Genomic DNA, 144,179 nt, shown 5'->3' with positions numbered 1-144,179 from the left:
CTGACTTTAACAGCTGAATTTGGCCCATCTCTCTACCTAGGAAGGCATTGTACACTTGTGTAAATGACTCCACAAGGTGCAGGACAAAAGAGAATGAAGCCCACAGTTTCTAAACTCCTTTAAAACACCGTCTACATTAGAAACCTTGCACTATTGTAATTAAATTGATTGAAAATGTAGACATACTGATACTGTTTTAAATCATGCTTAAACAAGTTTTGCTTAATCCAGTAATGGACTGTATTAACCTGAATCAATCTGAACATGATATAAAAGTGTCTATGTTGGGGGTTTCTGGGGTGCCCCTAAATTATACCCATTTTACTGGGAAACTGAGGCACACAACTTTAAGGGTATGTCTACACTACAAGCACTGCAACAGCCCTGTAACATAGACACTTACTGCAGTGATGGAAGGCATTTTTCCATCTCTAGTAAATCCACCACCCTCAAGAGGCAGTAGCTAGGTCTACATTAGGGGCTAGGTTGACCCTAAATACATTGCCTAGGTTGTAGATTGTTTCACAGCTCTGCGTGATGAGGTTAGGTCAGCCTATCTCTTAGCTGTAGACCAGGCCTAAGTGATTTGCCCACGGTCACAAAGGAAGTCTGTGTCAGAGGTGGGAATTGAACCCAAGTTTCCTAGACCTGATTCTGAACTAAATTACACCAGTGTTGACAATTGTCACCACTTGTGGTGTTTCTTCTTAAAGCCCCAGCTCCTGGAGTCAGGTGGCTACATGAAGGTCTCAGGCAGTTTTCACTTTTTTTAAAAAAAAAGTATGTTTCAAGCCCATGTGGTGGTGAAGGAAAGCTTGAAAACATGATCCCCTAAAGTCTCAAAAATCAGAAAAGAATTGTCTTTAAACATCATGATTTTTTAGCCAATCACAAGATTTGTGGGGGCCTGACTCCTGATTTCAGAAAGCTATGGTTGTGAGTATGGGTGCCACCCCGGAAGGACTCAATGGGGCCTGGTTCTCATGTATATAACTCCCTCAAAAGCGCACTGTTAACTCCACAACCTGCTGCTGTTCCCCAGCCCTCAAAGCCAATTATCATGGTGCTCTTTCCCCGCCCTCCACATCATTTGTGCTCCTCCCTCCTGGCCAATTCACGTTCTTGTTCAACAAAAAGCAGCACCACAGAAGAATGCGGAGGGTTTGAAAGCCCCCTGAGAGCAGGTAGAGCCATATGTGCAAGGGCTCCTACCTCCTCCAAAAAGGGGAGGAGGGTGGGAGGGAGATCAGTTTACATAAGTACTTTGCCATATGAAGAAATAATTTAGTGGTATTAATAGAGGTTAAAGTTTCCCAGGAATCTAAAACAGGCCCCTCAGCCACAGGTGGGTTCTTTCACTCGCAGGGATGGAGAGCGTAACCTGATTCCCATGAGCGAATGAAAGACAGAGGGTGATGGGAGGCAGAGACCACGCCATACTTTGCATTGTGCAAAGAGGGTGTGGTGGGTCCCACTCGCATGCCAGATGATTTATTGCAGCTGAAGATAGGCCTTGAAACAAAGGCTTTGCCAGGGGACCAGCATGCTAACCCCCCCATGCTGTCCACAGGGAGGGGAGGGGAGTGGAAAGAGTCAGAGACGTAGGGAAATGGGTTGCCGGTCTAAAATGAGCTGGAAGTTGGGTTCCCAATTAGGATTGGATTGGGAACTAAAAGGAAAACTTGGCTGAGGTTAGAAAGAGATTTGTGCAAATATACACAGCAGAAATACACGTGTCCTGACCACACAAAGAACACACACAGTGAGCATGTATGTACTGACTGAGCACGCACATAACATACATCAACACACGGAGCATGCACAGAACACATGACACTGAACGCACACACACAGCACACATAAACAGACCGAGTAGGCACATAACATACATCCACTCACTGATCATGCACAGAACATACACGGCATGCACATACACAGACTGAATATGCGCAGAACACATGTCCACACACTGAGCATGTTCAGACCACACACCCACATGCTAAGCACATCTAAACTACAGCAAACATATAGACCATAAATAACTGATGTTCTCAGCTCCTAGAATCCTGCTTTTCTTCCACAGAATGCAAAGACTGATCCTGTGCCATGATTCATAGGCCATCTGTTATCTCCCAGGCCTTGATCACTACTAAATTAGTAAAATAATGTGGGAAAGAGGAAAATAGTTAGAAATAAGTGACTTGGGATCTTAAATCACATTGTTTAGAACGTTTCATAATGCTGACTTTCTAGAACACAGAGACTTTTAGAACACAGTGAATTCTAGAACTTTCAAAAAGCTTTCAAAATTACGTGGGTTCCAGAACATGCCCTCTAAAGCCACAAGAGGCCACAATTCTCAGCTGATGGAAATTGATGCAACTCCTTTGACTTTGTTTACACTAGCTGAGGATCTGGTCCCTTAACTTCAATGGAGCTACGCTGATTTACACGAGCTGAGAATCAGGTCCTTGGGTTCTAGAATGTATAACTTTTTCAAACGTGCGGTAATTCCATTCAGGAAGAGAGGTAGAGAAAAACAAAAATAATTGCTCATGCGTTTTTTTCCCCCATAGAAAACTTTTTTCCAGACACTTTTTCCAGACATCCAATATAAAATATTTTAAATATTCTCCAGATTCCATAAAACTTACATGTTTCCTGGGTTCTCCCATGAGTTATTGAAAAACTGGAGTTCCTCCCTCAAGAGTTTGAAATGTGGTCATGGGCAAGAGAGTGATTATGTAAAAATAGCCCTGACTTATTCAATAGACTGTCTCCCTTTTCTTCTTCAAAGAACTGTTAACTTTGGTGGGAAAAGTAAAATGAACCGCAGAGTTAGTCCAGCTAGGGGAGAGTGACTAAGATTTAGAAAAGGGACTAGTGACTTAGGTTGAGGCACTTCAAATGAGCCTGATTTTCAGAAGGGTGGGTGCTCAGCACTATATAATCTATAAATCAGGCCCCTTTAAGATGTCTCAAGGTTGGCTCCAACCCAAAACTGGAAGTGCCTGAAAACATTGAAAATTTATTGGAAAACAGAAAAACACAACAACCAGTTTTCTGTTTTTCAACAAAAGCCTTAAAAAAATAAGTGAAAAATGTAGATGAAAACAAATACTTTTTGTTTTCTTCAAAAATGTTCATGAATAACTAAGAATAATTTTGGTGACCCCGCTCTATTTTTAGAAAGTAGAACTAAACTTTATGCACTTCTCAGGTTCACTGTTAGGGTGGGGCTCAGTGCCCTACCATTCCTGTACATGTAAATGATTAATTATTGTTAATTTGTACTATGGTAGTGCCTGGAGGCCCACTCCAATATCAGGGCCCCAATGGGTTAGGTGCTGCACAGACAAGTAATGAGAGACAGTCCCTGCCCCTCTAAATAGACAAGCCAGGCAAAGCGTGTGAATGGCAGGAAGAAACAGAACGTCCTTCTGAGTAAATAATGTGCCAGTTTGCAAATGCCATATTAGACCAGATTGGATGCCTCCACTATCTGCCAAGAGTCCATCGGTCCATCTACAGTCGATCCCACCGCTCAAGAACCAAACTGAGAGGACTGTTTGTTGGACAGGAGGACAGAGGACAGACAAACACATAGGCAATCAGATAGTGTGGTATAAAAACCTGAGAATGACAGATCAGTTGGGATCTTTCTATCTACTTACCTATCCTAGATCCTTTTTCTATCTGTATTTTACGCATCCCCACACTATCTTGGGACTATCTCCTACAGTAGAATCCACCATAAAGCTGCACTATCAGTTTCACTCTGATGCATGATGCATCACTCTCCCATATCTGTGCTGGCTGTCAGGATCAAAACCTCATCAGTAAAGCCAGCCGACACAACTCAAAAAGACAAGCAGCGAGCTGGGGATCCAGCAAGTAACAAGGTGGCATTTTTACATCGCTGATTTCCTAGCCTAGAACAGAGTTGGAATCAAAGGGACTTGTAATACCCTCCCTGGTTTACTTAAACATCAGTTTGTCTGGTGCATGAACTTTGCCGGCTACAGTTTCTGCAAAATACTTAGCTCTTTTCTTTTCCTCTTCCTTTTTTTAAAACTTTCTCTTTCTCTCTCTGCTGCTGCCCAGCTCTTTCCCAACCCAGAGCCTTCCAGAAGCACTGGTGTGTTCTTTAACCCAGGCATGAAACAATTCCACAGCCACCAATTGCGATGTTTCAGATAACATACGGAGAATGTAAATCCCGTCAGCAAGTGCAATGGCCATAAAAGGCTAAAATGGATTCCTGCGGATTAGAAATAAAACACAGAAAGGGCCCTGTTCTCTCAGTTTCCCCACCCCTAATCCCCCCCCTTCCCACCCTCCCCATCACCTCCCCCTTTAAAAAATCTGTTGGAAATGTGAGGGTTATGTTCTTTTTTTTTTCCATCAACTTAAAAGAAAAATAAAATACATTCCAGGAAAAGGACTGCTGCTAAGAAAACTAAAACCAGAAAATGCTTAAAGATGTTTTAATGACTTAAACACAGGACCGTCATTGTGTCTAAAAGTTTCCACATTTAAAAAAAAAAACAAATTCAATATTAAATAACCTCCCTCCCTCCTAGCACTGCTGCTGTTTTTTTTTCCTCTAACCCTCTGATTTAAGGTGCGTATTATTAACACGGCTGGTGCGAACAGATGCGAGGTTGCATTCAGCAGAGGGTACGCTCCCATTCCAAACCAAAAAGGTACTAGTGGAATCGCTCCTGTAACTGATGAAGCCTACGTGAGAGCGAGTCCAAGGCGCTGTTAACAAGCAGCTGACAAGTTTTTACAGTAGGAATTAGACCTGAAATCTTCCCTCTAATTACAGAACCAGGTGAACTCCCAGGTCCAGGCTTGCTTTGTTTGGATGGGTGCATAAGGCTGCCTGCCAGGCAAAGCTCCTGCATACAGCCAGAGGTCTGGTTCAAGTCCAGTTTCACAGCCCTGGGATGAGCCGAGCGGGGTCAGTTCTTAGCTCCACTCTGAAGCTGCCCCGTGTAATTTGTCACGATTGGCAGTTTGTATTGCAGAGGGGCCCGGCTGCTGATCTGGCATGAAGGTTGAATTGAATCCTTTCATGGACTAGACAGCGTGGTCCCTCTAGGTCAGGGCTGAGGTTAGGGCAGGGCAGGGCAGGGTAGGGCATCTCAGCTGTCTGCTCTGGAGGCCTTCGGGTATATTCAAAATATGCTGTGGGGAAAGCCCTATGTTAAATGTTGGCTTTCCTGTCCACCCAGGGAAGACTCACTTCCTTATGTTAAAACAAACAGGGGAAAGTGAACACAGAGATATACTGTTTTCGATGAACAAAGTTGAGAAGCACTGGTTAAACCAACAAAATCTAGAGTCTTCAGAACTAGGAGTGAAACCTGGTCTTTAAATTGCTGCTTTGAGGCTGTATAAATTATGAGATTACAGCAGAATGCCAGCTCTGCTATAGTTAAGGTAGGTAGATTAGATTAGATTAGATAGATAGATGATAAGATTTCAAAGCTAAATCTTCCTCAAAACTCACTCCTTCAAAGTCAACACAACAGTTATTTTACACACAGGCACAGGAGGATGCGTGTGCACACACACGTACACACCTACTCCTGCACAATCACATATGCACGGGGCTGTTCTGACAAGCTAACTCCAGCTTCTACAGTGCAGCAACCCCCCGGCTCAGCCCTGTCCTGTCACTTTACAAGCATTCCCCTGCCCATCTCTGTAAGGTCCTTGAATGTCCCCCATCGCTGTATCTGAGGGCCTCACCGTCTTCAGTGCATTTCTCCTCCTCACTATCCTGGCAGGTAGGGCAGCACCAAGGCACCTGCTTAAGCTCGCACAGGAAACAAGTGACTCTGCCCTACATCATTGCATGTGAAACACTATTCTCCCCTCTCCAACCCTTATCCCCCAAGTGCTCTGCTCCCTGCTCAGCCTGAAAAAAGGGCAAAGCTGTGAGGGAAAGAGCAGAAAGGGAGCAGCTCGTCAGTCAGCTTGAGCCAGGTGTAGGGCGTGAGATGAGATAGGAAATGAAAAGAGCCAAGAGCAGGAAGGAGTGAAACAGTGCAAAGCTAGATCATTGCCTGGAAGGGGACTCTAGAACTCACTGGTGTCATTTCCAGAGCTGTCCTGCGTACAACTTCTCCACTGTCCCTTCCCCACCCAAACTCTACACCAGCTGTCCGCACTGTCCTACCATGCAATAATCTGAACCTGCTTGGTGCCAAGAGGCCACTGAAGCCCATGGGAGTTGAGGATGTCTGGTAACTCCTTGGACTAGGCCATATTATAGCAACTAGGGCTGGTCAAATTCTCAATATATCCATAAATATTCTCATTGAAATGTTTCTTGGCATGGGGGGAAAGTCAAAGACATTTTCTCAAGATGCATCCCTATTTTCCAACCGTTTCTAACAGGAAAAAGATCTAGAATTCTTCCTGTTATAACACTGCCTTTCAGGATCTTGATGGAAAGAATTCTAGAACAACTATTCATGCTTTTTCTATAGCCATCCAGATGCTAAGGGCAGTTTATCTAGTTTTTGGGCCAAATCCTCAGCTGGCATAAATTGGACTAGCTACAATGCCTTCAGTGGAGCTATGCTGATTTGCACCAGCTGCAAATCTGGTCCTTTCTTTTTATATGTAAGTTGGCTGTGAAACCAATTTTGACAAACATTGGAGGAAAAAAGCAAAAAGCTTTTAGCTTCTTTTTTTCTTAAGTCAGACCTGATGGGTAAAAGCTCTTCTCACAGCATTGGGAGATGAAAAGCGCCCCCCAGAGGAAGACTGTGGAGGAAGCATGGGTGGGAAGAATCCACTTGAAACTCAAACAAGACTTTCATTCCTCTACACCGGCTTTCTCTTCCCTACCCAAGGAATCTGAGACCCTGTTCTAGATCACCCCCCAGGCTCCTACTGATAACCAGCCTCTTGTTCCATTTGAAGATTCATTTCTCTTTTACAGGGGCGTGTGTGTGTGCATAAGACCTCCCCAGACCTCAAAGACACACATAGACCACTCACTTTCCAGTCATAGTTTCCATTGTATTCTTCTCAGATGAACTTTTAAAATGTGTGTGTTTTTTCCTTCTCTGCAAGAAAAAAAAAGGAGAAAGAAAAGCTTTTAGTAGGTTCATAAACCGACCCGTTGCCAAGTGGGGTATGAGCATGGAAGGGGGGAGCCGAGGGTCCTTAATCCGCCCAGTTTTTGATAAATAGAAGACATTCTAGTCATAATAAAACATGTTTTACACTTGGGGGAGCGGGGGAAGGGGGAGACTTGGCTGGGCACAGCTGGCTTCTGAGCCCAAACAATGAGGTTAAGAAACATAACTGTAACGCATTAGTAAATTGACAATGAAATTGCAGTTACTTCACTGGCTCTTTATTAAATAAACACAGCCTGAAATGGACCTGTCTGCCCCGGAGGTATTTGTGTAGGGTTCATATTACTAACTCAACACTGCTGCTAACACACACTCCGGAGCTGCACACCCTGGAGTGCAAACACATTCCAAAGCAGAACCCTGCAAGGTGGGGCTGACCTCGCTTTTCCCCTTGTCACTTTTTCCCTTTCGTTTAGACCCCAGATTTTATGGCCGTTGGCGGCTACTGCGACATCATAGCCCAAAGTTGCAGCTCCTTTCAAGACCAATAGAATGAGAGGTGTGCAAAAAACATGTGCCAGAAGCACCTTCCTGGACAATTCCCCACCCAGAAGCAGTGCCCCTTTCCTGCTCCCAGCCAGAGGTAAATGTCCTCATTCCCCAGCACCCTACAGAACATCCTGCATAAAATTTTATCCAGCTTCTACCCCACTTTCCTCCACCTACACAGAGACCTAACCAACAACCATCCGCCCTGTGCCGACACAGAGAGACCTAACCAACAACCATCCACTCTGCACCAACACGCAGAGATCTAACCAACAACCATCTGCCCTGTGCCGACAAGCAGAGACCTAACCAACAACCATCCGCCCTGCGCCGACACGCAGAGACTTAACCAACAACCATCCGCCCTGTGCCGACAGAGAGACCTAATCAACAACCACCCACCCTGCACCAATACGCAGAGACCTAACAACAACCATCCGCCCTGCGCCGACACGCAGAAACCTAACCAACAACCATCCGCCCTGCGCCGACACGCAGAAACCTAACCAACAACCATCCGCCCTGCGCCGACACGCAGAAACCTAACCAACAACCATCCACCCTGCACCAACACGCAGGGACCTAACCAACAACCATCCGCCCTGTACCGACACGCAGAGACCTAACCAACAACCATCCACCCTGTATGACACATAGAGACCTAACCAACAACCACTTACCTTGCACCAACACAGAGAAACCAACCACTCACCTCGTGCCGACACACACAGCCCAAAGCAACTCCCATCCACCCTACACTGAGACACACAACCCTAATCAACAACTATCCATTCTGAATCGATGCACACAGCTCTAATCAACAACCTTCCATGATGTACCAACATGCAGAGATCTAACCAACAACCAGCCACTCCTCATTGATGCACGTGGCCCTAACCAAGACCCATCCACCCCACACTGACACACAAACACCTAACTAACAACCACCCACCATACATCAACTCAGATGGCCCTAATCAACCATCCTGACCCCTGCAGCTACACATGCAACCTTAAGAGGCAACCATAACCATCACAATTAAAGACACCACCCAAATCAACAACCATTGACCCTAGGCCTACACGCACAGTCCTAACCATCTTTTCCCCTACACTTCCACACACAACCTTAGTTAAGTACCATCCATCCCAAATCTATATGCACAACCCCAGCCAACTCCCACACCTACCTACACAGACAAGATACAGTCATCTGTTCCTGCATCTATCAGCAGCTAACAGGCCCCTGAATGGCTGCAGATGTCCTCTGGAGACAGGACACTCATATTCATAGCATGTGAATGATGGGGATTTTCAGCAGCATCAGGGGTCTGTTGCAGTCTCTGCTACCATCAGTGTGCTTGGCCTTGGCACGCTTGTCTCTTGGTTCCAAGATATCCCTCCTGCAGTGTCCCGTCCTTTCAGTGAAGAATTCTGTTCCTGTCGGTCGCTATAAGCAGAAGGCTTATGTTCTCCTTCCATGTATGAAACAATAAAGCAATGAGATAAGGGCCCAATCTTGCTCCCATTGAAATCAGTTGGAGTTTTGCTATTAATGGAAGCAGAAACAATGTCTTAGAACAGATACAATAGAGAGCTATGAATGGCACAGAACAGAGGTTCACAAACTGTGGTCTGCAGAGCACTTACTGGTAGGTCCGGGGACAGCAGGCTGGTCACATGGTGCTGGCTCCTCATTCTTTCCAGGTGCCAGATTTAATTAAAATACATTGAAACTAAATCCATATTAAATATGTTCTTAATCATGTTACAGTTCCATAGAAGCAAATGGTGCAGTTGGCACTGATTAATTAACCACCAGAATAAGAGGTGTGGTAAATTTTCCATCACTTGGAGCATCTAACCCACGTTTGGATGTCTTGTTCTAAACATGAATGCTACAAGTTACCGGGCTGAATGCAGGAAATGCAGGGTGACGTCCTGTCACTTGTGTTATGCAGGAGGTCAGATAAGATGGTCCTAATGGTTCTTTCTGGCCTGAACATGGAAGATGAAATCACAGAAAAGTGATGTCTTCTGGCTTGACAAGGGGATGTGAAATGTAAGGACGTGCAAGAGAGAGCTGAGTTAATTACTTCATCTAGGTGTATGCTCAGAAGGGTGCTCACCCCTCTCCTCTATGCATTCTCAGCATAACTTTAATACAGCCTAAGTGCATTGGCACAATTCAGGGTAACTCTCCACCAGTGAGTCAGGCAAGAGAAAAGGCAGAGAAAGCCCCCTCCCACTCCAACAATTCCTGGGTTGAACAACTCCCGCACATTGTCAAAGGCCAGATGAGTTTTGCAACACACCCTGAAGGTCATCAGAGAGGGGCTATTTCAGACCAATGGAGAGATCAAATTACAAAGCTACGGGGCTTTCACAGAGAACACCTTTCTCCTTTATATGGTCCTGAGCATCTCTGCTCATCTCAGCTGAGATAGGGAAATTGGAGAGGTTTCTCAAGTAGGCAAGTCTCAGTTCCTTTGCACGGCTCCACCTACACTGGTCCTTTCAAAGAGATGCTGTCGATGTAAAAACCATCAGAAGGGTAAAATGGTTCCTCGCTTAGTCAAACAGAAATCAAAAAATTACAATGTGCCTACCCGTTCTAAAAGCTTCATCTTTCATCTGAGTCCAGCTCTGACTATGCATTTTCCCTTAAAATTCAACATCAACCTACTATCATGAAATGGCTGGAATGACACCAGTGCCCCCTAGTGGAGGAGTCCAAAACTACTCTCCAGTGTGTCAGAGACTCCATACTTCTAAAGAAGATTCTCCTTTAGTGGACGTGATGCTTGTGCTTTCACAACAGCGGAATCTGCATTCTATCCTTGTGGTCCCATAATGTTCAAAAGTGACTATGGTGAGCAGCACAGTGTCACCAATGTGTGGGTCTCAGTTGTTCTCAAGCAGTCAAGTGACCAGCTTTGGTTGGGCTGACAGGCTGTGCCAGGCTGACACCAGGGATTGAACTGGGACCCTCCAGCAATAAACACATGAGTTGCGGTAGCTTGGGCTAGTGTTGTGTCTTTATGTCTTTTGCTCTTTGTGCAACAAAACTATAAAGATACCACAGAGGCACAGTTGGGTCCCAAATATCTGTGTTCACTAACTATACACAAATATGGCAGGCCTAGCTAAATACACACTGAGACTCTGGTTACTGGCGACGACATCTAAAACACAGAATGTGGTGAGCGCCATTAGAGGGCTTACCAACTACTTAAAGGGACTCCATCCCATTCATATAAACTACAGTCAAGGAACTAGAGTCAACCTATAATTGAGTCACCTTCTCTGTGGATCAGGCACAGAGGGGGGATATGTAAGACACACCAACCAATGGACTACCCATAGCATATTTTTTTCTCTCACAGATGGCTTTACAGTCCCATTCCCTGTGCGATGGTTTGTCCTCTGCTTTCAAAGAGCCTGGCCTCCATCCCTCCCTCCCTTCCCTATTTCCTAGGCATTCACTTGACATCTGGTAGGGAGGGATATAAGCAACCCAGTAATGAAACCTCACCCTGTCTCTTTCCCGCCTGCTTGACAGAGAACAAGTCAGACCTGGGCCTCACCAATGAGTTTAAAAAAAAAAATCCAACACACACACAATCCAGCAGGACAGACCATTTTAGCATATGTACCTTTTATTTGTAGCAGACTGTTAATAATTAAGTGATGCCTTTCATACAGACATTTACAATAATTTAACCTTGCCCTCACTGGGTAATTTATTCTTTGCAGAAGCCAATAAAAATAAAGGCCTCGCAATTTTGCCTCTCTCTTTCCCTCTCTATACATATATATATGTATCCAAAATAGTGTAATAGATTTCACATATTGTACCGTAGGTATCATTAAGGTAACAGAGCCAAGTGTCTCAGTTCATATGACTTTCTTTATAGGTGCCTCATAATCTACATAAAATTGAGCTTATGTTTCCCTTCCATCCCCTGTTTCTAAATCAAGAGGAAGGGCTCTCTATCTCTCTCTCTCTTTTTTTTTCTTTCTTGATTTTGGTCCTTGGTGAACTAAATTTAAAATTTGCCATAAGGCACACAGGAATTGCCAAACTGGAATAGACAAGGGTCCCATCTAGTGCTGGATCCTGTCTCCAACAGCAGCAAGTATCAGAGATTTCAAAGAAATATGAAAGGAACATGCCATAATGGCCAATTATAGAATAACCTGCCCATCAAGGAAGATTCTTTCTAAGTTTGTGGGTGATCTGCTACCCCTTGTTTCAAGGCTGCAGAGTGGAGAACGAACCCACAGCCATCCGAGGAAGGAAAGTGGAATATGTACAAGGGAAGGGACCAAACACACAGATTTATTTCCTCTCCCTCCTCCCCAAAATAAAAAAAATAAAAGCTAAGTTTAGTACTTCTGGCTGTGCTTCCCCAAAAAGTCCTGCAGAGGCTAAGCAGAGAAACAAAAGAACAATATTTTCCCCCAAAGAAACATTAGCAAAACACGTTCATTAAAACGTACACAAATTCTATAACAGGCCTGATGCACTGGAAACCTCAGGGCTGCCCAGTGCCTGTGAACCAGCAGTGCTGGGGAAATGCACTTAGATGCCTAGGCAGCTTAGTTTCCCCATCAAGGCACAGAGCAAGGGGTTGGTGCACCAGTCCACCACCCAATCTCACCTTCCTTTGGAACAACAGGTTCTTAAGGGACAATGAAACAAACTCTTCACCAAATCTAATTTTGAGTCTTCTTCTTCTTATTTCCCTGGCGTGGGAGGGGGAAGGCAAAGAGGCCATAGCTACTGATCCCACATGCCTGCTCTAATCACAGCGTGGCGGCTGTTTGGCCCGCATGAGGTGATGGAAAACTTTCACCAGCGTCAGGTGTCATTGCAGAGCCTGAGCTGCTCCGGTTACACTCTCGGCAAGTGTTATAAACACACAGGCACAATCTAAATATTTATTGCACATGAAATCTCCCGTCTGCCGTTCAATGGCAGAAAGAGAGCGGGAGGGGGAAGTGCAAGGTGATTGTTGTGCAGAATCAAATGTGAAATCAAGATGTATTTCGTACCCAGGAATGGTCATCACAGCAGGGTTTGAGCCAGTAGTTTGACAGCTGCCAGGGTATTGCTTTTTTTTCTTTCCCCTGGCCCCTATATAAGGGATTTACCACAACCAAAACTCAGAGGGGCAGATCCCCAGCTGGTATAAAGTGCTATTGTCTTCAACGGAGCTAAACTGATTTACACCAGCTGGGAACCTGACCTAGAATGTGATCTGCCACTTACCTGGCACGCCCTGGGAGTCCGATAGTTTCAGGTGGTTTGACCCTTCTGGACAGCAGATAGCAGAGCAGCTGAGGAAATGATTTTTTTCCCTTGCAAAAAATATTGATGCATTTTTGTTGATATTTTTTTCAAAATATTCAGATTTCCATCAACAACTGAAAGTGTTCTGGGTTTTGGCAACCAAAATTAACCAGTATTAACTTAAACAAAAATGTATTTTTTGGTTGCCAAAAATGAAACCAATGCTGGTTTTCACTTTTCAATTGAAATGGACTTTTTTCACAAAAAATTCAGTTTCATCAAAAAGCCAAGTTCTACTGGGAAAAAAAACAACTCCCCACACGTCTATGGGAAGTTTTTGACCATCTCTAATAGAGGGGAAGATGTTTTAGATATCCTGACTGGAGCCTTTGGACATGATTGTAGTATGAAACTAGAGCTCTGATCACCTTAGTATCTGGCTGCTAGCTAGTCAGAGAGTGCTGGAGTATGTGAGCGTGTGCACAGCTCTGGGAATGTGTGACCATGTCTTCAAAAAAGGCTGGATTCCCAAAATTGTTTTTAGCTCAGCACCAGTATCGGAGCAGAAGGTTTTGATGTTATTCCTGAGCTAATCCCAGGAGTGAATTCAAATATCTAGGCATTTGCAACTCAAAGCTAGATTTGCACAACCGTTAGCCTTGACTAGTGGAGGAGCTGGCTAGCACCAGCTCAGGCTGGCTGAAGCTGTGGCAGGGATCAGGGCAGTGAACCACACTAGGTGTCGCTGGGATGGGCCAAGTCTATTATGTTCTAGTTTGGGTTTAACCAAAATACCGATTCAGCTTCCTTAGAGCTGTGCTCTGCAAAGGTGCTGAGCAATTCTGGTCTCCCATGTTTAAGGAAGATGAATTCCAATTGGAATAGGTGCAGTGAATGCTGGTAGAGCAACTAATGGATATAAACTGATCCATCAACAAGTTTAGTCTTGAAATTAGACAGAGGAGTGAAGGTCTGGAACAGCCTTCTAGGGGAAGTAGTGGGGGCAAAAAACCTAACGTGTTTTAACATGAGCTTGATAAGTTTATGGAGGGAATGATATGAAGAGATTGCCTACAATGGCTTGTGGTCCATCTGCAACTGCTATTAGCAGATATCTCCAACAGCCGGAGATGGGACACTGGACGGTGGAGGGCTCTGAGTTAATACAGAGATTTCTTTCCACATGTCTAGCTGTGGGGTCTTGTCCACATGCTCAGGGTCTAACTGACTGTCATATTTGAGGTTGAGAAATAATTTTTCTCCAAGTCAAATTGGCAGAGACCCTGGTGGGGGGGGCGGTTCACCTTCCTCTGCAGCATGGGGAAAAGGTCACTTGGTGGTTTGAACTAGTGTGAGTGGTGGGTTCTCTGTAACATAAAGTCTTTAAAACAAGATCGGAGGACATCAATAACTCATCCAGAGGTTATGGGCCTTTCACAGAAGTGGGTGGGCGAGGATCTGTGGCCAGCGATGTGCAGGACGTCAGACTAGACGATCATGACGGTCCCTTCTGGCCTTAAAGTCTATGAGACTTCAAGGAATTGCTGCAGGGCCATGCAGGGCTGAACACTTGCTGTTGCCAAATTAAAATAAACTGTCAGTTTCAATGTACCACTGAATCTTAATCAGCTCAATAATCACTCAGGAGTAAGATAAAGTGGAGCCTGGTTTTAGTGATAAGAAAGTCAGGACACGTTATAATTGGCACGTCCAGCTATAAGTATAATCCTAGCAGGGCAGATCCCCCACTGGTGTGAGTGGGTGTGGCCCTGCTGATTTCAGTGAAGCTGAGCCCCTGTACGCCAGCTGAAGCACTGGCCCAGCGCTCCAAAGGATTCCAAAGCGTTTAAATTACAGACCTGATCCTGCAGTGCCTCTAACAGCAGGACTCACACTTCAGCCAAGAGGAGTTTTGCCCACACAAGAGATATAGGATTGAGGTCTTTGTAGACAGGAATCACATTACCTACCATTGAAGTGCAGCCACTTCTGGGTTGGAACATGGCAGCTGTACAGCGAGGTGCGTTATCACAATACAAAACAGCTTAGTACAGAAAGTGAAGAATGTTGTGTCCAATCAGGCAGGTGGATTTAGGAAGGTAGAATTACCTAAACTCCAGTGTTAACTAAGGCCCTTGCTCTTACAGAAAGTACCATGCAGTTATACTTATAATACAACCATTAGCCAGTATTATCTTTATAAATAACTCCCACAGTTCTAGCCAGCACTAGCCAGATTAGGTGTGTAATTGAGAATGGCACCGCGTTTTTCCTACTGCAATAGAGAAGGTGATGCATATGACCCCATTGACTCTGTGGGCCAAATTCTGCCCTCATCTCTGTAGTCCACTGTAACCCTGATGACTTTAATGGAGTTACTCTGGATTTACACCAGTGTAACAGCAATCCACTTGGCTACTTAAGCGGGGTGGTCAGGGCCGGCGCTTGCATTTAGGTGGCTTAGGCAATTGCCTAAGGATCCAGCACTATTAGGGGGCGGCATTTTGCTGGAGGGGGCGGCAGGCGGCTCCGGTGGAGCTGCCGCAGTGGTGCCTGCGGAGGGTCCGCCGGTCCGCGGCTCCGGTGGAGCTGCCGCAGTCGTGCCTGCGGACGGTTGGCTGCTCGCGCGGCTGCGGTGGACCTCCCGCAGGCACAACTGCAGCAGCTCCACCGGAGCCGCGGGAGCAGCCGACTGTCCGCAGGCAGGACGTGGAGCCAGGGGACCAGCACGCGGGGCGGTGAAATGGCCGCGCGCCTAGGGAGCTCAGACCCTTCGCGCTGGTCCTGGGGGTGGTTAAGAAAGAGAGTAGCAGAATGAAAGAAGGCAGAGTGGTGTAGGACACGATATTGGGGCTGGTTCTGATCTCATTTACTCGGATGTATATCAGGAAGAACGCCATTTAAATTAATGGAGTTGCACTGCTATAGATGAGGAGGCTCAGGAACTAAAGAATTAGAAGTATGGATGCTAGAGGGCGAGAAATGACAGAGATACCTCCCAGTTGGTGAAACTGAGAGGCTAAGATACAAAAGGATTGATTCTGCTCAGTCAGTCAGGAGTGACTCCACTGATGTCAAGGGAGTTACACTGGGGTAAAACTGGTGCAAAAAGGGATGGAGATTAGACCCAAAATCTCAGAAGAGCTCTGAAGGGAAAAATAATTCACCTGGATTGTTTGTTCTTCAGAGGCCATCTTCTCTGGTCTGTGTGTTGACAAGATCTCCTGTTTTCATTCACCAGGAATAGTATTCACTTAAGTACCACGTAAGTCACTAGGGCCATGATCCTACAGCTGTCTTCTCGTGTCTCGCCCCCTCCCCAAAGCTGCATGGACTCCACACAGGTGCCAGGTTCTGCCTCCTGGGAGCTTCCTGCAGAACTCGGGCCTATTGGTATAAGAGGGATTTGAATGGTCCACAGGTCCTGTGCACAGCAATGAATTCCACCCTTTAAGAGACAGGAATCTTGGGGCCAAATTCTCTGCTGGCCAAACTCCACTGATTTCAATGACATTCCAGCAGCAGACATTTTGGCCCATGGTCTTTTCAGTGACACAAGAGAGCTCTTTCAAACAGAGTCAATGCCATTAAGTGTTTGCAGCGATCTCTATGTTGAGCCACTGCTGTTGTTTACTGTGACCTATATCGGAATGGAGAGTGTCTTCCTCTAGGTCGAATGGCCACCACTTAGCTGACAGCATCATGAAGAAGTGTAAAGCTATTGTGGGCATTAAAAAAAAACAACAAAAAAACCCCCAATACCTAGTGACTGAATCAAAGTCTTGAAGACTCAGCTGAAAATAAAAGACATCTACCAGCAACTTGTTCTGGTTTTTTTGAATGATTGTACAGATTAATTCATGGCCGAAAGAGAGAGATAATATTTACAATGGTGGCACCAACTGGGGAAAGCCCTGAAATGCTAAGCTAAACCCTCAGCTGATGTGAATTGGCACATCCCTAGTGAAGTCCATGGAACTCTGTCGATTCTCACCAGCTGGGGATCTGACCCTCTGGCTCTAGCAGTCTCCCTATCTACTGCCCCTAGGCATTTACAGATAGCTCGTCAAGAGAGTATCTGAATGTTTGTCAGTCCTTCCTCTTTTCTCACTCTGTTGGGAAAAGCAAAAAGGATCCAGCAGGAATAACATGTTATCTACAGCCTTGAACTTACATGTGGCCAGTAGCACCGGAAGGTTCTAAGCCAGAACCATCTGGGCAGACCCCTCTGGCTGTATGAAATCCCATTGAAGGCAATGGGGTCCCAGTTCAAGAAAGTACCCCTGTTCAGGAAAAACACAAGTGCCTGGAGGAAGGTTTGCCCAGTGGCTGGGACTTCGGAACCCAGGTTCTACTGCTTGCTCTGCCACAGACTGCCTGTGTGGCCTTGGGCAAGTTACTTGGTCTCACTGTGCCTTAGTTTGCCATCTGCACAATGGAGACAACAGCACTGCCTTACCACACAGGGGTGTGGTAAGAATGAATGCTGTAATGACTGTGAGGCACTCAGATGCTGTGGTGACAGGGGGAAGGCGGGTGGGCAGAGAAGGACCTTATATATAGACAACATGTGCTTAACTTGAAGCAGGTGCTTAAATCCATCTAAAGCACCTGCTTAATGGACTCAAGTTCTTTCCTGAATGAGGGCTGGGGGTTGTGCAGGATTCCTCCATATGGCTTCAATTGCAGGATCGGGGCCTTATTTAACATCAAGGGGTTCTTTCTGTCTGTCAGCTCCCTGGGATTCATTAGGACTGGAAAACATCTTTCCCGTAAGGTTAGGAAATGTGTATTAAATAATGGCCTTTGCTTCTTAGCCTCTGGAATAAAGCACATACTTTGCCAGCTGAAAATACATACGTATTATCAATGGGATATGAATGCACAGACATCTTTAAAGGGGTGTTGTTTAGCTGAGCAAACACCAGACTCTGGGCATGAAATCCTGCAGGTGAGTAGCTTTACTCACCTCAACTCCCATTGCTTTAAAAGACGTTAAAGTAAAGTTACTCGCCCAGGTAAGAGCTCTACAAGTTCGGGTCCCATGTATTCTGCAGCGCATTGTTTTTATTAAAATGCACATTTAATGTTGTGAAACTTTAAAAAATTAAACCAATTTTGATCTCTCAGTCCCCTGTGACTTTAGTGGAATTTTTTGCCTGCACAAGGAATGATTCCTTTGTTAGATCCCAACATGCCAAATTTAATCTCAGAATGAATTTTTATGGCCAAGTTATAAACCACCCCTGAAAAGGAAGGGGGTTTATAATGGACCTGCTGACACCAGCTGAGTTATGGAGCTATAAACGGCAGCACTCTAATCATTCGATTAAAATGACCAACCACTTATGAAAAAAGGGTGCTTGATCCAAGGCTTATTCTAGTCCATGGAAAGATTTCACATTGACTTCAATGGGTTTTGAATCAGGCCCAGAATGCTCTAATCTTCCAGCTCTGTTATGTTCATCAGGGCCCTGATTTGGTCAGATATTTAAGAATGTGCTCAGCCCGAAGCACATGTGTAATCTCAGACTACACACATGCTTAAAGTTAGGTACGTACATAAGTATCTTTCTGCATTGGGGCTCCGAAGATGTAGTTGAAATAGGCCTTTATTTTCCATTTGAATCCTATTCCGCGACCCCTTTTGTACTTCCCTGATTGTTTTAATGCAGTTGCATTTATTTTAATTGTGTGTTTTGTTTTGTTTTACTTCTGATTAGTTCGGCTTTGATTTAAAAATTTCTTGGGTTTGAATTAAAAAAAAGAATGATTTCCGGCAATGAAGGTAACAGAAGAAGCTCCCCTAATCCTTTAAAAAACCTGCTAAACTCACCAAGCAAACTAAAAAGAAATAAAATAAAATCTGAACTGGGCTTTGGAACTTTACCTTCCTTTAATTATCCAGGTGACATTTCAGGCATTTAGTCTGATTTTTTTTTGTATGTGCACATTGAAAACACCCTTTAAAAATATCTGCTATAGAACATTTATTTAGTGAAAAGTAAATCTTATAAAAATTCAATTGCAAAGTAGTTAAGGTATTTGAATATTTTTTTTATAAAGAAGAATCCCAAGAAAGAAAGTATTTGATGGCTAATAATCTCATTTCAATATAATAGGACCTTTCTTTTGCAAAGAGCAAGACAGGTTAAAAGATATAATTATGACTTTGCAAACTCTCCCAAGTGCTACGAGATCATCTGACAGTTCTGATCCCGGGCTCAGCTCTCAAAGGGGAAAAGTCTTTGTCTAGTTAGAGAGTTAAAGAGACAGGATCCCTATTCCACTCTCAGCCTACATTGCAATTTAACTGTCAAAAAAATCCAAGCTGCAAAATTGTCTTATTCCAACACAGTGCAAGAAAAGAGAGAGGTTTGAAACTGACCTGTCAAAAGCACCCTGTTTAAAAATGTATAATATATTTTAAATACTTTTTTTTCCGGAGGTACTTAAAGGTTAAAGATGTGCCAAAGAAGTAAGATGGAATTTTCCCCCCCTCTCGCTAGAGCTTTTAAAAACAATTAAAACAAAAAAAAATCTTTTTTCTTTTCAAAATTAGGGATAATCAGTGTAAAATCCCCTAAAGATCAAAAGGAAACACATTAGAATAACATTAATTCCAATGAGAAAAAAAAAGAATAAATCCCTTTTTTCAATGGGAAGAAAAACTTTGAGGATATTTAAATAATGTTTTCATTGTCAGAATTTACAAGGTGGAGCGGAGTGTCTGGGAGAGACGAAGACCCAGGCAAACACTCAGTTGTCAGGAAAGACAGAGAATGAGATAAAGGCTGCTGCTGACAATTCCTCCTCAACGGCCGTTAGGCAGCTGGAAAGTAGGCTTTTCAGAAAATGTTTCAAAATAGGAAAGTGAGGGGAGAGATATTTTTCCAGTACTGATGACATAAGCCAGACAAAAGAAGCAATTTCTTTTTCTTGATGGAGTTTTCAAGAAGTTAAAACAATGTTTAATCTAAAAAATGTTAGATAGATAGACAGATAGAGTTACCGTAGTTATGAGAACAGATATATACTGTAGGTATGAGAGAGAGAGTGATACTATAGTTATGAGTAGAAAGATACTGTAGTTATCAGAGTAGGGAGAAAGGAGGTGGGGGGCAGGGAGGGTTGTGTAGCGATAGATACTTAGCTTGGGTATCTAGGCAGCTAGATGTAGATAAGACAGATAGTTGGATGCAACTAAAGCCCGGGTAAAAATAATGCTTGCTTGATTTCTGTACAGCCTTGAGCCAGCGCCATCACACTGGGCCATACCCTGTTTGCTGTACTCCTGCAACAAGTCCCTCAACTGGGTCTGCACACATGAGTAAAGTGAGGAGGATTTGGGCCACCTTGAGTATCCCAGGGCTGATGTTGAAGTGATGCCAATGGAAGCTTCAAATGTATAAGAATGGACTATACCAGGGTTCAAAAAAGAACTAGATACGTTCATGGAGGATTGGACCATCAATGGCTATTAGCCAAGATAGGCAGGGATGGGTCCCTAGCCTCTGTTTGCCAGAGGCTGACAGTGAGTGGCAGGGGATGGATCACTTGGTGATTGTTCATTCCCTCTGGGGCACCTGGCATTGGCTGCTATTGGAAGACAGGATACTGGGCTAGATGGACCTTTGGTCTGACCCAGTATGGCCGTTCTTATGTTGTTATGCTAATGCAGGCCTGGGTTCTATAAGCGTCTGAACTCTGTTGTTTGCCTCTGGAGCAAATTTGGCCTCCCAAATGAGCCAAATGTTCTTCTCATTTGCCGTAGTGTAACTCAGGAGTCTGTCTGTAAAAAGCAGAGTGAGAGGAGGATTGGGCCTCACCTTCCTTATCTGTCTATACAGCATTGCTGGCACTCAGTAAATCAATAAAACAAGTAATACCAATGGATAAGAAGTTAGTTCTCAGCATCTTTGTGGCCTAAACAAGTTTATTTACCTGCTGGTGGTTCCTTTATCAAAACAAACAGCTGGGCTTTCTTCTGTCCTAATCAGTAATTTGTAAACATGTTACTGCTCACAGATGGCTTGAATAATGCAACGGCACATGGCAAATTGTTTTCTATAAAACACACATACATACACAAGTGGAGCCAGTGTCAAGCTGGAAGCCAAGGAAAAGACGGGAGCTGGAAAGGGGGGTTTGTAATTTCAGTGGGGAGGGGCTGGAAAATAATATTCCTCTCTGAAAAGTAAATTAGATATCTTCAGCTCTGGGTTACCTTAGTCTTTGGGTCTCTCTTTCTGTCCCTTTCTCTGTCTCTCACACCCACAATCCTTTGTTCTTCAAGGTAAAAGCCTAGCTCCAAAGTCCAGTGAAGATTCAATGGGACTTCAGTGGGCTTTGATCAGAAGCATGTCAATCAGACAGTCAAACGAGGAGCTTGATGCTCCATCACCGAGATCAGTGAAGGTTTTGCTTTGGATGACCCAATCCTGTTCCCTTTAGGTGCCTATTTATGGTGTCACATATTTTACCTCCAATCAGCCATCCCTGGTGGATCATATTTTTGACTGAAGAGGCTAGAAGGAACCACAGAGATGAAGAAACATTTCACAGAGGCTTATATGTGCAAACTTTGCTGTTAGACACGAAAGAATCCATCTTCCAATGATGTCCCATGTCCAGCACTAACAATGTTTGTTATAACAGGACCGACGCCTTGTGGGAGTCACTGATAGCCGAAACAAAAAGAAATAATCAAAATGAAATGGAGACAAAAAGCCAGAAAGCCGGGATCCAACCCTGCAATTCTGATGTGGGCAAAAACCCCATTGATGCAGAGATTCAAGAGACGCTAAGATAATATGGCGATGAGGGACAAAATCATCTAGGGTCATGGATAATAATATCTACCCCTCATACAGCACGTGGATCTGAAAGTGCTTTACAAAGGAGGTTGTTAGCCCTATTTTACAGGTTGGGAAACTGAGGAAAAGCAGGCAAAGTGACTTGCCCAAGGTTGCCGAGCAGCAGGGTAAGGAACAGACCTCAGATCTCCTGAGTCCCAGTCCAGTGCCTTATCTACTAGGCAACAGCACCTTGCACGCAAATCAACTCACTCACGTTGCCAGCATGAGGATTGCAGGCTCAGGCCGTTGCTGTAGAATTTTCCTCTTCTAAAAGGCTTTTAAATGTATGTTGATTTGCTTATGTTTTCAGATTTTTGCGAATACCAGGAAGAAGGTCTAGTTATACAATCCAGGTGCCCTTAGCATATGTGATAAATACACCCTAAATGGCCTCAGTGCAATTGGAGATCACTCGCCACCAGTGAGCCAGACAACTTAAAAACTCGACTTGCCCTCCCCCTCCCAAATCCCCAACTCTCACCTCCTCCCTGCCATTTCCAAATGTCTGGGGAAATATGAGCTCTGCAACATGCTCTAGAGGTTATCAGATTTGGGGTACTTGGGACCAAGGGTGAAAGGAACGTGTGCATCGCTGTTCCTATTAAGAAGCATTTTGTTGTTTGTTTGAATAATGGAAAACTGGCGCCAGAGTCTCCCACCAGAAAACATGGTTTCACTTTAAAGCATCTTTGCAAATTGATCTGAAAAGTGTTAAGCCCCCCATCGGCCACAGCTAGAACCTGAATTGGGATGGATTCGATGGGAAAGTCTTGTGTTTCCATAGGAATTCCAGGGCCACTGAGCCCGGAATTATTCATCGCTAAAAATTAAAGCCAAACTGGAATCTTGCTGCGGGAAACATGCCAGCTTTGTGCTCTCAAAGGAATTATAAGCCTCTGGGATGCTGCTCATCTAACTGTGCAGAATCATGGCCAAGTCTGGGATAAGATGGTATTATCAGGGCCTAGTCCTGCTCCCGCTGAAATTAGGGGCAAAACTTCCATTGAGATCAGTGAGAGCAGGATTGGGTCCAAAATGTGTCCCAGACAGACAAAAAATAGCTCCTGACCAAGCAAATGAGTTGACATGGCAGCAGAGAAAGGGAACTGTTGGCTTTAAGATGAGAGATTTCCTCCCCTTTTTTTTCTAAATGCCCTGGCCCAAACCTGTTCTCAGTAGTCACAAATTTTAATGGGGGTTACAGTGTGTAACTGAGAACAGGATTTGGTCTTATTTGTCAAAATCCTTTGCTAGCCCTGATTTCCTCCAGCCCAGGAGAGGATACCCTGGCCATCACACCACATCGCCACACATGACAGCTAGACACATACTGCACACGCTCACTTCCCTGGGACATTTTCCCTTCTTTGTGACCAAATTGGAAATATCTGAGTCATCCCACCTGGCTCCATCTAGGGCACAGAGCCCTCCCCACACACAAAGCGAGATTCTTGAGGTTAAAGGGGGACTCACTTCCATGGAGGCCTCTGGACCACATTCAAAGGTGACGCAAATATTGGTGAAAGTTACATGACAGGTATCAGTTGGTGAACAGCCAGGTAGCAGATTATTATACTTTGCACTGATTTGGCATTCGGTAAGTGTGCGATGTGAGTGTGACTTCCATACCAAGGGAGGAAACAGGCCACAGGGAAAGTAACCAATAGATATAACAGGATGAGATAACATAGCTGGGCACCTGCTTAATTATATCTGCCCCTGTGTGCAGCTTTCCCAGCGGCAGCCTTCTGCCCCCTTTTGCTTTATACGTCACACCTGCTTTGCACCCCCACTGAATGCTGCACTGGATCCTCTTATGCCATTTACATCTGGTCTTCTGAGCAAAGTCCGCCAAGGGTCTGATCCTAGTCCCAGGTGCTACCCTAGCACCCAGCCACGGCTTCCCTTGAGGTAGGGGGCATAGAGGGGGTGCAGCCCAGGCATAGGGGCCATTCCTGAGCAGGCATGGGGCAGGGGATGGCAGTGCGCCAGCAATTCACAGCAAGCATAACGGCCCCTAGAGGACCACTGTCACCGGTGAAAATTAGGCTTTACACCCCGTTCAGCCTGCTCTAAGTTATGCTGGGGGGGGGCAATATAGCTCGTGGTTGGGGCCGAGGCTCAGGAATTAGGAGAGGAAAGATGGTCCAGCGGAAGACCTGAGACTCATGAAACGTAGGTCAAATTTCCTGCTCTGTGAGGGGATATGCCTCTGCCCTGCCTCACAGGGCCGTTGTGGGGATGACTATGTTAGAAAGCAGGAGGGGCTCTGATACTGTAGTAACAGGGTCCTATAAGTACTGAGCTCAGAGCCACTCACCACCCTAGGTCCTACAAGCACAGCTCAGCTGGCCCCACGAATCTGCCCCCTAAGGCATAACTTCTATTACCGTGTGACCGACAATTTCAACAGAGCAGGGAGCTTAGTTCCCTTCAGGCTGGGCATGCTCGTGGGACACACTCTCTCTGCCAGAGGTTCCCCCTCCATGTACGAGGCCAGTTTGGGGTGTTATTTATGTTGTAATGGCTCTTTTAATCTCAACTGTAACAGCAACATCGAGGGGAAAAGATGGTGGGCTGGGGAAGGAATGGAAGCCGAACCGTATACATTCTTCTTTCAGCCTGAGAGCGAGAAACTGAGGCAAAGAGTGAAGGTGGGTTTTGGAGGTGTCTCTGAGGAGGAGTGCTAACAGAAACAGGAAAAGAAAGACAGAAAAATAAGAGGTGGGTTTGAAGTTGTGGCAGGGCTGGAGTATGCAAGGGGGCTGCTTAGCATCTGACTGACATTTTCTTCCTGCTGGCTGAAGAGTGAAAGCCATGAATGAAAGGGAGGGGAGGCTGGGGGTGGGGGTTATATGGAAGAGAGGTGTGGGAGGGGGGTGAATGGGTGTGTAAAAATGAGAGGGGAGGTGTACTAAGATGGTTGCGTGAAGGCGTATCTATAGTAGAGGCGTGAGAGGAGGTGCAAAGAGAAAACAAATGAAGATGTTTGGGAGGCTGTGAGGGGATAGGTCTCTAACAGAAGGTGTGCGAACTGGCCTATATGTGTCTGTGAGCGGGTGCGAAGGGGTGTAAGGAGTGTGTGTACATGCTCGTGTGAGGGAACCTATGAGGTGTGCAAGAGAGAGAGAGCACTGTGTATATAAGAGGTGGGTGTGTGAGAAGGTGCCACGGTGTAGGTATATGAGAGGTGTGTGAGGGGGTATATGAGAGGTGTGTGTACGGAGGGCCTGAAGAGGAATGTATATATGGGAGAAGGTGAGTGAGTGTGACTTCCAGATGTTCTTTGGGTATTAGTGTGTTTGTGTCTGTCTCTCTGTAGCGTGCACAGGGGCTGACCTACCAAGAGAAATTTTGGGCCCCCTTACATCATGTCTGCTGGGGCCCCACCTTTACGCAGATGTTACACGTTTTGGGGGCCGCCCTGAGCTCAGAGCCACAGTACAATTGTCCTCTTCCCACATCTCTCATCAGCCGTCCTGAACTCCTGGGTATGCGATAGGTATGTTCATCCTCTGTGCTGCGTGTGCGACGGCTTATCATGCACTCACCTGGCTTTGTTGTGTCCCTGTTCTATGTGTGTATGCATAAGCTGGCAGTGTGGTGCATTTCACATGTGCTGCACTCTGTGTAAGTGCTACTCTGTGTGTGTGTGTGTGTGTGTGTGTGTGTGAGAGAGAGAGAGAGAGAGAGAGAGAGAGAGAGAGCGCTGTTTTGGGGGAAATCTCTTTGGTGCAAGTCAGTATGGGTTGTGTGTGCGGGTCTGCACAGGAGGCATTTGTAAAGCAAAGACAGTGTGTCTACGCAGTGTGTCTGAGTGGCTTTATGTGGTATGTGTGAGCAGTGTGTTTGTCCCTCAGGAGCGTGTGTGTGTGTGTGTGTGTGTCAGTGCAGTGTGTGTGGGGGGCTCCTTTGAAATGTGTATCTGTGTGGCTCTGTGCAAGGCATTCATGTCCAAGAGGATGTGTGTGGCCCTTTGTGGTAAGTGCATCTAGATGAGTGCGTCGGTGCAGTGTGTACATGCAGGTGTGTGCCACTTTGTGGTAAGTGTGTGTCTAGATGAGTCTGTTGGTGCACTGCATACATACATGTGTGTGCCACTTTGTGTAAGTGTGTGTGTTGGTGCAGTTTGCACATGCACGGGTGTGCCGCTTTGTGGTAAGTGTGCGTCTGGGCAGGCAGCGTCCTGTGTGCTCCATGGGTGTGTGTCAGGAAAAGGACACGCGGAGCAGACGAGGTCAGGGGGGAAGGTGCACTCAGAGGCCATGGTGCTTTGCAGCTCCAAGGCAAAGGAGATCAGGTTTCAGAGAGCCCTGAAGCTGGGGCTGGAAGGGGACAGGAGGTGGGCTTTGCTATTTGCATTTCCCTGGCAGGCAGCAGAAATCGAGTTTAAGAGAATATCCTTCCATTTAGCAGTTTGTTTATTGTTCTAAACTAAGCTGCCCAGACAGGCGACCCAGCAGCAGCACATCCACATGGGCTTCCCGGGAAGGCAGGCAGGGGAAGGAAGGCAGCTCTCAAGGCTAGGGGGACAAAAGGATTTGTGGTTGGGGAGGGGGCACAGCTACCTCCAGACCCCTGCCAAAGGGAGGATGTGTGAAACGCACTTTTGGCCTCTGGAGCCGGAGGCGGCTGGAGGCGCTAGGCCAGGGAACTTCCTTTGCAGGCCCCGGATTGACAGCTGCTCAGAAACTCAGCAACTCCTAGGGCTTGTTTCTGTAGACACAGTGCTCATCATGGAAACCTCCATGCACTCGCCTTGCATGTCCATTCAGACATGTGTATCCATGCATGGCTGTCTAACTGCGTGCCTTGGTCTGCAGCCATGAGTACCTAGGTGAATGACCGTGTGGCAGGCGCTTGGATATGGCGGCCTTAGGCAACTGTATGGAAACCTAGCGAGACTGAATGAAGTCATGCGTGTCTGTCCCCTGCGGAAACCTGCTATGCATGGCTGAGTCCCACCGTACATGCCTGTGGATAGCTAGGGACATATAGATGGTAAAGGAAAAAAAGGCATATTGCTGTATAATTGTGTGTGTGCAGGGACGTCTGTGCACGCAGACACACACTCAGGAAGGCATGTATATTTCCCTGTTCAGTATTTACTTGTGCATATGTGTGTAGCCCAATTATGTGCATGTCCATCAGCATCTCCTATGCATATAAACTATACTGTGCCTGGGAATACATCTGCGTATGTGTCGGTGCACAGCTCTCCAGCCTGCGCCAGTGTGTAGCAATGCATGCCCCTCTGTGCTGACTACATGTGAGTGTGCATGTGTCATCATACAGCGGCGTGTGCCTGCGCGTCCTTGCAGCTATGTGGGGATGGATGCAGATGCCCTGCAAATGTGTGTCTTGGCAGTTCTGCGTGTATTGATGTGTGTGTGCTCACACGGTCATGAAAAGAGGGCAAGGAAGGTCAGTCCGCTCGACAGTATAAATCAAGGAGGAAAGTAGAGTGGAAGTGAGAAGAATTCTTAGGAGATCTCATTGGTGGGGAGGCTTGCCGGGGGACGATGCGAGGAGTCCTAATGCGACCGAAATATCCACGCGACAGCAAAGAGAAAATAGTGGTAAATGGAAGCAGCCAAACTGCTCCAGCCAAAACAGAAGGCAGGAAACACCAGCCTCGGATTATTTATCCTACACTAGGACCAAAACTCCCCGTTAACTCCTGGGATTATTTCGCCAGAGCGAGGAGAAGGCTCCACACCCTCTAGACGTGACCCGCCGACAGGAAACCTTTCACTGGAATCTCGCTTGCTTTCAGGACAAGATTTCTCACTTCTGTTAGCAATTTGTTCCCCATCACAAACATTCCTGGGAGAAGTTTGGGGCAGGGGGCGTGGAGGAGAGGAGGAAATATGCCAGGAGAACCGTTTGCTTGCTGTGTGTGGGGAGCTCCCACCTGGTGACCTGGTTAATAACACAATAGAGCAGGCAGCTGTCCTTTCACCACCTCTCTCTCGCCTCCATTTCTCTCGTTCCCCCTTTCACCACCTCCCCCTCCATTTCTCTGCATCCCTCCTCCTGTCGCCACCTCCCCCTCTCAGGTTCGATCCTCCCTTTCCGTTTCTCTCCTCTTTTTCTCCTGCTATCTCTTGTGCTCCTGGTGCATTGGAACTTCTCTCTCCCATTCCTCACGAGCTGAGGCCTTCAAAACTCATCCCACCTGTGCCACTCCATCGTCTCATGCAAAGAGGGGGACGGAGCTCAGCTCCTGCTCTTCTGGGCTGGGGCTGTGGTTCCAGTGCTGTGCACAGTGAATGTCCCCTCCCTTCTTTTGGAGAGCATACGCTTGTACTCTCCCCCTCTCCCCCGCGTAATATTTTCCATATGAAGAAGCCTTCCTGAAGCCGCACGCTGCCCTGTCGGCGAGTCTTAGGCGGGTTAGAAGAGACTCTGGGAGCCTTTAATCCTCTCTCTCTCTTTCATCCTCAGCCACAGCTGGACGCCCCATTGATGTGGAACAGACCAAACACCAGGCCTCTTGCTAAGCCGTTGCCGTGGCTGTGGGGCCTCTGCTTCTTTACAGCACAGCCGAGACCACTGCCCGCGTCCTGCTTACAAATAGCCTCTCCCCTCTTCCCCTGTATCCATGACGCCCTGCCTGGACATAGCCTGAGCCTAGACCCATTTCCTACTTTCCTTTCCCCGCCGCCCATCTCCCCCTGTAACTTCCCTGTACCCAGATACCCATTGTACCTGTCTGTTTCCAGGTCTTGCATCTTCGCCGAAGCTACAGCTTACAGGTCACCCTATAGTCATGTCTCCCAGCACCCTGTTCCAAGCTCCTATTGGCCCTTCACCAGCCCCCACCAACCCTTCTGCCCCACCCCCCAACTTCCATAAGGTTATTAGCGTCAATCCCCCCCCCCCCACTCTGCACCGCTGCTGAGCTCTAGAGCTGGCAGAGGTTGCCCCTAAACCCAGCCACGTTTCTAGGGTGCTCTGGGCCAGCAGGGAAGCAACCAGCGGCTGTCCCCACAGTAGAGGCTGGCATGAGTGAAACAGGCCCCCAGGAGCCTCAGCCAGGACGGGACAGCAGCTCCTCACACTGCAGCCAGCACTAGGTTTTGGGGGTAGGTCCGGAAGGGCAGCGGGGTTTGTTCAGGGCCCTCCAAGGCAGGCTGGGGTGGGGCATGCCCAGTCAAAAGTCTCTCCAGAAGCTAGCTATTAGATACAGGCCGGAGAGGTGTGGGGGGAGCAGCTTTCTCTAGAGGGCTCTCCAAAGCCCAGCTGTGGACACAGCAGTCTATACATGGAGTCTCCTGGTCCTTGTGCTGCCCAGGTGCTGCAAAGTGACATCTGATGACGTTTCTTAAGAGAGGAACTTTTCCTCCATAGAGCTACTGCGTCAAGAGCGTCCCAAATCCTGGGGCACAACGCAGGAGGCCTCCCACCCCTGCCTTCCCGCCACGGAAGCTCTGCTTCCCCTGACCTTGCTGTAGCCACCCTGAGAGCCCACTTAGCTTCTGGCCTGCAATCCCAATTCTCAGCCCCTGGGCTAGTGCAGGCAGTGTGATCCCAGACTGCCATCAGGTGGCTACAGGCAGTATTGCAGGCCTCTCTGGGGATGGGTAGTGGCAGAAAGTTACAAGAGCTCTGCATAAGCTTCTCTCTTGCACCAACAGAAGTTGGTCCAATAAAAGATATTACCTCCCCCACTTTGTCTCTCTAAAAGGCCTTTTCATCTTCTGCATACTGTGCCTCTCATATAACAGCCTCGCATCATTGTACAAACCATGAGCAGATCAGCGTCTTTCACCCACCCCGAGAGGCAAGGGAAATAATGTTAGCTTGTGTAATGGCCAATGCTTTTAAACTGGGCTTCCAGATCTAAAGGCAGCTCTCCTGGTGCCTGCGGGCAAAGATGGTCCCCTCTATAAGCACTTCCTAGGGGAGAACCATGGCACTTCACGCTCTCCCCTGGGCCACCATTCCTGATCCTCCTCTGCCCTCTAGTGATTGCAAAGCCTCATATGCCTCTCAAAGCCAACTCTCCCACTGCCTCTTGCTCTTCCTTTCCTTAGCTCTCCTTTCCTTGCTGCCATTCCACAGAAGGTGTCTTTCCCTTGGGCCAGCTGCTTCCAGGAACCCTGCTCTGGATTGCCCACCACACCGTGGAGGATTAGGATTCATCCCAGGAGCAGTGGGGATAAGACAGGAGTTGATGACAGTGTGGTGAATTCGCTAAGCAGGAAACTACCGTCAGCCCCTTCCCCACTGATTTATCACCCTCCGGGGTCCACACACAGGCATATCCCCTGCCTCTGACCAGATAGGGGGAGGGAGCAGAAATTCTATGGACAGACTCTGAGCCAGGAAGTCATCTGTGAACCTACCTCCCTGTGACTGCTGGACATTGCAGAATGGTGCAAAGTTTCTATTCTGTCCTGTGGAGAAGCAACTGAGACTGTGCAGGCAGCCAGCAGAGAGGGACCCCAATGAGACACGCTGCTAACTGAGCCTGGCCTGGAAACCTGCAAGCTCCCATTTGCTGCTAATACGGACTGGACTGGGGAGGGCAGACCAGGCACTAGGCCTGAAGAGTCGTAACTCTCGACTGGGCTAATCACCAGAGACTCAAATAAGAACTGCCTTGAGTTTCACTTTGATTTGTAACTGTTTATGTCACCGTACCTAGGCTATTTGCAAAGTTCCACTTTCTTGCCAGCCCTAGTAAAATACCCCTTCACTTTAGCCAAGTGCCTGAGTGGTTATTGGGACCCACCAGTGTCTGCCTCTGAGTAGTGGTACAGCTGGCACACTATGTGGCTTAGAAGGTGAGTGTGTCACAGCACTGTGCAGCTACAACAACTACACTGGTGTCAGCAGTGAGATCACAACTGGCAAATTTGGCTGGCAAAGTTTAGAGGGTTGGTGCATAGGAATGGGATGCCAAAGGGCTGCTTGGTGCGTGGAAATGAACAATCCTTATGACCAAGGTGTTCCCCTGAGCTCTGAGAGTGGAAATAGGCAGGGAAGTGCAGGTGGAAAGATACAGCAACCCATCTTCACGCTCAAAGCCACTAACCCGCAGGCCTAAAACAAGAAGTGATAGTGAGCAATGATTTTGGTCCCAAATACTACATCACGTGAAAGATCAATGGACACTCATATACAATTCTGGTAGACTCTGGGGCACAGGTTTCCATTGCACAGTCATGATTGTGGGAAACAGCCCCTCAGGGAGACCAGAAGAAGTTGAGACCTTCAATGGGGTGGTCCAGGTTGCAAACTAAACTTGACTCCAGATGATGGGAATATGGCAAACCACTATTACTATAGCCACCCTCTGCCAAAGCTGTGAAGTCCTAGTAAGAAGAAGCCTAACAGGAAACCCTAATTGGGACTGATTTCCTCAGACTGTAGGACGTCTACCTCAGTTTCATGAGAGGCCTTTTTAACGTCAAAGAGACAGTGTACCACGGCACCTGTTGGGGGTGACGGCAAGGATGGGATATCACTGTGGAAAGGAATGTGACACTACCACCAGGGAGTGAGATATTCATTCCCAGATGAGAGAAGAGGACTGACAGAAAGTCTGGTGGGCATGTGGGAACCCTTACCAGTAGGTCGACATGAATTCCTGGTGGACCACAAGATCAGAGGCAATAGACAAGGAAGGAAGGGACAGCTCATTTGAAAGGTACAGGCTTCCCTCGGGCTCTTGCTGATAACTCAGGCTACGTCCACATTATGAGGTAGGGCCATGATTCATGTACACAGACTCGCACGGCCTCAGTGAGAGCTAGTGCAAATAGAAATAGCAATGTAGCTGCGGTAAGGGGTGGGGACAGTAGAGGCACAGGTAAGCCACATCAGGTACATACCCACTTGTTTCAGGTGGGTTTGTACTCAGCACGACTCAGACATGCCCTTGCTGCAGCCATCCGGGCTAACACGGCTACACTGCTACTTATACTCATGCTAGCTCGATGAGTACTAGTGCGAGCAAGTGCAGAAAAGCAGGAGAATCACACCCCTAGCTCGTAGTGTGGACGTAGCCTCCCAGTCTATCATATCATCTCAGACCATGAAACAGAAGAACATTTCTTGTTCTCCATGATACTGTGGCAGCCCAGGGTTCAAATTCCAAGGCACACCACCACTGCAGGTCTTAACCAGTTTTATTTAACCCCAGAAGGAGGTTTCTTACCTCAGAATGTCCTAGGGATTTTTAGTCCCCTCTGAAATCCCAAAACAATGTGGGTACACAGCCTCTTTCCCCCACTGCTGTTCATTGAGCTCTGTAAGCAGGGTCTTCAGCCTGGGATCCAGGCAGAATGTGCTGGTGGAGACCCCAGGAAACAAGAGGCCTCTCCCATTGTCCTTCTTTTTAAAAGTCTTCTGCTTTAATAAGTCCCGGCTGCCATCCCTTTCCCCAGGCCTGGGAGCTTGTACAATCCCTTTGGGTGTGGCAGGTACTCTGTATGTTTAACCCTTCCTTCCCCGTGCTACATACACCGCACTGCTGATGAGATTCTTTTTCAGAAGAACTGTTCTCTTCCCATTTCAGGGCAATGGGGCAGCTAAAGGAAGCACTGGAGACCAATCTGAGTTGGGAGAGGAGCTAATACAATCTACTGCCCCAGAAATATCTCTGTACTTGAGCTTGAAGATGTCCTCATTGTCAAGGCAAAAGCCTGGGCCTAAACAGGTGCCCACTCCCCATGCTGTATCCAAGCTTTCATCCCTGATTAGACCACTCCCCTCTCTCCCCTGCACACCCCAGCCTCCACGGACAACAGGGGATGCAGAAGGATGTGTTACCTACACTCCCGTTCCAGTAGCAGCCCCTAGGATCTGAGCTGGGCTTTCTTCACTCTCAGCAGTTTGACATCTAATAAGCAAGCGGTTCTGCTTTTGTGGATCCCAGCCTCTGCTGGGGAAGAAGCGACCTACCATTTCATTGCTCTGTGCGAGGACTGTCCTCCCCGCATGCACACTATGGGCAGTCGGGATTTCCATTAAATCACTGTTTGTAGCACTACACTGTGCCGACTACAGATGGGCTCAGTACTCCACCTGTTATAGAATTCATTGATTCATAAATTCCAAGGCCTATAGGGATCATTGTGTTCATCTCATCTGATCTCCTGCATAGCACAGGCCAGAAACCTGCTGCAGAATAATTCCTAGAGCAGATCATTCAGAAAAATATCCAATCTCTATTTAAAAATTTCCAGTGATGGAGAATTCACCACGACCCTTGGTGATTTGTTCCAAAAGTTAATCATCCTTGCTGCTAAAAAAAAGTTACCTTGTATTTCCAAATAGTAATAATGCTAGAGGCTGCAACAACTTGACCTATTCAATGGAAAATAATACATCATGAAACATGAAGCACTGATTTGATTTCTCCATCCTCAGCCCCTGTGGAAATAGCCACTCTTCATAATCCACGGAATAGCCTCTTCCCCTTTGTCACACAGGTAGCTGGACAAAACAAGCCTAGTCCACCCTGTGAAAGGGGAATCAATGACCATGTCCATGGGTAGTGCATAAAGGGGCCCTCCCTTCTGGACTCACCTAGCTCTGTTGTTCCCATCCACACACTGAAATGCCCAATTAAATTGTATTATATCTCTCTCTCCTTGCAAAGTATGGTGAAGAATTCCCATGCTGAAGCAAGATTTTAGCTACTTCTTCATGCAGCTGCAGTGTTGATAAGGCTCTGAGAGGAGGTTTTTTTAAAAAACCCACTTCACCGTCTATGCTATAATCCAACAATGCCCCTTCTCTGAGCTTGGTGGCAGGGATGGAGCAGAGAAACCTGCAGCTGCCCTGTGTCTCAGCTAAGATGAGAATGATGTGATACTTTGGGAATTTCATGGAGTTCAATGCTGAGGCCATCAGACTGGGGCATGTGCAAATCAGCATGCAAGGAGGAGCCTGAGAATTTAGCCAGACACTCCAGGCCAGATTCTCTACTGGTATAAGCCAGGATAGCTGTATTGGTGTCAATGGAACTATGCAGATTTACATCAGCTGAGGAGCTGAAAAATCCATGTTCAATAGCTAAATATTTTCGTGTACACATGACATAGAGGGATCCAAGCAACCATGAGACAATATCTGGATTTTTATCATTCATTTGTAAGTCTCAGTGGAACATTTTGGACCAGCTGGTATAGACACATCAGCTGAGAATATGGCCCTTGCGTGTTTGCAGTTTCTGTTAGAGGCCAATGAACAAGCCAGCAGATCTCTATGTGCTAAAGCGGGAATGCCCCTACTAGTTACTTTTGCAGCTGTTCAGATCCATTTTAGCAAAATCTAATCAAAGGAGGCTTTTGTGGGGCTATTATTGTTTAATTATATAGCGCAGCAAGGTGTGCAAAGCACTTCACCACCAGCTAGGCACAAGGGTGGAGTACAGAAGACAATTTCCTTTGTGAAAGCAAATTGAAAGGAAGCGAGAATTTCTATGGAAAGTATCAGAGAAGCACATGCTTGTGACACTGATTGATGGAACTGCTGAAGGAAGCTTAAAGGGGGATTTGGAGAGCCAAACCCAGAGGCACCGTTCCTTAGACGAATCAAAAACAAATAAATATCTCTTAATATTTTTTACGAACCAGCTCATTTCAGACACTAGCAGTTTTTTTAATGTTTATAAAGCACACTGGGATCCACAATAACTGTTCTAATTACCGATATAAATGTCTTATTTTTTCGGTGTAGTCATTTATTAATGGCAGAATTTTAAATCTGCCTTGCACAGGTGTAAACACCACAAGACTTGGGGTAAAGGTCCTGCTTTGAGTAGGGGGTGGGACTAGATGACCTCCTGAGGTCTCTTCCAACCCTCATCTTCTATGATTCTAAAGTGAAAATCAGGGCCTCACAGGGCAAGGAATCCAAATCCCCTATTGGCCATGACCTTCCATCACAGAGCAAGGACATTACAACTGCCCCCACTTGCACTTAACCTTCCCCCACCGAAGAACCAGTGCACACTCTCCAGGGATACATGGAATGTCCTGACTCTTCCCAGCTTTCCTGGGGGATTGAGTGAGGTCTGCAGCGTGGGCAGAACCTCGTTTTGGGGGCTAGGAAGGAAGGAGGCTCATTCCTGGATGACTACCCCATGGACTGTACTGGTGGGTGGTCCAAAAATTCTACCATGCAGGCATCCAGGTTCTTCATCCTCTGCCCCAACATGCTGATGCACACCCCAGTGGGAGAACAAGACCCTTGCAAGGAGTTTTCTCTGGGATCACCTTGTAGCCCTGCACCTGCCATAGGTCCCGAGGGAAAGTCTGGGTGACCATCCCACTGTGCAAGAGGAGTTGCCTAGGCACTGCATGGCGATGAATTAATAAGCCTCTCTAATACCCCATAGTGCTGCACTAAACGAGCACACAGCCTACTCTGAGTGAGAAGCCAGTGGCTGCCCCCCTTGCTGTTATGTTTGGGGCCCACTTCCATCTGGTCCAGCATTTCTCAGATGCTCCCATCTGCTTCCTAAGCATGCAGCTTCATTGCCTTAGTATTAGAGCTGCTCATATTTTTTTCAGTGGAACGTTTTTTTCCATTAAAAATGTTGATTCAGCAAAATCAGAATGTTGCACAGGACCATGTCAGCTCCATTGGGAAGATCTGAAAGTAGCTGCTGGCCAAGTCTATTTTTAACGGCTTCCCCGTAAGCTGAGACCCAGCCATGTCCAACAAATCCACTGCCATTCCACACACACTCTCTTGTCAGGAAGCTTTGGGGGTGAGGCAGCGGCACTGCTAAAACTTCAGTGTCTTCTATAGAGACAGATGTCAAGCGCCACCTGTTAGTAAAGCGGGGAGGGGCTGTCTGTGCTGGGTTCACGAGAGCAGGCAAGGTAGGATGGTAGTGTGGAATCCTGCTTTCTATGCTTCCCACACCCTGCCCAACCTCAGGCCCGCGTCATGTTAGCCTCCCTGTGCTGTCCTGTACTCCACCTTCAGAGCCAAGAATAGAAACCAGGTCTCCTGAGTCCCAGTCCAGGCCTCTATTCCTTGGACTCCCGAGCTGTCACTCTGGCAACTTTCATCAGCGCTACATTAATTTTTTTTTAAAACATCCTTTGTTTTTAGAAAGTAATGGAGGTGGAGTCCCAGTCACGGTAACATCTTCTAAACCTGCCTGCTCCTGGGCATCAAAACCAACATTTCCAAGCGTACAAGTGAGAGGCATTATAACACCCCTCCCATCCCCCCGCCAAAGGGAGCTTTGGGCTTCTCATCAGGACCTGACCCACCAGTCCTTTCCCCTTTGCCCACAGGGATCTGAACAAAGTGAACATATTGTCCAGTCTGTCAAAGGTCAACCAATGACAGTGCTCATGGGGAACACGTAAATGGCCCCTTCCTTCTGGACTGACCTAGCTCTCTCATTGCCAAATGCCGTCCACTTCCCTAAACACAACACCTAAGGCAAGACCTCAGCCACTTCCTCATGCAGCTGCAGTGTGGATAGAAGAGGGCTCAGAAAGAAACTACTTTCTAAAACTCCATTTCACTTTCCACACAATGTATTCCAGCCGTGACCCTTGGCTTGTCGTGAAGACCAGCACGGAGCTTAGATTTCTGCTGCTGGTGCACTGCATCTCAGGTAGGCGGAGGAGTGCTGTGATACTTTGGGGGTTACATGAACGTTCCTTGCCAGGAGCAGGTGGGATCTGGGGCTATATTTCCCTATTCGGTTTGTCAAATGTGCTGTCAAGAGAGTGAGAAACAGAGCACAGGAAGGAGGGTGCTAATCCGCCCAGACATGCCACACCAGAACCTCAGCTAGCATAAATCTCCATAGCCTGGGCCAATCTGGCAGGGAGGGAAACATGCCTTCCCGGCCCCCCGAGGAAAAGATCTTACTTTCTGCGGCCCAGTCCCTGCTCCCTGAAGTACTGTCCCTTCCTGGGAGATCACTGCGGGAGACCCTCTTTCCCTGCACCTTCACTCTGCAGTCCCCTCACCACAGGAGACTCCTTCCTGCTGCCTTTTATATTGGAAGCACCTGATTCCTCTTAGACGAGGCTCATCTGGTAATCAGGGTTGGGTTAGCCCCAGGCTGTCCAGCCCATGGGCAAACTACCCTGCTACACTGGCCCAAGGTGCATATGGCTCCAATCAATGTCATACCTGAGCACCTCAGTTTCCACTGCTTTTTCCTTATGATGTTCTCTCCAGGCGGGGCTCTGCAGACCAGCAATGGTCCATGGACTTAACATTGAGAACTACTGAGGACTTCACTTTTGCAGCCATCACATTGCTCACTCTACGTGTGTATTCTCTTTCTTCTACCTTTTGCTGGTGTTGCCAATTTAGACTGCATGCTTCTTGGGGCAGAGCTAATATCTTACTTTACATTTGTACAGCACCTAGCACAATAGGGTTCTGTTCTTACCATTACCATAATAAATATTATTAACACTAGACGATATAACGCAGAGATGGGCAGGAACTATCTGGCCAGTATCGTTTTCCTTCAGTTACGGAGGGGCAGGGTTTGCGATCTAAAGATTTGTGTCCCTAAATCAATTGAAATTATTCATAGATATTCATAGATTCTAGGACTGGAAGGGACCTCAAGAGGTCATTGAGTCTAGTCCCCTGCCCTCATGGCACGACCAAATACTGTCTAGACCATCCCTGATAGACATTTATCTAACCTACTCTTAAATATCTCCAGAGATGGAGATTCCACAACCTCCCTATACTATTTATTCCAGTATTTAACAACCCTGACACTTAGGAACTTTTTCCTAATGTCTAACCTAAACCTCCTTTGCTGCAGTTTAAGACCATTGCTTCTTGTTCTATTCTTAGAGGCTAAGGTGAACAAGTTTTCTCCCTCCTCCTTATGACACCCTTTTAGATACCTGAAAACTGCTATCATGTCCCCTCTTAGTCTTCTCTTTTCCAAACTAAACAAACCCAATTCTTTCAGCCTTCCTCCATAGGTCATGTTCTCTAGGCCTTTAATCATTCTTGTTGCTCTTCTCTGGACCCTCTCCAATTTCTCCACTTGAAATGTGGTGCCCAGAACTGGACACAATACTCCAGTTGAGGCCTCACCGGTGCAGAATAGAGTGGAAGAATGACTTCTCGTGTCTTGCTCACAACACACCTGTTAATGCATCCCAGAATCATGTTTGCTTTTTTTGCAACAGAATCACACTGTTGACTCATATTTAGCTTGTGGGCTACTATAATCCCTAGATCCCTTTCTGCCGTACTCCTTCCTAGACAGTCTCACTTTACTCAATACACTTGCAAATGATGTGGCATTGGAAAGGTCAGATCTTAGGGCTGGTCCACACTACGGGGGGGAAATCGATCTTAGATACGCAACTTCAGCTACGTGAATAATGTAGTTGAAGTCGAATATCTAAGATCGGATTACTCACCCGTCCACACCGCGCAGGATCGATGTTTGCGGCTCTCCGTGTCTATTCCGCAACTCCGTTGGGGTTGATGGAGTTCCGGAATCGATATAAGAGCGCTCGGGGATCGATACATCGCGTCTAGATTAGACGCAATATATCGATCCCCGAGCAATCGATTTTAACCTGCCGATACAGTGGGTAGTCTGGATGTGGCCTTAGATGTGAAAGCAAAATTCCTAGAATGATAAAAAATGAGAGATTGAAAAATTCACCCAGTCCAACTCCATGCTAGTGCAGAGAACTGCCATCTGAAAGAAAGCTGGTTCACTGAGGAGAGATTTTAAGGCAATGGGACTCACTGATTCTACTTTCACCCACTACAAGGTAAATCAGGCAAAACTGCATTGATAGCTATAGGGTTAAACCCACGTGAAATTGATGTGAGATCAGAATCAGATCCATGCAATCTAAGGTTGTTTTGCTTAGCTTTTAAATAAAAGGTAAATCTTTTGTGAGATCTGGACATCTAATGTGATTTAATACTATTAATATGTCTGCTATTGCAATGGGTTAAGATTTGGGCTGGTTTACTGCCAGCTACCTACATGTAAATAGGCAGAGATGGCACAGGGACTTTAATCACCAGAGAGATTAATTAATAATAGGAGACATACCTATCTCCTAGAACTGGAAGGGACCTTGAAAGGTCATTGAGTCCAGCCCCCTACCTTCACTAGCAGGACCAAGTACTGATTTTTGCCCCAGATCCTTAAGTGGCCTCCTGCAGGATTGAACTCACAGCCCTGGGTTTAGCAGGCCAATGCTTAAACCACTGAGCTATCCCTCCCCCTAAAATGCTAAAAATAAACAAAGAACATAGGAATACACACTGAGAAAATGTACTGTGTGCAAGGGACACATGCAGGAGATACTCCAAGATATGTTGCTGTTTTTGAAGGTGCTCAAGGCAGGTGTTAGGGGAATGATTTGTAATTGCTACTTGTACTGGTTCATCTCTATTCTTCCCAGGCTCCAGTTCTTGGGATGTGTTTAGTCCAAGCACTTGAGTGCAGGACACAGAAGGGGCAGCAGGCAGCCCTGCTCCATCCCCGCTCTTACTGAGCAGGTTTGGTGTTTTCCAGGATTCGAGGCACAAGAGTTTGACGCAGTGGTGAGCAGAGGCTCATTGTTGAGTGTCGCTACAATTACTGGGATTACAGTGCAACACCGAAAACCTGGTTCCAGCTGAGAGATGAGAAATGCTTTCCATTAGTTAGCACCTCTTACACATCAGATAGATTCCACAACAAGGTTACCTCTGGAAGAGCCACGATAGAGGATCACATCGGCAATGGGACTGTAACCATCACCATGGAGAAGCTGCAGGTGCAGGACTCCAGCGTGTACTGGTGAGCGCGCTATTACCCGCCCAATACAATGTATCCACTGGTGACAATTAAACTGGATGTTTCCAAGGGTGAGTTAATTTCCTTTCAGGAGAACTGTCTTTTCTGCTGAATATAATCCCATGTCTGTCCCCGCTTTATCCTCTCTCCCCTGCCTGTATCGATTCCTCCTAACTGCCCACAGACTCTGTCACCCTCCACAAACCCTTGTCTTCTCTCTTCTGTCTCACACTGGGAACTGCTCTGAATCCCCAGCTAACCTCAGCAATTCAGCCAACAGACCATTCCCGCTTCTTGTTAGAATAGTCTTTTCTTGTTTTCCCCTCTAATGGCTTCCTCGGGGGGGCTGTCAATTTATCTTGTTATGTTTATTTATGCAAGAAGCAGAATTGGAGGGGTATAGTTTAAAGTGCTGAGTCCCAATAATCAGGGCCAGATTTCCAAGAGCTCAGGAGCCAGAGTGCATTCTCCACACTAAGTAATTTGGAGAATCTGGCCTGGAAAGGATCCGTAGCTTCCCTCACCCTGCGAGACTTTGGGATGATCGAGTGCAAAGGGAACAGCCCAAACAGTTGATTTTTGCGGGAAAGACGACCAAATATACCAGTTCACATTCACCCCTCCTGTAACTCAGCTGAAACCAGTGAATGGAGCTACACCAGGGAAGAATTTGGCCCCTTGGGCATATGACACTCATAGGAAATGTATGTCATTGTACCTCTCAACCAGATCGTACTGACCAGTTTTTGTCTTTTCCCCGAAGTCCAAGAATACAAGCTTATGGAGGGGCAGAATCTCTCTGTCCATTGTCCATACCACACACAGGATTACAAACAGGTGAAGAAAGTGCAGAAGTACAGTTCAGAATGGGTGTGTTGTGTTGGTCAACACTGATCACGGGTACCTCAGATATCAAAACAGGGCTCAGAAAGGCAGAGCTAGGATACACAACGACACCCAGAAAGGGATTGTTACTATCCACCATAGAGAAACTACAGGTAGATGATACAGGGGGTGTAACGGTGTGTGTGCTACAAGCCACCAGGCTTTACAGAATAATTAAACTGGCCATTACCAAGGGTGAGTATTTATTGGTAGGGAATAATTGGTGTGGGGGGTGCTGATTTCAGCCCCACTTTCCCCTCTTTCTCCCTCCTCTCTCTGCCTCCTCCCAGATTATTCCAGAATTCCATCCACTCGTCTCCTCTGTCATGGCTCACACTAGGAACTGATGTAGAACATCAGCTGAGATAAGGACTTCAGCCATGTGAATATTTCTGTTTTTAATGACCTATTTAAATATTCATTTCTTGTCTCCCCTTTACTTGTGTTCAACTATTTCTATCTAGATATTTCTGTGGCCGACAACCTCACAGTATTTTAAGCACCTGCATAGCAGCTGAGCACTTGGTTTCCAATATAGCTAGTGTAGATACTACTCAATTCTGAGCCATATTTTAATTAACTCTAGTTATTCCCTCAAATTGACAGTAGGTTCTTTAAATAAATTAAATTTATGAACTATCTATAGGAGGCCAGCTACTTTCTATGGTTGGTTTTTGAAGATGTCTGTCGAGCAATACAGAAAGGTGGAGATAATCATGTCCAAGAGAAGCCATTCAACAGTAAGTGCGTATCAGAATTAGAGATGTGCAAAAATTTGATTTTTTGGTTTGCCAGACATTAGGAAGACTAAAACATTTCATTTTTAAATAAACATTTCTAGCAATTTCCTCAAAGTGACTCTCTCTAAATATATGATCCTTGTTCTGAAGTGTTTGCAATCCAATATAGATGATTCAAAAGTAGATACAACAGACGGATGAGGGGGAGCACGCGGTGACAAAAAGATGGAGTTTAGAAACATTATTTTAGCTACACCCTTGTGTGACAGAGTGAGACTCACCACTCTGGTACCTCCTGCTGGCTGTCATAGGAATTAGCTGTACTTCTCTGGTGGTGCCTCACCACTGTCACTTTCATTCCAGGACCCACGCCACTCCCAGGACTGCAGTGTCCTCATCAGAGACACTCCCTTCCAGCTGTGCTACACTCTGTGTTCTCCCCTTCCAGGTGGCCTGCAAGCTCTGTCCAGCCACTGCCCTGAATGGCAATGCAGTTCATTGTCTCAGGGCCACTTCCCATGCTACTCCAGCACCTTTTTCTGTCTTTACCTCAGGGCCTCAGCCTTCAGGCCCTAGCAGTAAGCCAGGAGCTCTCTCTAGCCCCCCAGTCCCTGCTTGCAGCACTGCATTATCCCAGGTGTTGGTGCTCCTTCTTCCTGCTAAGAGCCTGGTCTTCTCCCCTCAGGCTCCAGTCAGCTATTGAACTCTGCTATGCCCTGCAGCCCTTTTTATATGAACCTGCCAGGCCATGACTGGCTACTCCTCGCAACCCCTTTCTAATTGGCTGCCTCCACCACAGCCTCCCTATGGGCTGCTTTTAAACCCCTTTCTGCCAGTGAGGGGCAGCTGCCCCATCACACCTTGTTGTATGGTTTTTAGTGAATAAATTTATATTTAGCTGAAACTGATAATATTGGTTCTAATTTAGGCTCAAGGGAAAAAATAGTAAAAAGGATGTCTTAATCTCTAATGCTGAAGCACCATTACTAGTTCTTGATTCCAGACTTAGCAATTGCATCCATTTTTAAAGATCTGACATCTAAAGTATAGTACCTCATTGTTTTTATTTTATTCTTTCTATTCCACTCTTAACTGTAAATAGGAAATACTATTAGACTTTTGAGGAACTCAGTAGCTTTAACTATAAAAGCCATTATAATTAAGTTCTCCCATTGGCTTAATAACTCTACCTCCATAGGAGGTGGTAGCTATGTCAGTGGGTGAAGCTCTCCTGCTGATATAGCGCTGTCTACCTGCAGGGGTTAGGGTGGTATTATTACATCACTCAGGGGTGTGGATTTTTCACATCCCTGAGCAACATAATTATACCACAGTAAGTGTGTAGTGTAGACCTGGGCTGAGTGTGAAGCGGGGAGATACTGAGCTCAATGTCTTATCTCTGAAACAGACTGATTGTTCCTCTCAATATGTTCTATTTGCAGGTTTAAATACGACAATCTTGCCAAGAACTGCATACTCAAAACCTGTTCTTAACTCCACCTCCACAGATTTCAGGTACAACCAAGAATCTCAAAGCACCAAGTGAACTTTCCTTCAGTGCCAGTTCAACTGGTTGAAACAATAGTTAAAGTTATAAAACACCTAGCTGAACATGATAGGATAGGGACAAACAAGCAAAGGTTGATCAAGAAAAATCGTTCCTCACTAATCTACTAGAGTTCTTTGAGCATATCAACAAAGTAGTGGACAAAAGAGCACTGGCAGATCTAATTTAAAGTGGTAAAAATTCTTTGACAAAATCTTTCACAAGATGTTATTATGGAAACTATGCCATCCTGGGGGTGAAAGGCAAAGAGCAGTCTCCTATCAGAAACCGACTACCAGAAAGAGGAATAAGTGGACAATTGTTAACATAGATTCAGGTTAATGGTGGGGGCGGGGGACGTGCCAATGTCAAATATTAGAACTGGTGTTTAATCTGGAAAATGTGGCTGAACAGTAATATGGCAAAATTCATAGATGGCACAAAGATAAAACTAGAGAAGAATATGATAACTGCTATAGAGAGTCGCGATGGTTGAGGTAATACTTATTATTGGACCAATTTCTGTTGGTGAGAGAGACAAGCTTTCCAACTTACACACAGCTCTTCCTTAGGTCTGGGAAATGTAAATCAGAGTGTCAAATCTAAATACAAGGTGGGACAGATTGTTTAGCATAAGTAGTTAACACACATTTCAAGGGACCATTCAAGGTGAAGTGGCCCATAAACACCCCTCCAGTTGTAGAGGAGAAAGGGGAAAAGAAAGCTGGGGGAGGGAGGTTTAGTGGGTTACAGATTGTTGTAATTAGCCACAAATCCAGCGTCTCTATTCACTCCAATGTTTTTTAGTGTCTAACAAGTTCTGAATTTAAGCTCCTAGACTCATCTTTTGAAGGCTGTTGTGCAGGTTTCCTTTGAGGATGAGGAATGATAGGTTAGATATAGAGTGATCGCTTTGTGAAAAAAAGTGTTCACCCATCAGGTGATATGGTGTTTTTGTCTTTTATCGTGTTTCTGTGTCAGGTTCACTTGAGAGAGTAATGATTGTCTTGTTTCACTCACATAGTATTATTGGGGCATTTAGTGCACGGATGGGTACACCGCATACTGGGATAGGCATGTGTAGGACCCAGGCATATTGAAAGGTGTGTTGGGAGGTGTGGGGTGTTGATCATTGTAGCAGTGAAGATATGTCCGCAGGTTTTGCATCTGTTGTTCTGATAGGGTTTAATGCCACTTTGAGTCGGGTGTTCTGGTCTGTGGGGAATTTACTTGCTGATGATGAGCCTGGAGAAGTTGGGGGTTGTTGAAGGCTGGAAGAGAGGGTTCAGGAAAGATTTCTTTCAGAATGAGGTCCCCATCGAGTATGGATTGTTGTTGTTTGATGATTCTCCATATGGGTTCCAATGTCGGGTGGTAGGTGACAACTAGAGGTGTGCGGTCGGAGAGGGTTTTACTTCTGCATTGAAGCAGATTCTCTCTGGGTATTTGCGTGGCCCGTTCCACGATGCAATCTACTTTTCTGGTGCAGTGTCCTTGTTTAGTGAAGGTAGTTTTGAGTATGATAAAGTGCATATCCTGGACTTTCTCCTCGGAACATATTCTGTGGTATCTGAGTGCCTATCTGCAGGTAGCACATTTATTGGTGTGTTGGGGGTGGTTACAGGATCTATGAAAGTAGGTGTGGTGATCCCTGGTTATCTTGTATATAGTTGTCTGTAGGATTTCATTGTTGAAGCTGATCATTGTGTCCAGGAATTGATGCTAACACTGGAGTGTTCCAGAGAGAGTTTAATGGATGCATGGTGGTTTTTGAAGTGGAAATCTAGGAGGGAGTTTAATTCGGCTGTTCAGAGGATGAAAATATCATTGATTTATCTCAAGTATATCATTGGTTTTCATGGTGCATTTGTCCAGAATTCTTCTTCAAGGTGGCCCATGAAGAGGTTGACATGTTGGGAGGCCATCATAATATGATGTGTCCCGTGGTTGGGACAAGGTGTTTTCTGCTTGAAAGTAAAATTGTCAGGGGTGAGAATGAAATGGATGAGTTTGGTGATGTGTTTGGCGTGGATACCTGAGTGTTGTCCATTCTCTTGTAAAGATTTGAGGGCAGGCAGGCTATGGCATCATTGTGAAAGACATTGCTGTATAGGAAGTGATATCCGTGGTGGTGAGGATGGTGTTCTGAGGGAAGTTGTTAATGTTGGCGGAGTTTGTGGAGGGAGTCGGTTGTGTCATGGAGGAGTTGGGCCGTTTGTGTGGTGAGTTGTGTGAGGATGGTTTCTATAGTTCCGATATTCCTTCAGTAAGTGTGCCATGGCCCAGATACGATGGGTCTGCCTGGTTCCCCTGTCGTATATCTTGTGAACCACGCAGCTGGTCTCTGGGGGTGAGTTCATGGGGGATGAGGCTGCAGAGCTGTTCTTGGAGTTGTTTGGGGGAAGAATTGATAATATCCTTAAATTCCTGCATGAGCTGTGGTGGTGTTTGGGGTCTTTTTTGAGTTCGTATAGTAGATAGTGTCAGAGAGTTAACAATTTGCCTTGTTAACATAGTCATCAAGGTTAAGGACTACAATAGTACTGCTATTATTGGCTGATTTGATCATTATCTAGGGGATGGATTTCAGGGACTGTATAGCTGTCTTCTCAGTGGTGGAGAGATTATGATGGAGCTGATGTTTGTTAAGGATTTGACAATTTTTTTCCCTGAAGCAAATAACGTAATGATCAAGAGTGAGGTTTCATATGCTGCAGGTTGTCCAATCAGATGATTCTTTTTTACATATGACTGTCTATGAGGACATGGTAATTGTGAATGGTGTAATCATTGTTGTGAAAAACAATGTTGAAGTGCTAGATTGTCAGGTTTATTGGTGAGGCAAAAGTTCATTGCCTTGGAGAGTATAGATAATTCAGCTTCTCTAGCCACTCTGAGCCTTTTTTTCCCCTTTCCTCCCTATGGAAAAATATGTGTTAACTGCTTATGCTGAACTATCTGTTCCACTAAAAAGAAGAGGAGTACTTGTGGCACCTTAGAGACTAACAAATTTATTTCAGCATGAGCTTTCGTGAGCTACAGCTCACTTCTTCGGATGCACAGAATGGAACACACAGACAGGAGATATTTATACATACAGAGAACATGAAAAGGTGGAAGTATGCATACCAAAAGGAAGAATCTAATCAATTGAGATGAGCTATCATCCGCAGGAGAAAAAAAACCTTTTGAAGAGATAATTAAGATGACCCATAGAAGGTGTGAGGAGAACTTAACATAGGGAAATAGATTCAATTAGTGTAATGACCCAGCCATTCCCAGTCTCTATTTAAGCTTGAGTTAATTGTATCTAATTTGCATATTAATTCGAGTTCAGCAGTCTCTCTTTGGAGTCTGTTTTTGAAGTTTTTTTGTTGCAAAATTGCCACCTTCAAGTCTGTCACTGAGTGGTAAGAGAGGTTGAAGTGTTCTCCCACCTGCACATCTACCAACGTGATATATGCCATCATATGCCAGCAATGCCCCTCTGTCATGTACATTGGCCAAACCGGACAGTCTCTATGCAAAAGAATAAATGGACACAAATCTGACATCAGGAATCATAACATTCAAAAACCAGTGGGAGAACACTTCAACCTTCAAGTCTGCAAATTAGATACAATTAACTCAGGCTTAAATAGAGACTGGGAATGGTTGGGTCATTACACTAATTGAATCTATTTCCCTATGTTAAGTTCTCCTCACACCTTCTATGGGTCATCTTAATTATCACGTCAAAAGGTTTTTTTTCTCCTACTGCTGATAGTTCATCTCAATTGATTAGACTCTTCCTGTTGGTATGCATACTTCCCCCTTTTCATGTTCTCTGTATGTATAAATATCTCCTGTCTGTGTGTTCCATTCTATGCATTCGAAGAAGTGGGCTGTAGCTCACAAAAGCTCATGCTGAAATAAATTTGTTAGTCTCTAAGGTGCCACAAGTACTCCTGTTATTTTTGCGGATACAGACTAACACAGCTGCTACTCTGAAACCAATCTGTTCCACTGTGACTCTCTGAGTATGTTTCCCAGACCTGAAGCAGAGCTCTGAGTAAGCTCGAAAGCTTGTCTCTCTCACCAACAGAAGTTGGTCCAATAAAAGATATGACCTCACCCATTTTGTCTCTTGAATATCCTGGGACCAACGCAGCTACAACACTGCATATAACTGCTATAGAAATGGGATACTGAGTGTTCTTATGTACCCATTTTTATAATCCCAAACCAAGAGAAACTCCAGTGATGTTGAAAGACAATTAATTTAATTCTAACTGCAGGTACTTTGTGGTTCGCTTATGCCCTGGAACATGAGAGTTTTAGCCGTTTAACATTTTTTTTCATCTAATGTAACTGTCAATATTCTGATTGGCCATGCAATATTTTTTTATCCTGCTAATTGTCTGGTTTGTGATACCATGTGTCAATGCATTCCAAACATTAATTATGTGTTGCGTATACACAAAATCTTATTGTCTTATGTATTATAAATGAGCTTCTTTTTTGTTTCAAAGGGTAAATAGAAGAGCCTGATTTACATTTCCCGAGTGCCTGGCTGGTGGATTTTGCTCACATGCTCAGAGTCTAGCTGAAGGGAAGGAATTTCCCTCCTGCTCAGATTGGGGGAGACCCTGCTGTTTTGTTGCCTTCCTTCTTCCCAGAGGGGAAGGCCTGGGATGTTGACAGTATGAACGGAAGTGCTTGGGCAATCTGACCAGCCACTCAAGGAGAACGGCTGGAGTTCCTGAGGGCAGCTCATGCAGGGATGTTGTTTCTTCTGTGAAGACTTAGTTCAAGAGGCCAGGTCTGACAGCTGGTGTGAGGTTTAGCACATGTCTACACAGAGTTAGTGCACATCAGGCTGGGCTGTAAACCTGCAGTGCTGTGCACTAACTGGCCCTATGGGCCCTGCTACCGCACACTATGTGCTTAACGCTCCCACTTGGCTTAAAGTCATTATGGAACTTTGAGTGTGCGCAGCAGCAGGAGTCACACAGCCAGTTAGCATGCGGCACACCAGCTTGGTGCACACTACCTCTCTGTATAGACATACCCTCATTTCTCAGTGCTCTTTGTTTGCAGTAATTCAATGTGGTAAGCATTTACCCGCAGTTATTTCCTGTTCTAACTACATGTGGAAATGGTGTCTCTGATAGGGATGATGCATATCTCACTATTTTTGTATGTAGATATTTATGGCCCTGTAGACGTTCTCTACATTTTGGAACCAGCCTTTCATGAGTTCTTTCCACTAGTCATGGCAGTTTGAATGGTGCAAGCTACTAGTGACTTTTTCATTAATGATGAGCCAAAAACACCTCTGTGGACACACACTTGCTATTTTAGCTGAGAACACGTGCACTGGCTTTGGTTTCCCATGGCCGGAGGGTATAGAGGTTATCCACTGCTACCAAATAAGAAAGCGATGATGTTGTCACCCTATATGAAGCAAAAAGCTATCTCCCAAACTCCTGGAGAAACTCACCCATAGCATAACTTCACTGACTTACGTGGATTTCCCAATCCAGTGCTATGGAACGATGATTACTGTAAGGGGAAAGGATACATCCATCCACTGGCGTAGTACAGTACATGGAAAGAGGCAACTACACTAAGTATGTTTTTGAGGGCTAAAGTTTTGACACCATGGGACACAGTGGCTTAAATGAATTTTTTTAACCTTAAAGGCCATTTTAAGTATCTGAGTTTATTTGTTCTGGATGGCAAAGGATGAAGGAAATACTCTAATTTTATATTCAGTCCCAACATGTTTTCCGAAACCCTCCTGATCCTTGTGAGTCGATTGCTTCTCTCCTTTCCTTCTTTCCTTACCAGTTCCCTCAACTCGAGATCTACCTTCCTTTGGCTGCCAGTTGGCTTCCTCATCAACAAGACCCTGTTAGCTGTGATGATAGCTCTCCCAGTGAGAAGAAGAAACCGCCTCCGAGGAAGCACCCAGGCACCAACAAATCTTGAATTCATGGTGCGAAATGACAGCTTGTCTCTTAAAACCAAACTATCTGTCATATGGGCCCACTGGCAAGCAGGGAATTCCTCACAGGACTTTGTTTATGCTGCCAGATAGGGAACCAGCATAGCTCCACTGGTGATAGCTAATAAGGCCCAGACTTTTTTATCACCATGTCATCTTGTCCTGCTGAAAGCAGGGTTAGACAACGCAATGGGGAAAGGCTCCACTACAGCTTCTGTTCTGGCTAGCACCAGAACAGCTCCATCAGTGGTGAATTACAAGTTCCATTTCTGCCAATGTAGATATAGCCCATGACAAGTGACTTGGGTTCTGGAAGGAAAGTCCTGCTCAAGACATGACATCCAGGAGATCAGAGTATTTGGTCAACTTCCAAAGCCAGGACTCACTAGGAAAAGTGGACTGTAGACCAAACTCAAGGGATCAATAGTGCTAATAAGAGAAGGGAACAATATCTCATCAGAAAGCTGAAGGAGATTGTTGGTAACTGAGAGTGAAGTTTTCAAAAATCCATAAGTGACTTAGGTTTCTAAATCCCATTTTCAAAAACTGATTTATATACTTAGGCGCCTAAGTCCCACTGAATTTTGATAAGATGTGCGTTCCTAAGGGCCCACATTGGTTTTGAGACTGGAACTTAGAACTTTTGGAAAAATTACCCTTGGAATTTTATTCTCTCTCTCTCTGAGACCCTGGAAAACTGCTTGTCCTCTTCTATGTGCAGTCATCAGAATAGATCCAAATTCAGGGGTTCAGACTAGAACTGGGCAGACCTTGAAATAGAAAGACATAATTTTCCCGCTAGCGGTACAGCTGGTCAAACATTGACCATTTTTCAACTAAATTTTGTCTTTCCAGTGAGAAAAGGAAAAAAGACATTTTTCATATTTGTCAACCAGCTCTATTCCAAATCCCAAGGCACATCACTCCCAGAGAGCCCTAAGGTAGCTCAGCCTCACACAATTTCATGTTCATGATGTTCAGCACTTAGAGGACCTGCCTCCAGGGCTGAGTCTGGAATCCAGGCAGACTCTGTTTCTCTCTAGAAGCAAGAGGCCTCTCCTATAGCCCAAAACACTTGGTTTTAAAAGGCCCTGCACTTCCTTCAGACCCACCTGACCTCCCATGGGCATGACAGTTTGTTCAATCCCTTTGGGGGTGGCAAGTTCTTTTCCTCCTTCAAGGAAGTTAAGAACATAAAAACGGCCATACTGGGTCAGACCAATGGTCCATGTAGCCCAGTATCCTGTCTTCTGACACTGGCCAGTGCCAGGTTTTTCCTAGGGACTGTAAAGAACAAGGCAATTAGTGATCCATCCCCTGTCATCCAGTCCCAGCTTCTGGCAGTCAGAGGTTTAGGGACTTCCAGAGCATGGAGTTGCACCTGAACCACCTTGGATAACAGCCATTGATGGACCTATCCTCTGTGAAGCTATCTAATTCTCTTTTTAGCACTGTTGCTCTTTTGGCCTTCACAGTATCCTGTGGCAAGGGGTTCTATAGGTTGACTGTGCGTTATATGAAGAAATACTTCTCTATGTTTCTTTTAAACCTACTGGCTATTAATTTTGTCAGGTGACCCCTAGTTCTTGTGTTATGTGAGGGAGTAAATAACACTTCCCTATTCATGATTTTATAGACTGCTATCATAACCCGCTCCGCTTTGTCATCTCTTTTCTAAGATGAATAGTCCCAGTCATTTTAATCTCTCCTTATATGGAAGCTGTTCCATACGCCCAAACATATTTGCTGCCCATGTCTGCACTTTTTTCAATTCTGATATATCTTTTTTGAGATGGAGCAATTAGAACTGCAGACAGTATTCAAAATGTGGTTGTACAATGGATTTATGTAGTGGCAATATGATATTTTCTCTCTTCTTATCTGTCCCTTTCCTAAAAGTTTCTAACATTCTGTTCGCTTTTTTAACTGCTGCTCCACATCAAGTGGATGTTTTCACAGAACTATCCACAATAACTCCAAGATCTCTTTCTTGAGTGGTAACAGCTAATTTACACCCCATCATTTTGTACGGATCATTGGGATTATGTTTCAATGTGCATCACTTTGCATTTATCAACATTGAACTTCATCTGCCATTTAGTTGCCTAATCCCCCAGTTTCATGAGAGCCCTTTGCTACTCTTCGCCATCAGCTTTGGATTTATCCATCGTGGTAATGTTAAGTGATTCGGTATCATCTGCAAGTTTATTAACCCTTTCCTCCCCTTCTTGAGACAGGCTACATACACCTTACTGGAGATAAGATTCTTTCAAAGAAAAAACTATTCTCCTTTCATTTCAGGGCAACGGGGCACCTGAAGCAAGCACTGGAGACCTGTCTGAGGAGCTGATACAAATCTCCTCCATCGGAAGCATCTCTGTACTTGAACTTGATGATGTCATCCCTGCCAAGGCTCTGAGCAGAAGCGGGTGCCCATTCCCCACACTGTATCCAAGCTTCCATCCCTAGATAGACCACCCCCTCTCTACACTGTGTACCCCAGACTTCATACACAATAGCATGGAGAGAGGATGCAGAGTGATGCAGCTCCTTACCTAAGCTCCCCTTCCAGTTGCAGACCCTGGGATATCAGCTGGGCTCTCTCCCCACTCAGCAGTTTTACATCTAATAATACAGTGGGGGTCTGCTTCAGTGGGTCCCTGATATCCATGAGGAAAAAGCAATCCTCTGCTTTCTTTCCAAGCTGCTCTTCCAGCTGGGTCAGAATGCCCTTCCCACCTGCACACACTTGAGAAATATTGAGTCACTATGGGAAATCTGGCTAGGTACAAATGATGGTTTCCAGCCTGATTTTATGAACGGTCTGTATCCTTATGTCTTATAACTGCCCTTGACTGTGTTCTGCCTCATGCTCCTTGTGCTAAGAGGAGAGTGGCACCAGTCCACGGACAGGTTGATCATTATAGACTAGCAGCACCAGAACAGGTCTTATTTGGGGAGAACACAGGAGTAATTGCATGACAGATCAAGTTCGCTTTCTCCAATGTCACTGCATGGGGCACTGGAGGCTTGAAGGAATGGAATTTTCCCAGAAGCAGAACAAAGAGATCCAGTGTTAGCACGGGGTCTTAAAAACTGCAGTAGCTTAGAGATTCAGGAGGGATTCAACGGAAGCTTGAGCAGCAGAGAATAACAGTGGGGCATGTTTTCATAGCTGGGGGCAGGGGGAGGGGAGTCCTGTTGAATTGTGGAGCAGTTGAGGAAGAAGGAAGTTGGATGAAGAGGAGAGAGACATTGTGATTCAGAGGAGAAGCCACATGCAGAAGAGGAGATCCTGGACTCATAGCGGGCTCCGACCTAAGCCCAAAGAATGCTCAAGAACAGTTAGCAATCTGAAGCAGGGAAATGCACACAGATGTCATTGTTTGGACTATGTCTTTATACGTCTTGAGCGTCTATAGAGTGGTCGGTTTGGGAGCTTTTGTAAAGTCAGTGTGTTACGTGCTTCTTCTGTCACATGTCCCTAGAGAAGTAACCTGTAACCCAGAGCACCCACAAAGTTGGAGCTCTTGGAAAGGGGGAGCTTAAACTACTGGAATGGCCGTGGGGTCCTGGAGGTTTAGAGCAGCTGGACCACGAGCTCCCGTCTCCATGAAGCGTGCCAGAGGGGCCAAGGAAAGAGGCAGTGCTGGAGCCTACTCAGCCTTGGAAAGCTCAAAGCACATGGCTCTAGACTAGAGGATGGACCCGTGCACAGTACTCTGCTGAGGGTCCAGCAGAGCTTTAGCGGGGCTGAATATCCACGGAAGCTCTCTGCTGTACTGGCTGCAGATGGGGCCAGTTTTGTAGGGTTGCCAATAGTCTTGTGTCTTTAAGACTGTCCCTTATTTAAATAAAAAATTGCCTGTCCCAACTAAATCAGTATTGAGAGCCTTTTATCATCTGTTTCAATGTAGAGTGTTGCCAGAGGAAAGCAGTCCAGAATTTGGCCTGGCCTCCCCTCTGTCATGCATGGTGGGGCAGCCAGGTCAAATCTGAGTAGCACTGACAGAGGGGCACGGCCAAGAAACTGGTCCTGTATTTTTTAAATACAATGTTGGCAACCTTACTGTTACTCCATGTGCTGTACAATGCTGAAGGCTGTAACAACTCTGTTAAACTGAAAACACAAAGTATGAACCCTGACAACACCCATTTTTTCATGTTCTCCGTGTATATATATTCTCCTACTGTATCTTCCACTGCATGCACCTGATGAAATGGGTTTTAGTCCACGAAAGCTTATGCTCAAATAAATTTGTTAGTCTCAAAGATGCCACAAGGACTCCTCGTTGTTTTTGCTGAATGGTGTGAGCTTGATTTATCCATGCCAGGCTCTTGTGGAAATATCTGTCATATTGGTCCTGGCCCTGGCTCTCTTCGATTCCATGGAATGCATCTTTGGGAGCAACCTGGGGGTTAGCTTAGTTGTGATAATGCCTGGAACTCATATAGTGCCTCCTAAGTTATCTCAAAACAGATGCCAGACAGGCTTTCATTACCTCCTCTGCAATGTTGGGATGATAATTCCTCTGCAACACAGGTGCTCCACTCGCTGACTGCAAAGCCCTTTGAGATCCACAGACAACGGGGTTAGAGAGGTGAAAAATATTAATAATGTACCCTCTCCACTGCCTACTCCATACAAACCTGCTGGCACACCACAGTGAATTCAGAGTAGCTCAGCTGTACTCGGTGGAGTTACACCAGGGTAGATGAGAGTAGAATCTGGCTCCCTGACTGACTCAGGTGTACCATGACCTAAAGTATTTACCAAACTGCTTAATGTGCAATGAGGTTGTTGGATCTCAGTCAAGTTTCCAGAAGGCAGATGCTCAAATACTGCCCACATCGTAAAAATCACCATCACCGTTAAGTGTAGATGGCAATCCCAGCAGAGTTGCTAAGAACTGAGATGGTCATGGGTATCCTTGTCCAAAAAACATCTGAGTCCCTGTAGTGGGGCGGACTGCCCCACTCCTGGAAAGAGTGGGCTGCGGCAGGCCAGGGCGCCTGTGCAGACAGGGAGCCAATCAAAAAGGACTTATGGGGAGCCAATCAAGGCCCAGTTTGGAGACAGCCAATCAGGGCCAGGCTCAGCCCTATATAAAGGCTGCTCAGGAAGGGAGCAGTCTGTCCCAGGCCTTTGAGAGGGGAAGGTCAGTCTCCAAGGGTGGAGATTAGCACTGCAGACAGCACAGTGCTGGCCAGGCTTGCAGAGGCTAGAGAGCTTGAGCCCATAGCCGCTAGGCTGCAGGTCCTGAAGGGAAGGGCCTAGCGGGTGCAAGGGGCTATAGGGGAAGTGGCCCAGGGAAACAGACAGAGGAGGGGAGAGAAGGAGGACAGCGAGGCTGCCGCCAGAGGGTCTCTGGGCCGGGACCCAGAGTAGAGGGCGGGCCTGGATCCCCCCCTCACCCCTTGCAGTACACCCAGCCACTGGCCGTAGGGAGCGGCCATTGTACTACACCACATCCCTGAAAAGAAGGATTGGACTCAGAGGGTGGTTGGACATGGTGGCTGGGGTGTAGGACTGCTGATTATCGACCTCCAGAAGAGGGTGCAGATGGGCTAAGGGGCACTACCGGCAGGGCTGGTGCAACCATTTAGGCGACCTAGGCAGTCGCTTAGGGTGCCGGGATTTGGGGGGTGCCATTTTCTTCGGCAGCGACCGTGGCAGCCAGATCTTCAGCCACCCCAGTTACCGCTGGCATTTAGGCAGAGGAAGCTGGGGCAGGGGAGCGCGGGGAGGGCTGCCTGCAGCAAGTTGGGGGGGAAAGCATGCAGGGGAACTCCCCGCCCCAGCCAACCCCTGCCCTGCCTCCTCCCCGATCAGTCCATGGCTGCTTCACTTCTCCCGCCTCCCAGGCTTGCGGCGCCAATCAGCTTAGGTGCTGCAAGCCTGGGAGGCAGGAGAAGTGAAACAGTGACAGAGTGCTCAGGGTGCTCATGTTCGTGCTCATGAGTGGAGCAGGAGTGAGCTGGGGCGGGGGGGTGCCTCAGGGCAGAGTGTGGGGAATGGGGAGCTGCTGCAAGGGGGTGCCTCAGGGCAGAAGGGGGGAGCTGCCGCAGGGGGGGGCGCCTCATGGCAGAAGTGTGGGGGGGGGCAAGGTGGAAGTTTCGCCTAGGGCACGAAACACCCTTGCACCAGCCCTGACTGACGGAGGGCAGTGGCCTTGAAGAGGACGCCGCCAAGCAGGGAGCAACGTGGGTCCAGAGATGCCAATGGAGGACAGAAAGACAGATGGAACACCACCAGGAGGGGGTACTCCACCAGACAGAGCTAATTCCTGGAGTCATCAGCAGGAGGCACCAGGTGGTGAGTCCCTCAATCCATTACAGTCCCATATGTGGAATATCAAGGTTTAATAAGGAAGTGGAGGGCCCCTTGTCATGGACTCTTACCTTCCAGTGCACAGGTGAGAACAAGAAGCTATGGCATTATAAATGGAATGGAAAAAGCTTTGCACATTCTCAGAGGAATTCAGAGTGGCCTCCTCCATAAGGGAACTGCACAAACAAGACCAAGCAATGAGAAGACCCTGCCCTTGGCCAAATCCAGATAGGGCTTATCTGCCCTCAAAAATTACTTCCTGCTGGAAAACATCTTAACTGATGTGACTTATCACTCAGTGTAGCGATGGACTGTTGGGTGTTAACAGCCTCATCTAGTCATGGTTAATCATGAGTGGATCATAGGGCTAACTGCAACCTGCTGACACGGTGCTAAACAGGACAGCCCTTGACTAAGGCTGATGTTAGTTCTAATATGGTAGAATCATAAGAGGCCAATCTGGCTCCATCAGGAGCGCTTTATGACCTGAACATAGAAAAGGAATCCTACAGAAAGTGGAAATATGGTCAAATTGACAGGGAGGAATGCAAAGAAACAGCAGAAGTATGTAGGGACAAAATGAGCGAAAGGCTAAGGCACAAAATGAGTTACACCTGGCAAGTGACATAAAAGGCAATAGGATGTTTTTAAATGCATTAGGAACAAGAAAAAGACCAAGAAAAGTGCAGGTCCTCTACTTAGCAGGGAAGGAGAGCTAACAAATGATGACATCAAGGAAGCTGAAGTGCTTAATGCCTAGTTTGCTTCAGTATTCACTAAAAAGGTTAATGATGACCAGATATTCAACACAATTAATATTGACAACTAAGGGAAGAATATGAACCAAAATAGGTAAAGAATATTTAACTAAGATAGATGTATTCAATCAGCAGGGCCTGCTGAATTCATCCTTGGATACTTAAGGAAATAGCAGAAGCAATCTCGGAGCTGTTTCAATTATCTTTGAAACTCCTGGAGGACAGGACAGGTCCCTGAAGACTTTTGAAGGGCAAAACATAGTACATATCTATAAAAAAGAGGAACAAGGCGTACCCAGGGAATTATAGACCAGTCTGCTTAACTTTGAAACCTGGAAAGCTACTAGAGGAAATTATTAAACAATCACTTTGTAACCACCTGGAGGATAATGGGGTTATAAGGGACAGTCAGCATGGATTTGTCAAGAACAAACCATGGCAAACCAGCCTAATGTCCTTCTTTGATAGCATTACTGACCTATAGTGGAGAGAGGGAAGCAGAAGACTAGACATATCTTGATTGTTTTAAGGCTTTTGACACATTCCCACATGACATTCTCATAAGCAAACTAGGGAAATGTGATCCAGTTGAATTTACTACAAAGTGGGTTCACAACTGGTTGAAAGATCGTACTCGCAGAGTAGTTATCAATAGTTTGTTGTCAAATTAGAAGGGCGTATCTAGTGGGGTCCTGCAGGGATCATTCCTGAATCCAATACTATTCAATATTTTCATTAAAAACTTGGATTATGGAATGGAGAGTATGCAGATGACACAAAACTGGAGGGTTTGCAAACACTTTGGAGGACAGGTTTAAAATTCAAAATTGGTCTGAAACTAACAGATGAAATTCAATGAAGACAAGTGCACAACATTTAAATTAATGCACAACTACAAAATGGGGAATAACTGGCTCAGAGGTACTACTGCTGAAAAGGATCTGGGGGTTACAGTGGACAACAAACGAAATAGGAGTCATCAATGTGAAGCAGCTGCAAAAAAGGCTAATATGATTCTGGGGTGTATTAACAGGCGTCTTGTATGTAAGACACAGGATGGAAGAGTACAGCTCTACTTGGCACTGGTGAGGCCCTAAGTGGAGTACTATGTCCACTTCTGGGCACTACAATTTGGGGAGGATGTGGACAAACTGGAAAGAGTCCAGAGGAGAACAACAAAAATGCTCAAAGGTTTAGAAAATCTATGAGGAAAGGTTGAAAAACCTGGGCGTGTTGAGGCTTGAGGAAAGAAGACCGAGGGGTGAGCTGATAACAGTCTTCCAATATCTTAAGAGCTGTTCAAAGAGGACAGTGATCAATTGCTCTCCATGTCCACTGAAGGTAGGACAAGAAGTAACGTACTTAATCCGTGGCAGGGACACTTAGAAAGTTTTTCCTAGTATTTAACCTACCTGTAAGGGTAGTTAAGCTCTGGAACAGGCTTCCAAGGGAGGTTGTGGAATCCCCGTCACTGGAGGGTTTGAAGAACAGACTGAATAAACACCTGTCAGGAATGATCTAGGTTTTACTTGGTCCTGCCACAGCGCAGAGGGCTGGACTTGATGGCTTCTCAAGGTCCCTTCCAGCCCTATTTCTCTAGGATTCTATCATACAGTTTGCAGCAGAGACAACGCCATAGTAGCAAAAACAACCCAACTGGTCTCAACTGTCCTGGTGGAAGCTGTGTCAAAAGATGATCCTCAGTTCTTGATCACAAGAGTCATGGGAAAGGGGAACGAGATGGTTTTTCAGGCTCCAATCAAACTACAAAGCAAAAAGGGGGTGCATTTTAATGCATCACATTTCCGTGCTCAGGAACATGTCTCTTAAAATGCACTCCTTTTTTCTTTGGGATTTGATTTGAGCCTGAGACACCAGCTTATTTCCCCCTTTCCCATACAGGGAACTTAACAAAATGATCCTTTAGCCCAGTTTGTGAAAGATCAGCCAGTGACACTGCCCACGAGGGATGTGTAAAGCCCCCCTCCCAACTCTTTTGTTGCCATCCACTTCCGTAAATACACAATTAAATTATCTTAATATCAGTTTTGTTGCAAACATGATGAAATTTCCGCGCTAAGGCAAGACCTCAGCCACTTCCTCATGCAGCTGCAGTGTCGATAGGGGAGAGCTCAGAGAGACGACACTTCCTAAAAATCCATTTCACGTTCCATGGGATATTCCAGCAATGCCCCTTCTGTGGGCTTGAAGACAGGCATGGAGTTGAGATTCCTGCTGCTGTTGCTCTGCATCTCAGGTAAGAGGAAGAATGTTGTGATACTTGGGGGTAACATGGACATTCCATGGCAGGAGCAGGTGGGATTGGGACTATATTTTCCCTGCTTAGTTTGTCAAATGTGCTGTGAACTGTGTGAGAAACAGCACAGTAAGGAGCATGAGGATCCCTGCCAGACCAATATCTCAAGTGATGTAAATTGACACCAGAGCGCTACTGAAGTAAATGTGGCTGCACCAATTTACACCAGATACTGGAAACTCCAGGTTCAATGGGTAAACATTTTTGAGCACCCACACATGTATCCCTGCAAAAATACAGGTGGAGATCTCAATTTTATATGTAATTGGCAATTTTCGGAGATAGATTCTGGGCCAGATAATCAGATGGCATCATCTGCCATCACAAATTGGCATCATTTAAAGTCAATGGATTGATGCAGAATTTACAGCGCAGAAAAACCTGGCCCATGGGTGTCCAGTTTCCATTAGACGCCAATTATTGATATGATAGATCAAGGCCTCTAATTGTTTATTTTAGTCACTAAAAGGTCTCCTTGGATTAAATTCTGATAAAATGCTTTTGTGGGGCCTGTGATGACTTATTTGCATAGACTGTAGGGTGAGCAGGGCGCTTTCCCACTAATTAGGCACAAGAGGAGCCTTAAAATATCGGAAGGAAATTCCCTCTATCAAAATAAACATACAGGAAGTGGGAATTCCTTTCGGAGGCATCAGGGAAGCCCAAATTTGCAGTACAAAACTGGCTTAAGTCCAGTGGCAGCAGTTCTACAATATTTCAAAGCACCCCTCACGCAGAGCTCTACAGAAAATGGTGTTATTATGTAAGTGTGACTGCATCTCTCTCCTCAACCATCTCCACCTTTCTTGTGTCACTTGTCCTCTTAAGCCCCTGCTAAGCTCACTGCAGAATAGACTATAAACTGTTCCTATGTGGTTTGTACAGCCCTAGCACATTCAAGCCTTGATCTTCTGAATCTCTGGAAACTTGCATAATTTAAATATAAAATAACAGCTACAAGAGTTCTTCCCAAGTGCAGGTCTAGTGACCACTAGTCAAGCACTTCCTTTTCTTTTGGGTACTCGCTTTCTGCTCAATACAGAATTCTCTCTTCTCTCTCAGTAAAACAAACATGCTCTCACACACATGTCCAGAAAACGACACAGCAGCCATAGGAAATCAGCTGTAACCATTAGGAAACCAATTCTGATCTCCCATCTGCATAATTATTTTGACATCAAGGGATTACTTCAGATTTATGCTGGAGAGAGAGGGAGCAGAAGTAGACCTTTGTTCCCTGAGGCAATTCCCAGGCACTGAGACAAAACAGGGCCAGATTTTCAAAAAGTGCTTAGCATCCACCAGTAGCACTGTTCAAAAACGTTTTCTCAACACTGTTTTGATGGAAAATTATTGTCTGCTCTTCATGGAAATTTCAACTTTTCACACTCACAAACTGGGGATGTGTTGTTAAACCAGTGTAGCTGCACCAGTGCAAGCCCCTATTGTAGACTTATTTCACAGGGCGATATCCAGCTATCCTGGTATAGCTATACTGGCAGCAATGTCCCCTGTGCAGACAGGCTCTAGCTGCATACAGCTCAATCCTCACTGCTTGTTTCTTAAAGCATTGAGACCTGTGCACCATCACACAGGGCTCTGCTGACCAGCAATGGTCCATGGACTGTCCCTTGAGAACTGTTGAGGGCTTCACTTTGGCAGCCATTGCATTGTTCGCTTTGCTGGGCATTATATCCTTTTCCCTTCCCAGCCTGAGTTGGCCTTGTCTATTTAGAGGGCATGTAGGATTGGCAAGCGATTAAACAATTAATTGCGATTATCTGCACATTAATCCCACTGTTAAACAATAATACAATACCATTATTTAAATATTTTTGGATGTTTTCTACATCTTCAAATAGTCCTGATTTCAATTACAACACAATACAAAGTGTACACTGTTTTGCAATAAAAAAATAAATCTACATTCGTAAGTTACACTTTCATGATAAAGAGATTGCACTACACTACTCGTATGAGGTGAATTGAAAAATACTATTTCTTTTATGATTTTTACAGTGCAAATATTTGTAAACAAATATAATAATATAAAGTGAGCGCTGTACACATTGTATTCTGTGTTGTAACTGAAATCAATATATTTTAAGATGTAGAAAAACATCCAAAAATATTTAATACATTTCAGTTGGTAGTCTATTGTTTAACAGTGCGATTAAAATGACGATTATTGCAATTAATTTTTTGAGTTAATCACATTAGTTAATGAGAGTAATCAGCAGCCCTAATATGCTCTTTGGGGCAGGACTGTCTCTGTGTGACATGGGTAGAACAGCCAGGATATAGCTAAAGGCTGTCCCAGGCACCAGCCACCTCCTGAGCACCCCCTCATGGCCAAAGATTTGCTGTGTAGGGACCTGCCTCCGTTTCCACCCTTTCAAGGTATTTACCAAATAAATTCCACACACGACCTTATGAATCCAGTGAGAACAGCCCTACTTAGAGTCTGGTTTATTATCTGAAATTTTCAAATATTAACACCAAAAGTCCTTCCCCCAGCAGTAAGCTAGACACAGCCCCAAACTCTGCTAGTGTCTCAGCTCTTCCCACCTACCTAGTTGAGTTACTCACTTGGTCACAGGGTCTTCCCTGCAGAAGCCTCTCTCACTCCACTCCCTGCCATCTCTCTACAACTTCCTGATCATCCCCTCTCTGCAGCATCCTGCTGCTCTTTATAGGAGAATCAGCTTCTCCACACCCAGCTGATTTACTACTTAAACATCACTCTCCCCCCTCCACCCCCTGTGGCAGGCAGGGCTAATTGGACACGCTGACCAACTCCAGGCCTGTGGCCCATAAAGGATCAGACCACCCCATTACAGGCTGCTTGTCACCTGATTCAGCAAGGTTTTAAAGGGAAGGGGGGAGTGACCTTTTACAAGGGCAGAGGGAAAGTTTCTCTGGGTCCTTGCAGCCTGTTTGTCCAGAGGGGGGTTTGCTTTTGTTTTGTGTATCTTGTGAGGTTTTTTAATAAACTGTGCCCTGAGGAAAGGGTCTGAAAAGAGACTTGAGTGTGGCACCCATTCTTCCTGGGCAGGATTGATAAGGAAACACATAATAAAGGAATGAGCATAAATCTTTCTGGCTAGCTTCATTTTTCTTCAGTTGTGGAGCAGTCAGCTTCACGCAGCTAGAGATGTGTCCTAAATTATTTGAAATTAAAATAGTGGTCTATCCCCTAGGAATGGGAACAATCATGACACTGGAAAGGTCAGATGTTAGATGGGAGAGCAAAGTTCCTAAAGTCACAGAAACAAGAGATGGAAAAGATCTACTGGAATATCCAAACCGTCTCTGTGTGAGTGCAGCAGAGAACTACCCAGCTCAAAGATCTGTGCTCAACTGTCCAGCTTCTTCGTTGAGGAGAGATTTAAAAAAAAAAAAAAAACAGGCCTGATTCTGCTTTCACTTACACCAGGGTAAATCAAGCACATGACCTATCTTCTGAGAGCTGAATATTTAATGTGACTTACCACTGTTATTCTGACTGATGCTGCAATGAGTTAAGATTTGGGCTGGTTTATTGCCAGCTCCCTACATGTAAATAGATCAAGATGACACAGGGACTTTAACCACCAGAGAGACTGAAATGTTACAAATAAACAAAGAACATGGGAATACATACTGAAAAAACACACTGTGTGCAGAAGACACTTACAGGAGATATTCCAGGATATGTTACTCCAGGCAGGTGTTAGGAACAGGGCCGGATTAACTCTCCTGTGGGCCCAGGGCTATTAGATTTTGTGGGGCCCCTGTATACAAGTCTTTTTGCTAATTTAAGACAAAATGATCACAATTATGGCATTGAGGCTATTAACGCTATACTACACTTGCCTTTTAATTAACATAAGGCCATTCTGTGGTTACATTTCAGTTTTAAAACATGTAGAATATAGTTAAGTTAATTCAAACAGCCTACTACTCACCTTAGAACAGCTGTTATATTAGTTTCTTTCTGGGAAGGAGTCTGCAGGAGGGGGGGTCCAGTCTGGGACAGAGTGACTGGGGTGCAGGAGAGGGTGAGGGGTATGGGCTCTGGAAGGGAGTTTGTTGCAGGAGGAGATTCTGATCTGGGGCAGGGGGTTGGGGTGCAGGAGAGTGTGAGATGCAGGCTTTGGCCGGGAGGCGCTTACCACAGGCAGCTCCCAGCCAGCAGCGTAGCCCCACAGTGCCCCCAGAAGCAACCTGCTGCTGGTACATCTCTGCACACCCTTGGGGGGAATAGAACAGCATGTTTCCGTGTGCTGTCCACACCCGCAAGCGCTGCCCACACAGCTCCCATTAGCCAGGAACCAGCCAATGTGAGATGTGGGGACAGTGCTGGGAGAGGGGGCAGCAGGTGAGGCCTCCTCCACCCCCCCACATCCCCCAACAGGGGCTGCAGAGATGTGCCAGCAGCCGACCACTTCCAGGAGCGGCTTGAGGCCATGGAATGGGGCCCTGGGCTGCAGCCCCTAAAGCTCCTGCATTAATCCAGCCCTGGATAGGAGAATGATTTGTAATTGCTGCTTGTACCGATTCATCTCCATTTTTCCCAGGCTCCAGTTCTTGGGATGTGTTTGGTCCAAGCACTTGAGTGCAGGACAGAGGGGGCAGCAGGCAGCCTTGTTCCACCTCAGCTCTTACTGAGCGGGTTTGGTGTTTTCCAGGATTCGAGGCACAAGAGTTTGACGCAGTGGTGAGCAGAGTGGAGGGGCAGAGGCTCATTCTTGAGTGTCGCTACAATTACTGGGATTACAGTGCAACGCCGAAAACCTGGTGCCAGCTGAGAGATGAGAAATGCTTTCCATTAGTTAGCACCTCTTACACATCATATATATACCATAACAGGTTACCTTTGGAAGAGCCACGATAGAGGATCACACCGGCAATGGGATTGTAACCATCACCATGGAGAAGCTGCAGGTGCAGGACTCCGGCGTGTACTGGTGCGCGCGCTATTACCTGCCCAATACAATGTATCCACTGATGACAATTAAACTGGATGTTTCCAAGGGTGAGTAATTTCCTTTCAGGAGAACGGTCTTTTCTGCTGAATATAATCCCATGTCTTTCCCTGCTTTATCATCTCTCCCCTGCCTGTATCGATTCCTCCTGACTGCCCACAGAATCTGTCATCCTCGTCTCCTCTCTCCTGTCTCACACTGTGAACTGCTCTGAAGCACCTCCGCAATTCAGCCAGCAGACCATTCCTGCTTCCTGTTAGAATAGTCTTTTCCTGTTTTCCCTTCTAATAGCTCCTGGGGTGGGTGGGGGCTGTCAATTTATATGGTTACGTTATTTATGAAAGAAGCAGATCTGAGGGGGACATTTTAAGTGCTGAGTCCCAACAATCAGGGCCAGATTTCCAAGAGCTCAGGACCCAGAGTGCACCCCACACTGAGCTCTTCGGAGAACCTGGCCTGGAAAGGATCAGTAACTTCCCTCATTCTGCGAGACTTTGGGATGATCAAGTGCAAAGATAACAGCCCAGACAGTTGATTTGTGTGGCAACAAGACCAAATACACCAGTTCACATTCAACCCTTCCTGTAACTCAGCTGAAGCCAGTGACTGGAGCTATACCAGGGAAGAGTTTGGCTCATTGGGCATATGACACTCATAGGAAATGTACGTCATTGTACCTCTCAACCAGATCGTACTGACCAGTTTTTGTCTTTTCCAGAAGTCCAAGAATACGATGCTATTGAGAGGCAGAATCTCTCTGTCCAGTGTCCATACAACACACAGGATTACAAAGAGGTGAAGAAAGCCTGGTGCAGAAGGAAAGGTCAGAATAGATGTGATGTCTTGGTCAATACTGGTCACAGATACTACGGATACCAAAACAGGGCTCAGAAAGGCAGAGCCAGGATACATGACGACACCCAGAAAGGGATTGTTACTGTCACCATGGAGAATCTGCACGTAGACGATGCAGGGGTGTACTGGTGTGCACACTACAAGCCTCCCAGTTTTTACCTAATCTTTGAAGTTAAACTGGCTGTTACCAAGGGTGAGTATTTATTGGTAGGGAAAATGTGTTGTGTGGGGGGTGCTGATTTCAGTCCCACTTTCCCCTCTCTCTCCCTCCTCCTCTCTCTGCCTCCTCCCAGATTATTCCAGAATTCCACCCACCCAAAACCCTTGTCTCCTCTTTCATAACTCACACTAGGCACTGATGTAGAACATCAGCTGAGACCAGGACTCAGCCATGTGAATATTCTGTTTTTAATGACCTATTTAAATATTAATTTCTCATCTCCCCTTTGCTTGTGTTCAATTAGTTCTATCTAGGTTCTTCTATGATGCACAGACTCATAGTATTTTAAGCACCAATTACTTATTTTTCTTAAATGAGTGAAATTTAGCAAACTATTTATAAGAGCCCAGTGACTTTCTCTGGCCTGTTTTTGAAGATGGCAGTAGAGCCATACAGAACGGTGGGGATAGTCATGTCCAAGGGAAGCCGTCAGACATTAAGTCCATATCAGATTTAGAGCTGTGCAAAAATCTGAATTTTTGGTTAGCTAGAAACAATTTGACAAAATCCAACATGAATTCATTAACTATTTCAATTGACCCAAACCTGCTTTTTTTCAACCAAATTGTTTCAGTCCAAAAATGTCATCCTGCTGTAATCATAATACATGTGATTGAATGCACAGTCTGTAAGCCCTGATACTTCATGGAGACCTGCAGGGATGTGCAGTAATGGCCCTAGAAATTGTTGCTGTATCAATTTTTTGCATGTTTCTAAAGCTTTGTTTCTTAGTTTGTGTCCTTATTACTGTGGGGAGCTGTTCACAGGTGATGCTAATGGCCTGAGTCTCACATGCTGGTGGCTGGCCTTGTCTCGGATTGTTACATGCTTCTTGTTACATGAGAAGCTTTGCATACAGAGCAACCTCCCCATCATACCATTTGCTTCTCTCAGTAGCAACAGTTTGAACGCTAGTGTACAAGGCTCAGGTGGCCACCCAGCTTTTAACCACTGTGTTTCTTAGCTTGCTCAAGTAGGTCTGCATGACACAGTGCTCACAGCATTGCCAGCTTGTCTCCACTAGCCCTGCACCAGGAGTAACTAGCACTGGCGGGGAAATGTTATGGGATAAAGGCTGGTGTAGACACGGCCTGAGGTGTTGAAACTGTGTTTGTATTTGCAGCTACAACTACAATGTGTCGTCCCAGTTACTCAAGCACAGGTCACACCAGCCTAGTCCTTAGCACAGCTAGTGCTGGGTCACCCCAGCAGACAGCAGGTAAGGCTCCAACCCCTTCCTCTAAGGCAGCCTCTGTGTTCGCACACCTCCAAGGGGTTGTTAGCGGCTGATCCAACATGCTCGTCTTTTCAGAGAGAAAACAGCAGCTTTTCACAGTGGCACTGAATGCAGGCAGGTCCTCCTTTAAAGGTGCCAGATTAGTGTCCTCTTCCTACCTGCAACCAGTGTTAAATGGCACATAGTAAATGGGCAGATGAATCTAGGCCCTGTCTCGTTGAGAATTTACTAGTCTTGTCACTGTATTATCATTAGCCTCACAGCTGCTGCTCTTTGGAGCAAGAGAAATGACATTAAATCTGGATGCATTGAATCCAAACAGTTACCCTGCATCAGCCATTGTAAAAGCAGAGCTGCCCCTACTCATTCCTGACGCCAGCCAGTGCCCATTGTCCTCAGTGGAAGCTGCGGAAGCCCTATAAATATTTCCCCAGCAGTGTATCACTTTCTTCTATTTACTGGTTTATTCAATTTAGGTTTTTTTTTCTTTTCAGGGTCTCTGGTTTGTATTGTGGTGGTATCATGGACCAGTACCTCATTGCACTAGGCGCTGTACAAAACAGAACACAAAAGACATTCCCTGCCTGAAAGAGCTCAGCTGGGCTTCAGAGACTAGCTTGTTTTCACAGGGACACAGAGAGAAGTTCAGGACCTTACTCCATATGTCAAATGGCATAGACAGGATTTAGCATTAAAGGAAGGAACATGTGATGTGAAAAAGCCAACTAGGTGTGCGAGCTATCCCAGGCACTGGTCTGATGGCCATTGTGTGACGGGGTGGTACTTACCTCTCTGGCACCTCCTTCTGGCTGTCACAGGAATTAGCTCTACTTGTCAGGGTGCTCTTCTCTGGTGGTGCCTCACCACCATCACTTTCATTCTAGGACCCACACTACTCCCAGGACTGCAGCATCCTTATCAGTGACACTCCCTTCCAGCTGTGCCATGCTTTGTGTTCCCCCCTTGCAGGGGACCTGCAATCTTTGCCCAGCTACTGCCCTGAGTGGCAACTGCAGTTCATTGTCCCAAGGCCACTTCCCATGCAGCTCCAGCACCCTCTTCTGCCCTTACTTAAGGGCCTCAGCCTGCAGGCCCTAGCAGCCAGCCAGGAGCTCTCTCTAGCTTCCCCAGTCCCTGCTTGCAGCAATCCATTGTCCCAGATGTTGGGTTCCTTCTTCCTGCTAGGAACCTGTCTCTCCTCTCAAGCTCCAGCCAGCTACTGAGCTCTGCACCTGCTTTGGAGCCCGTCTTATATGAGTCTTCTGAGCACTGATTGGCTGCTCCTCTCAACCCCTTTCTAATTGCTGCCTCCACCACAGCCTCCCTAGGGCTGCTTTTAACCCCTTTCTGCCAGTGAGTTGTAGCTGCCCCATCACACCTTGTAGTATGTTTTTTTAGTGTATCAATTAATATTTAGGTGAAACTGATAATATTAATTTTAATTTAGTCTCTATGGAAAAAATAGTAAAAAAGATGCCTTCATCTCTAATGCTGAAGCACCATTACTAGTTCCTGATTCCAGACTTAACTGCATCCATTTTTACAGATCTCACATCTAAAGTATAGTACCGCATTGTTTTTATTTTATTCTTTCTATTCCACCCTTAACTGTAAATAGGAAATACTACTAGATTTTGGAGTAACTCAGTAGCTTTAAATATAAAAATCAGTCTACTACACAGTTTACCTTGGGTTTTAATACCAGGATTGTTAGAAAAAATCCTTTAAAATTTTAGCCTTTGATGAACCAGTGTAGGCTTTAGCTTCATTCTGAATGCATGGGTAAATAGGGCCAGACCCATGTCTGTTTATGGAGCCTCTAGCCCAGTGAGGTCTTGAACCTGAACCTCTGGTGGAGACAAGTCTTCCCATATATCAACTAAAATGTGTAATTTATGCTCTGAAGCACCATATTTGGTAAGGATACTATAATATACTGTAAAGTGGATGCTGTTATATCATTCATTGTTAAAATCACAGGAAAAATGTATATAGTAGCAGAGCAATCTAGTCCCCCAGCTATTGGAGCAGGGTTTCCTGTACTTCTAAAGTCACAGAAATCATCTTTGTAACCATCACCTCCTGTCAGTGCCTGGCCTCCCCACAGTAGCTGGTAAATCTGCTTTCATCTAGGAGAAGAAGTGCAGCAAAAGTGAGAAGTAGAGCTGGTTTAAATTCTCCATCAAAACTTAGTTCAGACAGAAAATATTTTTTCAATCAAAATGAAAATTTCATTTTGTTCAAAAATGCTTTTTTTTCTAAATGAAAAATATTTCAATTATTGAGAACATTTTCAGAGATTCAGACATTCTAATGCCAGAAGGCACCACTGTGATCGTCTAGTCTGACTTCATGTATAACACAGGCCAGAGAACTGACCCAAATAATTCTTAGAACAGATCTTTTAGAAAAACATCCCATCTTGATTTCAAAATTGTCAGTGATGGAGACTTCACCAAGACCCTTGATAAATTGTTCAAATTTTAATCACTCTAACCGTTATCAATTTATGCCAGTCTGAATTTGTCTCACTTCAACTTCCAGTCACTGGATTGTGTTATACCTTTCTCTGCTAGATTGAGGAGTCCATTAAAAATTTGTTCCCAGTGTAGATACTTATAGATTATAATCAAGTCACTCCCTCACTGTACTTAGTTTCAGTGGGCAAAGTACTCCCTCGTTTTTTTTATTCTCTCACCCCTGCTTTTCCATTGGAGGGGGGAAGGGTGATTTATTTCCCCTATTGAAATAAGGCATTTTTCATTGAAAAATTTCAAAATTTTCTGTGAAATATTTCATGAAATAAAAAATTTCAAAAATGTCCCCCAAATATCCTTACATTTCTAGGACCAGCTCAAAAAAGAAGCAATGAAATAAAAGAAGACTATCATACAGCTTTTCAAAGGACCCTGTATGTAGCTTGTATTAGCAGTGATACTCTGAGTACATTTCCCGGATCTGAAGAACAGCTCAGTGTAAGCTCAAGGGCTTGTCTTTTCTCACCAACAGAAATTGGTTGAGTAAAAAATATTACTTCACCCATCTTGTCTCTCTAATATCCTGGGACCAACTGTGCTACAACAACATTGCATAAAGGACCATTAGCAGCTAATTTAACCTAAAAAAAAGTTCTTAGAAAGAAAAGCAGTAAGCGGGGAAATGTTTCTTTAGAGTTAGTCGTCATTTTTGAATTTCAATGATATTTTCATCAAAATTTTGCACAGTGGAAAAAATGAGGAAAATTTTAAAAAATTGGTCAAGTAAAATATATTACTTCGCCTGTCTTGTCTCTCTAGCCCATTAAACAACCCTTTTTTAAAACTATAGTTGTTAGTTATTCCTCTGTTTTGTTAAAACTCAAGCAACACAATGTTGTGAGAACCAGAAAAATGCAGCTGCCTGGTATCTCTTTTTGGAGAGAGGAGCAGGGTGAAATGGAACAAGGAAGCAAGAAATGTAAAGAGTGAAAAAAGCAGATTTCATTGATGCAATTATTCTGTTTTAATAATCTGAGGTATTAGTGAAAATTAAACACCAGTAAACCATGGAAGCATCAAGACGTGTTAGATGATGTTATCCCGTGCAGCATCCTGCATCTCTCTTCAGGTGCAGCAAGGTACCACAAGGCAGCTCAGGGTCCAAGGTGTTGTGTCAATGTTCTCATCGGCCGTTGTGAAAAAGTTCCTCCTCTACCTTGGTGGGTCCTGCACTTATTTGGCAGATGTGCTCACTTCAGTGATCTTCCCCACAGTCTGGATCAACTTCTCCTGTGTCTGATCAGGAGCTGGGAGGTTTGGGGGGAACCCGGGCCCGTCCTCTACTCCGGATTCCAGCCCAGGGCCCTGTGGATTGCAGCTGTCTATAGTGCCGCTTGTAATAGCTGCATGACAGCTACAACTCCCTGGGCTACTTCCCCATGGCCTCCTCCAAACACTTTCTTTATCCTCACCACAGGACCTACCTCCTGGTGTCTAATAACACTTGTACTCCTTAGTCCTCCGCAGCACACCCTCTTACTCTCAGCTCCTTGTGCCTCTTGCTCCCAGCTCCTCACACACACTTCCTCTCCTCTGGCTCTCCCATGACTGGAGTAAGCTCCTTTTTAAAACCCAGGTGCTCTGGTTAGCCTGCCTTGATTGGCTGCAGGTGATCTAATCAGCCTGTCTGCCTGAATTGGTTCTAGCAGATTCCTGATTACTTTAGTACAGCCCCCTGCTCTGGTCACTCAGAGAACAGAAAACTACTCATCCAGTGACCAGTATATTTGCCCCTCTACCCAGACTCCTGTACCCCACTGGCCTGGATCCGTCACACCATGCAATATTTTTTATACAGCTAATCTTCTGGCTCATAATACCTTGTGACAATGAGTTCCAAATGCTAATTATTGATTTGTATACACAAAATATTATTGTCTTATATATTTTAAATGTGTGTCTTTTTGGTTTCAAAGGGTAAATAGAAGAGCCTGATTTACCTGTCTGGCCCATTCATGGTTTTATCACCATATCCATTTTATTTGTATTTCTCTGAGCTAATCAATCCTAGACACTAGATTGGGAGGGCTCTGAGTTGCTACAGAGAATTCTTTCCAGGTGTCGGCTGGTGGATTTTGCTCACATGCTCAGGGTCTAGCTGAAGGGAACGAATTTCCCTTCTGCTCAGATTGGAGGACATCCTGCCATTTTTTTTGCCTTCCTCTGCAGCATGAGGCATGGGTCACTAGCAAGTTTAAATTAGTGTAAATGGTGGATTCTCTATAACTCAAAGTCTTTACATTGTAACTTGAGGACCTGTAACTCAGCCAGAGGTTATGGGTCTGTTACAGGAGTGGGTGCGTGAGGTTCTGGGGCCTGTGATGTGCAGGAGGTCAGACTAGATGCTCATGATGGTCCCTTCTGGCCTTGAAGTTTATTAATCGAATCTTTTCATTTACCTCCCCACGTGGTTCCTTTCCATGCCTTACATCATTTTTGTTGCTCATCCCTGGCTAGCCTAGTGTAACAGGGTGACCATTGGCCCCTGCCACATGCCTTGCAGAGGGGAAGGCCTGGGATGCTGACAGTATGAACGGAAGGGCTTGGGCAATCTGACCAGCCACTCAAGGAGAATGGCTGGAGTTCCCGAGGGCAGCTCATGCAGGGATGTTGTTTTTTCTGTGAAGACTTAGTTCAAGAGGCCAGGTCTGACAGCTGGTGTGAGGTTTAGCACATGTCTACACAGATTTAGTGCACGGCAAGCTGGGGTGTAAACCTGCAGCGCTGTGCACTAACTGGCCCTATGGGCCCTGCTACCACACACTATGTGCTTCAATCTCCCGATTGGCTTAAAGTCAATACGGAACTTTGAGTATGCGCAGCAGCAGGAGTCACACGGCCAGTTAGCATGCGGCACACCAGCTTGGTGCACACTACCCTCTCTGTATAGACATACCCTCATTTCTCAGTGCTCTTTGTTTGCAGTAATTCAGTGTGGTAAGCATTTGCCACACAGTTATTTCCTGTCTAACTGCATGTGGAAATGGTGTCTCTGATAGGGATGATGCATATCTCACTAACTATTTTTGTATGTAGGTATTTATGGCCTTGTAGAACGTTCTCTGCATTTGGACCCAGTCTTTCATGAGTTCTTTCCACTAGTCATGGCAGTGTGCATGGTGCAAACTACTAGTGAGTTTTCATTAGTGATGAGCCAAAAACACCGCTGTGAACACACACTTGCTATTTTAGCTGAGATGTGCACTGGCTTTGCTTTCCCGTGGCTGAAGGATATAGAGGCTATCCATTGCTACCAAATAAGAAAGTGATGATATTGTCACGCTATATGAAGCAAAAAGCTATCTCCCAACTCCTGGAGAAACTCACCCGTAGCATAACTTCACTGACTTACATGGATTTCCCACTCCAGTGCTATGGAATGATGATTCCTATAAGGGGAAAGGATACATCCATCCACTGACGTAGTACAGTACATGGAAGGAGGCAACTACACTAAGTATGTTTTTGAGGGCTAAAGTTTTGACACCATGGGACACAGTGGCTTACATGAATTTTTTTTAACCTTAAATCCCATTTTAAGTATCTGAGTTTATTTGTTCTGGATGGCAAAGAATGAAGGAAATACTCTAATTTTATATTCAGTCCCAACATGTTTTCCGAAACCCTCCTGATCCTTGTGAATCGATTGCTTCTCTCCTTTCCTTCTTTCCTTACCAGTTCCCTCAACTCGAGATCTACCTTCCTGTGGCTGGCAGTTGGCTTCCTCATCAACAAGACCCTGTTAGCTGTGATGATAGCTCTCCCAGTGAGAAGAAGAAACCGCCTCCGAGGAAGCACCCAGGCACCAACAAATCTTGAATTCATGGTGCGAAATGACAGCTTGTCTCTTAAAACCAAACTATCTGTCATATGGGCCCACTGGGAAGCAGGGAATTCCTCACAGGACTTTGTTTATGCTGCCAGATAGGGAACCAGCATAGCTCCACTGGTGATAGTTAATGAGGCCCAGACTTTTTTATCACCATGTCATCTAGTCCTGCTGAAAGCAGGGTTAGACAACGCAATGAGGAAAGGCTCCACTACAGCTTCTGTTCTGGCTAGCACCAGAACAGCTCCATCAGTGGTGAATTACAAGTCCCATTTCTGCCAATGTAGATATAGCCCATGACAAGTGACTTGAGTTCTGGAAGGAAAGTCCTGCTCATGACATGAAATCCAGGAGATCAGAGTATTTGGTCAACTTCCAAAGCCAGGACTCGTTAGGAAGAGTGGACTGTAGACCAAACTCAAGGGATTAATAGTGCTAGAAAGAGAAAGGAACAATATCTCATCAGAAAGCTGAAGGAGATTGTTGGTAACTTAGAGTGAAGTTTTCAAAAATCCATAAGGTTTCTAAGTCCCATTTCAAAAACTGACTTATGTCTTAGGCACCTAAGTCTCATTGACTTTTGATAAGATGTACGCTCCTAAGGGCCCACATCAGTTTTGAGACTAAAACTTCGAACTTTTGGAAAATTACCCTTGGACATTTATTCTCTCTCTCTGAGACCCTGGAAAACTGCTTGTCCTCTTCGACGTGGCAGTCACCAGAATAGATCCAATTCAGGGCTCAGACTAGACTGGGCGGACCTTGAAATAGAGACAATTTTCCCGTTAGCGGTAGGACTGGTCAAAAACTGACCAATTTTCAACAAAGTTTTGTCTTTCTAGTGAGAAAAGGAAAAAAGATATTTTTCATATTTGTCAACCAGCTCTATTCCCAATCCTGAGACACATCACCCCCAGAGAGCCTGGTTTTAAAAGGCCCTGCACTTCCTTCAGAACACCTGACCTCCCATAGGCATGACAGTTTGTTCAATCCTTTGGGGTGTGGCAGGTTCTTTTCCTCCTTCAAGGAAGTTAAGAACATAAAAACGGCCATACTGGTTCGGACCAATGGTCCATGTAGCCCAGTATGCTGTCTTCCGAACAATGGCAGTCCAGGTACTTCCTAGAGACTGTAAGAGAGAACAGGGCAATTATGGAGTGATCCATCCCTGTCATCCAGTCCCAGCTTCTGGCAGTCAGAGGTTAGGGACCTCCAGAGCATAGGGTTGCACCCCAACTACTGTGGCTAACAGCCATTGATGAACCTATCCTCCATGAAGGTATCTAATTCTTTTTTGAACACTGTTCCTCTTTTGACCTTCACAATATCCTGTTGGCAAGGAGTTCCATAGGTTGACTGTGCCTTATATGAAGAAATACTTCTCTATGTTTGTTTTAACCTGCTGGCTATTAATTTCATCAGGTGACCCCTGGTTCTTGTGTTATGTGAGGGGGTAAATAACACTTCCCTCTTCATGATTTTATAGACTGCTATCATAACCCGCTCCGCTTTGAAATCTGTTTTCTAAGCTGAACAGTCCCAGTCATTTTATCTCTCCTTATATGGAAGCTGTTCCATACCCCCAAATGTATTTGGTGCCTGTCTCTGTATTTTTTTCAATTCTGATATATCTTTTTTGAGATGGAGCTATTAGAACTGCAGGCAGTATTCAAAATGTGGTTGTACAATGGATTTAGGTAGTAGCAGTATGATATTTTCTGTCTTCTGATCTATCCCTTTCCTAAAAGTTTCCAACATCTGTTGCTTTTTTAACTGCTTGCTGCTGCCCATCGAGTGGATGTTTTCAGGGAACTATCCACAATGACTCCGAGATGTTTCTAGAGTGGTAACAGCTAATTTTACACCCCATCATTTTGTATGGTTCGTTGGAATTATGTTTCAATGTGCATCACTTTTGCATTTATCAACATTGAACCTTCAGCTGCCATTTGTTTGCCCAGTCTCCTAGTTTTGTGAGCTCCCTTTGCTACTCTTCGCCATCAGCTTTGGATTTATCCATCGTTGGTAATTTTAAGTGATTAAGTATCATCTGCAAGTTTATTAACCCTTTCCTCCTCTTCTTGAGACAGGCTACATACACCTCACTGCAGATAAGATTCTTTCAAAGAAAACTGTTCTCCTTTCATTTCAGGGCAATGGGGCACCTGAAGCAAGCACTGGAGACCTGTCTGAGGGGGAGAGGAGCTGATACAAATCTCCTCGTCCAGAAGCATCTCTGTACTTGAACTTGATGATGTCATCCCTGCCAAGGCTCTGAGCAGAAACGGGTGCCCATTCCCCAAACTGTATCCAAGCCTTCGTCCCCTAAATAGACCACCCCTCTCTACACTGTGTACCCCAGACTTCATACACAATAGCATGGAGAGAGGATGCAGAGTGATGCAGCTCCTTACCTCAGCTCCCCTTCCAGTTGCATTCCCTGGGATATCAGCTGGGCTCTCTACCACCTCAGTAGTTTTACATCTAATAATGCAGTGGGTCTGCTTCAGTGGTTCCCTGATATCCATGAGGAAAAAGCAATCCTCCGCTTTCTTTCCAAGCTGCTCTTCCAGCTGGGTCAGAATGCCCTCCCCACAGCCACACACTGAGAAATATTGAGTCACTCTGGCTAGGTACAAATGATGGTTTCCAGTTTGATTTTATGAACGGTCTGTTTCCTTATGTCTTATGACTGCCCTTGACTCTGTTCTGCCTCATGCTCCTTGTGCTAAGAGGAGAGTGGCACCAGGTCATGGACAGGTTGATCATTATAGACTAGCAGCACCAGAACAGATCTTATTTGGGGAGAACACAGGAGTAATTGCATGACAGATCAAGTTCGCTTTCTCCAATGTCACTGCATGGGGCACTGGAGGCTTGAAGGAATGGAATTTTCCCAGAAGCAGAACAAAAAGTTCCAGTGTTAGCACGGGGTCTTAAAAACTGCAGCAGCTTAGAGATTCAGGAGAGACTCAACGGAAGCTTGAGCAGCAGAGAATAACAGTGGGGCATGTTTTCATAGCTGGGGGCGGGGGAGAGTCCTGTTGAAATTGTGGAGCAGCTGAGGAAAAAGAAAGTTGGATGAAGAGGAGAGAGACATTGTGATTTGGAGGAGAAGCCACATGCAGGAGAGGAGATCCTGGACTCATAGCGGGCTCCAACCTAAGCCCAAAGAATACTCAAGAACAGTTAGCAATCTGAAGCAGGGAAATGCACACAGATGTCATTGTTTGGACTATGTCTTTATACGTCTTGAGCGTCTATAGAGTGGTTGGTTTGGGAGCTTTTGCAAAGTCGGTGTGTTACGTGCTTCTTCTGTCACATGTCCCCTAGAGAAGTAACCTGTAACCCAGAAGCACCCACAAAGTTGGAGCTCTTGGAAAGGGGGAGCTTAAACTACTGGAATGGCCGTGGGGTCCTGGAGGTTTAGAGCAGCTGGACCACGAGCTCCCGTCTCCATGAAGCGTGCAGAGGGGCCAAGGAAAGAGGCAGTGCTGGAGCCTACTCAACCTTGGAAAGCTCAAAGCACATGGCTCTAGACTAGAGGATGGACCCGTGCACAGTACTCTGCTGAGTGTCCAGCAGAGCTTTAGCGGGGCTGAATATCCACGGAAGCTCTCTGCTGTACTGGCTGCAGATGGGGCCAGTTTTGTAGGGTTGCCAATAGTCTTGTGTCTTTAAGACTGTCCCTTATTTAAATAAAAAATTGCCTGTCCCAAACTAAATCAGTATTGAGAGCCTTTTATCATCTGTTTCAATGTAGAGTGTTGTCAGAGGAAAGCAGTCCAGAATTTGGCCTGGCCTCCCTCCTGTCATGCATGGTGGGGCAGCCAGGTCAAATCTGAGTAGCACTGACAGAGGGGCACGGCCAGGAAACTGGTCCTGTATTTTTTAAATACAATGTTGGCAACCTTACTGTTACTCTCATGTGCTGTACAATGCTGAAGGTGTAACAACTCTGTTAAACTGAAAATACAAAGTATGAACCCTGACAACACCCATTTTTTCATGTTCTCCGTGTATATATATTCTCCTACTGTATCTTCCACTGCATGCACCTGATGAAGTGGGTTTTAGTCCACGAAAGCTTATGCTCAAATAAATTTGTTAGTCTCAAAGATGCCACAAGGACTCCTCGTTGTTTTTGCTGAATGGTGTGAGCTTGATTTCTCCATGCCAGGCTCTTGTGGAAATATCTGTCATATTGGTCCTGGCCCTGGCTCTCTTCGATTCCATGGAATGGATCTTTGGGAGCAACCTGGGGTTAGTTTAGTTGTGATAATGCCTGGAACTCATATAGCCTCCTAAGTTATCTCAAAACAGATGCCGACAGGCTTTCATTACCTCCTCTGCAATGTTGGGATGATAATTCCTCTGCAACACAGGTGCTCCACTCGCTGACTGCAAAGCCCTTTGAGATCCACAGACAACGGGGTTAGGAGGTGAAAAATATTAATAATTACCCTCTCCACTGCCTGCTCCATACAAACCTGCTGGCACACCACAGTGAATTCAGAGTAGCTCAGCTGTACTCAGTGGAGTTACACCAGGGTAGATGAGAGTAGAATCTGGCTCCCTGGCTGACTCAGGTGTACCATGACCTAAAGTATTTACCAAACTGCTTAATGTGCAATGAGGTTGTTGGATCTCAGTCAAGTTTCCAAAGGCAGATGCTCAAATACTGCCCACATCGTAAAAATCACCATCACAGTTAAGTGTAGATGGCAATCCCAGCAGAGTTGCTAAGGCCTGAGATGGTCATGGGTACCCTTGTCCAAAAAACATCTGAGTCCCTGTAGTGGGGCGGACTGCCCCACTCCTGGAAAGAGTGGGCTGCGGCAGGCCAGGGCGCCTGTGCAGACAGGGAGCCAATCAGAAAAGGACTTATGGGGAGCCAATCAGGGCCCAGTTTGGAGACAGCCAATCAGGGCCAGGCTCAGCCCTATATAAAGGCTGCTCAGGAAGGGAGCAGTCTGTCCCAGGCCTTTGAGAGGGAAGGTCAGTCTCCAAGGGTGGAGATAGCACTGCAGACAGCACAGTGCTGGCCAGGCTCGCAGAGGCTAGAGAGCTTGAGCCCATAGCCGCTAGGCTGCAGGTCCTGAAGGGAAGGGCCTAGCGGGTGCAAGGGGCTATAGGGGAAGTGGCCCAGGGAAACAGACAGAGGAGGGGAGAGAAGGAGGACAGCGAGGCTGCTGCCAGAGGGTCTCTGGGCCAGGACCCAGAGTAGAGGGCGGGCCTGGGTCCCCCCCTTCACCCCTTGCAGTACACCCAGCCATTGGCCATAGGGAGTGGCCATTGTACTACACCACATCCCTGGTTGGACATGGTGGCTGGGGTGTAGGACTGCTGATTATCGACCCCAGAAGAGGGTGCAGATGGGCTAAGGGGCACTACCGGCAGGGCTGGTGCAATCATTTAGGCAACCTAAGCAGTTGCTTAGGGTGCCAGGATTTGGGGGGTGCCATTTTCTTCGGCAGCGACCGTGGCAGCCAGATCTTCAGCCACCCCAGTTACCGCTGGCATTTAGGCAGAGGAAGCTGGGGCAGGGGAGCGGGGAGGGCTGCCTGCAGCAAGTTGGGGGGGAAAGCATGCAGGGGAACTCCCCGCCCCAGCTATCCCCTGCCCTGCCTCCTCCCCGATCATTCCATGGCTGCTTCACTTCTCCCGCCTCCCAGGCTTGCGGCGCCAATCAGCTTAGGTGCTGCAAGCCTGGGAGGCAGGAGAAGTGAAACAGTGACAGAGTGCTCAGGGTGCTCATGTTCGTGCTCATGAGTGGAGCAGGAGTGAGCTGGGGCGGGGGGTGCCTCAGGGCAGAGTGTGGGGAATGGGGAGCTGCTGCAAGGGGGGTGCCTCAGGGCAGAAGGGGGGAGCTGCCGCAGGGGGGCCTCAGGGCAGAAGCGTGGGGGGGGGCAAGGTGGAAGTTTCGCCTAGGGCACGAAACATCCTTGCACCAGCCCTGACTGACAGAGGGCAGTGGCCTTGAAGAGGACGCCACCAGCAACGTGGGTAACGTGGGTCCAGAGATGCCAATGGAGGACAGAAAGACAGATGGAGCACCACCAGGAGGGGGTACTCCACCAGACAGAGCTAATTCCTGGAATCATCAGCAGGAGGCACCAGGTGGTGAGTCCCTCAACCCATTACAGTCCCATATGTGGAATATCAAGGTTTAATAAGGAAGTGGAGGGCCCCTTGTCATGGACTCTTACCTTCCAGTGCACAGGTGAGAACAAGAAGCTATGGCATTATAAATGGAATGGAAAAGCTTTGCACATTCTCAGAGGAATTCAGAGTGGCCTCCTCCATAAGGGAACTGCACAAACAAGACCAAGCAATGAGAAGACCCTGCCCTTGGCCAAATCCAGATAGGGCTTATCTGCCCTCAAAAATTACTTCCTGCTGGAAAACATCTTAACTGATGTGACTTATCACTCAGTGTAGCGATGGACTGTTGGGTGTTAACAGCCTCATCTAGTCATGGTTAATCAGTGAGTGGATCATAGGGCTAACTGCAACCTGCTGACACGGTGCTAAACAGGACAGCCCTTGACTAAGGCTGATGTTAGTTCTAATATGGTAGAATCATAAGAGGCCAATCTGGCTCCATCAGGAGCGCTTTAATGACCTGAACATAGAAAAGGAATCCTACAGAAAGTGGAAATATGGTCAAATTGACAGGGAGGAATGCAAAGAAACAGCAGAAGTATGTAGGGACAAAATGAGCGAAAGGCTAAGGCACAAAATGAGTTACACCTGGCAAGTGACATAAAAGGCAATAGGATGTTTTTTAAATGCATTAGGAACAAGAAAAAGACCAAGAAAAGTGCGGTCCTCTACTTAGCAGGGAAGGAGAGCTAACAAATGATGACATCAAGGAAGCTGAAGTGCTTAATGCCTAGTTTGCTTCAGTATTCACTAAAAAGGTTAATGATGACCAGATATTCAACACAATTAATATTGACAAATAAGGGAAGGAATATGAACCAAAATAGGTAAAGAATATTTAACTAAGATAGATGTATTCAAATCAGCAGGGCCTGCTGAATTCATCCTTGGATACTTAAGGAAATAGCAGAAGCAATCTCGGAGCTATTTTCAATTATCTTTGAAAACTCCTGGAGGACAGGACAGGTCCCTGAAGACTTTTGAAGGGCAAACATAGTACTATCTATAAAAAAGAGGAACAAGGCGTACCCAGGGAATTATAGACCAGTCTGCTTAACTTTGAAACCTGGAAAGCTACTAGAGCAAATTATTAAACAATCACTTTGTAACCACCTGGAGGATAATGGGGTTATAAGGGACAGTCAGCATGGATTTGTCAAGAACAAACCATGGCAAACCAGCCTGATGTCCTTCTTTGATAGCATTACTGACCTAGAGTGGAGAGAGGGAAGCAGAAGACGAGACATATCTTGATTTTTTAAGGCTTTTGACACATTCCCACATGACATTCTCATAAACAAACTAGGGAAATGTGGTCCAGTTGAATTTACTACAAAGTGGGTTCACAACTGGTTGAAAGATCGTACTCGCAGAGTAGTTATCAATAGTTTGTTGTCAAATTAGAAGGGCGTATCTAGTGGGGTCCTGCAGGGATCATTCCTGAATCCAATACTATTCAATATTTTCATTAAAAACTTGGATTATGGAATGGAGAGTATGCAGATGACACCAAACTGGGAGGGTTTGCAAACACTTTGGAGGACAGGTTTAAAATTCAAAATTGGTCTGAAACTAACAAGATGAAATTCAATGAAGACAAGTGCACAAGATTTAAATTAATGCACAACTACAAAATGGGGAATAACTGGCTCAGAGGTACTACTGCTGAAAAGGATCTGGGGGTTACAGTGGACCACAAACGAAATAGGAGTCATCAATGTGAAGCAGCTGCAAAAAAGGCTAATATGATTCTGGGGTGTATTAACAGGCATCTTGTATGTAAGACACAGGATGGAAGTGTACAGCTCTACTTGGCACTGGTGAGGCCCTAAGTGGAGTACTATGTCCACTTCTGGGCACTACAATTTGGGGAGGATGTGGACAAACTGGAAAGAGTCCAGAGGAGAACAACAAAAATGCTCAAAGGTTTAGAAAATCTATGAGGAAAGGTTGAAAAACCTGGCGTGTTGAGGCTTGAGGAAAGAAGACCGAGGGGTGAGCTGATAACAGTCTTCCAATATCTTAAGAGCTGTTTCAAAGAGGACAGTGATCAATTGCTCTCCATGTCCACTGAAGGTAGGACAAGAAGTAACGTACTTAATCCGTGGCAAGGGACACTTAGAAAGTTTTTCCTAGTATTTAACCTACCTGTAAGGGTAGTTAAGCTCTGGAACAGGCTTCCAAGGGAGGTTGTGGAATCCCCGTCACTGGAGGGTTTGAAGAACAGACTGAATAAACACCTGTCAGGGATGATCTAGGTTTACTTGGTCCTGCCACAGCGCAGAGGGCTGGACTTGATGGCTTCTCAAGGTCCCTTCCAGCCCTATATCTCTAGGATTCTATCATACAGTTTGCAGCAGAGACAACGCCATAGTAGCAAAAACAACCCAACTGGTCTCAATGTCCTGGTGGAAGCTGTGTCAAAAGATGATCCTCGTTATTGATCACAAGAGTCATGGGAAAGGGGAACGAGATGGTTTTTCAGGCTCCAATCAAACTACAAAGCAAAAAGGGGTGCATTTTAATGCATCACATTTCCGTGCTCAGGAAACATGTCTCTTAAAATGCACTCCTTTTTTCTTTGGGATTGATTTGAGCCTGAGACACCAGCTTATTTCCCCCTTTCCCATACAGGGAACTTAACAAAATGATCCTTTAGCCCAGTTTGTGAAAGATCAGCCAGTGACACTGCCCACGAGGGATGTGTAAAGCCCCCCTCCCAACTCTTTTGTTGCCATCCACTTCCGTAAATACACAATTAAATTATCTTAATATCAGTTTTGTTGCAAAACTGATGAAGAATTTCCGCGCTAAGGCAAGACCTCAGCCACTTCCTCATGCAGCTGCAGTGTCGATAGGGGAGAGCTCAGAGAGACGACACTTCCTAAAAATCCATTTCACGTTCCATGGGATATTCCAGCAATGCCCCTTCTGTGGGCTTGAAGACAGATGGAGTTGAGATTCCTGCTGCTGTGCTCTGCATCTCAGGTAAGAGGAAGAATGTTGTGATACTTGGGGGTAACATGGACATTCCATGGCAGGAGCAGGTGGGATTGGGACTATATTTTCCCTGCTTGTTTGTCAAATGTGCTTGAACTGTGTGAGAAACAGCACAGTAAGGAGCGTGAGGATCCCTGCCAGACCAATATCTCAAGTGATGTAAATTGACACCAGAGCGCTACTGAAGTCAATGTGGCTGCACCAATTTACACCAGATACTGGAAACTCCAGGTTCAATGGGTAAACATTTTTGAGCACCCACACATGTATCCCTGCAAAAATACAGGTGGAGATCTCAATTTTATTATTAATTTGCAATTTTCGGAGATAGATTCTGGGCCAGATAATCAGATGGCATCATCTGCCATCACAAATTGGCATCATTTAAAGTCAATGGATTGATGCAGATTTACAGCAGCAGAAACCTGGCCCATGGGTGTCCAGTTCCATTAGAAGCCAATTATTGATATGATAGATCAAGGCCTCTAATTGTTTATTTTAGTCACTAAAATGTCTCCTTGGATTAAATTCTGATAAAATGCTTTTGTGGGCCTATATGACTTATTTGCATAGACTGTAGGGTGAGCAGGGCGCTTTCCCACTAATTAGGCACAAGAGGAGCCTTAAAAATATCGGAAGGAAATTCCCTCTATCAAAATAAACATACAGGAAGTGGGAATTCCTTTGGAGGCATCAGGAAGCCCAAATTTGCAGTACAAAACTGGCTTAAGTCCAGTGGCAGCAGTTCTACAATATTTCAAGCACCCCTCAGCAGAGCTCTACAGAAAATGGTGTTATTATGTAAGTGTGACTGCATCTCTCTCTCCTCGACCGTCTCCACCTTTCTTGTGTCACTTGTCCTCTTAAGCCCCTGCTAAGCTCACTGCAGATAAGACTATAAACTGTTCCTATGTGTTTGTACAGCCCCTACACATTCAAGCCTTGATCTTCTGAATCTCTGGACACTTGCATAATTTAAATATAATAACAGCTACAAGAGTTCTTCCCAAGTGCAGGTCTAGTGACCACTAGTCAGGCACTTCCTTTTCTTTTGGGTACTCGCTTCCTGCTCAATACAGAATTCTCCCTTCTCTCTCAGTAAAACAAACATGCTCTCACACACACGTCCAGAAAACGACACAGCAGCCATAGGAAATCAGCTGTAACCATTAGGAAACCAATTCTGATCTCCCATCTGCATAATTATTTTGACATCAAGGGATTTACTTCAGATTTATGCTGGAGAGAGAGGGAGCAGAAGTAGACCTTTGTTCCCTGAGTCAATTCCCAGGCACTGAGACAAAACAGGGCCAGATTTTCAAAAAGTGCTTAGCATCCACCAGTAGCACTGTTCAAAAACGTTTTCTCAACACTATTTTTGATGGAAAATTATTGTCTGCTCTTCATGGAAATTTCAACTTTTCACACTCACAAACTGGGGATGTGTTGTTAAACCAGTGTAGCTGCACCAGTGCAAGCCCCTATTGTAGACTTATTTCACAGGGGCGATATCCAGCTATCCTGGTATAGCTATACTGGCAGCAATGTCCCCTGTGCAGACAGGCTCTAGCTGCATACAGCTCCAATCAATCACCTCAATCCTCACTGCTTGTTTCTTAAAGCATTGAGACCTGTGCGCCATCACGCAGGGCTCTGCTGACCAACAATGGTCCATGGACTGTCCCTTGAGAACTGTTGAGGGCTTCACTTTGGCAGCCATTGCATTGTTCGCTTTGCTGGGGCATTATATCCCTTTCCCTTCCCAGCCTGGGTTGGCCTTGTCTATTTAGAGGGCATGTAGGACTGGCAAGCGATTAAACAAATTAATTGTGATTATCTGCACAATTAATCACACTGTTAAACAATAATACAAACCATTTATTTAAATATTTTTGGATGTTTTCTACATCTTAAATAGTTTGATTTCAATTACAACACAATACAAAGTGTACACTGTTTTGCAATAAAAAAATAAATCTACATTCGTAAGTTACACTTTCATGATAAAGAGATTGCACTACAGTACTCGTATGAATTGAAAAATACTATTTCTTTTAATTTTTACAGTGCAAATATTTGTAAACAAATATAATAATATAAAGTGAGTGCTGTACACATTATATTCTGTGTTGTAACTGAAATCAATATATTTTAAGATGTAGAAAAACATCCAAAAATATTTAATACATTTCAGTTGGTAGTCTATTGTTTAACAGTGCAATTAAAATGATGATTAATTGCAATTTTTTTTGAGTTAATCACATTAGTTAATGAGATTAATCAGCAGCCCTAATATGCTCTTTGGGGCAGGACTGTCTCTGTGTGACACGGGTAGAACAGCCAGGATATAGCTAAGGGCTCTCCCCAGCACCAGCCACCTCCTGAGCACCCCCTCATGGCCAAAGATTGCTGTGTAGGGACCTGCCTCCGTTTCCCCTTTCAAGGTATTTACCAAATAAATTCCACACCGACTTTAATGAATCCAGTGAGAACAGCCCTACTTAGAGTCTGGTTTATTATCAGAAATTTCAAATATTAACACCAAAAGTCCTTCCCCCAGCAGTAAGCTAGACAGAGCCCCAAACTCTGCTAGTGTCTCAGGCTCTTCCCACCCTACCTAGTTGGAGTTACTCACTTGGTCACAGGGTCTTCCCTGCAGAAGCCTCTCTCACTCCACTCCCTGCCATCTCTCTACAACTTCCTGATCATCCCCTCTCTGCAGCATCCTGCTGCTCTTTATAGGAGAATCAGCTTCTCCACACCCAGCAGGGTTTACTACTTAAACATCACTCTCCCCCCTCCACCCCCTGTGGCAGGCAGGGCTAATTGGACACGCTGACCAACTCCAGGCCTGTGGCCCATAAAGGATCAGACCACCCCATTACAGGCTGCTTGTCACCTGATTCAAGGTTTTAAAGGGAAGGGGGGAGTGACCTTTTACAAGGGCAGAGGGAAAGTTCTCTGGGTCTTGCAGCCTGTTTGTCAGAGGGGGGTTGCTTTTGTTTTGTGTTATCTTGTGAGGTTTTTTAATAAACTGTGCCCTGAGGAAAGGGTCTGAAAAGAGACTTGAGTGTGGCACCCATTCTTCCTGGGCAGTTGCAGAGTGCCTGGTACGATTTGGCCCCATTCTTGCGTGGCCTCTCAGTATTACTGCAATAAATAGGATTGATAAGGAAACACATAATAAAGGAATGAGCAGAAATCTTTCTGGCTAGCTTCATTTTTCTTCAGTTGTGGAGCAGTCAGCTTCACGCAGCTAGAGATGTGTCCTAAATTATTTGAAATTAAAATAGTGGTCTACCCCCTAGGAATAGGAACAATCATGACACTGGAAAGGTCAGATGTTAGATGGGAGAGCAAAGTTCCTAAAGTCACAGAAACAAGAGATGGAAAAGATCTACTGGAATATCCAAACCGTCTCTGTGTGAGTGCAGCAGAGAACTACCCAGCTCAAAGATCTGTGCTCAACTGTCCAGCTTCTTCGTTGAGGAGAGATTTAAAAAAACAAAACAGGCCTGATTCTGCTTTCACTTACACCAGGGTAAATCAAGCGCATGACCTATCTTCTGAGAGCTGAATATTTAATGTGACTTACCACTGTTATTATGACTGATGCTGCAATGAGTTAAGATTTGGGCTGGTTTATTGCCAGCTCCCTACATGTAAATAGATAAAGATGACACAGGGACTTTAACCACCAGAGAGACTGAAATGTTACAAATAAACAAAGAAAATGGGAATACATACTGAAAAAACACACTGTGTGCAGAAGACACTTGCAGGAGATATTCCAGGATATGTTACTCCAGGCAGGAGTTAGGAACGAGCCGGATTAACTCTCCGTGGGCCCAGGGGTATTAGATTTTGTGGGGCCCCTGTATACAAGTCTTTTTGCTAATTTAAGACAAAATGATCACATTTTGGCATTGAGGCTATTAACGCTATACTACACTTGCCTTTTAATTAACATAAGGCCATTCTGTGGTTACATTTCACTCTTAAAACATGTAGAATATAGTTAAGTTAATTCAAAATAGCCTACTTCTACCTTAGAACAGCTGTTATATTAGTTTCTTTCTGGGAAGGAGTCTGCAGGAGGGGGGCCAGTTTGGGGCAGAGTGACTGGGGTGCAGGAGAGGGTCAAGGGTATGGGCTCTGGAAGGGAGTTTGTTGCAGGAGGAGATTCTCATCTGGGGCAGGGGGTTGGGGTGCAGGAGAGTGTGTGAGATGCAGGCTTTGGCCGGGAGGCGCTTACCACAGGCAGCTCCCAGCAGCAGCGTAGCCCCACAGTGCCCCCAGAAGCAACCGGCTGCTGGTACATCTCTGCACACCCTTGGGGGGAATAGGACAGCATGTTTCCGTGTGCTGTCCACACCTGCAAACGCTGCCCACACAGCTCGTGTTAGCCAGGAACCGGCCAATGGGAGATGTGGGGACAGTGCTGGGAGAGGGGGCAGCAGGTGAGGCCTCCTCCACCCCCCCATCCCCCAACAGGGGCTGCAGAGATGTGCCAGCAGCCGGCCACTTTCAGGAGCGGCTTGAGGCCATGGAATGCGGGTAGCCTGCCTGAGCCCTGCTGCGCCAGGCCCCCCTTAGCCTGGGGCCCTGGGCTGCAGCCCCTAAACTCCTGCATTAATCCAGCCCGGACAGGAGAATGATTTGTAATTGCTGCTTGTACCGATTCATCTCCATTCTTCCCAGGCTCCAGTTCTTGGGATGTGTTTGGTCTAAGCACTTGAGTGCAGGATAGAGGGGGCAGCAGGCAGCCTTGTTCCACCTCAGCTCTTACTGAGGGGGTTTGGTGTTTTCCAGGATTCGAGGCACAAGAGTTTGACGCAGTGGTGAGCAGAGAGGAGGGGCAGAGGCTCATTGTTGAGTGTCGCTACAATTACTGGGATTACAGTGCAACGCCGAAAACCTGGTGCCAGCTGAGAGATGAGAAATGCTTTCCATTAGTTAGCACCTCTTACACATCATATGGATACCGTAACAAGGATACCTTTGGAAGAGCCACGATAGAGGATCACCCGGCGAATGGGTACTGTAACCATCACCATGGAGAAGCTGCAGGTGCAGGACTCCGGCGTGTACTGGTGCGCGCGCTATTACCCCACCCAATACAAATGTTATCCACATGATGACCATTAACTGGATGTTTCCAAGGGTGAGTTAATTTCCTTTCAGAGAACGGTCTTTTCTGCTGAATATAATCCCATGTCTTTCCCTGCTTTATCATCTCTCCCCTGCTCTGTATCGATTCCTCCTGACTGCCCACAGAATCTGTCACCCTCGTCTCCTCTCTCCTGTCTCACCACTGTGAACTGCTCTGAAGCACCTCCGCAATTCAGCCACAGACCATTCCTGTTCCTGTTAGATATAGTCTTTTTCTGTTTTCCCTTCTAATAGCTTCTGGGTTGGGTGGGGGCTGTCAATTTATATGGTTACGTTTATTTATGCAAGAAGCAGATTCTGAGGGGACATTTTAAAGTGCTCAGTCCCAACAATCAGGGCCAGATTTCCAAGAGCTCAGGACCCAGAGTGCACCCCACACACTGAGCTCTTCGGAGAACCTGGCCTGGAAAGGATCAGTAACTTCCTCATTCTGCGAGACTTTGGATGATCAAGTGCAAAGAGAACAGCCCAGACAGTTGATTTGTGTGGCAAACAAGACCAAATACACCAGTTCACGTTCAACTCCTTCCTGTAACTCAGCTGAAGCCAGTGACTGGAGCTATACCAGGGAAGATTTGGCTCATTGGGCATATGACACTCATAGGAAATGTACGTCATTGTACCTCTCAACCAGATCGTACTGACCAGTTTTTGTCTTTTCCAGAAGTCCAAGAATACGATGCTATTGAGGGGCAGAGTCTCTCTGTCCAGTGTCCATACAACACACAGGATTACAAAGAGGTGAAGAAAGCCTGGTGCAGATGGAAAGGTCAGACTAGATGTGATGTCTTGGTCAATACTGATCGCAGATACTACGGATATCAAAACAGGGCTCAGAAAGGCAGAGCAGGATACATGACGACACCCAGAAAGGGATTGTTACTGTCACATGGAGAATCTGCAGGTAGACGATGCAGGGGGTGTACTGGTGTGCACACTACAAGCCTCCCAGTTTTACCTAATCTTTGAAGTTAAACTGGCTGTTACCAAGGGTGAGTATTTATTGGTAGGGAAAATGTGGGGGGGGGGTGCTGATTTCATTCCCACTTTCCCCTCTCTCTCCCTCCTCCTCTCTCTGCCTCCTCCCAGATTATTCCAGAATTCCCCCACCCAAAACCCTTGTCTCCTCTTTCATACTCACACTAGGCGCTGATGTAGAACATCAGCTGAGACCAGGACTTCAGCCATGTGAATATTTCTGTTTTTAATGACCTATTAAATATTAATTTCTCATCTCCCCTTTGCTTGTGTTCAATTAGTTCTATCTAGGTTCTTCTATGATGCACAGACTCATAGTATTTAAGCACTAATTACTTATTGTTCTTAAATGAGTGAAATTAGCAAACTATTTATAAGAGCCCAGTGACTTTCTGTGGCCTGTTTTTGAAGAGGGCAGTAGAGCCATACAGAAGGGTGGGGATAGTCATGTCCAAGGGAAGCAGTCAGACATTAAGTCCATATCAGATTTAGAGCTGTGCAAAAATCTGAATTTTTGGTTAGCTAGAAACAATTTGACAAATCCAACATGAATTCATTAACTATTTCAGTTGACCCAAACCTGCTTTTTCAACAAACTGTTTCAGTCCAAAAATGTCATCCTGCTGTAATCATAATACATGGGATTGAATGCACAGTCTGTGAGCCCTGATACTTCAATGGAGACCTGCAGGGATGTGCAGGTAATGGCCCTAGAAACTGTTGCTGTATCAATTTTTTGCATGTTTCTAAAGCTTGGTTTCTTTAGTTTGTGTCCTTATTACTGTGGGGGAGCTGTTCACAGGTGATGCTAATGGCCTGAGTCTCACATGCTGGTGGCTAGCCTTGTCTAGGATTGTTACATGCTTCTTGTTACATGAGAAGCTTTGCAATACAGAGCAACCTCCCCATCATACCATTTGCTTCTCTCAGTAGCAACAGTGTGAACGCTAGTGTACAAGGCTCAGGTGGCCACCCAGCCTTTTAACCACTGTGTTTCTTAGCTTGCTCCAAGTAGGTCTGCATGACACAGTGCTCACAGCATTGCCAGCTTGTCTCCACTAGCCCTGCACCAGGAGTAACTAGCACTGGCGGGAAATGTTATGGGATAAAGGCTGGTGTAGACAAGGCCTGAGGTGTTGAAACTGTGTTTGTATTTGCAGCTACAACTACAAGTGTCGTCCCAGTTACCTCAAGCACAGGTCACACCAGCCTAGTCCTTAGCACAGCTAGTGCTGGGGTCACCCCAGAAGACAGCAGGTAAGGCTCCAACCCCTTCCTCTAAGGCAGCCTCTGTGTTCGCACACCTCCAAGGGGTTGTTAGCGGCTGATCCAACATGCTCGTCTTTTCAGAGAGAAAACAGCAGCTTTTCACAGTGGCACTGAATGCAGCAGGCCTCCTTTAAAAGGTGCCAGATTAGTGTCCTCTTCCTACCTGCCAACCAGTGTTAAATGGCACATAGTAAAATGGGCAGATGAAATCTAGGCCCTGTCTCGTTTGAGAATTTACTAGTCTTGTCACTGTATTATCATTAGCCCTCACAGCTGCTGCTCTTTGGAGCAAGAGAAATGACATTAATCTGGATGCATTGAATCCAAACAGTTCCCTGCATCAGCCATTGTAAAAGCAGAGCTGCCCCCTACTCATTCCTGACGCCAGCCAGTGCCCATTGTGCTCAGTGGAAGCTGCGGAAGCCCTATTAAATATTTCCCCAGCAGTGTATCACTTTCTTCTATTTACTGGTTTATTCAATTTAGGTTTTTTTCTTTCAGGGTCTCTGGTTTGTATTGTGGTGGTATCATGGACCAGTACCTCATTGCACTAGGCGCTGTACAAAACAGAACACAAAAGACGTTCCCTGCCTGAAAGAGCTCAGCTGGGCTTCAGAGACTAGCTTGTTTTCACAGGGACACAGAGAGAAGTTCAGGACCTTACTCCATATGTCAAATGGCATAGACAGGATTTAGCATTAAAGGAAGGAACATGTGATGTGAAAAAGCCAACTAGGTGTGCGAGCTATCCAGGCACTGGTCTGATGGCCATTGTGTGACGGGGTGGTACTTACCACTCTGGCACCTCCTTCTGGCTGTCACAGGAATTAGCTCTACTTGTCAGGGTGCTCTTCTCTGGTGGTGCCTCACCACCATCACTTTCATTCTAGGACCCACACTACTCTCAGGACTGCAGCATCCTTATCAGTGACACTCCCTTCCAGCTGTGCCATGCTTTGTGTTCCCCCCTTGCAGGGGACCTGCAATCTTTGCCCAGCTACTGCCCTGAATGGCAACTGCAGTTCATTGTCCCAGGGCCACTTCCCATGCAGCTCCAGCACCCTCTTCTGCCCTTACTTAAGGGCCTCAGCCTGCAGGCCCTAGCAGCCAGCCAGGAGCTCTCTCTAGCTTCCCCAGTCCCTGCTTGCAGCAATGCATTGTCCCAGATGTTGGGTTCCTTCTTCCTGCTAGGAACCTGGTCTTCTCCTCTCAAGCTCCAGCCAGCTACTGAGCTCTGCCCTGCTTTGGAGCCCGTCTTATATGAGTCTTCTGAGCCATGATTGGCTGCTCCTCTCAACCCCTTTCTAATTGGCTGCCTCCACCACAGCCTCCCTAGGGCTGCTTTTAACCCCTTTCTGCCAGTGAGTTGTAGCTGCCCCATCACACCTTGTAGTATGTTTTTTTAGTGTATCAATTAATATTTAGGTGAAACTGATAATATTAATTTTAATTTAGTCTCTATGGAAAAAATAGTAAAAAAGATGCCTTCATCTCTAATGCTGAAGCACCATTACTAGTTCCTGATTCCAGACTTAACTGCATCCATTTTTACAGATCTCACATCTAAAGTATAGTACCGCATTGTTTTTATTTTATTCTTTCTATTCCACCCTTAACTGTAAATAGGAAATACTACTAGATTTTGGAGTAACTCAGTAGCTTTAAATATAAAAATCAGTCTACTACACAGTTTACCTTGGGTTTTAATACCAGGATTGTTAGAAAAAAATCCTTTAAAATTTTAGCCTTTGATGAACCAGTGTAGGCTTTAGCTTCATTCTGAATGCATGGGTAAATAGGGCCAGACCCATGTCTGTTTATGGAGCCTCTAGCCCAGTGAGGTCTTGAACCTGAACCTCTGGTGGAGACAAGTCTTCCCATATATCAACTAAAATGTGTAATTTATGCTCTGAAGCACCATATTTGGTAAGGATACTATAATATACTGTAAAGTGGATGCTGTTATATCATTCATTGTTAAAATCACAGGAAAAATGTATATAGTAGCAGAGCAATCTAGTCCCCCAGCTATTGGAGCAGGGTTTCCTGTACTTCTAAAGTCACAGAAGTCATCTTTGTAACCATCACCTCCTGTCAGTGCCTGGCCTCCCCACAGTAGCTGGTAAATCTGCTTTCATCTAGGAGAAGAAGTGCAGCAAAAGTGAGAAGTAGAGCTGGTTTAAAATTCTCCATCAAAACTTAGTTCAGACAGAAAATATTTTTTCAATCAAAATGAAAATTTCATTTTGTTCAAAAATGCTTTTTTTTCTAAATGAAAAATATTTCAATTATTGAGAACATTTTCAGAGATTCAGACATTCTAATGCCAGAAGGCACCACTGTGATCGTCTAGTCTGACTTCATGTATAACACAGGCCAGAAAACTGACCCAAATAATTCTTAGAACAGATCTTTTAGAAAAACATCCCATCTTGATTTCAAAATTATCAGTGATGGAGACTTCACCAAGACCCTTGATAAATTGTTCAAATTTTAATCACTCTAACCTTTATCAATTTATGCCAGTCTGAATTTGTCTCACTTCAACTTCCAGTCACAGGATTGTGTTATACCTTTCTCTGCTAGATTGAGGAGTCCATTAAAAATTTGTTCCCAGTGTAGATACTTATAGATTATAATCAAGTCACTCCCTCACTGTACTTAGTTTCAGTGGGCAAAGTACTCCCTCGTTTTTTTAATTCTCTCACCCCTGCTTTTCCATTGGAGGGGGGAAGGGTGATTTATTTCCCCTATTGAAATAAGGCATTTTTCATTGAAAAAATTTCAAAATTTTCTGTGAAATATTTCATGAAATAAAAAATTTCAAAAATGTCCCCCAAATATCCTTACATTTCTAGGACCAGCTCAAAAAAGAAGCAATGAAATAAAAGAAGACTATCATACAGCTTTTCAAAGGACCCTGTATGTAGCTTGTATTTAGCAGTGATACTCTGAGTACATTTCCCGGATCTGAAGAACAGCTCAGTGTAAGCTCAAGGGCTTGTCTTTTCTCACCAACAGAAATTGGTTGAGTAAAAAATATTACTTCACCCATCTTGTCTCTCTAATATCCTGGGACCAACTGTGCTACAACAACATTGCATAAAGGACCATTAGCAGCTAATTTAACCTAAAAAAAAGTTCTTAGAAAGAAAAGCAGTAAGCGGGGAAATGTTTCCTTTAGAGTTAGTCGTCATTTTTTGAATTTCAATGATATTTTTAATCAAAATTTTGCACAGTGGAAAAAATGAGGAAAATTTTAAAAAATTGGTCAAGTAAAATATATTACTTCGCCTGTCTTGTCTCTCTAGCCCATTAAACAACCCTTTTTTAAAACTATAGTTGTTAGTTATTCCTCTGTTTTGTTAAAACTCAAGCAACACAATGTTGTGAGAACCAGAAAAATGCAGCTGCCTGGTATCTCTTTTTGGAGAGAGGAGCAGGGTGAAATGGAACAAGGAAGCAAGAAATGTAAAGAGTGAAAAAGCAGATTTCATTGATGCAATTATTCTGTTTTAATAATCTGAGGTATTAGTGAAAATTAAACACCAGTAAAACCATGGAAGCATCAAGACGTGTTAGATGATGTTATCCCGTGCAGCATCCTGCATCTCTCTTCAGGTGCAGCAAGGTACACAAGGCAGCTCAGGGTCCAAGGTGTTGTGTCCAATGTTCTCATCGGCCGTTGTGAAAAAGTTCCTCCTCTACCTTGGTGGGTCTGCACTTATTTGGCAGATGTGCTCACTTCAGTGATCTTCCCCACAGTCTGGATCAACTTCTCCTGTGTCTGATCAGGAGCTGGAGGTTTGGGGGGAACCCGGGCCCGTCCTCTACTCCGGATTCCAGCCCAGGGCCCTGTGGATTGCAGCTGTCTATAGTGCCGCTTGTAATAGCTGCATGACAGCTACAACTCCCTGGGCTACTTCCCCATGGCCTCCTCCAACACTTTCTTTATCCTCACCACAGGACCTACCTCCTGGTGTCTAATAACACTTGTACTCCTTAGTCCTCCAGCAGCACACCCTCTTACTCTCAGCTCCTTGTGCCTCTTGCTCCCAGCTCCTCACACACACTTCCTCTCCTCTGGCTCTCCCATGACTGGAGTAAGCTCCTTTTTAAACCCAGGTGCTCTGGTTAGCCTGCCTTGATTGGCTGCAGGTGATCTAATCAGCCTGTCTGCCTGAATTGGTTCTAGCAGATTCCTGATTACTTTAGTACAGCCCCTGCTCTGGTCACTCAGAGAACAGAAAACTACTCATCCAGTGACCAGTATATTTGCCCTCTACCAGACTCCTGTACCCCACTGGCCTGGATCCGTCACACCATGCAATATTTTTTTATACAGCTAATCTTCTGGCTCATAATACCTTGTGACAATGAGTTCCAAATGCTAATTATTGATTTGTATACACAAAATATTATTGTCTTATATATTTTAAATGTGTGTCTTTTTGGTTTCAAAGGGTAAATAGAAGAGCCTGATTTACCTTGTCTGGCCCATTCATGGTTTTATCACCATATCCATTTTATTTGTATCTTCTCTGAGCTAATCAATCCTAGACACTAGATTGGGAGGGCTCTGAGTTGCTACAGAGAATTCTTTCCAGGTGTCTGGCTGGTGGATTTTGCTCACATGCTCAGGGTCTAGCTGAAGGGAACGAATTTCCCTTCTGCTCAGATTGGAGGACATCCTGCCATTTTTTTTGCCTTCCTCTGCAGCATGAGGCATGGGTCACTAGCAAGTTTAAATTAGTGTAAATGGTGGATTCTCTATAACTCAAAGTCTTTACATTGTAACTTGAGGACCTGTAACTCAGCCAGAGGTTATGGGTCTGTTACAGGAGTGGGTGCGTGAGGTTCTGGGGCCTGTGATGTGCAGGAGGTCAGACTAGATGCTCATGATGGTCCCTTCTGGCCTTGAAGTTTATTAATCGAATCTTTTCATTTACCTCCCCACGTGGTTCCTTTCCATGCCTTACATCATTTTTGTTGCTCATCCCTGGCTAGCCTAGTGTAACAGGGTGACCATTGGCCCCTGCCACATGCCTTGCAGAGGGGAAGGCCTGGGATGCTGACAGTATGAACGGAAGGGCTTGGGCAATCTGACCAGCCACTCAAGGAGAATGGCTGGAGTTCCCGAGGGCAGCTCATGCAGGGATGTTGTTTTTTCTGTGAAGACTTAGTTCAAGAGGCCAGGTCTGACAGCTGGTGTGAGGTTTAGCACATGTCTACACAGATTTAGTGCACGGCAAGCTGGGGTGTAAACCTGCAGCGCTGTGCACTAACTGGCCCTATGGGCCCTGCTACCACACACTATGTGCTTCAATCTCCCGATTGGCTTAAAGTCAATACGGAACTTTGAGTATGCGCAGCAGCAGGAGTCACACGGCCAGTTAGCATGCGGCACACCAGCTTGGTGCACACTACCTCTCTGTATAGACATACCCTCATTTCTCAGTGCTCTTTGTTTGCAGTAATTCAGTGTGGTAAGCATTTGCCACACAGTTATTTCCTGTTCTAACTGCATGTGGAAATGGTGTCTCTGATAGGGATGATGCATATCTCACTAACTATTTTTGTATGTAGGTATTTATGGCCTTGTAGACGTTCTCTGCATTTTGGACCCAGTCTTTCATGAGTTCTTTCCACTAGTCATGGCAGTGTGCATGGTGCAAACTACTAGTGAGTTTTTCATTAGTGATGAGCCAAAAACACCGCTGTGAACACACACTTGCTATTTTAGCTGAGATGTGCACTGGCTTTGCTTTCCCGTGGCTGAAGGATATAGAGGCTATCCATTGCTACCAAATAAGAAAGTGATGATATTGTCACGCTATATGAAGCAAAAAGCTATCTCCCAAACTCCTGGAGAAACTCACCCGTAGCATAACTTCACTGACTTACATGGATTTCCCACTCCAGTGCTATGGAATGATGATTCCTATAAGGGGAAAGGATACATCCATCCACTGACGTAGTACAGTACATGGAAGGAGGCAACTACACTAAGTATGTTTTTGAGGGCTAAAGTTTTGACACCATGGGACACAGTGGCTTACATGAATTTTTTTTAACCTTAAATCCCATTTTAAGTATCTGAGTTTATTTGTTCTGGATGGCAAAGAATGAAGGAAATACTCTAATTTTATATTCAGTCCCAACATGTTTTCCGAAACCCTCCTGATCCTTGTGAATCGATTGCTTCTCTCCTTTCCTTCTTTCCTTACCAGTTCCCTCAACTCGAGATCTACCTTCCTGTGGCTGGCAGTTGGCTTCCTCATCAACAAGACCCTGTTAGCTGTGATGATAGCTCTCCCAGTGAGAAGAAGAAACCGCCTCCGAGGAAGCACCCAGGCACCAACAAATCTTGAATTCATGGTGCGAAATGACAGCTTGTCTCTTAAAACCAAACTATCTGTCATATGGGCCCACTGGGAAGCAGGGAATTCCTCACAGGACTTTGTTTATGCTGCCAGATAGGGAACCAGCATAGCTCCACTGGTGATAGTTAATGAGGCCCAGACTTTTTTATCACCATGTCATCTAGTCCTGCTGAAAGCAGGGTTAGACAACGCAATGAGGAAAGGCTCCACTACAGCTTCTGTTCTGGCTAGCACCAGACAGCTCCATCAGTGGTGAATTACAAGTCCCATTTCTGCCAATGTAGATATAGCCCATGACAAGTGACTTGAGTTCTGGAAGGAAAGTCCTGCTCATGACATGAAATCCAGGAGATCAGAGTATTTGGTCAACTTCCAAAGCCAGGACTCGTAGGAAGAGTGGACTGTAGACCAAACTCAAGGGATTAATAGTGCTAGAAAGAGAAAGGAACAATATCTCATCAGAAAGCTGAAGGAGATTGTTGGTAACTTAGAGTGAAGTTTTCAAAAATCCATAAGGTTTCTAAGTCCCATTTTCAAAAACTGACTTATGTACTTAGGCACCTAAGTCTCATTGACTTTTGATAAGATGTACGCTCCTAAGGGCCCACATCAGTTTTGAGACTAAAACTTCGAACTTTTGGAAAATTACCCTTGGAATTTTATTCTCTCTCTCTGAGACCCTGGAAAACTGCTTGTCCTCTTCGACGTGCAGTCACCAGAATAGATCCAATTCAGGGGCTCAGACTAGAACTGGGCGGACCTTGAAATAGAGACAATTTTCCCGTTAGCGGTAGGACTGGTCAAAAACTGACCAATTTTCAACAAAGTTTTGTCTTTCTAGTGAGAAAAGGAAAAAAGATATTTTTCATATTTGTCAACCAGCTCTATTCCAAATCCTGAGACACATCACCCCCAGAGAGCCTGGTTTTAAAAGGCCCTGCACTTCCTTCAGAACCACCTGACCTCCCATAGGCATGACAGTTTGTTCAATCCCTTTGGGTGTGGCAGGTTCTTTTCCTCCTTCAAGGAAGTTAAGAACATAAAAAACGGCCATACTGGTTCGGACAATGGTCCATGTAGCCCAGTATGCTGTCTTCCGACAATGGCCAGTTCCAGGTACTTCCTAGAGACTGTAGAGAACAGGGCAATTATGGAGTGATCCATCCCCTGTCATCCAGTCCCAGCTTCTGGCAGTCAGAGGTTTAGGGACCTCCAGAGCATAGGGTTGCACCCCAACTACTGTGGCTAACAGCCATTGATGAACCTATCCTCCATGAAGGTATCTAATTCTTTTTTGAACACTGTTCCTCTTTTGACCTTCACAATATCCTGTGGCAAGGAGTTCCATAGGTTGACTGTGCCTTATATGAAGAAATACTTCTCTATGTTTGTTTTAAACCTGCTGGCTATTAATTTCATCAGGTGACCCCTGGTTCTTGTGTTATGTGAGGGGGTAAATAACACTTCCCTCTTCATGATTTTATAGACTGCTATCATAACCCGCTCCGCTTTGAAATCTGTTTTCTAAGCTGAACAGTCCCAGTCATTTTAATCTCTCCTTATATGGAAGCTGTTCCATACCCCCAAATGTATTTGGTGCCTGTCTCTGTATTTTTTTCAATTCTGATATATCTTTTTTGAGATGGAGCTATTAGAACTGCAGGCAGTATTCAAAATGTGGTTGTACAATGGATTTAGGTAGTAGCAGTATGATATTTTCTGTCTTCTGATCTATCCCTTTCCTAAAAGTTTCCAACATTCTGTTTGCTTTTTTAACTGCTGCTGCTGCCCATCGAGTGGATGTTTTCAGGGAACTATCCACAATGACTCCGAGATGTTTCTAGAGTGGTAACAGCTAATTTACACCCCATCATTTTGTATGGTTCGTTGGAATTATGTTTCAATGTGCATCACTTTGCATTTATCAACATTGAACTTCAGCTGCCATTTTGTTGCCCAGTCTCCTAGTTTTGTGAGCTCCCTTTGCTACTCTTCGCCATCAGCTTTGGATTTATCCATCGTTGGTAATTTTAAGTGATTAAGTATCATCTGCAAGTTTATTAACCCTTTCCTCCTCTTCTTGAGACAGGCTACATACACCTCACTGCAGATAAGATTCTTTCAAAGAAAACTGTTCTCCTTTCATTTCAGGGCAATGGGCACCTGAAGCAAGCACTGGAGACCTGTCTGAGGGGGAGAGGAGCTGATACAAATCTCCTCGTCCAGAAGCATCTCTGTACTTGAACTTGATGATGTCATCCCTGCCAAGGCTCTGAGCAGAAACGGGTGCCCATTCCCCAAACTGTATCCAAGCCTTCGTCCCTAAATAGACCACCCCCTCTCTACACTGTGTACCCCAGACTTCATACACAATAGCATGGAGAGAGGATGCAGAGTGATGCAGCTCCTTACCTCAGCTCCCCTTCCAGTTGCATTCCCTGGGATATCAGCTGGGCTCTCTACCACCTCAGTAGTTTTACATCTAATAATGCAGTGGGTCTGCTTCAGTGGTTCCCTGATATCCATGAGGAAAAAGCAATCCTCCGCTTTCTTTCCAAGCTGCTCTTCCAGCTGGGTCAGAATGCCCTCCCCACCAGCACACACTTGAGAAATATTGAGTCACTCTGGCTAGGTACAAATGATGGTTTCCAGTTTGATTTTATGAACGGTCTGTTTCCTTATGTCTTATGACTGCCCTTGACTCTGTTCTGCCTCATGCTCCTTGTGCTAAGAGGAGAGTGGCACCAGTCCATGGACAGGTTGATCATTATAGACTAGCAGCACCAGAACAGATCTTATTTGGGGAGAACACAGGAGTAATTGCATGACAGATCAAGTTCGCTTTCTCCAATGTCACTGCATGGGGCACTGGAGGCTTGAAGGAATGGAATTTTCCCAGAAGCAGAACAAAAAGTTCCAGTGTTAGCACGGGGTCTTAAAAACTGCAGCAGCTTAGAGATTCAGGAGAGACTCAACGGAAGCTTGAGCAGCAGAGAATAACAGTGGGGCATGTTTTCATAGCTGGGGGCGGGGGAGAGTCCTGTTGAATTGTGGAGCAGCTGAGGAAAAAGAAAGTTGGATGAAGAGGAGAGAGACATTGTGATTTGGAGGAGAAGCCACATGCAGGAGAGGAGATCCTGGACTCATAGCGGGCTCCAACCTAAGCCCAAAGAATACTCAAGAACAGTTAGCAATCTGAAGCAGGGAAATGCACACAGATGTCATTGTTTGGACTATGTCTTTATACGTCTTGAGCGTCTATAGAGTGGTTGGTTTGGGAGCTTTTGCAAAGTCGGTGTGTTACGTGCTTCTTCTGTCACATGTCCCTAGAGAAGTAACCTGTAACCCAGAGCACCCACAAAGTTGGAGCTCTTGGAAAGGGGGAGCTTAAACTACTGGAATGGCCGTGGGGTCCTGGAGGTTTAGAGCAGCTGGACCACGAGCTCCCGTCTCCATGAAGCGTGCCAGAGGGGCCAAGGAAAGAGGCAGTGCTGGAGCCTACTCAACCTTGGAAAGCTCAAAGCACATGGCTCTAGACTAGAGGATGGACCTGTGCACAGTACTCTGCTGAGTGTCCAGCAGAGCTTTAGCGGGGCTGAATATCCACGGAAGCTCTCTGCTGTACTGGCTGCAGATGGGGCCAGTTTTGTAGGGTTGCCAATAGTCTTGTGTCTTTAAGACTGTCCCTTATTTAAATAAAAAATTGCCTGTCCCAAACTAAATCAGTATTGAGAGCCTTTTATCATCTGTTTCAATGTAGAGTGTTGTCAGAGGAAAGCAGTCCAGAATTTGGCCTGGCCTCCCCTCTGTCATGCATGGTGGGGCAGCCAGGTCAAATCTGAGTAGCACTGACAGAGGGGCACGGCCAGGAAACTGGTCCTGTATTTTTTAAATACAATGTTGGCAACCTTACTGTTACTCCATGTGCTGTACAATGCTGAAGGTTGTAACAACTCTGTTAAACTGAAAATACAAAGTATGAACCCTGACAACACCCATTTTTTCATGTTCTCCGTGTATATATATTCTCCTTCTGTATCTTCCAGTGCATGCACCTGATGAAGTGGGTTTTAGTCCACGAAAGCTTATGCTCAAATAAATTTGTTAGTCTCAAAGATGCCACAAGGACTCCTCGTTGTTTTTGCTGAATGGTGTGAGCTTGATTTCTCCATGCCAGGCTCTTGTGGAAATATCTGTCATATTGGTCCTGGCCCTGGCTCTCTTCGATTCCATGGAATGGATCTTTGGGAGCAACCTTGGGGTTAGTTTAGTTGTGATAATGCCTGGAACTCATATAGTGCCTCCTAAGTTATCTCAAAACAGATGCCGGACAGGCTTTCATTACCTCCTCTGCAATGTTGGGATGATAATTCCTCTGCAACACAGGTGCTCCACTCGCTGACTGCAAAGCCCTTTGAGATCCACAGACAACGGGGTTAGGGAGGTGAAAAATATTAATAATTTACCCTCTCCACTGCCTGCTCCATACAAACCCGCTGGCACACCACAGTGAATTCAGAGTAGCTCAGCTGTACTCAGTGGAGTTACACCAGGGTAGATGAGAGTAGAATCTGGCTCCCTGGCTGACTCAGGTGTACCACGACCTAAAGTATTTACCAAACTGCTTAATGTGCAATGAGGTTGTTGGATCTCAGTCAAGTTTCCAAAAGGCAGATGCTCAAATACTGCCCACATCGTAAAAATCACCATCACAGTTAAGTGTAGATGGCAATCCCAGCAGAGTTGCTAAGGACTGAGATGGTCATGGGTACCCTTGTCCAAAAAACATCTGAGTCCCTGTAGTGGGGCGGACTGCCCCACTCCTAGAAAGAGTGGGCTGCGGCAGGCCAGGGCGCCTGTGCAGACAGGGAGCCAATCAGAAAAGGACTTATGGGGAGCCAATCAGGGCCCAGTTTGGAGACAGCCAATCAGGGCCAGGCTCAGCCCTATATAAAGGCTGCTCAGGAAGGGAGCAGTCTGTCCCAGGCCTTTGAGAGGGGAAGGTCAGTCTCCAAGGGTGGAGACTAGCACTGCAGACAGCACAGTGCTGGCCAGGCTCGCAGAGGCTAGAGAGCTTGAGCCCATAGCCGCTAGGCTGCAGGTCCTGAAGGGAAGGGCCTAGCGGGTGCAAGGGGCTATAGGGGAAGTGGCCCAGGGAAACAGACAGAGGAGGGGAGAGAAGGAGGACAGCGAGGCTGCTGCCAGAGGGTCTCTGGGCCAGGACCCAGAGTAGAGGGCGGGCCTGGGTCCCCCCCTTCACCCCTTGCAGTACACCCAGCCATTGGCCATAGGGAGTGGCCATTGTACTACACCACATCCCTGGTTGGACATGGTGGCTGGGGTGTAGGACTGCTGATTATCGACCCCCAGAAGAGGGTGCAGATGGGCTAAGGGGCACTACCGGCAGGGCTGGTGCAATCATTTAGGCAACCTAAGCAGTTGCTTAGGGTGCCAGGATTTGGGGGGTGCCATTTTCTTCGGCAGCGACCGTGGCAGCCAGATCTTCAGCCACCCCAGTTACCGCTGGCATTTAGGCAGAGGAAGCTGGGGCAGGGGAGCGTGGGGAGGGCTGCCTGCAGCAAGTTGGGGGGGAAAGCATGCAGGGGAACTCCCCGCCCCAGCTATCCCCTGCCCTGCCTCCTCCCCGATCATTCCATGGCTGCTTCACTTCTCCCGCCTCCCAGGCTTGCGGCGCCAATCAGCTTAGGTGCTGCAAGCCTGGGAGGCAGGAGAAGTGAAACAGTGACGGAGTGCTCAGGGTGCTCATGTTCGTGCTCATGAGTGGAGCAGGAGTGAGCTGGGGCGGGGGGGTGCCTCAGGGCAGAGTGTGGGGAATGGGGAGCTGCTGCAAGGGGGGTGCCTCAGGGCAGAAGGGGGGAGCTGCCGCAGGGGGGGTGCCTCAGGGCAGAAGCGTGGGGGGGGGCAAGGTGGAAGTTTCGCCTAGGGCACGAAACATCCTTGCACCAGCCCTGACTGACAGAGGGCAGTGGCCTTGAAGAGGACGCCACCAAGCAGGGAGCAACGTGGGTCCAGAGATGCCAATGGAGGACAGAAAGACAGATGGAGCACCACCAGGAGGGGGTACTCCACCAGACAGAGCTAATTCCTGGAATCATCAGCAGGAGGCACCAGGTGGTGAGTCCCTCAACCCATTACAGTCCCATATGTGGAATATCAAGGTTTAATAAGGAAGTGGAGGGCCCCTTGTCATGGACTCTTACCTTCCAGTGCACAGGTGAGAACAAGAAGCTATGGCATTATAAATGGAATGGAAAAGCTTTGCACATTCTCAGAGGAATTCAGAGTGGCCTCCTCCATAAGGGAACTGCACAAACAAGACCAAGCAATGAGAAGACCCTGCCCTTGGCCAAATCCAGATAGGGCTTATCTGCCCTCAAAAATTACTTCCTGCTGGAAAACATCTTAACTGATGTGACTTATCACTCAGTGTAGCGATGGACTGTTGGGTGTTAACAGCCTCATCTAGTCATGGTTAATCAGTGAGTGGATCATAGGGCTAACTGCAACCTGCTGACACGGTGCTAAACAGGACAGCCCTTGACTAAGGCTGATGTTAGTTCTAATATGGTAGAATCATAAGAGGCCAATCTGGCTCCATCAGGAGCGCTTTAATGACCTGAACATAGAAAAGGAATCCTACAGAAAGTGGAAATATGGTCAAATTGACAGGGAGGAATGCAAAGAAACAGCAGAAGTATGTAGGGACAAAATGAGCGAAAGGCTAAGGCACAAAATGAGTTACACCTGGCAAGTGACATAAAAGGCAATAGGATGTTTTTTAAATGCATTAGGAACAAGAAAAAGACCAAGAAAAGTGCGGGTCCTCTACTTAGCAGGGAAGGAGAGCTAACAAATGATGACATCAAGGAAGCTGAAGTGCTTAATGCCTAGTTTGCTTCAGTATTCACTAAAAAGGTTAATGATGACCAGATATTCAACACAATTAATATTGACAACTAAGGGAAGGAATATGAACCAAAATAGGTAAAGAATATTTAACTAAGATAGATGTATTCAAATCAGCAGGGCCTGCTGAATTCATCCTTGGATACTTAAGGAAATAGCAGAAGCAATCTCGGAGCTATTTTCAATTATCTTTGAAAACTCCTGGAGGACAGGACAGGTCCCTGAAGACTTTTGAAGGGCAAACATAGTACATATCTATAAAAAAGAGGAACAAGGCGTACCCAGGGAATTATAGACCAGTCTGCTTAACTTTGAAACCTGGAAAGCTACTAGAGCAAATTATTAAACAATCACTTTGTAACCACCTGGAGGATAATGGGGTTATAAGGGACAGTCAGCATGGATTTGTCAAGAACAAACCATGGCAAACCAGCCTGATGTCCTTCTTTGATAGCATTACTGACCTAGAGTGGAGAGAGGGAAGCAGAAGACGAGACATATCTTGATTATTTTAAGGCTTTTGACACATTCCCACATGACATTCTCATAAACAAACTAGGGAAATGTGGTCCAGTTGAATTTACTACAAAGTGGGTTCACAACTGGTTGAAAGATCGTACTCGCAGAGTAGTTATCAATAGTTTGTTGTCAAATTAGAAGGGCGTATCTAGTGGGGTCCTGCAGGGATCATTCCTGAATCCAATACTATTCAATATTTTCATTAAAAACTTGGATTATGGAATGGAGAGTATGCAGATGACACCAAACTGGGAGGGTTTGCAAACACTTTGGAGGACAGGTTTAAAATTCAAAATTGGTCTGAAACTAACAAGATGAAATTCAATGAAGACAAGTGCACAAGATTTAAATTAATGCACAACTACAAAATGGGGAATAACTGGCTCAGAGGTACTACTGCTGAAAAGGATCTGGGGGTTACAGTGGACCACAAACGAAATAGGAGTCATCAATGTGAAGCAGCTGCAAAAAAGGCTAATATGATTCTGGGGTGTATTAACAGGCATCTTGTATGTAAGACACAGGATGGAAGTGTACAGCTCTACTTGGCACTGGTGAGGCCCTAAGTGGAGTACTATGTCCACTTCTGGGCACTACAATTTGGGGAGGATGTGGACAAACTGGAAAGAGTCCAGAGGAGAACAACAAAAATGCTCAAAGGTTTAGAAAATCTATGAGGAAAGGTTGAAAAACCTGGGCGTGTTGAGGCTTGAGGAAAGAAGACCGAGGGGTGAGCTGATAACAGTCTTCCAATATCTTAAGAGCTGTTTCAAAGAGGACAGTGATCAATTGCTCTCCATGTCCACTGAAGGTAGGACAAGAAGTAACGTACTTAATCCGTGGCAAGGGACACTTAGAAAGTTTTTCCTAGTATTTAACCTACCTGTAAGGGTAGTTAAGCTCTGGAACAGGCTTCCAAGGGAGGTTGTGGAATCCCCGTCACTGGAGGGTTTGAAGAACAGACTGAATAAACACCTGTCAGGGATGATCTAGGTTTACTTGGTCCTGCCACAGTGCAGAGGGCTGGACTTGATGGCTTCTCAAGGTCCCTTCCAGCCCTATATCTCTAGGATTCTATCATACAGTTTGCAGCAGAGACAACGCCATAGTAGCAAAAACAACCCAACTGGTCTCAATTGTCCTGGTGGAAGCTGTGTCAAAAGATGATCCTCGGTTATTGATCACAAGAGTCATGGGAAAGGGGAACGAGATGGTCTTTCAGGCTCCAATCAAACTGCAAAGCAAAAAGGGGTGCATTTTAATGCATCACATTTCCGTGCTCAGGAAACATGTCTCTTAAAATGCACTCCTTTTTTCTTTGGGACTTGATTTGAGCCTGAGACACCAGCTTATTTCCCCCTTTCCCATACAGGGAACTTAACAAAATGATCCTTTAGCCCAGTTTGTGAAAGATCAGCCAGTGACACTGCCCACGAGGGATGTGTAAAGCCCCCCTCCCAACTCTTTTGTTGCCATCCACTTCCGTAAATACACAATTAAATTATCTTAATATCAGTTTTGTTGCAAAACTTGATGAAGAATTTCCACGCTAAGGCAAGACCTCAGCCACTTCCTCATGCAGCTGCAGTGTCGATAGGGGAGAGCTCAGAGAGACGACACTTCCTAAAAATCCATTTCACGTTCCATGGGATATTCCAGCAATGCCCCTTCTGTGGGCTTGAAGACAGACATGGAGTTGAGATTCCTGCTGCTGTTGCTCTGCATCTCAGGTAAGAGGAAGAATGTTGTGATACTTGGGGGTAACATGGACATTCCATGGCAGGAGCAGGTGGGATCTGGGACTATATTTTCCCTGCTTGGTTTGTCAAATGTGCTCTGAACTGTGTGAGAAACAGCACAGTAAGGAGCGTGAGGATCCCTGCCAGACCAATATCTCAAGTGATGTAAATTGACACCAGAGCGCTACTGAAGTCAATGTGGCTGCACCAATTTACACCAGATACTGGAAACTCCAGGTTCAATGGGTAAACATTTTTGAGCACCCACACATGTATCCCTGCAAAAATACAGGTGGAGATCTCAATTTTATTATTAATTTGCAATTTTCGGAGATAGATTCTGGGCCAGATAATCAGATGGCATCATCTGCCATCACAAATTGGCATCATTTAAAGTCAATGGATTGATGCAGATTTACAGCAGCAGAATACCTGGCCCATGGGTGTCCAGCTTCCATTAGAAGCCAATTATTGATATGATAGATCAAGGCCTCTAATTGTTTATTTTAGTCACTAAAATGTCTCCTTGGATTAAATTCTGATAAAATGCTTTTGTGGGCCTATAATGACTTATTTGCATAGACTGTAGGGTGAGCAGGGCGCTTTCCCACTAGTTAGGCACAAGAGGAGCCTTAAAAATATCGGAAGGAAATTCCCTCTATCAAAATAAACATACAGGAAGTGGGAATTCCTTTGGGAGGCATCAAGGAAGCCCAAATTTGCAGTACAAAAACTGGCTTAAGTCCAGTGGCAGCAGTTCTACAATATTTCCAAGCACCCCTCAGGCAGAGCTCTACAGAAAATGGTGTTATTATGTAAGTGTGACTGCATCTCTCTCCTCGACCGTCTCCACCTTTCTTGTGTCACTTGTCCTCTTAAGCCCCTGCTAAGCTCACTGCAGGATAAGACTATAAACTGTTCCTATGTGTTTGTACAGCCCCTACCACATTCAAGCCTTGATCTTCTGAATCTCTGGACACTTGCATAATTTAAATATAAAATAACAGCTACAAGAGTTCTTCCCAAGTGCAGGTCTAGTGACCACTAGTCAGGCACTTCCTTTTCTTTTGGGTACTCGCTTCCTGCTCAATACAGAATTCTCCCTTCTCTCTCAGTAAAACAAACATGCTCTCACACACACGTCCAGAAAACGACACAGCAGCCATAGGAAATCAGCTGTAACCATTAGGAAACCAATTCTGATCTCCCATCTGCATAATTATTTTGACATCAAGGGATTTACTTCAGATTTATGCTGGAGAGAGAGGGAGCAGAAGTAGACCTTTGTTCCCTGAGGCAATTCCCAGGCACTGAGACAAAACAGGGCCAGATTTTCAAAAAGTGCTTAGCATCCACCAGTAGCACTGTTCAAAAACGTTTTCTCAACACTATTTTTGATGGAAAATTATTGTCTGCTCTTCATGGAAATTTCAACTTTTCACACTCACAAACTGGGGATGTGTTGTTAAACCAGTGTAGCTGCACCAGTGCAAGCCCCTATTGTAGACTTATTTCACAGGGGCGATATCCAGCTATCCTGGTATAGCTATACTGGCAGCAATGTCCCCTGTGTAGACAGGCTCTAGCTGCATACAGCTCCAATCAATCACCTCAATCCTCACTGCTTGTTTCTTAAAGCATTGAGACCTGTGCGCCATCACGCAGGGCTCTGCTGACCAACAATGGTCCATGGACTGTCCCTTGAGAACTGTTGAGGGCTTCACTTTGGCAGCCATTGCATTGTTCGCTTTGCTGGGGCATTATATCCCTTTCCCTTCCCAGCCTGGGTTGGCCTTGTCTATTTAGAGGGCATGTAGGACTGGCAAGCGATTAAACAAATTAATTGTGATTATCTGCACAATTAATCACACTGTTAAACAATAATACAAAACCATTTATTTAAATATTTTTGGATGTTTTCTACATCTTAAAATAGTTTGATTTCAATTACAACACAATACAAAGTGTACACTGTTTTGCAATAAAAAAATAAATCTACATTCGTAAGTTACACTTTCATGATAAAGAGATTGCACTACAGTACTCGTATGAGATGAATTGAAAAATACTATTTCTTTTAACATTTTTACAGTGCAAATATTTGTAAACAAATATAATAATATAAAGTGAGCGCTGTACACATTATATTCTGTGTTGTAACTGAAATCAATATATTTTAAGATGTAGAAAAACATCCAAAAATATTTAATACATTTCAGTTGGTAGTCTATTGTTTAACAGTGCAATTAAAATGACGATTAATTGCAATTTTTTTTGAGTTAATCACATTAGTTAATGAGATTAATCAGCAGCCCTAATATGCTCTTTGGGGCAGGACTGTCTCTGTGTGACACGGGTAGAACAGCCAGGATATAGCTAAGGGCTCTCCCCAGGCACCAGCCACCTCCTGAGCACCCCCTCATGGCCAAAGATTGCTGTGTAGGGACCTGCCTCAGTTTCCCCTTTCAAGGTATTTACCAAATAAATTCCACACCGACTTTAATGAATCCAGTGAGAACAGCCCTACTTAGAGTCTGGTTTATTATCAGAAATTTCAGATATTAACACCAAAAGTCCTTCCCCCAGCAGTAAGCTAGACAGAGCCCCAAACTCTGCTAGTGTCTCAGGCTCTTCCCAACCCTACCTAGTTGGAGTTACTCACTTGGTCACAGGGTCTTCCCTGCAGAAGCCTCTCTCACTCCACTCCCTGCCATCTCTCTACAACTTCCTGATCATCCCCTCTCTGCAGCATCCTGCTGCTCTTTATAGGAGAATCAGCATCTCCACACCCAGCAGGGTTTACTACTTAAACATCACTCTCCCCCCTCCACCCCCTGTGGCAGGCAGGGCTAATTGGACACGCTGACCAACTCCAGGCCTGTGGCCCATAAAGGATCAGACCACCCCATTACAGGCTGCTTGTCACCTGATTCAGCAAGGTTTTAAAGGGAAGGGGGGAGTGACCTTTTACAAGGGCAGAGGGAAAGTTCTCTGGGTCTTGCAGCCTGTTTGTCAGAGGGGGGTTGCTTTTGTTTTGTGTTATCTTGTGAGGTTTTTTAATAAACTGTGCCCTGAGGAAAGGGTCTGAAAAGAGACTTGAGTGTGGCACCCATTCTTCCTGGGCAGTTGCAGAGTGCCTGGTACGATTTGGCCCCATTCTTGCGTGGCCTCTCAGTATTACTGCAATAAATAGGATTGATAAGGAAACACATAATAAAGGAATGAGCAGAAATCTTTCTGGCTAGCTTCATTTTTCTTCAGTTGTGGAGCAGTCAGCTTCACGCAGCTAGAGATGTGTCCTAAATTATTTGAAATTAAAATAGTGGTCTACCCCCTAGGAATAGGAACAATCATGACACTGGAAAGGTCAGATGTTAGATGGGAGAGCAAAGTTCCTAAAGTCACAGAAACAAGAGATGGAAAAGATCTACTGGAATATCCAAACCGTCTCTGTGTGAGTGCAGCAGAGAACTACCCAGCTCAAAGATCTGTGCTCAACTGTCCAGCTTCTTCGTTGAGGAGAGATTTAAAAAAAACAAAACAGGCCTGATTCTGCTTTCACTTACACCAGGGTAAATCAAGCGCATGACCTATCTTCTGAGAGCTGAATATTAATGTGACTTACCACTGTTATTATGACTGATGCTGCAATGAGTTAAGATTTGGGCTGGTTTATTGCCAGCTCCCTACATGTAAATAGATAAAGATGACACAGGGACTTTAACCACCAGAGAGACTGAAATGTTACAAATAAACAAAGAAAATGGGAATACATACTGAAAAAACACACTGTGTGCAGAAGACACTTGCAGGAGATATTCCAGGATATGTTACTCCAGGCAGGAGTTAGGAACAGAGCCGGATTAACTCTCCCGTGGGCCCAGGGGTATTAGATTTTGTGGGGCCCCTGTATACAAGTCTTTTTGCTAATTTAAGACAAAATGATCACAATTTTGGCATTGAGGCTATTAACGCTATACTACACTTGCCTTTTAATTAACATAAGGCCATTCTGTGGTTACATTTCACTCTTAAAACATGTAGAATATAGTTAAGTTAATTCAAAATAGCCTACTTCTTACCTTAGAACAGCTGTTATATTAGTTTCTTTCTGGGAAGGAGTCTGCAGGAGGGGGGTCCAGTTTGGGGCAGAGTGACTGGGGTGCAGGAGAGGGTCAAGGGTATGGGCTCTGGAAGGGAGTTTGTTGCAGGAGGAGATTCTCATCTGGGGCAGGGGGTTGGGGTGCAGGAGAGTGTGTGAGATGCAGGCTTTGGCCGGGAGGCGCTTACCACAGGCAGCTCCCAGCAGCAGCGTAGCCCCACAGTGCCCCCCAGAAGCAACCGGCTGCTGGTACATCTCTGCACACCCTTGGGGGGAATAGGACAGCATGTTTCCGTGTGCTGTCCACACCTGCAAACGCTGCCCACACAGCTCGTGTTAGCCAGGAACCGGCCAATGGGAGATGTGGGGACAGTGCTGGGAGAGGGGGCAGCAGGTGAGGCCTCCTCCACCCCCCCACATCCCCCAACAGGGGCTGCAGAGATGTGCCAGCAGCCGGCCACTTTCAGGAGCGGCTTGAGGCCATGGAATGCGGGTAGCCTGCCTGAGCCCTGCTGCGCCAGGCCCCCCTTAGCCTGGGGCCCTGGGCTGCAGCCCCTAAAGCTCCTGCATTAATCCAGCCCTGGACAGGAGAATGATTTGTAATTGCTGCTTGTACCGATTCATCTCCATTCTTCCCAGGCTCCAGTTCTTGGGATGTGTTTGGTCTAAGCACTTGAGTGCAGGATAGAGGGGGCAGCAGGCAGCCTTGTTCCACCTCAGCTCTTACTGAGGGGGTTTGGTGTTTTCCAGGATTCGAGGCACAAGAGTTTGACGCAGTGGTGAGCAGAGAGGAGGGGCAGAGGCTCATTGTTGAGTGTCGCTACAATTACTGGGATTACAGTGCAACGCCGAAAACCTGGTGCCAGCTGAGAGATGAGAAATGCTTTCCATTAGTTAGCACCTCTTACACATCATATGGATACCGTAACAAGGATACCTTTGGAAGAGCCACGATAGAGGATCACACCGGCAATGGGACTGTAACCATCACCATGGAGAAGCTGCAGGTGCAGGACTCCGGCGTGTACTGGTGCGCGCGCTATTACCCACCCAATACAATGTATCCACTGATGACAATTAAACTGGATGTTTCCAAGGGTGAGTTAATTTCCTTTCAGGAGAACGGTCTTTTCTGCTGAATATAATCCCATGTCTTTCCCTGCTTTATCATCTCTCCCCTGCCTGTATCGATTCCTCCTGACTGCCCACAGAATCTGTCACCCTCGTCTCCTCTCTCCTGTCTCACACTGTGAACTGCTCTGAAGCACCTCCGCAATTCAGCCAACAGACCATTCCTGCTTCCTGTTAGAATAGTCTTTTTCTGTTTTCCCTTCTAATAGCTTCCTGGGGTGGGTGGGGGCTGTCAATTTATATGGTTACGTTTATTTATGCAAGAAGCAGATTCTGAGGGGGACATTTTAAAGTGCTCAGTCCCAACAATCAGGGCCAGATTTCCAAGAGCTCAGGACCCAGAGTGCACCCCACACACTGAGCTCTTCGGAGAACCTGGCCTGGAAAGGATCAGTAACTTCCCTCATTCTGCGAGACTTTGGGATGATCAAGTGCAAAGAGAACAGCCCAGACAGTTGATTTGTGTGGCAAACAAGACCAAATACACCAGTTCACGTTCACCCTTCCTGTAACTCAGCTGAAGCCAGTGACTGGAGCTATACCAGGGAAGAGTTTGGCTCATTGGGCATATGACACTCATAGGAAATGTACGTCATTGTACCTCTCAACCAGATCGTACTGACCAGTTTTTGTCTTTTCCAGAAGTCCAAGAATACGATGCTATTGAGGGGCAGAGTCTCTCTGTCCAGTGTCCATACAACACACAGGATTACAAAGAGGTGAAGAAAGCCTGGTGCAGATGGAAAGGTCAGACTAGATGTGATGTCTTGGTCAATACTGATCGCAGATACTACGGATATCAAAACAGGGCTCAGAAAGGCAGAGCCAGGATACATGACGACACCCAGAAAGGGATTGTTACTGTCACCATGGAGAATCTGCAGGTAGACGATGCAGGGGTGTACTGGTGTGCACACTACAAGCCTCCCAGTTTTTACCTAATCTTTGAAGTTAAACTGGCTGTTACCAAGGGTGAGTATTTATTGGTAGGGAAAATGTGGGGGGGGGGTGCTGATTTCATTCCCACTTTCCCCTCTCTCTCCCTCCCTCCTCTCTCTGCCTCCTCCCAGATTATTCCAGAATTCCCCCCACCCAAAACCCTTGTCTCCTCTTTCATAACTCACACTAGGCGCTGATGTAGAACATCAGCTGAGACCAGGACTTCAGCCATGTGAATATTTCTGTTTTTAATGACCTATTTAAATATTAATTTCTCATCTCCCCTTTGCTTGTGTTCAATTAGTTCTATCTAGGTTCTTCTATGATGCACAGACTCATAGTATTTAAGCACTAATTACTTATTGTTCTTAAATGAGTGAAATTTAGCAAACTATTTATAAGAGCCCAGTGACTTTCTGTGGCCTGTTTTTGAAGATGGCAGTAGAGCCATACAGAAGGGTGGGGATAGTCATGTCCAAGGGAAGCAGTCAGACATTAAGTCCATATCAGATTTAGAGCTGTGCAAAAATCTGAATTTTTGGTTAGCTAGAAACAATTTGACAAAATCCAACATGAATTCATTAACTATTTCAGTTGACCCAAACCTGCTTTTTTCAACAAACTGTTTCAGTCCAAAAATGTCATCCTGCTGTAATCATAATACATGGGATTGAATGCACAGTCTGTGAGCCCTGATACTTCATGGGAGACCTGCAGGGATGTGCAGTAATGGCCCTAGAAACTGTTGCTGTATCAATTTTTTGCATGTTTCTAAAGCTTTGTTTCTTTAGTTTGTGTCCTTATTACTGTGGGGAGCTGTTCACAGGTGATGCTAATGGCCTGAGTCTCACATGCTGGTGGCTAGCCTTGTCTAGGATTGTTACATGCTTCTTGTTACATGAGAAGCTTTGCAATACAGAGCAACCTCCCCATCATACCATTTGCTTCTCTCAGTAGCAACAGTGTGAACGCTAGTGTACAAGGCTCAGGTGGCCACCCAGCCTTTTAACCACTGTGTTTCTTAGCTTGCTCCAAGTAGGTCTGCATGACACAGTGCTCACAGCATTGCCAGCTTGTCTCCACTAGCCCTGCACCAGGAGTAACTAGCACTGGCGGGAAATGTTATGGGATAAAGGCTGGTGTAGACAAGGCCTGAGGTGTTGAAACTGTGTTTGTATTTGCAGCTACAACTACAAGTGTCGTCCCAGTTACCTCAAGCACAGGTCACACCAGCCTAGTCCTTAGCACAGCTAGTGCTGGGGTCACCCCAGCAGACAGCAGGTAAGGCTCCAACCCCTTCCTCTAAGGCAGCCTCTGTGTTCGCACACCTCCAAGGGGTTGTTAGCGGCTGATCCAACATGCTCGTCTTTTCAGAGAGAAAACAGCAGCTTTTCACAGTGGCACTGAATGCAGCAGGCCTCCTTTAAAAGGTGCCAGATTAGTGTCCTCTTCCTACCTGCCAACCAGTGTTAAATGGCACATAGTAAAATGGGCAGATGAAATCTAGGCCCTGTCTCGTTTGAGAATTTACTAGTCTTGTCACTGTATTATCATTAGCCCTCACAGCTGCTGCTCTTTGGAGCAAGAGAAATGACATTAAATCTGGATGCATTGAATCCAAACAGTTCCCTGCATCAGCCATTGTAAAAGCAGAGCTGCCCCTACTCATTCCTGACGCCAGCCAGTGCCCATTGTGCTCAGTGGAAGCTGCGGAAGCCCTATTAAATATTTCCCCAGCAGTGTATCACTTTCTTCTATTTACTGGTTTATTCAATTTAGGTTTTTTTCTTTTCAGGGTCTCTGGTTTGTATTGTGGTGGTATCATGGACCAGTACCTCATTGCACTAGGCGCTGTACAAAACAGAACACAAAAGACGTTCCCTGCCTGAAAGAGCTCAGCTGGGCTTCAGAGACTAGCTTGTTTTCACAGGGACACAGAGAGAAGTTCAGGACCTTACTCCATATGTCAAATGGCATAGACAGGATTTAGCATTAAAGGAAGGAACATGTGATGTGAAAAAGCCAACTAGGTGTGCGAGCTATCCCAGGCACTGGTCTGATGGCCATTGTGTGACGGGGTGGTACTTACCACTCTGGCACCTCCTTCTGGCTGTCACAGGAATTAGCTCTACTTGTCAGGGTGCTCTTCTCTGGTGGTGCCTCACCACCATCACTTTCATTCTAGGACCCACACTACTCTCAGGACTGCAGCATCCTTATCAGTGACACTCCCTTCCAGCTGTGCCATGCTTTGTGTTCCCCCCTTGCAGGGGACCTGCAATCTTTGCCCAGCTACTGCCCTGAATGGCAACTGCAGTTCATTGTCCCAGGGCCACTTCCCATGCAGCTCCAGCACCCTCTTCTGCCCTTACTTAAGGGCCTCAGCCTGCAGGCCCTAGCAGCCAGCCAGGAGCTCTCTCTAGCTTCCCCAGTCCCTGCTTGCAGCAATGCATTGTCCCAGATGTTGGGTTCCTTCTTCCTGCTAGGAACCTGGTCTTCTCCTCTCAAGCTCCAGCCAGCTACTGAGCTCTGCCCTGCTTTGGAGCCCGTCTTATATGAGTCTTCTGAGCCATGATTGGCTGCTCCTCTCAACCCCTTTCTAATTGGCTGCCTCCACCACAGCCTCCCTAGGGCTGCTTTTAACCCCTTTCTGCCAGTGAGTTGTAGCTGCCCCATCACACCTTGTAGTATGTTTTTTTAGTGTATCAATTAATATTTAGGTGAAACTGATAATATTAATTTTAATTTAGTCTCTATGGAAAAAATAGTAAAAAAGATGCCTTCATCTCTAATGCTGAAGCACCATTACTAGTTCCTGATTCCAGACTTAACTGCATCCATTTTTACAGATCTCACATCTAAAGTATAGTACCGCATTGTTTTTATTTATTCTTTCTATTCCACCCTTAACTGTAAATAGGAAATACTACTAGATTTTGGAGTAACTCAGTAGCTTTAATATAAAAAATCAGTCTACTACACAGTTTACCTTGGGTTTTAATACCAGGATTGTTAGAAAAAAATCCTTTAAAATTTTAGCCTTTGATGAACCAGTGTAGGCTTTAGCTTCATTCTGAATGCATGGGTAAATAGGGCCAGACCCATGTCTGTTTATGGAGCCTCTAGCCCAGTGAGGTCTTGAACCTGAACCTCTGGTGGAGACAAGTCTTCCCATATATCAACTAAAATGTGTAATTTATGCTCTGAAGCACCATATTTGGTAAGGATACTATAATATACTGTAAAGTGGATGCTGTTATATCATTCATTGTTAAAATCACAGGAAAAATGTATATAGTAGCAGAGCAATCTAGTCCCCCAGCTATTGGAGCAGGGTTTCCTGTACTTCTAAAGTCACAGAAGTCATCTTTGTAACCATCACCTCCTGTCAGTGCCTGGCCTCCCCACAGTAGCTGGTAAATCTGCTTTCATCTAGGAGAAGAAGTGCAGCAAAAGTGAGAAGTAGAGCTGGTTTAAAATTCTCCATCAAAACTTAGTTCAGACAGAAAATATTTTTTCAATCAAAATGAAAATTTCATTTTGTTCAAAAATGCTTTTTTTCTAAATGAAAAATATTTCAATTATTGAGAACATTTTCAGAGATTCAGACATTCTAATGCCAGAAGGCACCACTGTGATCGTCTAGTCTGACTTCATGTATAACACAGGCCAGAAAACTGACCCAAATAATTCTTAGAACAGATCTTTTAGAAAAACATCCCATCTTGATTTCAAAATTATCAGTGATGGAGACTTCACCAAGACCCTTGATAAATTGTTTCAAATTTTAATCACTCTAACCTTTATCAATTATGCCAGTCTGAATTTGTCTCACTTCAACTTCCAGTCACAGGATTGTGTTATACCTTTCTCTGCTAGATTGAGAGTCCATTAAAAATTTGTTCCCAGTGTAGATACTTATAGATTATAATCAAGTCACTCCCTCACTGTACTTAGTTTCAGTGGGCAAAGTACTCCCTCGTTTTTTTAATTCTCTCACCCCTGCTTTTCCATTGGAGGGGGGAAGGGTGATTTATTTCCCCTATTGAAATAAGGCATTTTTCATTGAAAAAATTTCAAAATTTTCTGTGAAATATTTCATGAAATAAAAAATTTCAAAAATGTCCCCCAAATATCCTTACATTTCTAGGACCAGCTCAAAAAAGAAGCAATGAAATAGTCTTCTTTTATCATACAGCTTTTTAACGGACCCTGTATGTAGCTTGTATTTAGCAGTGATACTCTGATTACATTTCCTGGATCTGAAGAACAGCTCGGTGTAAGCTCAAGGGCTTGTCTTTTCTCACCAACAGAAATTGGTTGAGTAAAAAATATTACTTCACCCATCTTGTCTCTCTAATATCCTGGGACCAACTGTGCTACAACAACATTGCATAAAAGACCATTAGCAGCTAATTTAACCTAAAAAAAAGTTCTTAGAAAGAAAAGCAGTAAGCGGGGAAATGTTTCCTTTAGAGTTAGTCATCATTTTTTGAATTTCAATGATATTTTTCATCAAAATTTTGCACAGTGGAAAAAATGAGGAAAATTTTAAAAAATTGGTCAAGTAAAATATATTACTTCGCCTGTCTTGTCTCTCTAGCCCATTAAACAACCCTTTTTTAGAACTATAGTTGTTAGTTATTCCTCTGTTTTGTTAAAACTCAAGCAACACAATGTTGTGAGAACCAGAAAAATGCAGCTGCCTGGTATCTCTTTTTGGAGAGAGGAGCAGGGTGAAATGGAACAAGGAAGCAAGAAATGTAAAGAGTGAAAAAGCAGATTTCATTGATGCAATTATTCTGTTTTAATAATCTGAGGTATTAGTGAAAATTAAACACCAGTAAAACCATGGAAGCATCAAGACGTGTTAGATGATGTTATCCCGTGCAGCATCCTGCATCTCTCTTCAGGTGCAGCAAGGTACCACAAGGCAGCTCAGGGTCCAAGGTGTTGTGTCAATGTTCTCATCGGCCGTTGTGAAAAAGCTCCTCCTCTACCTTGGTGGGTCCTGCACTTATTTGGCAGATGTGCTCACTTCAGTGATCTTCCCCACAGTCTGGATCAACTTCTCCTGTGTCTGATCAGGAGCTGGGAGGTTTGGGGGGAACCCGGGCCCGCCCTCTACTCCGGATTCCAGCCCAGGGCCCTGTGGATTGCAGCTGTCTATAGTGCCGCCTGTAATAGCTGCATGACAGCTACAACTCCCTGGGCTACTTCCCCATGGCCTCCTCCAAACACTTTCTTTATCCTCACCACAGGACCTACCTCCTGGTGTCTAATAACACTTGTACTCCTTAGTCCTCCAGCAGCACACCCTCTTACTCTCAGCTCCTTGTGCCTCTTGCTCCCAGCTCCTCACACACACTTCCTCTCCTCTGGCTCTCCCATGACTGGAGTAAGCTCCTTTTTAAACCCAGGTGCTCTGGTTAGCCTGCCTTGATTGGCTGCAGGTGATCTAATCAGCCTGTCTGCCTGAATTGGTTCTAGCAGATTCCTGATTACTCTAGTACAGCCCCTGCTCTGGTCACTCAGGGAACAGAAAACTACTCATCCAGTGACCAGTATATTTGCCCTCTACCAGACTCCTGTACCCCACTGGCCTGGGTCCGTCACACCATGCAATATTTTTTTATACAGCTAATCTTCTGGCTCATAATACCTTGTGACAATGAGTTCCAAATGCTAATTATTGATTTGTATACACAAAATATTATTGTCTTATATATTTTAAATGTGTGTCTTTTTGGTTTCAAAGGGTAAATAGAAGAGCCTGATTTACCTTGTCTGGCCCATTCATGGTTTTATCATCATATCCATTTTATTTGTATCTTCTCTGAGCTAATCAATCCTAGACACTAGATTGGGAGGGCTCTGAGTTGCTACAGAGAATTCTTTCCAGGTGTCTGGCTGGTGGATTTTGCTCATATGCTCAGGGTCTAGCTGAAGGGAACGAATTTCCCTTCTGCTCAGATTGGGGGACATCCTGCCATTTTTTTTTGCCTTCCTCTGCAGCATGAGGCATGGGTCACTAGCAAGTTTAAATTAGTGTAAATGGTGGATTCTCTATAACTCAAAGTCTTTACATTGTAACTTGAGGACCTGTAACTCAGCCAGAGGTTATGGGTCTGTTACAGGAGTGGGTGCGTGAGGTTCTGGGGCCTGTGATGTGCAGGAGGTCAGACTAGATGCTCATGATGGTCCCTTCTGGCCTTGAAGTCTATTAATCGAATCTTTTCATTTACCTCCCCACGTGGTTCCTTTCCATGCCTTACATCATTTTTGTTGCTCATCCCTGGCTAGCCTAGTGTAACAGGGTGACCATTGGCCCCTGCCACATGCCTTGCAGAGGGGAAGGCCTGGGATGCTGACACTATGAACGGAAGGGCTTGGGCAATCTGACCAGCCACTCAAGGAGAATGGCTGGAGTTCCCGAGGGCAGCTCATGCAGGGATGTTGTTTTTTCTGTGAAGACTTAGTTCAAGAGGCCAGGTCTGACAGCTGGTGTGAGGTTTAGCACATGTCTACACAGATTTAGTGCACGGCAAGCTGGGGTGTAAACCTGCAGCGCTGTGCACTAACTGGCCCTATGGGCCTTGCTACCACACACTATGTGCTTCAATCTCCCGATTGGCTTAAAGTCAATACGGAACTTTGAGTATGCGCAGCAGCAGGAGTCACACGGCCAGTTAGCATGCGGCACACCAGCTTAATGCACACTACCTCTCTGTATAGACATACCCTCATTTCTCAGTGCTCTTTGTTTGCAGTAATTCAGTGTGGTAAGCATTTGCCACACAGTTATTTCCTGTTCTTACTACATGTGGAAATGGTGTCTCTGATAGGGATGATGCATATCTCACTAACTATTTTTGTATGTAGGTATTTATGGCCTTGTAGACGTTCTCTGCATTTTGGACCCAGTCTTTCATGAGTTCTTTCCACTAGTCATGGCAGTGTGCATGGTGCAAACTACTAGTGAGTTTTTCATTAGTGATGAGCCAAAAACACCGCTGTGAACACACACTTGCTATTTTAGCTGAGATGTGCACTGGCTTTGCTTTCCCGTGGCTGAAGGATATAGAGGCTATCCATTGCTACCAAATAAGAAAGTGATGATATTGTCACCCTATATGAAGCAAAAAGCTATCTCCCAAACTCCTGGAGAAACTCACCCGTAGCATAACTTCACTGACTTACATGGATTTCCCACTCCAGTGCTATGGAATGATGATTACTATAAGGGGAAAGGATACATCCATCCACTGGCGTAGTACAGTACATGGAAGGAGGCAACTACACTAAGTATGTTTTTGAGGGATAAAGTTTTGACACCATGGGACACAGTGGCTTACATGAATTTTTTTAACCTTAAATCCCATTTTAAGTATCTGAGTTTATTTGTTCTGGATGGCAAAGAATGAAGGAAATACTCTAATTTTATATTCAGTCCCAACATGTTTTCCGAAACCCTCCTGATCCTTGTGAGTTGATTGCTTCTCTCCTTTCCTTCTTTCCTTACCAGTTCCCTCAACTCGAGATCTACCTTCCTTTGGCTGGCAGTTGGCTTCCTCATCAACAAGACCCTGTTAGCTGTGATGATAGCTCTCCCAGTGAGAAGAAGAAACCGCCTCCGAGGAAGCACCCAGGCACCAACAAATCTTGAATTCATGGTGCGAAATGACAGCTTGTCTCTTAAAACCAAACTATCTGTCATATGGGCCCACTGGGAAGCAGGGAATTCCTCACAGGACTTTGTTTATGCTGCCAGATAGGGAACCAGCATAGCTCCACTGGTGATAGCTAATAAGGCCCAGACTTTTTTATCACCATGTCATCTAGTCCTGCTGAAAGCAGGGTTAGACAACGCAATGAGGAAAGGCTCCACTACAGCTTCTGTTCTGGCTAGCACCAGAACAGCTCCATCAGTGGTGAATTACAAATCCCATTTCTGCCAATGTAGATATAGACCATGACAAGTGACTTGAGTTCTGGAAGGAAAGTCCTGCTCCTGACATGAAATCCAGGAGATCAGAGTATTTGGTCAACTTCCAAAGCCAGGACTCATTAGGAAAAGTGGACTGTAGACCAAACTCAAAGGATTAATAGTGCTAGAAAGAGAAAGGAACAATATCTCATCAGAAAGCTGAAGGAGATTGTTGGTAACTTAGAGTGAAGTTTTCAAAAATCCATAAGTGACTTAGGTTTCTGAGTCCCATTTTCAAAAACTGACTTATGTACTTAGGCACCTAAGTCTCATTGACTTTTGATAAGATGTACGCTCCTAAGGGCCCACATCAGTTTTGAGACTAAAATTTCGAACTTTTGGAAAATTACCCTTGGAATTTTATTCTCTCTCTCTCTGAGACCCTGGAAAACTGCTTGTCCTCTTCGACGTGCAGTCACCAGAATAGATCCAATTCAGGGGCTCAGACTAGAACTGGGCAGACCTTGAAATAGAGACAATTTTCCCGTTAGCGGTAGGACTGGTCAAAAACTGACCAATTTTCAACAAAGTTTTGTCTTTCTAGTGAGAAAAGGCAAAAAGGCATTTTTCATATTTGTCAACCAGCTCTATTCCAAATCCTGAGACACATCACCCCCAGAGAGCCTGGTTTTAAAAGGCCCTGCACTTCCTTCAGAACCACCTGACCTCCCATAGGCATGACAGTTTGTTCAATCCCTTTGGGTGTGGCAGGTTCTTTTCCTCCTTCAAGGAAGTTAAGAACATAAAAACGGCCATACTGGTTCAGACCAATGGTCCATGTAGCCCAGTATGCTGTCTTCCTACAATGGCCAGTTCCAGGTACTTCCTAGAGACTGTAGAGAACAGGGCAATTATGGAGTGATCCATCCCCTGTCATCCAGTCCCAGCTTCTGGCAGTCAGAGGTTTAGGGACCTCCAGAGCATAGGGTTGCACCCCAACTACTGTGGCTAATAGCCATTGATGAACCTATCCTCCATGAAGGTATCTAATTCTTTTTTGAACACTGTTCCTCTTTTGACCTTCACAATATCCTGTGGCAAGGAGTTCCATAGATTGACTGTGCCTTATATGAAGAAATACTTCTCTATGTTTGTTTTAAACCTGCTGGCTATTAATTTTGTCAGGTGACCCCTGGTTCTTGTGTTATGTGAGGGGGTAAATAACACTTCCCTATTCATGATTTTATAGACTGCTATCATAACCCGCTCCGCTTTGAAATCTGTTTTCTAAGCTGAACAGTCCCAGTCATTTTAATCTCTCCTTATATGGAAGCTGTTCCATACCCCCAAATGTATTTGGTGCCTGTCTCTGTATTTTTTTCAATTCTGATATATCTTTTTTGAGATGGGGCGATTAAAACTGCAGGCAGTATTCAAAACGTGGTTGTACAATGAATTGATGTAGTAGCAGTATGATATTTTCTGTCTTCTTATCTATCCCTTTCCTAAAAGTTTCTAATATTCTGTTTGCTTTTTTAACTGCTGCTGCTGCACATCGAGTGGATGTTTTCAGGGAACTATCCACAATGACTCCGAGATGTTTCTAGAGTGGTGACAGCTAATTGACACCCCATCATTTTGTATGGTTCGTTGGAATTATGTTTCAATGTGCATCACTTTGCATTTATCAACATTGAACTTCAGCTGCCATTTTGTTGCCCAGTCTCCTAGTTTTGTGAGCTCCCTTTGCTACTCTTCGCCATCAGCTTTGGATTTATCCATCGTTGGTAATTTTAAGTGATTAAGTATCATCTGCAAGTTTATTAACCCTTTCCTCCTCTTCTTGAGACAGGCTACATACACCTCACTGCAGATAAGATTCTTTCAAAGAAAACTGTTCTCCTTTCATTTCAGGGCAATGGGGCACCTGAAGCAAGCACTGGAGACCTGTCCGAGGGGGAGAGGAGCTGATACAAATCTCCTCCTCCAGAAGCATCTCTGTACTTGAACTTGGTGATGTCATCTCTGCCCAGGCTCTGAGCAGAAACGGGTGCCCATTCCCCAAACTGTATCCAAGCTTCCATCCCTAGATAGACCACCTCCTCTCTACACTGCGTACCCCAGACTTCATACACAATAGCATGGAGAGAGGATGCAGAGTGATGCAGCTCCTTACCTAAGCTCCCCTTCCAGTTGCATTCCCTGGGATATCAGCTGGGCTCTCTACCACCTCAGTAGTTTTACATCTAATAATGCAGTGGGTCTGCTTCAGTGGTTCCCTGATATCCATGAGGAAAAAGCAATCCTCCGCTTTCTTTCCAAGCTGCTCTTCCAGCTGGGTCAGAATGCCCTCCCCACCAGAACACACTTGAGAAATATTGAGTCACTCTGGCTAGGTACAAATGATGGTTTCCAGCCTGATTTTATGAACGGTCTGTATCCTTATGTCTTATGACTGCCCTTGACTGTGTTCTGCCTCATGCTCCTTGTGCTAAGAGGAGAGTGGCACCAGTCCATGGACAGGTTGATCATTATAGACTAGCAGCACCAGAACAGATCTTATTTGGGGAGAACACAGGAGTAATTGCATGACAGATCAAGTTCGCTTTCTCCAATGTCACTGCATGGGGCACTGGAGGCTTGAAGGAATGGAATTTTCCCGGAAGCAGAACAAAAAGATCCAGTGTTAGCACGGGGTCTTAAAAACTGCAGCAGCTTAGAGATTCAGGAGGGACTCAACGGAAGCTTGAGCAGCAGAGAATAACAGTGGGGCATGTTTTCATAGCTGTGGGCGGGGGGGGAGTCCTGTTGAATTGTGGAGCAGTTGAGGAAAAAGGAAGTTGGATGAAGAGGAGAGAGACATTGTGATTCAGAGGAGAAGCCACATGCAGGAGAGGAGATCCTGGACTCATAGCGGGCTCTAACCTAAGCCCAAAGAATGCTCAAGAACAGTTAGCAATCTGAAGCAGGGAAATGCACACAGATGTCTTTGTTTGGACTATGTCTTTATACGTCTTGAGCGTCTATAGAGTGGTTGGTTTGGGAGCTTTTGCAAAGTCAGTGTGTTACGTGCTTCTTCTGTCACATGTCCCTAGAGAAGTAACCTGTAACCCAGAGCACCCACAAAGTTGGAGCTCTTGGAAAGGGGGAGCTTAAACTACTGGAATGGCCGTGGGGTCCTGGAGGTTTAGAGCAGCTGGACCACGAGCTCCCATCTCCATGAAGCGTGCCAGAGGGGCCAAGGAAAGAGGCAGTGCTGGAGCCTACTCAACCTTGGAAAGTTCAAAGCACATGGCTCTAGACTAGAGGATGGACCCGTGCACAGTACTCTGCTGAGTGTCCAGCAGAGCTTTAGCGGGGCTGAATATCCACGGAAGCTCTCTGCTGTACTGGCTGCAGATGGGGCCAGTTTTGTAGGGTTGCCAATAGTCTTGTGTCTTTAAGACTGTCCCTTATTTAAATAAAAAATTGCCTGTCCCAAACTAAATCAGTATTGAGAGCCTTTTATCATCTGTTTCAATGTAGAGTGTTGCCAGAGGAAAGCAGTCCAGAATTTGGCCTGGCCTCCCCTCTGTCATGCATGGTGGGGCAGCCAGGTCAAATCTGAGTAGCACTGACAGAGGGGCACGGCCAAGAAACTGGTCCTGTATTTTTTAAATACAATGTTGGCAACCTTACTGTTACTCCATATGCTGTACAATGCTGAAGGCTGTAACAACTCTGTTAAACTGAAAATACAAAGTATGAACCCTGACAACACCCATTTTTTCATGTTCTCCGTGTATATATATTCTCCTAATGTATCTTCCACTGCATGCACCTGATGAAGTGGGTTTTAGTCCATGAAAGCTTATGCTCAAATAAATGTGTTAGTCTCAAAGATGCCACAAGGACTCCTCGTTATTTTTGCTGAATGGTGTGAGCTTGATTTCTCCATGCCAGGCTCTTGTGGAAATATCTGTCATATTGGTCCTGGCCCTGGCTCTCTTCGATTCCATGGAATGGATCTTTGGGAGCAACCTGGGGGTTTGTTTAGTTGTGATAATGCCTGGAACTCATATAGCGCCTCCTAAGTTATCTCAAAACAGATGCCAGACAAGCTTTCATTACCTCCTCTGCAATGTTGGGATGATAATTCCTCTGCAACACAGGTGCTCCACTTGCTGACTGCAAAGCCCTTTGAGATCCACAGACAACGGGGTTAGAGATGTGAAAAATATTAATAATGTACCCTCTCCACTGCCTGCTCCATACAAACCTGCTGGCATACCACAGTGAATTCAGAGTAGCTCAGCTGTACTCAGTGGAGTTACACCAGGGTAGATGAGAGTAGAATCTGGCTCCCTGGCTGACGCAGGTGTACCATGACCTAAAGTATTTACCAAACTGCTTAATGTGCAACGAGGTTGTTGGATCTCAGTCAAGTTTCCAGAAGGCAGATGCTCAAATACTGCCCACATCGTAAAAATCACCATCACAGTTAAGTGTAGATGGCAATCCCAGCAGAGTTGCTAAGGCCTGAGATGGTCATGGGTACCCTTGTCCAAAAAACATCTGAGTCCCTGTAGTGGGGCGGACTGCCCCACTCCTGGAAAGAGTGGGCTGTGGCAGGCCAGTGCGCCTGTGCAGACAGGGAGCCAATCAGAAAAGGACTTATGGGGAGCCAATCAGGGCCCAGTTTGGAGACAGCCAATCAGGGCCAGGCTCAGCCCTATATAAAGGCTGCTCAGGAAGGGAGCAGTCTGTCCCAGGCCTTTGAGAGGAGAAGGTCAGTCTCCAAGGGTGGAGATTAGCACTGCAGACAGCACAGTGCTGGCCAGGCTCGCAGAGGCTAGAGAGCTTGAGCCCATAGCCGCTAGGCTGCAGGTCCTGAAGGGAAGGGCCTAGCGGGTGCAAGGGGCTATAGGGGAAGTGGCCCAGGGAAACAGACAGAGGAGGGGAGAGAAGGAGGACAGCGAGGCTGCTGCCAGAGGGTCTCTGGGCCAGGACCCAGAGTAGAGGGCGGGCCTGGGTCCCCCCCTTCGCCCCTTGCAGTACACCCAGCCATTGGCCATAGGGAGCAGCCATTGTACTACACCACATCCTTGGTTGGACATGGTGGCTGGGGTGTAGGACTGCTGATTATCGACCCCCAGAAGAGGGTGCAGATGGGCTAAGGGGCACTACCGGCAGGGCTGGTGCAATCATTTAGGCAACCTAAGCAGTTGCTTAGGGTGCCAGGATTTGGGGGGTGCCATTTTCTTCGGCAGCGACCGTGGCAGCCAGATCTTCAGCCACCCCAGTTACCGCTGGCATTTAGGCAGAGGAAGCTGGGGCAGGGGAGCACGGGGAGGGCTGCCTGCAGCAAGTTGGGGGGGAAAGCATGCAGGGGAACTCCCCGCCCCAGCTATCCCCTGCCCTGCCTCCTCCCCGATCATTCCATGGCTGCTTCACTTCTCCCGCCTCCCAGGCTTGCGGCGCCAATCAGCTTAGGTGCTGCAAGCCTGGGAGGCAGGAGAAGTGAAACAGTGACGGAGTGCTCAGGGTGCTCATGTTCGTGCTCATGAGTGGAGCAGGAGTGAGCTGGGGCGGGGTGGTGCCTCAGGGCAGAGTGTGGGGAATGGGGAGCTGCTGCAAGGGGGGTGCCTCAGGGCAGAAGGGGGGAGCTGCCGCAGGGGGGGTGCCTCAGGGCAGAAGTGGGGGGGGGCAAGGTGGAAGTTTCGCCTAGGGCACGAAACATCCTTGCACCAGCCCTGACTGACAGAGGGCAGTGGCCTTGAAGAGGACGCCACCAAGCAGAGAGCAACGTGGGTCCAGAGATGCCAATGGAGGACAGAAAGACAGATGGAACACCACCAGGAGGGGGTACTCCACCAGACAGAGCTAATTCCTGGAGTCATCAGCAGGAGGCACCAGGTGGTGAGTCCCTCAACCCATTACAGTCCCATATGTGGAATATCAAGGTTTAATAAGGAAGTGGAGGGCCTCTTGTCATGGACTCTTACCTTCCAGTGCACAGGTGAGAACAAGAAGCTATGGCATTATAAATGGAATGGAAAAGCTTTGCACATTCTCAGAGGAATTCAGAGTGGCCTCCTCCATAAGGGAACTGCACAAACAAGACCAAGCAATGAGAAGACCCTGCCCTTGGCCAAATCCAGATAGGGCTTATCTGCCCTCAAAAATTACTTCCTGCTGGAAAACATCTTAACTGATGTGACTTATCACTCGGTGTAGTGATGGACTGTTGAGTGTTAACAGCCTCATCTAGTCATGGTTAATCAGTGAGTGGATCATAGGGCTAACTGCAACCTGCTGACACGGTGCTAAACAGGACAGCCCTTGACTAAGGCTGATGTTAGTTCTAATATGGTAGAATCATAAGAGGCCAATCTGGCTCCATCAGGAGCGCTTTAATGACCTGAACATAGAAAAGGAATCCTACAGAAAGTGGAAATATGGTCAAATTGACAGGGAGGAATGCAAAGAAACAGCAGAAGTATGTAGGGACAAAATGAGCGAAAGGCTAAGGCACAAAATGAGTTACACCTGGCAAGTGACATAAAAGGCAATAGGATGTTTTTTAAATGCATTAGGAGCAAGAAAAAGACCAAGAAAAGTGCAGGTCCTCTACTTAGCAGGGAAGGAGAGCTAACAAATGATGACATCAAGGAAGCTGAAGTGCTTAATGCCTAGTTTGCTTCAGTATTCACTAAAAAGGTTAATGATGACCAGATATTCAACACAATTAATATTGACAAATAAGGGAAGGAATATGAACCAAAATAGGTAAAGAATATTTAACTAAGATAGATGTATTCAAATCAGCAGGGCCTGCTGAATTCATCCTTGGATACTTAAGGAAATAGCAGAAGCAATCTCGGAGCTATTTTCAATTATCTGTGAAAACTCCTGGAGGACAGGACAGGTCCCTGAAGACTTTTGAAGGGCTAACATAGTACGTATCTATAAAAAAGAGGAACAAGGCGTACCCAGGGAATTATAGACCAGTCTGCTTAACTTTGAAACCTGGAAAGCTACTAGAGCAAATTATTAAACAATCACTTTGTAACCACCTGGAGGATAATGGGGTTATAAGGGACAGTCAGCATGGATTTGTCAAGAACAAACCATGGCAAACCAGCCTGATGTCCTTCTTTGATAGCATTACTGACCTAGAGTGGAGAGAGGGAAGCAGAAGACGAGACATATCTTGATTTTTTTTAAGGCTTTTGACACATTCCCACATGACATTCTCATAAGCAAACTAGGGAAATGTGGTCCAGTTGAATTTACTACAAAATGGGTTCACAACTGGTTGAAAGATCGTACTCGCAGAGTAGTTATCAATAGTTTGTTGTCAAATTAGAAGGGCGTATCTAGTGGGGTCCTGCAGGGATCATTCCTGAATCCAATACTATTCAATATTTTCATTAAAAACTTGGATTATGGAATGGAGAGTATGCAGATGACACCAAACTGGGAGGGTTTGCAAACACTTTGGAGGACAGGTTTAAAATTCAAAATTGGTCTGAAACTAACAAGATGAAATTCAATGAAGACAAGTGCACAAGATTTAAATTAATGCACAACTACAAAATGGGGAATAACTGGCTCAGAGGTACTACTGCTGAAAAGGATCTGGGGGTTACAGTGGACCACAAACGAAATAGGAGTCATCAATGTGAAGCAGCTGCAAAAAAGGCTAATATGATTCTGGGGTGTATTAACAGGCATCTTGTATGTAAGACACAGGATGGAAGTGTACAGCTCTACTTGGCACTGGTGAGGCCCTAAGTGGAATACTATGTCCACTTCTGGGCACTACAATTTGGGGAGGATGTGGACAAACTGGAAAGAGTCCAGAGGAGAACAATAAAAATGCTCAAAGGTTTAGAAAATCTATGAGGAAAGGTTGAAAAACCTAGGCGTGTTGAGGCTTGAGGAAAGAAGACCGAGGGGTGAGCTGATAACAGTCTTCCAATATCTTAAGAGCTGTTTCAAAGAGGACAGTGATCAATTGCTCTCCATGTCCACTGAAGGTAGGACAAGAAGTAACGTACTTAATCCGTGGCAAGGGACACTTAGAAAGTTTTTCCTAGTATTTAACCTACCTGTAAGGGTAGTTAAGCTCTGGAACAGGCTTCCAAGGGAGGTTGTGGAATCCCCGTCACTGGAGGGTTTGAAGAACAGACTGAATAAACACCTTTCGGGGATGATCTAGGTTTACTTGGTCCTGCCACAGCGCATAGGGCTGGACTTGATGGCTTCTCAAGGTCCCTTCCAGCCCTATATCTCTAGGATTCTATCATACAGTTTGCAGCAGAGACAACGCCATAGTAGCAAAAACAACCCAACTGGTCTCAACTGTCCTGGTGGAAGCTGTGTCAAAAGATGATCCTCAGTTCTTGATCACAAGAGTCATGGGAAAGGGGAACGAGATGGTCTTTCAGGCTCCAATCAAACTACAAAGCAAAAAGGGGTGCATTTCCGTGCTCAGGAAACATGTCTCTTAAAATGCACTCCTTTTTTCTTTGGGATTTGATTTGAGCCTGAGACACCAGCTTATTTCCCCCTTTCCCATACAGGGAACTTAACAAAATGATCCTTTAGCCCAGTTTGTGAAAGATCAGCCAGTGACACTGCCCACGAGGGATGTGTAAAGCCCCCCTCCCAACTCTTTTGTTGCCATCCACTTCCGTAAATACACAATTAAATTATCTTAATATCAGTTTTGTTGCAAAACATGATGAAGAATTTCCGCGCTAAGGCAAGACCTCAGCCACTTCCTCATGCAGCTGCAGTGTCGATAGGGGAGAGCTCAGAGAGACGACACTTCCTAAAAATCCATTTCACGTTCCATGGGATATTCCAGCAATGCCCCTTCTGTGGGCTTGAAGACAGGCATGGAGTTGAGATTCCTGCTGCTGTTGCTCTGCATCTCAGGTAAGAGGAAGAATGTTGTGATACTTGGGGGTAACATGGACATTCCATGGCAGGAGCAGGTGGGATTGGGACTATATTTTCCCTGCTTAGTGTGTCAAATGTGCTGTGAACTGTGTGAGAAACAGCACAGTAAGGAGCGTGAGGATCCCTGCCAGACCAATATCTCAAGTGATGTAAATTGACACCAGAGCGCTACTGAAGTCAATGTGGCTGCACCAATTTACACCAGATACTGGAAACTCCAGGTTCAGTGGGTAAACATTTTTGAGCACCCACACATGTATCCCTGCAAAAATACAGGTGGAGATCTCAATTTTATTATTAATTTGCAATTTTCGGAGATAGATTCTGGGCCAGATAATCAGATGGCATCATCTGCCATCACAAATTGGCATCATTTAAAGTCAATGGATTGATGCAGATTTACAGCAGCAGAAAACCTGGCCCATGGGTGTCCAGTTTCCATTAGAAGCCAATTATTGATATGATAGATCAAGGCCTCTAATTGTTTATTTTAGTCACTAAAATGTCTCCTTGGATTAAATTCTGATAAAATGCTTTTGTGGGCCTGTGATGACTTATTTGCATAGACTGTAGGGTGAGCAGGGCGCTTTCCCACTAATTAGGCACAAGAGGAGCCTTAAAAATATCGGAAGGAAATTCCCTCTATCAAAATAAACATACAGGAAGTGGGAATTCCTTTCGGAGGCATCAGGGAAGCCCAAATTTGCAGTACAAAACTGGCTTAAGTCCAGTGGCAGCAGTTCTACAATATTTCAAAGCACCCTTCACGCAGAGCTCTACAGAAAATGGTGTTATTATGTAAGTGTGACTGCATCTCTCTCCTCGACCGTCTCCACCTTTCTTGTGTCACTTGTCCTCTTAAGCCCCTGATAAGCTCACTGCAGAATAAGACTATAAACTGTTCCTATGTGTTTGTACAGCCCCTAGCATATTCAAGCCTTGATCTTCTGAATCTCTGGACACTTGCATAATTTAAATATAAAATAACAGCTACAAGAGTTCTTCCCAAGTGCAGGTCTAGTGACCACTAGTCAGGCACTTCCTTTTCTTTTGGTTACTCGCTTCCTGCTCAATACAGAATTCTCCCTTCTCTCTCAGTAAAACAAACATGCTCTCACACACACGTCCAGAAAACGACACAGCAGCCATAGGAAATCAGCTGTAACCATTAGGAAACCAATTCTGATCTCCCATCTGCATAATTATTTTGACATCAAGGGATTTACTTCAGATTTATGCTGGAGAGAGAGGGAGCAGAAGTAGACCTTTGTTCCCTGAGTCAATTCCCAGGCACTGAGACAAAACAGGGCCAGATTTTCAAAAAGTGCTTAGCATCCACCAGTAGCACTGTTCAAAAACGTTTTCTCAACACTATTTTTGATGGAAAATTAGTGTCTGCTCTTCATGGAAATTTCAACTTTTCACACTCACAAACTGGGGATGTGTTGTTAAACCAGTGTAGCTGCACCAGTGCAAGCCCCTATTGTAGACTTATTTCACAGGGGCGATATCCAGCTATCCTGGTATAGCTATACTGGCAGCAATGTCCCCTGTGCAGACAGGCTCTAGCTGCATACAGCTCCAATCAATCACCTCAATCCTCACTGATTGTTTCTTAAAGCATTGAGACCTGTGCGCCATCACGCAGGGCTCTGCTGACCAGCAATGGTCCATGGACTGTCCCTTGAGAACTGTTGAGGGCTTCACTTTGGCAGCCATTGCATTGTTCGCTTTGCTGGGGCATTATATCCCTTTCCCTTCCCAGCCTGGGTTGGCCTTGTCTATTTAGAGGGCATGTAGGACTGGCAAGCGATTAAACAAATTAATTGCGATTATCTGCACCATTAATCACACTGTTAAACAATAATACAATACCATTTATTTAAATATTTTTGGATGTTTTCTACATCTTAAAATAGTTTGATTTCAATTACAACACAATACAAAGTGTACACTGTTTTGCAATAAAAAAATAAATCTACATTCGTAAGTTACACTTTCATGATAAAGAGATTGCACTACAGTACTCGTATGAGGTGAATTGAAAACTACTATTTCTTTTATCATTTTTACAGTGCAAATATTTGTAAACAAATATAATAATATAAAGTGAGTGCTGTACACATTATATTCTGTGTTGTAACTGAAATCAATATATTTTAAGATGTAGAAAAACATCCAAAATATTTAATACATTTCAGTTGGTAGTCTATTGTTTAACAGTGCAATTAAAATGATGATTAATTGCAATTTTTTTTGAGTTAATCACATTAGTTAATGAGATTAATCAGCAGCCCTAATATGCTCTTTGGGGCAGGACTGTCTCTGTGTGACACGGGTAGAACAGCCAGGATATAGCTAAGGGCTCTCCCCAGGCGCCAGCCACCTCCTGAGCACCCCCTCATGGCCAAAGATTGCTGTGTAGGGACCTGCCTCCGTTTCCCCTTTCAAGGGATTTACCAAATAAATTCCACACCGACTTTAATGAATCCAGTGAGAACAGCCCTACTTAGAGTCTGGTTTATTATCAGAAATTTCAAATATTAACACCAAAAGTCCTTCCCCCAGCAGTAAGCTAGACACAGCCCCAAACTCTGCTAGTGTCTCAGGCTCTTCTCAACCCTACCTAGTTGGAGTTACTCACTTGGTCACAGGGTCTTCCCTGCAGAAGCCTCTCTCACTCCACTCCCTGCCATCTCTCTACAACTTCCTGATCATCCCCTCTCTGCAGCATCCTGCTGCTCTTTATAGGAGAATCAGCTTCTCCACACCCAGCAGGGTTTACTACTTAAACATCACTCTCCCCCCTCCACCCCCTGTGGCAGGCAGGGCTAATTGGACACGCTGGCCAACTCCAGGCCTGTGGCCCATAAAGGATCAGACCACCCCATTACAGGCTGCTTGTCACCTGATTCAGCAAGGTTTTAAAGGGAAGGGGGGAGTGACCTTTTACAAGGGCAGAGGGAAAGTTCTCTGGGTCTTGCAGCCTGTTTGTCAGAGGGGGGGTTGCTTTTGTTTTGTGTTATCTTGTGAGGTTTTTTAATAAACTGTGCCCTGAGGAAAGGGTCTGAAAAGAGACTTGAGTGTGGCGCCCATTCTTCCTGGGCAGTTGCAGAGTGCCTGGTACGATTTGGCCCCATTCTTGCGTGGCCTTTCAGCATTACTGCAATAAATAGGATTGATAAGGAAACACATAATAAAGGAATGAGCAGAAATCTTTCTGGCTAGCTTCATTTTTCTTCAGTTGTGGAGCAGTCAGCTTCACGCAGCTAGAGATGTGTCCTAAATTATTTGAAATTAAAATAGTGGTCTACCCCCTAGGAATAGGAACAATCATGACACTGGAAAGGTCAGATGTTAGATGGGAGAGCAAAGTTCCTAAAGTCACAGAAACAAGAGATGGAAAAGATCTACTGGAATATCCAAACCGTCTCTGTGTGAGTGCAGCAGAGAACTACCCAGCTCAAAGATCTGTGCTCAACTGTCCAGCTTCTTCGTTGAGGAGAGATTTAAAAAAACAAAACAGGCCTGATTCTGCTTTCACTTACACCAGGGTAAATCAAGCGCATGACCTATCTTCTGAGAGCTGAATATTTAATGTGACTTACCACTGTTATTATGACTGATGCTGCAATGAGTTAAGATTTGGGCTGGTTTATTGCCAGCTCCCTACATGTAAATAGATAAAGATGACACAGGGACTTTAACCACCAGAGAGACTGAAATGTTACAAATAAACAAAGAAAATGGGAATACATACTGAAAAAACACACTGTGTGCAGAAGACACTTGCAGGAGATATTCCAGGATATGTTACTCCAGGCAGGTGTTAGGAACAGGGCCGGATTAACTCTCCTGTGGGCCCAGGACTATTAGATTTTGTGGGGCCCCTGTATACAAGTCTTTTTGCTAATTTAAGACAAAATGATCACAGTGATGACATTGAGGCTATTAACGCTATACTACACTTGCCTTTTAATTAACATAAGGCCATTCTGTGGTTACATTTCAGTTTTAAAACATGTAGAATATAGTTAAGTTAATTCAAATAGCCTACTTCTCACCTTAGAACAGCTGTTATATTAGTTTCTTTCTGGGAAGGAGTCTGCAGGAGGGGTGTCCAGTCTGGGACAGAGTGACTGGGGTGCAGGAGAGGGTCAAGGGTATGGGCTCTGGAAGGGAGTTTCTTGCAGGAGGAGATTCTGATCTGGGCAGGAGGTTAGGGTGCAGGAGAGTGTGTGAGATGCAGGCTTTGGCCAGGAGGCGCTTACCACAGGCAGCTCCCAGCCAGCAGCGTAGCCCCACAGTGCCCCCAGAAGCAACCTGCTGCTGGTACATCTCTGCACACCCTTGGGGGGAATAGAACAGCATGTTTCCGTGTGCTGTCCACACCTGCAAGCGCTGCCCTCACAGCTCGCGTTAGCCAGGAACCGGCCAATGGGAGATGTGGGGACAGTGCTGGGAGAGGGGGCAGCAGGTGAGGCCTCCTCCACCCCACCACATCCCCCAACAGGGGCTGCAGAGATGTGCCAGCAGCCGACCACTTCCAGGAGCGGCTTGAGGCCATGGAATGGGGCCCTGGGCTGCAGCCCCTAAAGCTCCTGCATTAATCCAGCCCTGGATAGGAGAATGATTTGTAATTGCTGCTTGTACCGATTCATCTCCATTCTTCCCAGGCTCCAGTTCTTGGGATGTGTTTGGTCCAAGCACTTGAGTGCAGGACAGAGGGGGCAGCAGGCAGCCTTGTTCCACCTCAGCTCTTACTGAGCGGGTTTGGTGTTTTCCAGGATTCGAGGCACAAGAGTTTGACGCAGTGGTGAGCAGAGTGGAGGGGCAGAGGCTCATTGTTGAGTGTCGCTACAATTACTGGGATTACAGTGCAATGCTGAAAAGCTGGTGCCAGCTGAGAGATGAGAAATGCTTTCCATTAGTTAGCACCTCTTACACATCATATGGATACCGTAACAAGGCTACCTTTGGAAGAGCCACGATAGAGGATCACACCGGCAATAGGATTGTAACCATCACCATGGAGAAGCTGCAGGTGCAGGACTCCGGCGTGTACTGGTGCGCGCGCTATTACCCGCCCAATACAATGTATCCACTGATGACAATTAAACTGGATGTTTCCAAGGGTGAGTTAATTTCCTTTCAGGAGAACGGTCTTTTCTGCTGAATATAATCCCATGTCTTTCCCTGCTTTATCATCTCTCCCCTGCCTGTATCGATTCCTCCTGACTGCCCACAGAATCTGTCATCCTCGTCTCCTCTCTCCTGTCTCACACTGTGAACTGCTCTGAAGCACCTCCGCAATTCAGCCAGCAGACCATTCCTGCTTCCTGTTAGAATAGTCTTTTCCTGTTTTCCCTTCTAATAGCTTCCTGGGGTGGGTGGGGGCTGTCAATTTATATGGTTACGTTTATTTATGAAAGAAGCAGATTCTGAGGGGGACATTTTAAAGTGCTCAGTCCCAACAATCAGGGCCAGATTTCCAAGAGCTCAGGACCCAGAGTGCACCCCACACACTGAGCTCTTCGAGGAACCTGCCTGGAAAGGATCAGTAACTTCCCTCATTCTGCGAGACTTTGGGATGATCAAGTGCAAAGAGAACAGCCCAGACAGTTGATTTGTGTGGCAAACAAGACCAAATACACCAGTTCACGTTCACCCTTCCTGTAACTCAGCTGAAGCCAGTGACTGGAGCTACACCAGGGAAGAGTTTGGCTCATTGGGCATATGACACTCATAGGAAATGTACGTCATTGTACCTCTCAACCAGATCGTACTGACCAGTTTTTGTCTTTTCCAGAAGTCCAAGAATACGATGCTATTGAGGGGCAGAGTCTCTCTGTCCAGTGTCCATACAACATACAGGATTACAAAGAGGTGAAGAAAGCCTGGTGCAGAAGGAAAGGTCAGAATAGATGTGATGTCTTGGTCAATACTGGTCACAGACACTACAGATATCAAAACAGGGCTCAGAAAGGCAGAGCCAGGATACATGACGACACCCAGAAAGGGATTGTTACTGTCACCATGGAGAATCTGCAGGTAGACGATGCAGGGGTGTACTGGTGTGCACACTACAAGCCTCCCAGTTTTTACCTAATCTTTGAAGTTAAACTGGCTGTTACCAAGGGTGAGTATTTATTGGTAGGGAAAATGTGTGTGTGGGGGGTGCTGATTTCAGTCCCACTTTCCCCTCTCTCTCCTTCCCTCCTCTCTCTGCCTCCTCCCAGATTATTCCAGAATTCCACCCACCCAAAACCCTTGTCTCCTCTTTCATAACTCACACTAGGCACTGATGTAGAACATCAGCTGAGACCAGGACTTCAGCCATGTGAATATTTCTGTTTTTAATGACCTATTTAAATATTAATTTCTCATCTCCCCTTTGCTTGTGTTCAATTATTTCTATCTAGGTTCTTCTATGATGCACAGACTCATAGTATTTAAGCACTAATTACTTATTGTTCTTAAATGAGTGAAATTTAGCAAACTATTTATAAGAGCCCAGTGACTTTCTCTGGCCTGTTTTTGAAGATGGCAGTAGAGCCATACAGAAGGGTGGGGATAGTCATGTCCAAGGGAAGCTGTCAGACATTAAGTCCATATCAGATTTAGAGCTGTGCAAAAATCTGAATTTTTGGTTAGCTAGAAACAATTTGACAAAATCCAACATGAATTCATTAACTATTTCAGTTGACCCAAACCTGCTTTTTTCAACAAATTGTTTCAGTCCAAAAATGTCATCCTGCTGTAATCATAATACATGTGATTGAATGCACAGTCTGTGAGCCCTGATACTTCATGGGAGACCTGCAGGGATGTGCAGTAATGGCCCTAGAAACTGTTGCTGTATCAATTTTTTGCATGTTTCTAAAGCTTTGTTTCTTTAGTTTGTGTCCTTATTACTGTGGGGAGCTGTTCACAGGTGATGCTAATGGCCTGAGTCTCACATGCTGGTGGCTGGCCTTGTCTAGGATTGTTACATGCTTCTTGTTACATGAGAAGCTTTGCAATACAGAGCAACCTCCCCATCATACCATTTGTTTCTCTCAGTAGCAACAGTGTGAACGCTAGTGTACAAGGCTCAGGTGGCCACCCAGCCTTTTAACCACTGTGTTTCTTAGCTTGCTCCAAGTAGGTCTGCATGACACAGTGCTCACAGCACTGCCAGCTTGTCTCCACCAGCCCATGCCCCAGTGGTAGCTAGCACTGGTGGGAAATGTTATGGGATAAAGGCTGGTGTAGACAAGGTCTGAGGTGTTGAAACTGTGTTTGTATTTGCAGCTACAACTACAAGTGTCGTCCCAGTTACCTCAAGCACAGGTCACACCAGCCTAGTCCTTAGCACAGCTAGTGCTGGGGTCACCCCAGCAGACAGCAGGTAAGCCTCCACCCCTTCCTCTAAGACAGCCTCTGTGTTCACGCACCTCCAAGGGTTGTTAGCAGCTGATCCAACATGTTCATCTTTTCAGAGAGAAAGCAGCAGCCTTTCACAGTGGCACTGAATGCAGCAGGCCTCCTTTAAAAGGTGCCAGATTAGTTCCCACTTCCCACCTGCCACCCAGTGTTAAATGGCACATGATAAAATGGGCAGATGAAATCCAGGCCCCATCTCATTTGAGAATTTATCTGTCTTATCACCGTATTATCATTAACCCTTGCACCTGCTGCTCTTTGGAGCAAGAGAAATGACATTAAATTTGGATGCACTGAATTCAAACAGTTCCCTACATCAGCCATTTTAAAAGCAGAGCTGCCCCTTCTCATTCCTGACGCCATCCAGTGGCCATTGTGCTCAGTGGAAGCTGGGAAGCCCTATTAAATATTTCCCCAGCGGCTTAATGACTTCTTTGTTTCGGTCTTCACTGAGAAGTCTGAAGGAATGTCTAGTATAGTGAATGCTTACGGGAAGAGGGTAGGTTTAGAAGAGAAAATAAGGAAAGAGCAAGTAAAAAATCACTTAGAAAAGTTAGATGCCTGCAAGTCACCAGGGCCTGATGAAATGCATCCTAGAATACTCAAGGAGTTAATAGAGGAGGTATCTGAGCCTCTAGCTATTATCTTTGGGAAATCATGGGAGACGGGGGAGATTCCAGAAGACTGGAAGGGGGCAAAATATAGTGCCCATCTATAAAAAGGGAAATAAAACAACCCAGGAAACTATAGACCATTAGTTTAACTTCTGTGCCAGGGAAGATTATGGAGCAGGTAATCAAAGAAATATCTGCAAACACTTGGAAGGTGGTAAGGTGATAGGGAATAGCCAGCATGGATTTGTAAAGAACAAATCATGTCAAACTAATCTGATAGCGTTCTTTGATAGGATAACGAGCCTTGTGGATAAGGGAGAAGCGTGGATGTGATATACCTAGACTTTAGTAAGGCATTTGATACAGTTTCGCATGATATTCTTATAGATAAGCTAGGAAAGTACAATTTAGATGGGGCTACTATAAGGTGGGTGCATAACTGGCTGGATAAACCGTACTCAGAGAGTAGTTGTTAATGGCTCCCAATCCTGCTGGAAAGGTATAACAAGTGGGGTTCCGCAGGGGTCTGTTTTGGGGACCGGTTCTGTTCAATATCTTCATCAACGATTTAGATGTTGGCATAGAAAGTACGCTTATTAAGTTTGCGGACGATACCAAACTGGGAGGGATTGCAACTGCTCTGGAGGACAGGGTCAAAATTCAAAATGATCTGGACAAATTGGAGAAATGGTCTGAGGTAAACAGGATGAAGTTCAATAAAGATAAATGCAAAGTGCTCCACTTAGAAAGGAACAATCAGTTTCACACATACAGAATGGGAAGAGACTGTCTAGGAAGGAGTATGGCAGAAAGAGATCTAGGGGTCATAGTGGACCACAAGCTTAATATGAGTGAACAGTGTGATACTGTTGCAAAAAAAAGCAAACATGATTCTGGGATGCATTAACAGGTGTGTTGTAAACAAGACACGAGAAGTCATTCTTCCGCTTTACTCTGCGCTGGTTAGGCCTCAACTGGAGTATTGTGTCCAGTTCTGGGCACCGCATTTCAGAAAGATGTGGAGAAATTGGAGAGGGTCCAGAGAAGAGCAACAAGAATGATTAAAGGTCTTGAGAACATGACCTATGAAGGAAGGCTGAAGGAATTGGGTTTGTTTAGTTTGGAAAAGAGAAGACTGAGAGGGGACCTGATAGCAGTTTTCAGGTATCTAAAAGGGTGTCATCAGGAGGAGGGAGAAAACTTGTTCACCTTAGCCTCCAATGATAGAACAAGAAGCAATGGGCTTAAACTGCAGCAAGGGAGATTTAGGTTGGACATTAGGAAAAAGTTCCTAACTGTCAGGGTAGTTAAACACTGGAATAGATTGCCTAGGGAAGTTGTGGAATCTCCATCGCTGGAGATATTTAAGAGTAGGTTAGATAAATGTCTATCAGGGATGGTCTAGACAGTATTTGGTCCTGCCATGAGGGCAGGGGACTGGACTCGATGACCTCTCGAGGTCCCTTCCAGTCCTAGAGTCTATGAGTCTATGAGTCTATATCACCTTCTTCTATTTACTGGTTTATTCAGTTTAGGTTTGTTTTTCTTTTTGAAGTCTGTCATTTGTATTGTGGTGGCACCATGGACCAGCATATCATTGTGCTAGGTGCTGTATAAAACAAAAGACATTCCCTGCCCACAAATAGCTCAGAGTTCGGTTTCAGAGACTGGTTTGTTCTCACGGGGCCACAGAGAGAAGTTCAGGAACTTACTCCATGTGTCAAATGGCACAGACAGGGTTTAGCATTAAAGGAAGTAACATGATGAGAAAAAGTCACATAGGTGTGTGAGCTATCCCAGGCCCTGGTCTGACAGCCCGTTGGGTGTGCGCTAAGAGCTTTGGGAAGCATTGCACCTGCACTGTGTAGGTCTGTTGAACACATACTGCCATTGCTTCCTCAGCCTCTCGAATGAGAGAAACTTCATCATCCTCGGCGTGGTCCTGGGAGTCCTCTTCATCCTGGCGCTTATAGGCTTGGTGATATTGTGCACCCAGAAATCCAAGCAGCTGAAGACAAGAGGTAAATGGAGAACTGATGGGGCCTACACAGCCCAGCTTTCACTACACTGGGTTCCCTATTTCTCATTTGCTCTAACTCGGAGTGAATTCAGCCCACTGCCTGATTCCCAATGGGCAGCCCTGGACAAGGGTGGAGGCAGGCACAGCCAGGAAAGAAGCTTCCCATCGCCGCCTTCTCTCCGTGTGCCCTTACACTACAGGGAGCATATTTAGAATTAAACTGTCTCCATGGCCCAGTCAGGACTTGGCCTCTGTTTATGCTGTTTGTTTCCTTCTTTCCATCGCATTCAAGCTGACACTAACCTAGGCATTTTCACTTTTGTTTGTAGCTGGTTTCTCTTGCTAGTGCCTCTGCACTAGCCCATGGCTGCACATTTGGGTTACAAACGCTGCATGAGAATGTTCACATGCAGGCAAATTATTTTGACACAAATTTAAAAAAAACTTCCTAAAAAGTGTCCTATTAATAATTTTAGCTTAAGAAAATCTAAATTTTGAGCCTGAACTACTTAAGCAGCAAAGAATCCTCAGATGCAGGAAGTGGGTATTCACCCACGAAAGCTCATGCTCCAAAACGTCTGTTAGTCTCTAAGGTGCCACAGGATTCTTTGCTGCTTTTACAGATCCAGACTAACACGGCTACCCCTCTGATACTTAACTACTTAAGTGTCCTTCAATCTTGTAAAAGTGCTTGAGATCCTTGAATAAAAGTTTTGTACATGTGTGCAAAATGGTTTGGTTTTTAAAAGGGTACAATAGCATTTGTAGGCACAGAAAGCAACAAGTGATGTAGTCAAATCTCGTGTGTCAAGGCATAGGCTGACAGCCCAAGGGTTCGAAAGGGAGTTCTTTCCCCTAAATACACATTGTGAAATTGGACACGTGCATCATGGATTTTTTTTTTAAATCTTCTAAAGCATCAGACTGCAATCACTGATGCAGAAAATACCAGATTAAAAATAATTTGCCACATGAGATCAGACCCACATCCCTAAAACTTCTCACACAATATTTCATAAACTCAGCCATGCTATAATTCCCAGGGTGGAATTGTAAACTGGGCACAACCTGCTCACTGATTCAGTGTAGTTTGTCCCCACTATTACAATCTTCGCTACCATTACTACGGGCCAGTTCATTCTGTGGCTTTCACCTATGCCGTGATGACATAAGAAATGCTCAGGATTGAGGGGATCTTGTCTTGTCTTTATTAAAAGGTGATGGACAAGCTGAAGCCATCTATGAAGAACCCAGGAACGACACAGTGGTAAGTGAAGCTACTGGAAACATAAAAGCACTAGCGTGGAGGTTCCCAAACTGCAGTCTGTGGAGAGCTAGCTGGTCATGTGGTGCTTGCTTCTCCTTATTTTCAGTTGCTAAACTGCATTCAAAGAAAGTTGAAATACTTTTTTAATGTTACTTTTCCACACAGGCAGTCATAGTTGCCACAAGGATTTTATGTGTTTGCAAGTGAAGGGGAGGGGTGGTTAGTTTAACTGTGAACAGGAAGGGTGTCAATGAGACAATTTCTGTACAAAAATCTGAGCTGCACTCTGGTAAAGTTTGGGAACCCCCTGCAGTACAGTGTTAAATGCAGTACAGAGAGAAAGAACAGTCTTTTCACCATAATGGGGCATTTGCTGTAAAGTGGAAAGAAATGGCACCGTAAGGCAGAGCAGGCAGAGAGGATGTGAGAGTGAAATCGTGCGCTACTGTTTACTTAAATAATCACTTTAAATTTCCACTCTCCCTCCACGCTGACAAAAGAGTCGTGTGAGGATGGAAACGCCATTTCATGAAGGATTGTGAGATTTCAATGTTTCACAATGGAGCCCAAAAGATTTCAAAATTCTCTATGAATGCAAACATTTTTTAAAAAAACATTTCTAGTCAACAGAAACATTTCGTTCCATTGTCAACTTAAAATGTTATACTAAAAATACAAAATACAAAATTCCAGATGAAAAGTCTTTCTAAAAGAAGATTTGAAACAGTTTGTTCTTAAAATGTCAAAATGGGCCATTTGAGAGTTGGAATTTTCCCCCCTCAAAAAATAATGTAGGCAAAATAAACATGATTTCACAAAGCTATTCGATTTCAAAAGGAACAGCATTTTCCAATGGAAAATGCTTCCATTGAAGTGTTTTCAACCAGCACTAGCTGACAGTGCAACCTGTTTATAATGAACTTGGAGGCAAAACGTTGGGCTGGTGTCTATACAAAACAGGAACCCAAGCCCCATATTGGTTTGCAGTGGTGTGGACTGGAATAGAGCATGCTGGTTTGGAATAGATTGGATCAGACTACGCAAGAGTGGAATGGAATTAACTGAATAGAACAGACTGGAATGGACTGGATTGGATCAGTAATTATTTGTATAGTGCTTTGTGTTACGTGCTTTGCAGACAAAGGTGCACAGGACATCCCTGCTCTCAAGAGTGGGCAGAGAAAGTAGATTGAAAATTGGGTTGGCCTAGAATGAATTGGGATTGATTGAAAATGGAACAGAATGAAAGGCTGGATTGTATTTGACTAGAAAGAACACATAGGAATAGGCTGAAATGAATCGGGCTTGAATAGAATGAGCTCAACCGCTAAACAGAGGCAAGAGGCTACAAAACTCAGATGTCCTATGATCCATTTGAGTCCTGCTGACTTGCCAGCAATTGGCTATGGCCCCGGAACTCTTTGCATTCTTTTCACCTTAAAAAAGCCCAAGGTTAACTTTCTCCAGGGGCTTTAAAACACTGGATGAGTGAGGGAACAGCAACAGGAAACACTGCTGGAAATACAGTGAAGCAGAGAGATTCTAGGAGCATTTGGGAGGCAACAAGGTTAGAAGCCAATGTTGAAAGGATGGGGTCACAGTAGGTATCTGGCAAGGAGAGTGAATATGGTTCACTCTCTTTCCAGCTTCTCCACAACAGAGAGTAACGTGTTGTGTTGGTCTTTTTCTCCTAACCTGAGTAAATCTTGTGCTTTTGGTATCAGCTCTGCTCTCACTGAGAAGTGTTTTCCTTTTCTGTGCGCAGTCTCAAGGCTTCGGCAACATGTACGATCCCAAGGACGACAAACAGGAGCTGCCACAAGACCTAAAATATGCCACCTTGGCCTTTAAATCCAGACCTAGTCCCAGGGAATCTGTCTACGCCAATATCACGCCAAGTCGAGCTCTGGAGACACCCCACACCAGGGCTCCCACTGAGCCTGTGGAATACGCCAGCATTTCACTCAAACCATTAGCATCAGGCGCCAAATCGTGGTCTTGAGAACCCTGAATAGCCCAGCAGTGAAACAGAAGAGACTGAGCTGGGAGGGAAGCATGTGTGCATGTTAGAGAAGAAGTCTTTGCTATGTTCATATTTAACATGTATATTTAAAGACCTGCCTCAGGTCAGAGGCTTGCAGAAAAATTTATCACTGGCAATTGGGTAAAATGCAGCTGCTTTGGAGAAACAGCACAGGAAGATCAGAGAACGAAGGAGACTCCTCAGGACTCAGGCTGGAGGAATATGGACAGGCATTGTCATCTCAAACCCACGCAAACGTTGTATGTGTAGGATTCTGACTCAGATTCTGCTTCCCCTTGGGAGAGTGACAGAATGAGCGGGGGGGGGGAGGGAAGGGGAATAAATATACTGATGATGTGTGAACTGCATCTTGTTTTCTGAATGTAACTCAATACATAGCTTGAGAGTATTTGCAAGGGAGCAACATGTAAGTATTAATCACCATCATCACGGTCTCTAACCTAGAATGACTGTACTGTATGAACCAGGCCACAGAACAGCCCTCTCAGCTGCAAAAATGATATAGCATGCATACACACACAGGGTGACCAAATGTCCCGATTTTATAGGCACAGTCCTGATATTCAATGCTTCGTCTTATATAGGCACCTATTATCCCCCACCCACTGTCCTGATTTTCACACTTGCTATCTAATCACCCTATAGACATGTTAGTGCAGAATAGGTCATGCAAATGCCTAAGCAGCCCAAGTGCAGTGACCTGCGTGTGTGTGAGGGAGACAGGGACAACAGGATTTTGGAATAAATTAAATGTTGGTTATCTTGGGTGAGGCATCAGAACAGGATCATCTATTAGAATAAAAAAATAGAGTGTACGGGCATGTGGGTGGGGCCTCAGAGCTGCATGTGTGTTGGGTGCATGTGTCTCTTCCTTTATGGGAACAGGTTAAACAGGCTGCCATGGCTATGATAGTGGTGAGTCTCGAAAGCTGGATCCTGTGGTGATCCCAGCTCTAGTGCTGAACTTGTGCTCAGTGTTTGTCCAGAGGCTCAGGACATACGTGCAGTCTCTATGGCCAGCTCACTGAAAACAGGTAGTCACCTGCCACATTCAACACATTTATAGATGCCTCTTCCACACTGTGTGTTGGCACAGGCCTCTGATTCACCATCCCACCCCTAATGCCCTGAGGAGTGGCCAGGCATTCTCCGGCTGGGAAAGCTCTTGGGTTACTCAGCACCTCTGGCTGCACTGCTGATCTTCCCGGGCTCGCTACTCAAACCAAGGCAACAGAGAAAAGAGACAGCATGGGGAAACCAAGAAAAGAATGTTTGAGTGAAGAAAAGAGATGGGACCGCACACATTCACCCAGAAGAAGGAAGGGCAAGGGAGAATAGGGGAGTTTTCTGAACAGAAGGGTCCCCCCATTGCTCTAGCTGAGAGAACAGGCAGCTGAGCAGGTAAGAGGAAGTGCTAGATGAAGCAGCTAAATTGCAAGGAATATGACAGAGAAAATAGAGGAAGAAGGATGAGCACAGAGGGCAGATTTCAACACAGGCCCAAATGAGAGAGGAAGTGGCAACAATCACTAAGGCTAAATAGTTAAGGACTCAAGTGCGCTGGGGTGACTCAGACGGTCATGCTGAGACTCCAAGAATTTTAATTTATAGATCAGTGGTGCAAATCTGAACCAGATGGGTAATGTCCAAGAGCAGAGAGCTGGGCAGTGAGTGATGTGAAATGAGTTTGCTGCGTCTTAGCCCACTTTCCAATGGACAGAAGTGTCCACTTCCCAAAAAGTTCTGGCACCATATCTGGCTGTCCAAGACAGATGACAGATTGAATGGGCCTCAACTACCCCTCACTCCAAAAGTAGGTTCCTGCTCTCTTGGGGTTGCCGAGGGGAAGCCTACACTACCAATCTTCTGAGGATACATAACTGACTCTACATGCATCCGACGAAGTGGGTATTCGCCCATGAAAGCTCATGCTTCAAAACTTCTGTTAGTCTATAAGGTGCCACAGGACTCCTTGCTGCTATAACTGACTTTGGTTTTCTGGCTAACAATCAGGCACTTTTTGCCAGCAATAAAGTAAACGAAAAAGAAAGCAGAGCCTGATTCTCCACCACTATGCCCCTTGTTCAGCCATTTTCACTAGTACAATGCAGGTGAAAAAATGCTACTCAATCACATAGCAACCCAGATGTGATCCCTTTCATGCATAAGGAAGAGTCAGAAATATAACTGAGACAGGAAGCTCTACAGGGCCTAGGGATGGGCAGGATCTTCAATTATCAGGAATGAAGGGAGTAAACTGATAGCAGGAATTCAGAACAAGTCAAACATTTTTTTATGATGGAAAACAGCCTTTACTGGTCAACAACAGGCATGTTTGTGAAAAAGCATCCAGTTTTGTTGAAGATGTTCATGTTTTCATGGAAAAACTGGGGGAGTGGTGGGGGGGAATAACAATTTTGGTTGTTGTTTTAGCAGAGAAATTTTATATAGTGTGACAGACCCAGGCCAGTGGGGTACAGAAGTCTGGAAGAGGGCAAATATACTGGTCACTGGATTAGTGGTTTTCTGTTCCCTAAGTGACCAGAGCAGGGGCTGCATGAGAGTAATCAGGAACCTGCTAGAACCAATACAGGCAGACAAGCTGATTAGAACACCTGCAGCCAATCAAGGCAGGCTAATCAGGGCACCTGGGTTTAAAAAGGAGCTCACTCCAGTCAGGCGGGGGGAACCAGAGGAGAGGAAGTGAGTGTGAGGAGCTGGGCGCAAGAGGCACAAGGAGCTGAAAGTGAGAGGCTGTGTTGCTGGAGGACTAAGGAGTACAGCGTTATCAGACACCAGGAGGAGGTCCTGTGGTGAGGATAAAGAAGGTGTTTGGAGGAGGCCATGGGGAAGTAGCCCAGGGAGTTGTAGTTGTCACACAGCTGTTACAGGAGGCACTATAGACAGCTGCAATCCACAGGGCCCTGGGCTGGAACCCGGAGTAGAGGACAGGCCCGGGTTCCCCCCAAACCTCCCAACTCCTGATCAGACACAGGAGGAGTTGATCCAGACTGTGCAGAAGATCACTGAGGTGAGCAAATCTGCCAATAAGCGCAGGACCCACCAAGGTTGAGGAGGAACTTTGTCACAATAGATATATATAAATTTCCTGACCCACTACAGCTGTAAATCACATTGTGCCCAGGAAGAACAAGTTTCAGGGAATTACAAAAGAAAGTACAAAAATATTTGCTAAAAAAACTAAACTAGACAATAATGGAAGACTTTGAACTAGAACTGACTATGGGGGGTACTTGCAGAAAAGTAGATGTTTCTGACCAACATGAAGCTAAACTCCTACCTGTTGTACTGAAAATGGAGCTCTACATAGAAGGAATGAATCCTATAACGTACTTGTGGTCATGGTAGAGGACTGTTTCTTTATATCCTATCTAGAAGAGAGAGGGAGAAAGAGAAAGGCTTGTGCATAGAGGATATATCTGCAGTCCTACCACCTCTGGGCGTGATGCTGTCACCCAGAGGTGACACCCCATAATGCTTTATAGAAATATGCTTATGAGGGTAAACATGACATAACTGGAATATTTTTATGCTAGATATGCCATGTAACATATCTTTGCAAAGGTTATGATCTACTGAATATATTCATTGTATTGGTATACATGTATCATTTTATATCTTAAGTTATGAGCGTTGGCTCTATGCTTGTATTTAAAGTGTTTGCTGTAGGAAGCACATAAGGCAGAATTTGTAAACATAGTGTGAAGGGGTTATTCAAGTAATTGAGAGTACTTAACTAGCAATGGACTTTGGGAGATGCCAATCCACATCTGAGTTTTCCTGGGAATGTTC

General features: G+C 45.4%; 2 protein-coding genes and 1 pseudogene across 7 annotated transcripts; all 3 read left to right on the top strand.

Moving 5' to 3' along the window:
- Positions 1 to 57,949: 57,949 nt before the first annotated feature.
- LOC115651272 lies at positions 57,950 to 94,860 on the top strand (annotated as a pseudogene).
- An 8,937-nt stretch (positions 94,861 to 103,797) lies between these two features.
- On the top strand, positions 103,798 to 121,907 carry LOC115650877 (trem-like transcript 4 protein). 4 transcript variants are annotated; one of them, XM_030561418.1, is made up of 6 exons: positions 103,798 to 103,939; positions 108,801 to 109,148; positions 109,827 to 110,153; positions 111,305 to 111,401; positions 117,646 to 117,793; positions 119,962 to 121,907. In XM_030561418.1, exons 1-6 carry the CDS (start codon positions 103,855 to 103,857, stop codon positions 120,016 to 120,018), a joined length of 1,062 nt encoding a protein of 353 aa, XP_030417278.1. In that variant the 5' UTR covers positions 103,798 to 103,854; the 3' UTR covers positions 120,019 to 121,907. The 4 variants fall into 4 exon arrangements, with proteins under 4 accessions (XP_030417278.1, XP_030417277.1, XP_030417280.1 ...); XM_030561417.1 differs by having other exon boundaries at positions 109,824 to 110,153; XM_030561420.1 differs by lacking the exon at positions 117,646 to 117,793 and having other exon boundaries at positions 109,824 to 110,153.
- Positions 121,908 to 126,783: 4,876 nt separating this feature from the next.
- On the top strand, positions 126,784 to 140,713 carry LOC115650876 (triggering receptor expressed on myeloid cells 1-like). 3 transcript variants are annotated; one of them, XM_030561415.1, is made up of 7 exons: positions 126,784 to 126,972; positions 131,784 to 132,131; positions 132,809 to 133,135; positions 134,290 to 134,386; positions 136,938 to 137,056; positions 138,273 to 138,322; positions 140,088 to 140,713. In XM_030561415.1, exons 1-7 carry the CDS (start codon positions 126,888 to 126,890, stop codon positions 140,322 to 140,324), a joined length of 1,263 nt encoding a protein of 420 aa, XP_030417275.1. In that variant the 5' UTR covers positions 126,784 to 126,887; the 3' UTR covers positions 140,325 to 140,713. The 3 variants fall into 3 exon arrangements, with proteins under 3 accessions (XP_030417275.1, XP_030417276.1, XP_030417273.1); XM_030561416.1 differs by having other exon boundaries at positions 132,806 to 132,910; XM_030561413.1 differs by having other exon boundaries at positions 132,806 to 133,135.
- Positions 140,714 to 144,179: the final 3,466 nt, after the last annotated feature.

The sequence above is a fragment of the Gopherus evgoodei genome, chromosome 4 (genome assembly GCF_007399415.2).
Source record: "Gopherus evgoodei ecotype Sinaloan lineage chromosome 4, rGopEvg1_v1.p, whole genome shotgun sequence".
Taxonomy (NCBI): domain Eukaryota; kingdom Metazoa; phylum Chordata; order Testudines; family Testudinidae; genus Gopherus; species Gopherus evgoodei.
Note: the sequence above shows the minus strand (reverse complement) of the source record. Positions and strands in the feature narration are given on the sequence as shown.

Bases quoted from the DNA above. Each gene is read 5' to 3' on its own strand.
- LOC115650876 (XM_030561413.1), top strand. From the start codon at position 126,888: ATGGGATATTCCAGCAATGCCCCTTCTGTGGGCTTGAAGACAGGCATG. The intron at 126,973-131,783 runs GTAAGAGGAAGA...GGTGTTTTCCAG, and splicing joins GCTGTTGCTCTGCATCTCAG to GATTCGAGGCACAAGAGTTT. The intron at 137,057-138,272 runs GTAAATGGAGAA...CTTTATTAAAAG, and splicing joins CAAGCAGCTGAAGACAAGAG to GTGATGGACAAGCTGAAGCC.
- LOC115650877 (XM_030561417.1), top strand. From the start codon at position 103,855: ATGGGATATTCCAGCAATGCCCCTTCTGTGGGCTTGAAGACAGACATG. The intron at 103,940-108,800 runs GTAAGAGGAAGA...GGTGTTTTCCAG, and splicing joins GCTGTTGCTCTGCATCTCAG to GATTCGAGGCACAAGAGTTT. The intron at 110,154-111,304 runs GTGAGTATTTAT...TTGTATTTGCAG, and splicing joins TAAACTGGCTGTTACCAAGG to CTACAACTACAAGTGTCGTC.